Source organism: Pipistrellus hanaki (assembly GCF_964339955.1).
Source record: "Pipistrellus hanaki genome assembly, chromosome: 18".
NCBI lineage: Eukaryota > Metazoa > Chordata > Mammalia > Chiroptera > Vespertilionidae > Pipistrellus > Pipistrellus hanaki.
In genome coordinates, this window is record NC_140520.1 from 14823074 (window position 1) to 14967252 (window position 144179).

Here is a 144179-nt window from a genome sequence, read left to right on the forward strand (position 1 = left end):
TATACTCACATATAACAACATATGGCATATGTTCCATTGTTAATCGAAAACTCATAGTTAGTAACTTCGGGAAGCAACTTTTCAGGCACATGGCATGGAATAAAAAGGTGACGTCTTTTTATAAATTTTCAGGGTAGCACATGCCACATGAAATACTCAAGAGTTTACAAGGGGGGAAATGAGGCGGGGAAAAATAAAATTCATATGCACCCTATATAAGCATGTAACTCCTAATGAAACACATTAAACAGAAACACATGACTTTAATTCATTTGTACTTTATGTTTCTTTTTAATAGAAATTAAATTAGTCACTTAATGTACATAATGTAGTGTTTGTTTTCCAGTCCAGTTGCTTTTCAGCATCCACTTCTGAGTCTCAAGGGAAATGTTATCCGGCATCAGATATGGCCCGGTGATGAACAGTGTCTAGCATCCGCTCTACTTAACAGGGAGTATAGGGGGTGCAGTTAACCTGCAGCTAACAACATGAAACGAAAAAACAAGCACAGACCTGCAATAGTATCAACATGCATTATTAGCTCAATATGCAGAGTCAACCCAAACCACACAGGTTTCTTCTAAGAAGCTAAGAGCACACGTGGAAAGGGCCACCTTTATCGAGACCCGTAGCCATAGTAGTAAGGTTCATCAGGGCGGAATCCGTACGCTGTCGCTGGGCGTCCCAGAATGCCAACTGGCTGGCCAAAGCCATCCATTCCAAGGCTAGAAAGAGAAAGAGAAAGAGAAATATGTTATATTTTTCACCACACACCCACAATGCAGGTCAGGTAAGAGGCCAGGAACTTTACACCTTCAAGATTCTCTTCCTAGCAATGGAAGTGATTGATGTGGATACTGCCAATTCTTTAAAAAAATCAATATAGCCATAAAATGTGTATGACAAATATTTACTGCTAATGATGTGTGCAATAAAAAATGCTGGGAACCACTGTCATCAGGGTAAAACCATTAGAGATAGAGAGGACAGATCAGAACAGTTTCAACAAATTACATGCCTATATGGCTTTTATGCCCGAGTATGAAAAGATTTTACATGCTAGCCATGATCTGAAATACAGTGGGAGGGAATGCTAAAACTGGAAAGATCTCCTTCATAGGAAGATGTAGGACTGATCTACTATTACAAGGACATGCAGTTGGGTTTTAACAGTAAATGCTCACGCAGGGCCAAACTGCACACTAAGCATGTGAGTAAAGGAAGAAGATAGGACATTTTACAGAATTTCAAAGTGATCTGCAATTCTCGTTCTGGCTCCGCAGTGCAAACATTTACTCAACAGTACATGTTTGAGTAACAGCAAGTTAATGATACATTTTGATTCATTTTATTCCATGGGAATAGAAGTCCAAAGATAACCTTCAGTTATAAAAATAACTTGATAATGAAATGACTTAGAACATTATTACCTTAAACAAAGCATTGTTCCTTTAGTAAACTATTTAGAAGAGAATCTGTTCTCCAGAGCACCCTCTAAGGTTCAGAAAATTGCCCAACGCTTAGCAAAATCACGAGCTTTGCCAGGCAAATGTGGCAGCTGCAGCATGCTCATGCACAGCTCATGCAGGGAATGCCAGTGAGCTCGTTTTCAACCACAGGAAAGGGCTCATGATGCAGAAATGTAAGCTCTGAAAAAATAAATATATTTAAATGATTTAAGATATTATTAGATGGGAAATACTTTTCTCTTACAAGCAAAATCTTAATATGATTAAACAATATATCCAAATAGCCACCAACTTACTCTCACAGCTCCAAATGAGATGAAAATACCTTATAATTTAAAATATTAAGGTTTTATATAGTGTGTGTGTGTGTGTGTGTGTGTGTTTGTGTGTGTATTGGGATAGGATTTAGAACTGAAATGTAAAGAGTCATAATACATATAGGGCATATTAATCAAGTGCATCCACCTCTCAGAGGAATGGAATTTCTGAAATGCAAGTCTAGGTTTAGCATTTATAATGAGTGATGCTGGATAAATCAAACTTTTGGGCTCCATCTATAATTTCTGAAAGTTGATTGAAAATTTTAAGCTTGAATTTTATCTTACAATGGCAAAATATTAGCACGCCCCTCCTACCTTGGTCCTATGGGAAGGTCACATTTTATGATGAAGAGAAATATTAGTCTAAAAGCAGCTTTTAAGATATCTCAGAAACCAGTGGCGTCCATGAGCTCAGCTACACCTGTATCATTTTAGAATCAGAGGAAAATTGCCGTAGAAATTTCCCCCCTGAAGCACTAAGGCTAACAGCCATGTATCTGAACAATGCTCCACTACGTAAAGAGGGATGGCATAGCTGTGGGTCTCCACTCCTTCCTTTATCATCTTTCTACTTAAGCCACTTCCTACACATTTTAGCGTCTCTTCTGAGGCCAAGCAGCAGCAGACTTAGGTTAAACTCAACTCAATGTTGTCTTTGTTTCTCAATCAAGGGGCTGTGGTGAGATCTCTTTCAAGAACTTGGAAATGAGAAGCACTCAGCAGATCAGTGAAGAACTAGACAAAAGCACCTTGAACTCTGACCCTCTCACAGAACTGTGACAATGACTAATTCTATCTGAAGGGGGAAGAGGAGCCTCAGAAGGCAGTCTGCCCACAGGCTCCCGAGGCAGCGCTGGGAGAACCAACCCAGGCAGTTTCCTGGGGGGCCCTCTGGCAGCACCCACCTGTTCCGGAAGGCTTGTCCTCCGCGAGGGAGGAGCCTCAACAAAGTTCTGAGAATCTGAGGTCATTATACACTTGAAAGGCAAAACCTTCCATTTTTTTTTTCTTTCTTCCTATGACCAATAGGCAAACTTCTGATCTCTTTTTTTCTCATGGGGCTTGCTAAAAGGGTAAAGAATAAATATCTGATATGCCTGATGGTGTTACTTTTCCATAGTAAGTTGACAGGTGGGTATTACTACGTTTTTTTTTTTTTTTAAACATCCATCACATTGCTGGTAAGAATTTGCACCCAGTCAGTGAAAGTAAGACGTAACCCAGAACTCTGGTGAGTTTGTGTCTGAGCCTGCAGGTGTCCTACTGACACAGAGACATCTCTGGGCAGTACAATGTCAAGGACAAAATGTCTTGCATTTCCATAGGAGGAGAAAAATTTGAAGCCACCTCTGTTCTTTTGGGACATGGGGACATTTATTCACTCGTTCTCCCGTGGGAGGCAACAATATGAGAGGCACTTGCACACCCTCATGAGGGACCAAGAACCAAGGGAGACTAGGCTGTGAGATGTGCACCTGCCCTTGTCCCGGTGACTGTTCTGCTTCAGGTAAGTACGTACAGTTGGCTGTTTATATGGGGCCTTAATCCCGCACTGCACGTGTGTCTCTGCATGTGCATGTCCGCTTCCTGGTACTGCTGACCTATGCACAGGAGCTGTGTGTCCCTTTAGATCAGAATATAGTACAACTAGATCACTCTTCCTTTCCAGGATAGTTATATAGCACCCTCAGGTCTAGATGTCATACTTTGGAACTTTAAATTAGAAAAATACCAAAATGCAAGATCTCTTTTTGGAAATAATAATTTCAGTTCAATGAAAATGGTTACTATTTATTGTGAAAAGACAACTAGGAAAGGTAAGGGCTCCAACCCCACCTGCTATTAAGTTTTATGATCCAAGAACAAAGATTTTGGGGTACCCCGAGAGGAAAATGGCAAATTCTTCATAAACAAAACATTTATATTTAAAATCCAAAAGCAAATGTAAAAACTACACCTAGGTTTAATTTTATAAAAACCCTTACAGCTCTTATTAGCATTCAGCAAGCAGGATGACTCAATTTCCTGTAATATCAACAAGGCTTCAAATAAATTTTTAACAGCATTCGCTAGGATTCTAAACCTGAGATGATGGGGGAGGGGGGCCCAGACATGACAGGTGGCGTGTCACATGCAGCACAGCACACGGGGACGGCAGCGGGGCGATCCCAGGCCCTCCGATGCTCTCACGGAACTCTGGGCCAGAGCTGACATTCCCAGAGAAAGGGAGGAAAGCCACCTACCTCTGGCCGTTTGGGAGGTTTAATTAGTGCATGTTTGCAAAGCACTTTGAAATCCTTGGATGAAAAGTGCTGCGTAAGTGAAAAGTATTATCGTTATTTTATTAGAATTAGATAAAAGCAATACAAGACTTTTTTTTTCTCTTTTCCTTCTTTGAAATTCCCAAGTAAGCAAAATGAATGTGGAGTACATGGTGAATATATTAGTGGATGCCACAAAAGGAAATCCCAGCCATGTTCTCTTTCACAGAACCTTTGTTGGACACATTTCCAGAAATCATCTACAGTCTACGCTTTCATCCACAACAGCATCCTTAACAGGGTCTAGCCCATCCTCGGGGGAACACTTCTGAAATGCAGGCCTCACTCCACCGTGGGGGCAGTTCGTGCCATTTGTGGCCACGCCAGCCTGTGAGAAAGTCCCTTGTTACACCGCTCTGAGGTCTGGTTCTATTAGTCCTAGATTCACCCTCTGGAGCCACACGAGAAGTCTTATTCTCCTTTAGTATCTATTTTACAACTCCTGTTTAATCTTTCCTCATGATATGGTCTCTAAACTCTTTACCATCACATTTTCTCTCTAAAATACTGGTAACTTCACTTTTTTCAGCATTTTTCTTAAAATGGAAGAAGCTGAAGATGTATAACTTATAATGTGGTCTGGAGCCAGTATAGAATATAACGGGATTCTTTTTCTGACTCTGCCAAAGTAGGCTAAACTGTATTGATCTTAAAGTTCTTTAAGGTGTTATCACCACCAAGTGGCTTACACTGAATGCACATGTGTCTGTGTATAATTCTGTGTACACACACACACACACACACACACACACACACAGGTACACACACAATTTTCACTTATAACTACCATGATGAATATCTTATAAAATTTTGGGCCTTTCTTTAGTGATTCTATTCTACCTAAGACAAAATCTTTTATGACAAATAAATTTTCAAATAGGGAATGGTGAGTCTTATTAACTATCTATCTTTGTGGTCCACCAGGAAAATCAAAGGCTGGAGTTCTTTTGAGATTGTGAAGTGAAAGGGCTGAAGGACAGCAAGTGGAACGTTAGGGTGAAAGTTTTGGGTTTCTGATTTGAGCAAGTGGCAGGAGATAAGGCTAGAAAGGGGGGTTAGGATAGATTCTGAAAGTTCTTCATATGCCACCTTAAAAGCTATATGCTTTTGGAGAGTTGTCATGGTTTTTAAGAAGGGGAACAATTTACCTCTGTTCTTTAGAGGGATGATTGTGGTAACAAAAGGTGATGAGAGGCAAGAGCATGGGGAACATTTAAGAGCATATTATGGCTGTCCACATGTGAAGTCATTAATGAGATCTGGGAGAGCATTGGCAGAAAAACAATGATGAAATATGCTATATTTCAAACAAAAATAGTATTTTTTTTTTTTAAATGTGGTTTACTATCACTATTTTGGAACTGAGAATTAAGGAGAATGAATGTAAAAATTAGCTGAAAAATTTAAAAGTTATAGTTAACTGAGAACAAAACAAATTTTGCCCCTTTGAATGGGAATATGCTTCATGCAATAATTAGAGGCTGTCGTATTCCATGTAGATAAAATCAGTAGTTCACTTCTGTATTCAATAGAAAGGCTGGACTGTTCTGGCAGAAGCGAACATTTTTTCTTCTTCTTGATATTGTTATATACTAGAGGCCCGGGGCATGGAATTCGTGCACAGGGGAGGAGGGTCCCTCAGCCTGGCCTGAATCCTCTCGCAATCTAGAGTCCCTTAGGGGATGCCCAACTGCCAGTTTAGGCCCCATTCCCGCAGGATTGGGCTTAAACCAGTCATTGAACACCCTCTCGTAATCTGGGACCGCTGGCTCCTAACCACTTGGCCTGCCTGATTGCCCCTAACCATTCGCCTTGCCTGCCCGATCACCCCTAACTGCCTCTGCCTCAGCCCCCATGGCTTCATCAGGCAGGTCATTAGGCAGTTTGGTCTAATTATCATATTATCCTTTTATTATTATAGTCACAAGAGAAGTATTAATCAAATGAGACAATGTCTATAAAATTTTACCTAATGTTTGTATAGTGATATTGTATTATTAAAGCAAGATCTAAAGGTTCGTAATTTTCAGACCAACCACTAGATGGAGGGCTTGTCTTATCACTGAGTATTGCCCTTTTGCGAAGTTAGAAAGCAAGCTTTATAAAATTTAAAATTTTCAGCTATTTACCTTCTACAAAATGTGGTTTACATTGCTCTCTCACATAACTGATGTCTTCATTTTATAAGTGTGAAACAACTTACTTAAAGCTAAATAGGAATATCAGGCACATGCCAAGTGCTGTAACTAGGGCCTATGAAAAGGCTAGAAAGACGCTGTAGTCTTGGACACGGAAAAATGTATTGTACATGCATGCGAAGGTACTACTGTTGTAGAATGGCTTCTATTATGCTCATTGAACTGTTGACAGGGTCTCATTTCTACAAATTTATATGTAATAAATATATATTTTGGATTGCTCGAAGGTGTTACTTCTTGCTTCGGACTTAGCCTTTGTAAGATTGAGAAAGTGAGCAGGTAAGCAGTCTTTTAATGAGCTTCACCAATATATATCAAGTTTAGCTGTAATTTCCCATTTGGTTTTCTTTTAATCTTTCATATGTATGGTTATCACTTTTCCTTTTGTTATAAAACTAAATGCCTAAGGATACTAAAGAATCATATTTTTAGTGAAATCAAGCTAAGTGATATTTCTCCCCAAAATCAGGAACAAATGATACGAGTAGTGGGAAGTTGCGTTTAAAGTGCTCATATGTTTACTTAAAAAAAAAGAAAAAAAGAAAAAGACATCTGTCAGTTCTAATGGGAAAAGAACCATTGACAGATCCTTTTAATTTAGTTACTATTCTGAGAAAAACTAATCTGTACGAATAAGGGAATCATGTGTAAAATAGTCATGAACTTATTCCAAATGAAAAAAAATCTATTTTATTGATGCTTCTGTAATATCATTCAGTTTACACTTTTATTATACATCTTAATTTGTTGTTTAACCATCTCCAAAGTCTATTTTAATGTGGAGATGTTACAGTTGGTATCTTTTCATATTACACAACCACTGCACTGAGTTGGTTTTTTTTGTTTAAATATATATTTTATTGATTTTTTACAGAGAGGAAGAGAGAGGGATAGAGAGTTAGAAACACCGATAAGAGAGAATCCTCGATCAGCTGCCTCTTGCACACCCCCTGCTGGGGATGTGCCTGCAACCAAGGTACATGCCCTTGACCAGAATCGAACCCAGGACCCCTCAGTCCACAGGCCGACGCTCTATCCATTGAGCCAAACCGGTTTCGGCCAAGTTTTATATCCTCTTACTTTTCCTATATTTTATAGCCTCACTGAGGTTTCTCTATTAATGCTAGTTCTTGGGCATCCTCTCTTACTATTGCTTCTGACGATTCTCCTTCATGACAGTCATTTCTTTATGAGCACTGTAATTTTTTATTGTGTTCAAGTTTCAGGCTTATTTGTTTTTCTTGTCTGTCTGTTGGCCCTTGAGCACTGGAAATATTTCTACAGAGAGGTTCTGTATTTGCTTATAATTTCAAGGCCCTGCTGATCTCACTGTCTTGAAGCAATTTTAATAATTTCTGGGTTTGGGGTTCCCTCAGTTAAATTCTGAACCCATTCATGTATATGGAGCAAGCTGGTGAATTAAAACCAGGAGGCCTCTTTTCAACCAAAGTTCCCAACTTTCTATAGGGAATCAGTGCCACCCTCCTCTATACCACAAAACCCACACCCCACCCAGGATTCTGTGGGTGCTTCCTTTTTGTGTGCATGTGTGTCACTGGGGGTGTCTCCTATCTTTGGGAGTTTTTGTGGACTTGGCCAGGAATTATAAATGGTTGTCCGATTGTGCATTTGTACGGGAGGATGCCCTTCCAGGTCAGCTCGGTCTACCGTCTTGCTGCAAGTCCCCTTCCATTTTACACTTCTTAGCTGCTCTGTACATTCAAGGAAAGAACTTATAAGCTTCATGTTCCTGTAACTCGAAATTGGCTTTCTTGAAGAGGACAAGGATTTACAAGAAACAACTGAGCTATTAGAAGATGTTTTCTTTCCCCTTATTTGCAGCAATTAACAGAAAAAATACCCCAATAGATGCCTGGTGGAAGCTGTCAGATGCGGTTATCAAGCCGATGTGAATATTGACTCAAATCTAGAATGGTCTCCAACTTTTTCAGCAATCTTTTAATGAAGGTATCTTTAACTTCCACTTTTTTCAACGAAGCACAAGACTGCTTGAAGCTGGCAGTTCTGTAATATCAAGCAATGCCTCATTTCACACCACCAAATGTGCGGGGAGCTCACCGAGCTGCTTAAGTAACCCCTAGGTCAATAAACTGAGTCATTAGCACCTCCTTTGAATAACTGTTTGTCTGTTACTGCTTCAACATTTATATAATCTGTCATAATACCTTGGTTTTTTAAGGTACAAAAATGACTGCTGTAGGCTTAACATAGAGACTAGAATGTAAGTAGCAATGTTTTCACAGTGATGGTTTAACTGTCCTGTCTGGTACTGAGTGAGTTAAAGCCCGAACACCACAGCTAATTACTCTGTAATGCTAACCTTAGTTGCTGGTTCATTTTGAGACTCTTTAAAATATGAACTGTGTATTTTACCCCTATGCACTCTCTTAATGATTTGTTTTTTTAGACTGAAATCACTTCCAGCCATCAGTTATACCCTTGGTCTCTACATATGCACTTCTCCAAGCACAAATATTTCTTTTTCCTATTGGCCTGCCAGCCCTGTCAGAGCGAATTTCACTTTAAACTCGATGCTATGATACTTAAAACCTCTTGGATTACTCAGGCTGCCAGTGTGATCTATGACCTTCCGAGAATGACAGCTGCACTTTCCAATTTGCTTCTACCGCTTGGGGAACCAGAAAGCACATGCCAAAGAGGGAAATGCTTCTGATGTTGAACAGAGAGGAGAGTTCTTGTTGGAGGCGGGAGCCGGAGCCCATTAGGTACTGAAAAACGCGAATCAGAAATGAAAAGAAACCAAACATGCTGCAAAGCCTAAGACCTTGAGCATAACTCAAAAGCTAATGCTGGCACTAAAAACTTTTGAGTCCAGTTAAAATATGAATAATGACCTCCAGTTACTGTAATGTAAGCGCCAAGCAGAATCTCAAAGTGATAACGCACTCTCAACATGAACAAGTTCAAGAGATGGAAGAGAATCTAAAATTATCACGAGAACTGTAAGAAAATGGACTGTCTCTTGCTTCATAAAACACAGCCATCTGACATGTGGATGTAGTCAATGAGGTAATATGGCTACTAACATGCACACTACCCCTCCTGACATACTAGTCTCTCATAAATGGAAAATTATGGTTGAGCTTCTGTTAAAACCTTGTCTCCAAAATGCTTAAATAAATATAATGTAGTTTGGGGATATTTCGATATGGTTTTGAAACTTTTTGCTTTCTTTTATTATCTTACATAAGAGTGGGAAAAATGTTTGTTGTAAAAGAACTCTAAAGTCTTATTAAATATAAGAAGCTTGATGTAAAGTTTCCAATTTATGTCATGTCTATTTATTCATTTACTTGTCTCAATATTTAGGTTAAATAATCTACAAATTACCTTTGGCTGATAAAAATAAAATAGTGGTTGAAAAGTTAAGACTTGTTTGTAGCTAAAGCAAACTAAGTAACATATTTCCAAAATTGTGGGTACAAGAATGGATAATAGAAATAGTATTTAAACAAATTCAAAGTATCTGATTTAAAACAGCAAAGCATGAAAGTTTGAAATTTTGATTCTCAGTAAGTTTATGCTATCAAATATACAACAAAAAAGCATTTTCTTGGGTTATGATAACATTTCAAACCTCTATATTGGACAGTGTTATGAGTATACTTTCAGTCACTAACTCAGTAATTTCAGTAATCAACTCAGGCAGATAAGTATTTCATAGCTATATGGTGCCCTCTAGAGCATTCAGAACCTCAGTATACTGTGCACTGTACCGACATTGCATGTAGCACTGGAAGAATAGGTACTAACGTAAATCTCCACCCTTAAATTTTACGAGTTCTCTTGGTCCTTGAGAATATGATATATTATGGATCTGTAAACACAAACCAACCAACCAACCAACCCAAGGTGAATTTATTTTCTACTTACATCTATCTAAGGCTAACTTTAGATTTTCAAGATACAGACTGACTTAATTCCTTCTGATCAACCGGATGCAGTCTTCTGATGATGACGTGAAGTATTTCCTTATCATTTTCATTGAACGGGGCTGAGCTCTTTCTGGGCACATTGGGTTGATACTAAGCAAAGTAAGTGTACATGGAAAGAACTATACAAGCTTAACAAATAGTTTTCTGACTTGTACCCTATTATCATATTTTAATTGATCTATTTTCAAGGCAACATAAGGAAACTTTTTAAAAGTGCTGATGTATGTAAGCATTTCCCTCCCTTAATTTAAGGGCTGGCAATTATGTAAATTAAATTCAGCAACATTAATTTAAATATGAACTTAACTCCTGAATTTTTAAAAGTCAGTTGGGCACAATGACCTCAGAAACAGAATATCTGAATAAGATTTGTCTCTATTGATAACTTCTTTTCAGTCTATATCTGTAACTTTCTTTGTCATGATTATTTTTGTAAAATAAGAATAACGGCTATCCCTTTTAACATCTGTCTGCCTTGAGATTATATTTCCAAGTCTCTTACAAGAACAGTATGGTGACTCCTATACAGTTGGTGTTGTTATTGTTCTGACATATGAAAATAATAGAGCCTTCCCTAAAAACACCTAGGAGATCCTGGCTCCTGCCACCTCATGTAGACAGTGAAGGGATCTCCATCACACCTGGCACACTTCCCATGCATGCTTTCTGTCTGACCTCCCGGGGCTCCTACATAATTCATAGAGAGCTATGCCTTTGCACAGGCGACTAATTTTTGTTGCACCAAAATAATGCCACAGCCAATCATACCTTCCTTTTACCATAGCGAGAGTGAGTGGCTTGTGGAAGTGGGATTCTGTGTTACGACTGATGCAAACGATACAACATCTTTAGCGATGAGAAACACTGGGAAAGGCTCTTTACATGCTTTCTCGTCTTTTACAGTCAGTGATTTTACTTTGAAAGTAGCTGATCAAGGGCAAGGTTTTTGGTTATTTCACACAAATCATCACTTCTCACCTTGCACACATTCCTGTTCTCAGGTTGACTGCTATCGTGTTGGCTTCTCTTTGAAAAGGGCACAGAAGTACTTAGAGTGGGGTGTTTTCATTTTGGGATGTTCATTGTGTTGGGGTTGTGCCAACCCCACAAACTGGGACTTATAAGCAGAGCTGGGCAACGGTGAGGAGAACTCTCTCTGGAGATGGGAATGCAGCGTACATTCTTGAGGTTAAGGGCGGAACAGGGTTTTAGGTAGAATTTCAAACTCACACACAGGTGTCTTGACCTTTGAACTGCTCGGGTCTGAACTGCGCGGATTGGTCACATGCATTTTTCAATGGACCAGCACGTTGGAACCGTGTTGTCCAAGGATAAATTCCCGGTGGGAACCTGCGTATGTGCAGGGCTGATTGTAGTTACATGCAGATTTGTCACTGCCTCGGAGATTGGTGCCCCTAACCCCTGCATTATTCAAGAGTCAACTGTATATCTGTATTATTTCAGGCATGCAGGATGAAGAAAGGTTACAAACTTGATTTACTTTAAATGGCTATGGTACCCACTTGCTGATGGCAAACAGTACTTCACTCCCCAGACTTTGAGAGAAATAGGCAAGTTGCAACAGTAAGACATTGTAATAGTTTCTTTTTCCCCTTTGGGTATATAGAGGATAAGTTAATTATAATAATTCAATATTTATAAAGTCCTTAAAATCCAAAATTCTTTAAAAAATGTTTTAGAGACTTTTAAGAATTCCTGTTCATTTACCACCTCAAAGCTATCTCAGCATGAAGTTTTAATACCCATGTAAACATAGCTTTATGGCTTTCTTGTATCAATTTGAAAAGATGTAATTTTAAGTTACACTTGCAATTTAAAAATTCACTTGTCTAACTATGCTCCTAGAAGCCTCCACCTCTCCTTTCTCATCTGAGGGGCTCTAAATGAACCCCTTGATACTGTCGACCAATTTGGATTAATTTTTAATATTGCTTTTGCCTTTTAATTTCTAACAGGCCAATATGAAGGTGCTTTGATTTTGGCTGGAAAAACCTGAAATAGGAAAGGATATCTGAAAAAGTGGGTGGGATGTATCAACTAAACAAACAAACCAAAAAAATAGGCTTAAAATATATGTGTGTGTGTGTGTGTGTGTGTGTGTGTGTATGTATGTTACATTACATGAGATAGGATGCTGACTTATGTCCACAAAGAGAAGATATTCACGAAGTCATTAATTATGCTCCTGTTTATAAATCTATTAAAAAGACTTTAATCTTTAACTTAATCAAAGGGCATCAAAAGCATTTGTTGATTGTGCCACTGTGCCTCACTAGTCTAAAATGAAGCCATAAAAATATGTAGCTTTTACCGGTATAGACATACATAAGATTTATGATGGCCAATAATTCACTTTAATAACAGAAGTATAAAGATCAGAAAATTACTAATATTCTTCCAGAATATAAAAACAAATAGCATTTGAAATTAGATTCTATTATAGAGCCACACTTGTCTCTTTGGAATAGCTGAGATCTACCTAACTGATGAAGGCACTAAGTAGTTAAGAGATTACCAAGTGACTTGGGCTACTACTGAAAGATTGTATATAGACCTAAAATTCCTACAGGTAAAATCTACAAAACTACAGTCCATAATTCATCCCCTTAACTCCAGACATCGTCTCCATTTTCAAATAATCATCAATGGAGGTTTATTGCGTTTAAAATGAGAAAACAGAATCCATTTGAACACATTTTTGTAATCTAAAACTCCATTAAATGGTTTGAGAATTCATCAATAGCTATTCCCTCCCTCCCTTCCTTTATAAAATGGGTCTCCTCAAATCTCACGGTTATTCAAATTATGTTTTGAAGGACATAGATGTGTTTTTAAAGAAGCATTATCTCTATTACAAAGCCACAGTGAGTTGCCTTCTGGATTCATCCTTCCAAAGAGCCTATTGTTATAATGAAGAATTTACTGTATAAAAATTCTAGTGACTTACCATCACAATGCAGTATTTTATTAAACAACCTATGTAATTCAGGAAGTGTATTTCAATGGTAATTCAATTCTTTGTCAAAAATTGCACTGTGCCCTAGCTGGTTTGGCTTAGTGGAAAGAGTGTCAGCCTGTGGACTGAAGGGTCCCAGGTTTGATTCTGGTGAAGGGCACATGCCTGGGCTGCAGGCTGGATACCCAGTAGGGAGCATGCAGGAGGCAGCCGATCAATGATTCTCTTTCATCATTGATGTTTCGATCTCTCTCTCCCTCTCCCTTCCTCTCTGAAATCAATAAAAATTTTTTAAAAACATTGTACTGCTAGGCATAAAATGAAAAAAAAAAAAGTTTTTTTTTTTTTTTTTTAACATTTAACACAGCATGACATTCTTTTCCAAAGATGATTGATTTTGTGTCCTCTTAAGATTAAGGACAATTCAGAACTGTTTAAGATGTTTATATCATTGGAATACTCATATGCACACAAGCACATTTAATCAAGGTGTGGGAACAACACAAAAGTAGGCAGGAACATGTAGAAGACTGTTTGGCACAGAAATAAAATCTTTGGGACCAGCTACAATTATCAGAAAATCATGCTTTGTTAACCATGATAGTTGTGTTCCGATTAGAGAAAGCACATTCTAACCTCACTGAGAGATAAACGCTCTAGGACTTGAGAGAGCTAACACCAGAAGGCAGTCCATTCTTCTGAGAAGTGCCTATCATTATGGACAGGTCTACATCCTCCTGGCACAAAGTCCTGAAGGCACCTGATCTTTAAAACCCCCTATTACTGTAATCTGGACACGAGGTGCCTGATCTCTGTGGCTCTCCACCCCCCCAGTCCACACGGCTTGTAACCTGTAATGATTATCCCATGCCGACTTGCCCACACCTGTAATTCCTACTTGCCCATGTACTCTTCATCCTTCTACCTAATATGTGCAGCTGGCTTATGTAGGGTGCAGAGCAGTTTTTTGTGGATGACCCGTTGCTTTCCCATATACCGCATTATTGGAATAAACGCTCATATGATTCAACCCTGTCTCTGCTTAACTGGCCGAAGTAGTGACAGGCAGCCTGGATCCCTTGGTTGTCCAGTTACAAGACCACTGATGTCCCAAAGTTGACAAAGTACTTGGTATTGATTCCTGAATGCCTTTTCTAAGCCAAATAATACTATTAATCATAAATATTTTAAAAAAGAGAAAGTTGAAATAAGGAATAATTATGCTTTAAGTCATCTCAAATAATGACATTTTAAGCCTGAACTATAACTTTCTGGAGGGAAAAGAATTGTTTCTCTATCCTGGTGCCCATCCAAGTCCTTGTCAGTTAGAAAGGTTACTAAATAAAGAAAATATTAAGTGTTACAAGAAAACGTTAAATCCACATTCTTACCTTGATTATATTTATAAAGTTAATTTAATTTGTCATCACAGAAACTTTAGAAGTTAAAATATCTTTTAGAAATGACAATATCCTTCTCATTTACTAGTTACTAACAGGTCATTAGTTAAGATTTTTTCCAGTAACAGGAAAAAAATACAGTTAAGGAAACTCTTTATTCATTTTAAGTATAGCATATAATTTGTTTCTACAGAACATAGGCTATTCGATAACAAAAAATAATATAAAACTTGTTAATACTGGGACATAAAAAGTTTCTTTTCCCAATAATAAAAATTTTTTTTATGATAAAAAATGATATTTGGTAAGAGTAAGTACTTCTCTCGTGTGTGTGTACATACATATGTAAGAAGTACTTCAATGAGATATGTTGTAATATAATACATGTGTACTAAGAATTTCTTAACTCAATCTTAGGCTACATATAATACTGCAATTTAAAATATTTTGATTTATATAGGTTATTAAAAAAATTCCCATATAGCATAGGTCCCTACCAACAATGTCATAATATAAGCATATAATACTATATATGTGCATGTGTGTCTATATATATATATACACACACACACTCAAGATATATATATACACACACATATATATATACATATACACATATATAATCTTGAGTCTATAATAAATATAGGGTTGAGCAAAAGTAGGTTTACAGTGTGAATGCATGAAACTATTTATTCTTGTATTATTATTTGTCAATTATTGTGTTATTTTCTATATGAACAACTGTAAAGCTACTTTTGCCCCACCCTGAACTATACATTGTATATTTGAAAGGATGCTGAAATGGTAAAGATAATATATAAATTTAAGTCACTGTTAAAAAAAATTAAGATTGAAAATAAAATACAGCCCAGGAAATAGAGGAAGACACATGTGTGCTTGAACACTGGCTCTGACCCTTACAACTCATTTATTAAACAAACATCTATTGAGAACCTACTGTGACAGGCCCTGTAGGCACACCTTTGAATGCAACAAAGTTCTTGGTCTCCTGGAGACTAACCTCTTGTGGAGAAAGGCAGATAAATAAGTGACTGGGGTGCTAACACAGAAGTTAGAGGATGGGAAAGGAGCTTCTTTGATCATTTTGTCAGGAAAAGGCTCTTGGAGTGATACCTGAGCTGAGATACTTGAGACGTTCATGTAAAAAATAATACAAAAAGGAAGTTTCACAAAGCAGGGCCTAGACACTGCTGAGGATGAAGGACAAGGAAGGCCCACTGGATGTGGCGATGTGAAGACCACTGGCGATCTTGACAAGATGGGAAAGAGAAGAGTCTTTTGAGAAGCATGTATGATAGGAAGTGAGAAATGGGCAGTAGTTGGAATGTGATGGGGGGCCAATGAGAGCAAAATAATCCGATAGAAGGGAAAAGAGAGGACAGCAAAGAAATCCTTGAAAAACAACAGGGATGGGGCCAGAGCGAAACAGACTGGCTGGACTATACAAAAAGGCCACTTTCTTCAGTGTAACGGAATGAAGAAAGATGGGTAGAAATAGAAGTAGACATTGGGTGGTAGGAAGATGACCGTGGACAAAATGCTTAACTTGATAAGCTTCAGTTTTCTTCCTATTAATGGCTCCTTGTCTGAGCTGTTGTGAATATTAGACAGGGATGTAATAAACAGCAATTAGCATGCTGCCTGGCACTCAATGTACATATCTATATATATAAAAGGCTAATATGCAAAGTGTGCCCTCGGGAGTTCGACTGAGAGTTCGATCACAAGACTAGGAGTTCTATCGCTTGCTATGATGTGCGCTGACCACCAAGGGGCAGTGCAGAATGAAGGAAGGCTCCAGCTGGCAGCCGGCAGCCAGCAGCAGCAGAAGGAAGGTCCTAGCTGGGCAGCTGAAAGGCCCAGATCAGCCCTGATCGCCGACCAGGCCTCGGGACCCTACTCATGCACGAATTTCATGCACCGGGCCTCTAGTATTTCAATAATTGCCATCATTATTATTAATTAACAGATATAAGATTGCAGGAGGAAATTGAAACTATTTTAGTGAACATTTCAAGTAACTGAATTAGGATAAAGATTAAGTCAATATGACAGTGAAGCCTGAACTGTTTCTAATTCTTTCCAGTAATTTCATTTAAAACTGGACTGGACAGTTCATGTTCCAGAAACAAATTTTTGAGCAATTTTACTTATTTTTTTTTTGAGGAGTAATAAAAACTTAACAAAATTAACGTTTGTTCTGTGCAGAAATGTTTTGTGGGCTTTCAAATCCAGAACATTGGATGGATTATGGACTAATGGTCTGACACAGATTTAATGTTATAGAAAAATGAAGAGGCAAACTACAGAACAGAGCCCCCACCTATCCCAGATACAGAGTCTAAAATTCTGTGTTAGCCTCCACCATTTTCTCCCAATGGAAACTATAATATGATGTTTTAGTTTAAGTACACATAGACTGACTTATTTTAAAGTTCAACATTTCTACATTATATTTAACACCTTCTGAAAAGGCCCAGGGTAGTAAGTACTGCACCTCTCTGTCTTTTAAAAATTTCAAATCACTCTTTTCTCATTGGGGTAACTAAAAATAGTCACTTCTCCAAGTGGGTCCTCTGTTTTATCAGAAAATCTTGATAAATTTAGAAATATTATCCTAAATTTCAGTGCAATTTTAGTTATTGTTTTTATGATAGTTATCTAAATCATTGAATGGGTATTATATACTACGAGAGGCCCCGTGCATGAAATCTGTGCATGGGTAGGGTCCCTAGGCCTGGCTAGGGAACAGGGCCGATCAGGGCCTTCTGGCTGCCAGCCGGGGCCTTCCTTCGTTCCACACCGCCCTCTGGTGGTCAGCTCACATCATAGTGAGCAGTCTAACTCCCAGTCAGCTTAACTTCCCTGACTGCTGGCTGCTAGCTGGGGCCTTCCTTCGTTCCACACCGCCCTCTGGTGGTCAGCTCACATCATAGTGAGCAGTCTAACTCCCAGTCAGCTTAACTCCTGAAGGGACAATTTGCATATTAATCTTTTATTATATAGGAGGATTGATTTATACCCAACATTTTGATTTTTATGAGAATTCAAATGATTTTTTCTGTGGAATCAGATGGCAATAAGATAATAAGTGTGACTTCAATCGTGAGAAACTAGAAGTTGATTTATTTCTTTTATATATTTTATTTTACAGTACTTCATATTTATGTTATTATGATCTATATACGTGTATAATATTATTTTAATATATTTATCAATGGCTATCATCTAAAATGGCCTTCTAAGAGTAAATTTCTGGATGGAGATAAGTTCCAGTTACCAATCACAAAATAAGACAGTAAAAAAGAGAAAAGATGTAAGTGAAAAATAAATTTAACAACATATATTAATTGAATCAAATAATGCCTCAATCATAAGGTCTAATTATAGCAAAAAAAGCAAATAAAAATATGAGATTTTATTGTAATTCAGCATGAAGATACATATGTTTAATAGTGTATAAAATAGTTTGAGGGAATGAGTGAGGGAATGGGGGGAATAAGGACACACATGTTAACACCTTAATCAATAAAGAAATAAAAAAATAGTTTGTTTTAATACAATTTTAAATTTCCTTCAATTTATTTTACAAATATGTATATTTCCAATATGTATATGGCCCCATTTGATAAGATGGTTCAGTGCTTGCTTATAACAATCTTATTTTTACTTTAAGAATAGCTCTTATAATGTAGAGATCAAGTTTTCTTTTGAAATTCTTTAAATTCCATTAAATACTATGGACTCTTTAATCAAAAGTTAAAAATAATGTTGTGACTTATTAAATAAATACTAAGTGCAAATTTATGTTGAAACTGAACATACAACACAATCAAAGAATTGACAAACTTGTTAATTTTATTTGAAGAGAACAAATGGCCTGGTCTTTGAAAAGCACTAAAGTAGACCCACTTTGAATCTTAATGCTAGTACACATTGCATGTGCCCCGACTCCTTCAACCCACCTCCTCAACATATGCCCACTTTTCTCCTCTGTTTGTTAACAGTCTCAATCTTTCTCCCAGGTTCGGTCTTTTAACCACTTACTTTTGATAAAGTAGGTCACTTAAAAAGCAAGCAAGCCCAATAAAATGAATTACAAAGACGACAAGATTAAACCGACTGCACCATTTTCATACATTGTAGCTGAAATTCTGCAAATATGCAGTTGGCTGTGGTTTGGCATTTAACAGCATGTGATCAGTAAGGAGGAGGAAATTTTATTCTCATTAACTGTTGCAGATTTACTGCAGTGAAAAAGAGCTATGTAACCCGAGATGTGACAGTACAGAAAGATCAAAGCCAGGGACTGGAAACTAAATAAACCCTCTGGCTACTTCCTGCAAGGAAAATTCACTTTGGCAATGTAAAACAGAGCCCAGTTAAAAACTACTCTGTTTTATGAGCTGTCATAGCAGCTCAAGTGGTTTGGACCGGCTGAGTTTAGAACATTATATTTCCTTGTTTTTGTCTTAGATACTGCTGCAAGCAGTTTTATAGACCCCCCCTTTTTTTCTTTAACACAATAACAAAACACACACACACACACACACACACACACACACAAAAGAAACTCTTTTCTTTTGGTTGAAACTGAGAAGGTAACTGCTAAACTTATTAAAGCAGGCAGGTCTTCATTTGCACATTCCTTTCTCATTTACTACAGTTTAATATTTTGCTCTTAGATTTATTTGGCAATACATTTACTTTAATAACTCATCAACAATCTGTATAATTGCTATTCAAAATAAGTGCAAATCAGTTTACAGAACCCACATGGCTCATTATCTGAGGATTGAGCTATTTGGTAATAGCACATCTGGAAGGACTATGGAGAATATGGGAATTAATTAATATTACATTTAAAAACCTTTAGGCTCTAGGTTTCATAAAAAAAATATTTGAGAAAAAATATTTGGTTTAACATTTCTAACATAAAAATTTTAAAATTGTTCATAAATACTTAAATCACATTGTTAAATCAATCAAAACACAGACTGGCCAGAATAAATCAACCTTAAATTAGAAAATATCCCCTAGTTTGGGAGTAAGCTCAGTATCATTGAATGCAGACTTAAAGGAAATAAAAGATGACATGCTCTCTTTTTCTCTCTTATTTTCTTGGATGTGGTGGTGCTTAGCAATCAAATTGCTTACAATTTGGTTATCATTAGCATGTGATTAAGCAAGCCTTTATGACGACAATTTGTATACTATTCCCTTAAAAACAAAACAAAAAACAACCCACATTTTTTTTTTTTTTGAAAATAACAGCATTCAATAGGTCAAATATGTTATAAAAGCAGTCATCTTTGTTGAAGGACTTTCTATTTTCTTTCCATTTAAATTTACAACTAATTTTTATATATCTGTGCAGCCAACAAAAATGCAATTAATACATGTAAAAATGTATGAACTTTAACACTAGATAATTGCTCTTAATGGTGGTGATATAATTAACTTCTCAGTCACGACTGGATTAATTCCCATGCCATTTCTTCTAGTACAAAGCTACACCATAATTAATGTGTTAACATTTTTATAGGATTTAGTCATATTCAGATTACTTTTCTGTTTATAGACTAAGTTATGTTGAATTTCTTCTCCTAAATGAAGTCCTAAGAAAGTGATAATAAATTCGATTTTAAATCTGGTTTTCTTTGGGAGCACCTTTGGACTTTATATACAGCTAACATGCATGCCTCAAAAAACTCTGCTCAGATCACCAGACTGAAAATTAACACAAACTTTATGAGGGCAGCTCTGTCGCCAACTTCTATTTCTTCTAAATTTCAAAGGAAAATAAATCACTTAAATTTTCCCCCCCCCCAAGTCAGTAGTGTAATTTCTCTAGGATAAAACATCTTCTAAAGTTTCCAGAATTCTAAGCCTTGATTTTTGGCTTCTATTTCTATATTTCAGTAAAGTTTATAATTTGCTAATGCTGATGTGTGATAGTCTAATAAAATTTGGCCTTAAAGTTATAGGCCCAATTTGCTAATAAAACCTAATTCAATTCTCTTTGGGAAATGCAAATCATTAGTGCTCTAGCAGCAGAACCAAATTTTCTTGTGATTTCATGACTACAAAGAAGTTGTCTCAATAAAAGTAAACAAATAAGACTAATATGTAAGGATTAATTTATAGGTATCAAATAATAGTATCATATATATACTGACATTAGTTAATTAGCTATATAAACTATTTGCATGAGACATTAACCCTTCTAGACTGATATTATCCCACGCATTTCATCCAAATTTGTTTATACAACTGTATTAATTTGTAGAGGACTTTATGACCTAACTACTTAGGACAAATGAATTAAGGTGTTAATAATTTGTAGCAACTTGCCTATAATTTGAAGCACCAATTTGCAGTAAATCATGTCAAATGTATTAAAGCAAAATAGATAAACATGTTGTGTTGTACAATGAGACCTACATATCTCACTCTGAATTGTAATAATATTTACTCTGGAAGTTTTTAAGCACAGTTCACTGTGAGACAAAGATAATGGCTTGCCATTTGGAAGCAGTAATGGTGTAATACTAAGAGTACTGGCTCTTGCCAAGCTTAAAGGTTCACTTGTCCCTTAAAAATCCTTTAGGCCTAATTTCTACATTTGTTAAAATAGGGACAATACTACCCTTTGCCTTATCTAACTCACACACTTGTTGAGGATCAAATGAGATACATGATGTTATAAATGCTAGCTAAATGAAAGTTACTAGTATTAGTCTTTGCATACTTAGATTTAGACCAAAAAAACATTTTATTTTTTGAAACTTTTAGAAGGCTCTTAAGACAGTCCATCTTCTGAAGTAATAAAAAAGAAACTGGCAGAATTGCTATGGGAGTATTTAGACAGAAAAATGAAATTTGATATAAGGATTATGTTAGAACAAGAGTTTTATAGTGTGAAAACCATTTATTTGCATTGGTTTTATTTTCTCATCAGAACTGTGTTATAGGGCAATTGCCATTCTTGTTTTCCTGTTTTCACTATCTCACAAGTTTGAGAGTAAAATGACCATTTCATTACCTTAGATATAATTTTCCCTGTCATTTAGTATTATTTTTTATGAATGGTTTTAATTCATGTCAAGAAAGTTTACCACTCATTTCTGATTGGTTAATACTGATGAAGGTGGAAAGAACTTAAAATTATTTCTATTGATTATACCTAGGTATAGTACATATTACTGAACTTGAAATACATATTTTACTTACATTAAAACCAATGTTATTTGCATAACCAAATACAATTATAATAAAAATTTCAGAGATTTGGATATTTTCAGATGAAATAATATACTCTGAAACAGAGTAACTTTTAAAAGTAAACAGAATACTGTTCTGTTACTCAATCCTACTGTTCCTATAAAGAGGTTGTACTCTATGTGTTTTAATCGTGTTTTAATAAAATTTCATTAAAACAGAGAAGCAACTCTTGCAAATCTCCCAAACTAAGTACAGCTGAGAACAAGTATTAGAGACATATGCAAATCATGAACAAAGAGGAAATAAAATGTCTAAGAGTGCCTTGTATAAGCATTCAGTAAGTTTTTGTTTTTTTAAATTTGTATATTGTTTGATAATAGTTTTGCCTTAAAAATTTATTTACGCATTGAGATTAAATAAAAGAATCTGTTGTCCTAATGTTTTCGTACATGCAAATGAATATAAATGGAATGACTAAATGTTCTAAACATACTGTAGACTTTCATTACTGAAATTACAGATATGGCAGTGATGGACTCAATTTTATGTTATCAAAACATCACAGGTGAATAATGTTTTTTATAAAAAAAAAGAAATTTCAATAAGGAAGAAGCAAACTATAAAATGTCTGCGGTCAACTCTTAAAACAGTGAAGAGTTTTATGTTAAGTAAATATATATCACTAAATGTATCTATTTTACCTATTTTGACTTTCATGATGACTTAAACCAGAACACTGACATGATATAATCTAATGTGTGGGCAATGTCCTGCGGCATAAAAGTAGGTGCTGAGAATAACGTTTATTCAACAATCAGGCAAGTGTACCTCACTACACTCAGTGATCTATTTTCTTTGACATACAATCATTTATTCATGTATGTAGGATTTAGCTTTGATTACTTCATAAGGATAAAATCTTAGAAATGAAGTTACAGATGAAAGGAAGTGAACAACGTAAGGCTCCTGTTCTCTGTTACCAAGTATATCGCACGATGGTTTCACCCATTTAAATTCTTAGAGAGGTGACCAGAACACCTCTTTGCTCCAGTCAATACGTGGGTATTAGCATTAAAAATCCCTGTCAATTGATAGGCAAAAAATGGAAATTGGGTGCTTTATTTTGTAACCACTGTGTCTGGAAAAATTACTGAAGTCAAGAGGTTTTTTTTTTTTTTTTTTTTTTTACAGATTTCGTGAAGCATGCTCTCTACTGAGAAAAATAGAAGAAATTGATTAACAAAAAGGCTATGTTCATTTCTGATAAAATTTTAATAACATTAAATAAAGCCGTGTTTTAATTAGTGATTATCTTTAAAAGATTTAGAAAGTATTTGCCAATACATTTAGTTCTTACAATACTGCTGAACAAAAATAGTTGGTCTCAATGTTTATCAAAGGAAATATTTCCTGAAGGTTCTGTTCACTATTTTTGGATCCTTTCATATACTGTCTATACTGCTGCCACAGAAACAATGGTTACTAAAACTCCAGCTTAGAACAAATGGGAGAGTTTGAGTTATCAACTAAAAATTGATAAAGGACTTCTCAAAGAATGGATTTTATAGGCATATTTCCTTTCTTCTCAATATAAAATAAGTTTTGCATTGGCCAAATTAAGAGTTGTAATAGACAATCATTTCATTTCTTCTTTGAGTAACTGCTTTGAAAAATCTAATCAAATAGAGTTCTAGAAATAATACGTAGTTCTGTAAACACTGCACAATGCACGCTAGGCAGGGAATATGTAAATTTTGAGGTGCTTTTCTCAAGTGGAAAAAATGGAGTAAATAGCCGAGTAAAGCCAAGGTGGCCTAGCAGCTAAAGAAATATCTGATTTTTACATGTAGAGTCCTTGTTTTAGGTGAAAATATACATTTAAAAATTTGAATGAAAGATGATTTCTTATGTATTAAGGAAGTAAGTAATTTGTTTGGTCTATTCAGTATGATTTTTAGAAGTACAATTAGCATTTCAACTGTGATTTAATGTTTGGAAAAAAATAAACTGAGCAAACAGAACGAAAGGTGCATATTGGTAATATATAGTTCATATAATGCACAGAAAAGTTCACGCCAACATATTCTAAGAAAGAAGGAGAGGGAGGCAGGCCGTCTAACAGACACAGAAAAGGAAAGCTTAAGAATCAGATGGCTCAGATCAGGACACACCCAGTTCACCCCGGGCCCCAGGGAGACGGTCCGAGTGACATCACCGTGTGGACCACAAAGAACCCAGGCCCTCCCTCCGAAAAACACTGTTCAAAGCCCCGAGGAAACCTAAGCAGCCTCTGTAATTTTTCCCCCAGTTTATGAAAATTGGATTCCTATAAAAGAAAAATGGACCATTTTTACTGCAACAAAAACTGATTTGTAAAAGCTGGAAGCAGTTTAAAAATACTCAACATGAGGTTCTTGTTAGTCTTGAAAAGTAAGAGTTATAATAAAAAACGGTCCAAAAATATGGTACGGATACATGGTAAAAAGGGGGAGAAAGCTAGTCTTACTCCTATTATTTTTAATTAGCTTCAATAGCAAGTTCCACTTTTAACACCAGTTCAGGTTTGGGGAGGGGAAGATTTACATCGGACCCTCTGGGACTGGCAGCTCTGAAGCTAATGCCTTGAAGCCCTAATGCATTTTGCATTACCTCTCAATGCCGGGGAACTCTGGCGCCCAGGGGTTCAGACTGATACTGAGGCATGTCTAAAACCCAGGATTCGCTGTCCAACTGCCACATCTATTCTATCAGACATCCAATCCCCCTTGTAGAATAGGATAGATGAGTTTACAGTTTTCAACATTTCCATTTACATGGCCTTGTTGTATTACAAAAATGCAGGCATTCAGATTAAGCAGGACCTCTGACTTGGATTTTAAGAAAAAGACTAATTTGAACTGTTCTCCAAATCTGGCTTAGTTTCTGCATTTTAACAGATATGCCCCTAGTACTAAATTTTGCCATTTTAGGAAGAAAGTGAAGGGTTTTTCTTTGAACAATTAAAAAAAGCTCTTATAAAAATTAGAAATGTATTCTTTCCCTCACAGGAACTTGGGATCATCAACTTGACCTGAACCCAGTGAAAAAGATACGTCAAAACCCCAAAGACAAAAAAGCCATGCTAAGGAGCACTGCCATATTGTTTCATGTTAAAAAACAATGACAATGTTTTAAAAATTTACATTTTATACATTAATTTTTAAAATATATTTTTAGTAATTTTAGAGGGGAAGGGAGAGGGGGAGAGAGAGAAACATTAATGATGAGAATTATTGATTGGCTGCCTCCTGCATGGCTCCCACTGGGGATCAAGCCCACAACCTGGGCATGTGCCCTTGACTGGAATCAAACCTGGGACCCTTCAGTCCACAGGCCTATGCTCTATCCATTGAGCCAAACCGGCTAGGACTATACATTAATTTATTATTATTTTTTCAGATAACTTGACAGTGCTTACTTATCAAAGATATATGAAAAGGAAGAGGGAAAGAATTCTTAAGTCATTTGAATAATTTTCCTGTTCAAAAAACAACTCAGAACATATAACATTTTCTCTTTTTAAAAAGTATTTAAAAATCAGCTTTTTCAATATTTAAAATTTAATCAAGAATTTATTTATTTTTTCCATAACTAACCCAAATTCTTCAAGTTGTCCATTAGGACTGCTTATTCTTCATCATAGCGAAGATGAAGAATAAGAGTTTAGCATCTTCTGCCCTAACCGGTTTGGCTCAGTGGATAGAGCGTCGGCTTGCCGACTGAAAGGTCCCAGGTTTGATTCCAGTCAAGGGCATGTACCTTGGTTGCAGGCACATCTTCTATAGGGGGTGTGCAGGATGCAGCTGATCGATGTTTCTCTCTCATCGATATTTCTAACTCTCTATCCCTCTCCCTTCCTCTCTGTAAAAAATCAGATTATATATATATATATATATATATATATATATATATTTTTAAGAGTTTAACATCTTCTGTTTATAGTTCTAAAAAAATGCTCCTATTTTGCTTAAAATAAAAATTTTCAAAAATAGTATTTTGAGTCAATGTTATTTCACCTAATAGGCTTTAAACTTACCTATTGGATACCAGAAGATGAAAGGTAGCCATTAGTTTAAAATTTCACATCTGGGACATTTTGTGGCAAATTTTCATGCCAAAATATGTGAATAATTATGTAGCAATTTAAAATGCTTAAATCTTTGCAGAATTAAAAAATAAACCAGATAAGATCTATGGTTTGTTACTATCAAAGAAGAGCATAGAAATCCTATTAAAAGAGAATCCAAACCAATAAAAAATGATTGAATAAAAGCAAGAGTAAATGATTCCAGAGTAGGAAATGCAGAAAAAAAACAACCAAGTTTGGGCTACACTGTAGATTTTCTCTGTATCTCTGTCCCTTCTTATTTGATCTATTACCTAACCTGTTCCTCCCCCCCCCCCCAAACAAAAACAAAAACAAAAAACAAAAACTAAGGAAATTCATTGTAAATTATTTCTCCTGGAGATAAAAAAAGAAAAACGATACAGTAACATGATTTAAAGCCTGAAAAATTACAAAAGACAGGAGATGAAAGACAACTTTTTTAAGGAAAGTTCTTTTTAAAGGGTAAATAATTCCCAAATCAAAATGATTGTAATAAATAAGTATATCACTCTTCTGATTTGAAAATAGTCTATATAGTAAGTTCTATGAACCAGTCATTTAAGCCAACATTACTCTGATGTGCCTTTTAGATATAAAAGACACTACCTTAAATATTTTTACCTTTTAAAGGGACTGAAGGTACAAAGGTAAGAGAATTTTCTCAGTCATTTTTAAAGAGTTATTGACAGAATTAAGAAATAAAACCCTATTATCTTTAGACATAAGTGCATAATTTAGTCACTGAGTACAAACATATTTGTTTTATAAAATGACCATTTTGAAAACCAGATGAGAAATTTTGCTAAACTGAGCTCATAAATTCATTGTTTTGTATTTTCAATTTTAATGAAAATGTTCAGATTCTTAAAAAACTGAAAGCAAATCTTTCTGAAGTAAATAATGCATAATTAGTATCCGTCTGTTTTCTGTAGACTGGGGATTGGCTGTGACTGAAGAAGATACAAAAATGTTTTCTTCACAATGAAACATAAATGGCAGAATTAATCTTGTAAATGTCATCAGTAAAAATCTCCCATATAAATATTAGGATTAAAAACCCAAATCATTTCTTTCTTTTCCAATTATGTTTTAGAAAACATTTGTATAAGGGATTGCCCCATGATGGCGTGTAGTAGTTATGATTAAACAGAGCCTCTATTTAAATGATTATAGCTAATATAGACAGAAACATCAGAAGTAATCAAAAGCCATATGCTTTCTGGTATGTAACCATGTTTAACTTTTATTTCCTAAGGCAAGGAGTTTCTTACCGTGACATCCAGTACAACAATAAAACTATTTTGAAAGTGCTATTATTTATTTAAAGTCTGCTACAGAATACTGAACTACATATAAGATATCATATTTCAAGTAATACTACATTTTCTACCATGCTTTTAAAACTCTGAGTCATGATCATCAATGAGTTGTGAAACCAATTCAGTGGGTTGCCAATGTGCATTTCAAACATGAAATAATAGAATAAAACAGAATTTATCATTGTGCATTATGGAGAGTAAAAGTAATTATTGTTTTAAGAAATTTTTGTTCTACATATATACAGGCATATACATATATATAAACAAATATGTCTGTGTGCATTGGGTTGCAATATGAAAGGTATTTTTTAATGGGGTTGTGGTAAAAAAAACAAACCCAAACCTAAATGCTTAGAAGTGACAATAGTATGCTGTTTCCTTCCAAATTAGGCATCATGTTTGAAAGAACATAAACTTTGGAAACATATAGACCTGAGTTCAAATTTTTTCAGTAATATCCTACCTAATAGTGTGAGTTGGTTATTTAAATTCTTAGAGCTTTGATTTCTTCATCTGTAAAATGGCTATAACAATTCTTTTCTTAAAATATTGCTAGGCAGATTAAAATAAATATGATGAATATTTGTAAAATAGATTATACATAATACATGATCAATAATAGTTGTAAATAATTACTATTAAATCAAATGGCTTATTATAAGTGACCAATAAGAGTTACAAAATATTAGTCATAATTGTATTCTTTCAATTACATAATGCCTAACTATATTTTCCAAACAGAAAACAGTTCATGTTAATGAAAAGTACAAATCTATAAGAAAAAATTAAATAAATAATTTAAAGGAAAAATAGTCTTAACAGCAAGTAAGACTACACCTATTCGTGAGACTAATTTGATGTGAAATTTCAATAGTTAGTCTAAATTCAAATATTACACCACAAGAAATGATATTAAGGAGATAATATTGTTTACACATTATGGTAAAATTTTATAAATCAATTGTAGAACAATACTGACATGTCAGTTTTTCCACTTAAAATGTTTCATTTGCATGCCATCCAGGGAGGAGAAGTTTTTAATCAAAGTATCAACTTGCTAAAACAGTGATGTCTGAATAATTGGTAAAATACATGCATTGAATTCTTATTTTATTTTATATTTTATTAGCTTTGGAAAACAATCCTGGTTCATTAATTTGACAAAAGTACTGTCTCTTTCAATAGAAAGCCTGGATTTTGAAAATCAGTGATGATGCATATATGTCTTTTAGATCTGTGATTTCCTTTTTTTTTTTTTTTTTTTTTTTACATAGAAAATATGACTTCAGAAATTAATTTAAATTCAAGCAAGCATAACCTTGAAAATACTGAGTATTTTTTCCTCTTTAATGAACAAAGATAGAAAAATGGGAAATGAAAAGAATTCTAGCTTTTAAAAACAAGGGATTTTCTTGGAAAGATTGTTTACCTGCCAGGAAATGAATGCTGCCCAACTACATCTCCATTCTGCAGGTGATAATCATTGAAGAAATCTGGACTTATGGCTCCTTCAGAGGCAATTAGTCCATCTACAAAAAAGGAAGATGGTAACTAGTATAACATTTTTGTAGGGAATAAAAAGGAAACCATTCTATCAAGCAACACAATAGCAAGTAACCTGCATATTTAATCTGGAAATAAAATGTTAGTGTGCCATGCTCTTCTCTTGGGAGTATGAACAGAAGACCATACATACATGTGCACTTTTAAAACAATCCAGCACAAAGCTTGAACACTTATTGAGCATCTACTACAAGGCAGTGCTATACTAGTGCAGAGGTGAGTAAGACAATCTCTGCCTTCAGGTGGCTCACAAAGACAGAAGAGGACAGGGTGAGGTGAGGTAAGGGGGAACAGATAGGAAATAGAATGAGTGAAGACAAGGAGACTTTTAAATAGCACACTGTCAGTAAAGTGCAAAAGTTTGGTTAGTATGTCCTGCGTTTTACACCCACACAGCTTCATTTGTGTAACATGATTAGGAAATTAGATACTCAAATAAGTGAATTTCTAAATAAGCAATGCTTGACAAACCTTAAAACAACACACAAACTTGGGTTAGAAATCTTTGTAAATATATTTTACACTCCCTGAGTTTTTATTAAGTGTACAGAACACATTTAAGTGGCTCTCAATGACTCAATCTTCATTATACGCATCAATTATTACCTAGCAAGCCCTACAGATGATTAGATACATCTGCATGCCATCCAGGGAGGAGAAGTTTTACTTTGACTACTTACACTAAATGGCTCTATACTATTATGCTTCTTGAGTTATTTTCTGTTGATTATAAAGTGCTTCTTTTCCTAAATCCAGGTCTGCTTTATTACTTCTTACTAATTTTTGAGTCTATTTTCTTATTTGCTCCAAACAAAGATTCCAGATATTCTATTTCTGATAAGTTATGGCTTTTATAATAACTATTTGGAAAGTTCTGAGAAGTTTCCTATTTTAAAAGTATTCTGGATTAAGTGACCTCCGGATAGATATTGGCTAGGTCACACTCACAACACTGTTTACAAATTTGGGACATGGGAAGTCAATTACTCAGACACCAGATGACCATTTTACACTTACATTTGTAACAATATTTTCCTGGGTCCTGTGATCAATACAAAAATTACAATACATAATTTCTGTTTTCAAGATTCTTATGTTAAGTGAAATAAAGAACAAACACTTAAGATGCAATTAAATAATACATGTCACTGATAAATAACATACGATGGAAACGGGTATATGTACCAAATGAGCGCTGGAGACAGAAAGCCTGCAGCAGATGGTGTGTCTGCAGGGCTTAGAGAATCCTACTTGTGGAGGGAAGCAGAGGTGTGGGGAATGCCAAGATTCCATAAAGAGTTGAGCAGCTAAAAAAATTAACATTATATGGATCTAACACTTTGTGAAACGTGGCTAAAATTAACAAGGTTAAGGCCACAAAAATCAACAAGCTCCTCTGCTAAGTGAAAACCAAACAACTGTGGATCAGAGTTCACGAAAGCTGCCAGTTTTAGAGGAGCACTGCTAAGGAAAATGCCAAAATAAAAGGTACACCACAGTTTGAAAATGAATGCAAAGATATCCGGCATGCCAGTAGAAGAAAAGATTCTACACTCAGAAATACTTCAGATATAAATACACTAAATAAAAAGATAATAGAATAAGATTTTAAAAATTATTACATGAAACATGATCTAGTGACGTGAGCCAGATTAGGAGGAAACTAAATGTCAAAAGCGTCATTTTGATCAGAGCCCCCATTGTCTTCAAAGGGAACAACGAGGAGCAAAAAGATAAGTGGAACACAGAGCGGAACTATAAACCGGGAGCTCATCAGAGATCAAACTAAATATTTTCAGTTTAAAGATTCAACCAGAAATTTTATAAACCCAGAACACAACTAGTTTAACAATAAAAATAAGCCTGATATTATGTGAGTAAAAAAGCAAATTTATATTTCTGAACTTATTTTTTAATATTTCTAGGATACTGCAGCTCATCCTGTGAACCACAGCTGCTACAGTGTGATTCATGGCTTGACAAAAGTTAGGCAACTCTGATAGGTGAGCAATCTCTCTTCCCTAGAATTTATGTATAATTTAATAAAAGTTAAATTATACCTTAAATTAAATCCTCCATTCAAGCACCCCAACTTCTCTGGACCTGTCTGTTTTTCAGCATTCTGAATCCCAAAGTAATTGTTTTCTAGAAATACTACAGAGGAATCATTTATTCTTGATTACAGACTCCAGATAAATCTAGTAGTATTCTACTCCAACCTCGTTTCTTGTTCAAGGAACCGAAGAATTCCATGTCCCATTTAAATAACCAGAGAACAGCCAAGACCGGTTTGGCTCAATGGATAGAGCGTCGGCTTGGGGACTGAAAGGTCCCGGGTTCGATTCCGGTCAAGGGCATGTACCCTGGTTGCGGGCATATCCCCAGTAGGGGGTGTGCAAGAGGCAGCTGATCGATGACTCTCTCTCATCGATGTTTCTAGCTCTCTATCTCTCTCCCTTCCTCCCTGTACAAAATCAATAAAATATATTTTAAAAATAAATAAATAAATAAATAACCAGAGAACAAACGAAGACAGGTGACATACACCAGAGCACGTTGTAAGCTGCAGAGCATTATTTACATTTATGTTATTAAGTTATCTGAGGCCTTTATGCCATGGTTACATCCAACACACCTTTCTGAGGTGTTCCGAGTAACGATGGTAAATATGCTTGTAAGTAAAAGCAGTATGTACTGGAATAAGGGTGAATTCAAGGCAAATTGATTGTCAGCCCAGGTAATTTATCAGCCTTCTGATTTCTGAAAGTGAGTTAAAAAGCTGACGTATACACATTGTGAACAAAAGGAACAAATACAAAAACATTATCTTCTTATACATTGTTACTTAAATAAACTTCATTTTAAAAAGTCAAGTGAAAACATACTGTATTTTTCGGACCATAAGACGCACTTTTCCCCCCCTGCGTCTTATGGTCCAAGTATAGCCTACACATATACTGTAAAAAAAAAGTTCTTTTACTTGCCTGGCTCTGTGTGGTCTCTGTGTGCTTGCCTGGCTCTAAAATGGTTCTAAATGCTGCTGTTTACTTTACAGGGTTGATTACATGTGTTTATGACTGTGATGTTGGGTTTTAATGCACATAAAATATTTTAGGGCACTATTTGTTTCAGAATCTTTTTTTCTTCATTTCCCTTCTCTAAAAACTGGTGCGTCTTATGGTCCGGTAGTCTTATGGTCCGAAAAATACGGTAATATTGGTCTCTTTGGTGAACTAGCTAAAAGTGAAACTGTGATTGTGTGGGAGAAAAATAGATACCAATAATGGAGAAAATGAAAAAAAAAGAAATGACTCAACTAGGTAAATCATAACTCACTTGGCTGTGTGTGGTAAGACACACCATAGAAACACATATGGAAATGAAAATGATAGCTTTACAATGATTCTGAGATAGAAGCAAACCATTTTAAGCTTCATATTCCCGAAATGTCAAGTGCTAGGAATAAGATTCACCACAATTGATGAAGAAAAACAAAAAAGTAAAAAGTCATTTAGAAGTGTGTAGTGGTAGTAGTCCAGCTTTGCTGTAAGTGATAATATGCTTGCTCTGTTGGTAAATGTTCTAAAGCAAACAGCATAATTTTCATGACAGAAAAGGAAGTTAGTCAGTGATTACAACCATAATAATTTTAGACTCTAAGGAAAAAATACTATAACTAAAGGAAATGCTAGATTCCTATTTTATATGACAACATTAAAATCCTTTTAAAAAATAAAAGGGAGAAACATATACATTTTTTTTGACATATTTAACAGTTTGAATATACAGAAGGCAATACTAATGACTACCAGGTAGCAAATGATATTTCATTTAAAGAAAAAGATAAAACCTAGGGAGTTATGGGCCACTTAGCTTAACCTCTGTGGCTAAAAAGCTACTGACCCTGCTTTTATTGGAAGAAGCCTTCAGTTTCATGGAGACCAGGGACTTAAGTAATATGGCTTTCAAACCTGTAGTATTACAGATTTCTCTGAAGTTTCTGAAGATACAACCGCACAGAGAAAGGAGGTTGGCATTATCTAGGTTTCCCTGACACACACCAAGAGATACCACAGAGATTCATTTAGTAGATGAAGTACTCATGGAAAATGAACTAGGTAAAATATTAATACACTAATAAAATAGATGGCTTGATATGAGAACTATATCTTTAAATTCACAGCAATGTAATCCCCACCATATCATCAGGCCACAGGTATTAAAAAACCACCATGAGTATATCTAATGATAATATTCCACCCCTCAAGTGCTTAAGTTTACTTTTTCATCAGTGGTGGCTGTTTCTAAATTTTGCTATAAATTTATTTAATTTAGATTTTGCACAAAAGTCCAAATTGTACATTTTAATTATAAGATATCTTACATAAAAACATTTATGATTTTCATTTAAGAGGTTAATTTAAATAAATTTTTGGACATGTGCTTTAACTTTAAAATTTTTTTTTATTTATTGTCTAAAGTTTTACATAGGTCTCCTTTTTCCCCAGTTGACTCCATCCTCCTAGCCATTCCCACCCCGGGCAAGGCCCCCACCGCCCCAGTGTCTGTGTCCACTGGTTATGCTAATATGCATGAGTGCAAGTCCTTTGGTTGCTCTCTAATTCCCCCAACTTCCCTACCATTTGTCTCTGGATCTATTCTTGTTCATCAAATCATGTTGATCATTATATCCCACATATGAGTAGATCATGTGATGTTGAAGGGGATAGATAAGACTTTTATTTAATTATAGCTAAGTCTTCTCAGCAAACTGAATATTTTTTTCTTTAAAAATTTTTTTTTCCTTTATCGATTAAGGTATTACATATGTGTCTTTATCCCTCCATTGCCCCCCGCCCCCAACTCCCTTTCATGCCCTCACCCCCCTGGTGTCTATGTCCATTGGTTGTGCTTATATACATGCAAACAAGTCCTTTGGCTGATCTCTGTGCTTTAACTTTTTAGAAATCTGTTCTAAAATTCTAATTGTATTAAAACAAAAAAGTTGAATACTGTAGTGGTTAAAAGTTTTATTTGGTTTGAAAACGATGATTCACACTGAAAAGTAGCTATCAATCTTCAAAGCAAGAAATCTGATTCCAAGAAATTCTGATTTCTATTAACAAAAAAATTCATATCATATATATTTTACATCATTTTACTTCATGAATATCTGAATATGTAAGGAACAGCTGCTTGCCATTACCAAACTAAGAAATTTCGGTTGGTTGAAATTAATGATCTACACCATCTGGTTTGAAACACAAAGCAGTATTTCATAACTACTGTAAAGTTCAGTTAGGAAGAAATCTATTTGATTTTCAAAGTAAAGTATCAATTTTCTAGGATTCAAATAACTATATGAAATATAAAAATAATGCAGTGTTTATGGGCAATTTGCACAATACACAATTATGAATACACATGAATCAATACATAGTAGGAAAAAGGTGAGCCATTAATTTAGATATAATTATTTTCATGCTTTTTATTTCTAACCTGCTACAGATCTTAATTAGAAATCCTTTCCTTCCACTCATCAACTAAATGACTTCAATGAAGTAATATTAATACTGGCAACTGTGAAACACATTTAAAAGCCAAAATATGGAAAAACTTACCAATCTTTGTGTCAAACTCATCCCTGGAAAAAGGCAGTATGGCAGAATCAACAAGGTTGTAACATATGTAAGATTTACCTTGAAAACACTAGCCGAGTTTAGAAGGAAAAAACTATTACTATAAAGTATCTACATCATCCCAACCAATAAGAGTCATCAAATAGTTTACTACTTTGAAAATAAAGAAAAACCATGGAAAAAGTAGAGTTTTAAAATGAAATACAGGGAAAACAAAACATAAGTTAGTAAGTTATACATTTAAAAAAGGAAAATACATATTATATTTTCAAACAGAAGTCATAAGTCTTGAAGTTGTCATTTTAAGTTACATATTCTAGAATGTAATCAATTAAGAGCAATTAATTTTCCTGGCCATGCCTTTTATATTGAGATCACATAATATAAAAGGAATTATTTTGGAAAAAAGAACAGTGAGTTATTAGGTGAGTATTGAGGTTATGTCTGAAATGATTAGCAGAAGAATTTATACTCTAAAAGAAGTGCTTACAAAGCTTGGAATGAGCAAGGCTGGCAGATCAAACTAGCATGCAGACAACTGGTTACCACCTTACCTGAGCTGTAGAAAAGGTCAGGTCTTTCAAGAATATCTCCTTCATGGATGTAAGGTTCAATTCGATCATCACCATACAAATATTGCTCACTCTCATCCATCTGACGACTCTCTACCATTTCCAGCCACTGAGAGTTATGCCAGCGGAACTTTTCACTCTGAATTTTCTTAGCCCATTCTTCATCATATTCCTATAAAAAACAAATAGTCAATTATTACTACGTAAGCCCATGAAGGAACTTCTTTGACTCTCAGATAACAGTACTTTTATCTTGTGAGAATTTGGGGGAAGGGGGGGAGGCGCTTTTGATTTGCATCAGAGGAAACATTTATAATACCTGTTCAGAATTATTTTATGTAATAATCAATAAAAATCAATTCATACTTATATTAAATACATTTCTGTTTGGATTACCAGTTGCTAATGGCAATGTCAAAAATTGGAAAATCTTAAATTTCACAAATTCTTTATCACTAGACCTAGGTAAGGAATCAGACTTCAGATTTCAAAGAGTTTTGTGGCTATACTTATTTGTAGCACTAATGACAGGAGGTGAAGCATTAAAATTACATCTTTTGTTATGTCTTTTTGTTTAGATAACAGTTTTCAGTAGGACAAAAAAAGCACTAAAGTATTAAAGCAGTAGGGTATTTATCCTACTACTGAAATGGTTACTATGGAAATAAAATAATGTTATCTTATTTAGTCATAATTATGTCTTTATAATATGTCTAGCTCCTGCTTCAGCCATTAATTCCTAAGGAGTGAGACTACTTTATTCACTGCTGTACCTGTAATACCTGTTCACAGAGAACATCTTTGGTGAATGTTTTGAAGGACAAAAGGCAAGTTATTATAAACTACAGCTGAAGTTAACTAGCTTCCAGCTCTTTCCACAGATGATGGTTACTTCTGACTAATGTATTCACTTAAAATTGGTGGCATAGATGGAAAAAAAAAAAAAAAAAGGATTCAAGTATTTCTTATCCTAATACTAGAATTCTTTGTTTTAAATTCCTCTGTTACCTCTTTGACACTTTTTTAATAGTCATCTAAAAAGGAGTTGGAAAGATGCCAGCAAACAGTACAGTCCTCCAACAGTCAACACAAATTATGATAACAGAGGGAGACCAAATATACATTTTAGTCAAATTATTGAGCAAATTTCATCCAAAATTGAGGCTTAAGTAAAAAATTGTCATCATAAAATGAATTTCTGGGATGTAAGAAAAATCTGAAATTTTATAACAAAGGTAATTATTATTTTCGTATTAATAATTTACCTGTTAATTTTTTAAAAGTTTCACAGTATCACTAAATCTTTTAGTGGTGTCAGCTTTCAGACTGTCACCTTTGAAAATATAAATGCTCTTTTACAATTGAGGTCGTTGGAGGTAGGAGATATTTTGGGCTTTGGTACTGCTAATGGCAACTTGGCCACTGAATTATTAAAATTTCCTCTAATAGTTTTTTAATAATATCCTTAATAGCTGTCAATTTATTTCCAAATATAATTATTTTAAATTAAATTATATAAAAATAGAGCTATGATAAACATTAATCATTACATTTTACACTAAAACGAGTAAACATTTAATTCAACTGTTATAATTTCAATACTAAAATCACTGAAGGAGATTTTTTATTTGGAGTTACATTTTCAATGCTAGTCTGTATTTGAAATAGACAATTTAGATATAAACAATACATCCTAAATCCAAATGCCATGGCTTGTTGGCATGGTTACAATGATTAGATACAATCATTTAAACAATCATCCAAAAGGTTGATCACACGTAAGTTGCTCTGATAAAATGAGAAAATGCAGATAAAGCATTTAGAAAACCTGTGTAAACCTATATAGAAAACACTTAATGTTCACCATTACTGTTAATTAATTGAAGTTATGGCTCTCTAAGTTGGGTACTATTCTTATTGCCATATTACTAATGAGAAAATGAGGCCCAGAACACTGAAGTAACTTTGGGCAGCATAAATGTTGAAAAGGCAGTTAAACAGAGAATAAATGAACACTTGGCAGGATCACTGTAGAACGGATTCTTCAGTGAATACATATAATAAACGACTTCCAAGGTCAACACTCAGCTCTAAGATTTTTATGAAGGGGTCGAATTGTTGACCAAGCAAGTAGCTTCTGGTCTGGTAAGTATATTACACACTGTATTCTCAATCATGTTCTCTTGACCTGGCCACACATAGGAGAGTGTTAGGGAATAAGGGAATTGAAAAAAAATAATAGCACAGAAATGTTACAAGTAGTTTCATTGGCTACAGATTTTAGTAATCACTTTGGTTTTCCAAAATTAAATAAAATACTAAGTGGTGTTAATTATACAATAATGAATACTGTGATTAGCTTTAAAATAATTTAGCCCAAATGCTAAATATAACTTTGAATCTCTTCAAAGTATATGACTTCAAAAGTACAGTGTATTGTTTTGGTTCCACATGTGGCAAAGTTAGCTGCAAAGAAATATTACTGTCATATTAAAAGTGGCCAGATAATTTAAGAATGATCACATATATACTTATAGAAGAAAAGGATGAACTTATTATCATTAAGGTAAAGAATTTAATGTGTAAACAAAAAGCAAAATAATATTTTGGGCAAGAAATTCTAACTGGCCTTTTTTCTAAAAGATAAGTTAGTTACAACTTATCTTTTAGAAAGATAAAGGAGTTTTGGTATTATATGCCCAGGAGTTTTGGTATTATATGCCTTATAATACCAAAAATCCTATAAAGTCTACATTAAATACTGGAACTAATTTAAGTGGTATTGTTTCTTTTATGGATACTAGCTTGTTTCATTTGGCAAGAGGTATAAAACTAACTTTTCATTTTGGTAGAAGAACTTAAAATCTGATTATCTGAATGAAGTATTCAAGGAAGATGATAGAAAAACACATAACTTGACTGTTTTATTATAATTTAAGTTCAAGCATTGGATTTCCAGTGTAAGAACAGTAGTTAAAACCCAGCCAAGTGCCCTGGCCCTGTGGCTCAGTGTTGGAGCATCAGCCTGGGCACTGAAGGGTTGAGGGTTCAATTCCCCTCAAGGGTATGTAGGTTCATTCCCTGAACCCAGGAATGCCTTTAGGAGGCAACCAATTGATGTCTCTCTCTCTCTCTCTCTCTCTCTCTCTCTCTCTCTCTCTCTCACACACACACACACACACACATTGATCTTTCTTTACTCTCTCTTTTGCTATAAATAAATAAATAAATAAATAAATAAATAAATAAATGGAAAAAATATCCTCGGGTTAGTATTAACAACAAAAAAACCTCAGTCAAGAGCCCAAAGCCTATGAAATACAGGGTTTGCTATTCTATTAAGAGTAAAACTTGCCTCTTTACTAATAACTGTAAAATGTCAGAGGTAGGTATAATTCAAAAAGTAAATACTTAAATCACATATCAATAAAGTGTAGTCTAGTAAGTAATGCTCTGCACATACATACACACAAATTCATGCTTATTCTAGGAATTATCATCCTACACCCTTCTCGTAAAATTGTACTACACTGTATTATAATTTAATAAGTGTAAAATTGTGTAACAAAGATGTTATTTTCTTTACAAATAGCCCTTCTAATTAAACCTTCTTATTGCATTTCAAGCTTACAGCAATGTTCTTAATGAACCTACACATGCATACATGAGTTTTCAAATAAAGACTACCTGCCCTCCATGCAAACACACAAACCAAAAAGATCCATGAGCATCAGTGGCTAACATTTGATACAAAAGTATGACTGGTTAGTGTCTTGGGCACAGACTTAGTACCACATACAATATAATAAGACTGCCCTTAGGCTAATCTGAATTCCTTTAAAGTTTTGTCTTCTTTCTTTTATCAGTTTATGACTGAACTAGAGGCTTGGTGCATGTATCTGTGCACAGGTAGGGCCCCTCAGCCTGGCCAGCGATTGAGGTGGATTGAGCTGTCTTGCCTAGTCCCGATAGGTGCCAGCTGGCTTCGGGGGATGGGCTGCGGGAGGTTAGCTGTCCGGCTAGGGGGAGGGACTGTGGGAGGTTGGCTGACCACGGGAGGTTGGCTGTGGGCGTGCACTGACCACTAGGGGGTAGCTCCTGCATTGAGCGTCTGCCCCCTGGTGGTCAGTGTGCGTCAGAGCTACCAGCAGGGTGTCCGGTTGTAATGGTCACGTAGGCTTTTATACCTTACCTAATAACAGACGAACATGTAAATGGACCGTACCTCTGCTACTCCCACAGCCAATTACGAGTATACAAATTAACATGACAAAGATGGAGGGTTAATATGCATATGCAGGTGCAGAGCAGCCTGGTGGGGAGGGATGCCTGCTATGAGGGAGTGGTGGTGGTGGTGGGGGGGGGGGGGTGGAGGGAGCTATAGGAGCAGTGCTCTGGCCAGGAGCTAGGAGTTGCTGGCTCCCGGGTGGCTGTGAGCAAAGCCAGGGGAAGGAAGGCTTGTTGTATATAAATATCGTGCAACAGGCCTCTAGTATACAGATAAACCCATAGAACCAGAGCATCTCAACATTATAGAGCCAAAAAGTTCGAGTAGCACTGATATAGACTGTAGTGTCATTTTCCTTATTAAAAATAACTTTATTTTGGTTTTAAGTGTTTTTGTACTGTAAAATCCTGGATCTGACTCTCTGTGACTAACAAGGTTAACAAGTGCATTACTGTTTACAGGATACACAATGAAAACATATAGTTGTTTCTTCAGCTTTTCAAACACAAAACAAAACAATCCCCTTCCCCAGCTTTTCCTTCAGTAAACATAAGACAGAACATGTTATTCTATGCCAAGCTGTGTGACCATTTAGGATATAGGAAATTATGTTTTGCGAAAGATGACTACAGACTCCTGCTATAATGAATCCACTACAATGTCATGTGGAGCTTTCATGAGAGTGGCCTTGAGATTTGATAGGCATGTGTGGCTTGTTGTTGCAGACCACAGCGAAGATAACAACAAAACCCTTGACCAAGCAGTATCAAGGCATTAAAGTTATACCAGGACTTTAAAAAACATTTGGCATTTTATCGTTATAAAACTGTTTCAGTATTGAAAGTAAAATATTATAGAATTTTTTAAAAGATATATTTTATTGATTTTTTACAGAGAGGAAGGGAGAGAGATAGAGAGCTAGAAACGTCGATGAGAGAGAAACATCGACCACCTGCCTCTTGCACACCCCCTACCGGGGATGTGCCCGCAACCAAGGTACATGCCCCTGCCTGGAATCGAACCTGGGACCTTTCAGTCCACAGACCGACGCTCTACCACTGAGCCAAACCGGCTTCGGCGAATTTTTTTTTATTAAAATAGCACAGTCCCTTTACCCAGATAGAACCACAATAAAAAAGAACCAGTTTTCATTGATTTCAATCCCAGTATTAACAGCTAACTTTGGAAAATATTTTAAAATATATATAATTAAATTCAGAGGCTAAGTATAAAAATTATCAAGCTATTGTACTTGCGCTACTTTATAATATATAGCCCCATGTATTCTGGAGTTTACCAAACATAGTATTTTGGGATAAAGCATGTTTGTTATGAGGAACACAAAATTCTTTTAAATAATTTCTCCTTTCCTTAACGGTAAACACTGGTTAAAGTCAAATGAGATAGTATTGTTTTGCTATATGATGCTGGCTTTGGATCTTTATGCTTCTGTGACACTGATTTTTATGTTCCATATTTCTTGAAAATAAAATATTTTAGCTAAGGTGGTTGATTATCTATTCAGCAAGTGTAGTTAATAGGCTAGTACTGTGGTTCCAAGGGTTTCAGACTCCAAGAAGGTTCAAAAGTAAATGTTGGAGATTCCCATTAAATGGAAATCAACTGTCATCTATTATACTATTGTTATTTTAGAAAAGATCATTTTAACACTAAAAATATAAGCCAGATAATCTGAAAATAGACATATACTTTCCAAAGGCAAAACATGTTAACATGTTAACAACTTTACATTTGCAACTCCTCCCAGTCGTGGTCTCTCTGCATGTCTCTCTCTCTCTCTCTCTCTCTCTCTCTCTCTCTCTCTCTCTCTCACACACACACACACACACACACACACACACACACACACTCTCACACTTTCTCTCACTTTGTTTTGTATTTCTCCTCCACTTTGGTGAAACACATAGAGCTTTACTCTACTCCCATGGCCAGAGTTCTGGAATCCTAGGCCTCAGCCAACTTCTATGTTGTCTTCAATGAGCACAGTTTAGCATCTATGGCAAAACCACAGTTTCTTTGTGTCTCAGAGTCTGAATTTACGTAGATTAATAATATGGCATGGTATAATGCAAAGAACACTGGCTTAGGAGACCTGGGTTCTGATTCTGGCTCTGACACTAAGAGAGTATATAACTTTCTAAGATATTAAGGTATTTTAATATTTTTTGGCTCAGATTCTTCATTTCTAAAATGAAACAATTCTAAGATTTATTCAAGTTGTAACATTTTATAAATAAAAATCTATGAAGTAATTATTCCCCCAAAACTGAAGAATACTGGCAGTATAAGTTTATTTTAGAAAGTTAAATGGCAACTATAAATGAATATCCAGTGTCAAAAATTTAATAAATTCAACATATATCAATTAAATCTATTCCCTTTAACCTCTCTGCTCCAAATCTCTACTTTGCTCTTTTACCATCACCCCTTGTTATTAGAAAGTCATTATGGAAATTGAGGGATGTCATAGCTAAGCCACAGCTAAGACATACAAAAATATATCAAGCCATTGTGAAAATACTCTAGGAATATATAGAATATCCCCCCAAAATGTATACACATACTCTGAATAATTATAAAGGCAGTATTTATTAAAATATATTTCATTATCAAAATTGAGCTATCAGCTGTTACAGTGTGTTTATATTTTTTGGGGAACACCCTGTAGTCGTTTTCTCCTTATTTTTGAAATGCTTCTTTTCACAAGGAGTGCACCCTGAGAGCCACACTCTGAGACTCGAGTTTGTCTAATATTTAAAGGTACACAACACTATATCTTTTATTTTCTCCTCAGCTCTTGCCATCATGATCTTAAGCGCTCAGTTTCCATAAATTCTGAAGGGTCACGAAGAACTTATGGTTTGACTTTCTATGGAATGTGCCATCCTTTTTGAAGTCCTATATTGTTGTTTACTACTTAACCCCTGAGACAGTACGAAGCCTTAGCCTATTATCAGAGCCTGTTCACTATCAGGAAAACTCTGTCACTGGCTTCCGTCACACCTTGTATCTGATTAACACAATACAGGATAACATACAGCTACATAGATCTGCTCTGTGTCCTAAAATCCCTGATGGAAAACAGACTTTCCTTTCTCCTTTAATGTGGCAGCCCCCTAAGTGAGAATGTAACATGGTTTATTTAATACAATTCTTCATACTAAATTAAAGTAGATCTAGAGTAATTCAGTTGCTCATTAAGGTTAAGTTAGTAGCTGCTAAAAGGATGCTTTTTATATCTTAGAAACGACTTCTCCCAATGATATGTATGTGATACGTATATGTAGATACACATGATTAAATACGTACTTAATAGAGATGCTGACTTTTATGCACATTCTGCCTATTTTGCAATAGTATTATTCCTACTGCTGCCCTTTAATCCTGACTATGGATGGCATTTTCTAACCAGACTTCACAGTAGAATTATCTCTTCAATCTCTATTTAAAGCACTGAGGGGGCTCATATGTACAATATCACTTTAAATATCATGTCCAGTCAGACCACAAAAAAAAGATATAACTGTACAGAATATAGTTAAGCAAGAAATCATGGTTCTTGTCTTAGCCGGTTTTGCTCAATGAATAGAGTGTTGGCCTGCAGACTGAAAGGTCCCAGGTTCAATTCCAGCCAACGGCACATGCTTGGTTGTCGGCTCAATTTCCAGTAGGGGGTGTGAAGGAGGCAGCCAATCAATGATTCTCCCTCATCGTTGATGTTTCTATCTCTCTATCCCTCTTCCTTCCTCTCTAAAATCAATAAAAAACAAAACAAAACCATGATTCTTATCTTTCATACTATGCTTGGGTCCTTTTATTTTTTATTTTTAAAATATATTTTATTTTTATTTTTATTTTTTTTTACAGAGAATAAGGGAGAGTTAGAAAAGTCGATGAGAGAGAAACATTGATCAGCTGCTTCCTGCACACCCTCTATTAAGGATGTACCCATAACCAAGAATGCCCTTGACCAAAATCAAACCTGGGAACCTTCAGTCCACAGGCCAATGCTCTATCCACTGAGCAAACTGGTTAGGGCTGCTTGGGTTATTTTAAATTCAACTGTTACCAATTAAAAAAATTAATAAAGTTACATGCATAGGACTGACAGGGATATACACACATTCATACACACACACACACACACACACACACACACACACACACACTGAGTGGCCAGATTATTATGATCTCTAAATGCATAATAATCTGGCCACTCAGTGTATATCCTATATAATAAAAGGCCAATATGCAAATTGTCCCCTCAACCAGGAGTTTGATGAGCAGGTAGGCCAGCCAACCACCCATGTCCCCTCCTCTTGCCAGGCTGGCTGGACCCCACCCATGCACGAATTCATGTACCGGGCCTCTAATATATACATATACACTGCATGGCCAGATTATTATGCGTTCAGAGATCATAATAATCTGGCCACTCAGTGTGTGTGTGTGTGTGTGTGTGTGTGTGTATAAAACATACAGTAGGCCCTCACTTAATGTCGTCGATATGGTTTGTGACTTTAATTGAAACATCCTACTAACCAACTGTACTATAGTTTAATGGCTATAAACAAAAGTTAATTTCCTAGGGCATCTCCTCAATGTTATAAAGAAAGGACTTTGAAGGAAATGACATCTAAGGATCTGGTCATTCTGTGTGAGTGTGTGAGTGTGTAAATTCTAAAAAGCTGAAAAAAATATCCTAAATGTCTGCCTTTCACATTTATGCAATGTAAAAATGAACTCCAAAAGAGGGCTAGCCAAACTTATCTCGTTAAACCTAATTTGACTGAATGAAACTGAGACATAAAAGTCAAACTTACAAATATGAAAAATTAAAATTTGCCAAAATTGTGAAACAAGAAAGAACCAACTCCACTTACTCAGAAAGAACCTCTTAGAACTTTCTGTCAATAACTAACTTAGAAATCTGTTCTGCCCCTATAACCAATCTGCAAGTCAATTAATAGTGACCACTGTCTTCTCATTTTACCCAATTCCTACCCACTCGCTGCTTTTGAAAGGGTCCTGAAATAACCTGACTTCTAATGCTAAGCCTCTTCCTATTGCTATGAAGCTTCCTCTCTAACTTCCCTTTTAAAGATGCAGGAGGCGTTTTTAAAATGCTCTCACTTGCTGTTAAGATTATTAATAAACATAGCTTTTCTGTCTGACACCAGCTTTCCTGGTCATTTTTGTGGAGACCATGACAATTGAGGTCTTAGAGGTTACATGTAAACCTACATTGATTTATCTCATTTCACTACACCAGTCTTATATATGATTTTGTCTAGCGTGGAATGAAGATAGCACCTTGTTTTCCAAGTCTAAAATACTGGAGCTACATTCCTTCTCCTGTGAACATCCTGTAGCCACGATGTGCCATTGGTGCAGAACATGTATGGGCAGAGCCATGGAGTTGCACTGCTCCTGGAAGGCTAGCTCATATCTAGAACCCTTGTGTTCTGTAGAGTCCCGGTAGTAAACTTTTACATGTTATGGAGTTTTGTAGTCCCAGTGTCCACCTTAGTGTCTGGAACACAGTATGTGATAAACGTGTATTACATGTATGAAAACGCAGTAAAGTCAGGAGAGGAATTCACTTGGCAACTGGGGAAGGATTTATATGGTTCTCAAATACTTCAAAGTTGAGAAGCACTGAAGTGTAAAAATTATCTGGGTTTTTAGGAGCTCTCTGTGTGTAGAGGGTTTTGTTCTCCCCTTCAAGACTCCCAAAGCTTGGAAGAGAAAAGGCAGCAGTCAACTTCCATAGAATCCTCTTTGAAGATCAAGAGGCTGTTAGGCTGCTCTCTCCTTGCCGCCCTGCTCCCCTCAGTACCTACCCCATTCTCTGCCTCATGACACTACATGGAAGGACTAGTCAGACAGGCGACAACTTGCTGATGAGGCACAGAGACCGCACCACCAAATACGTAATACTCCATGGTACAAAGACTACTACCACCACATCTGTTTCAGTTCACCAATTCAGGGTTTGGGCCCAAATATATTAAATAAATCCTCACTAACATAACATTTCCATAATTTTGGGGACAAATACTTAATTGTAGTAGGCATATTTCCTTAACTGTTATAAGGCATCTAATTTTTCTTAGTATTATTCTATACTGTCTGTTTTAAGTAAAAAAGAAGTCTGTTTTCTTAAAGAGAAGTTGCTTTAAGATATAAAATTCACATTTGGGTTTTTTTTATTTATTTATTTTTTATTAGTTTAGGACATGCTGAGATACTAGGAAATCAAAATCAAAAGAGTCTTAAGAGATCATCCACATCCATCCTAGGCAGTTGATTATTTGGTTCTTACTGATGTAACTGGCAGAGACTTCACATTCTGCCTGACAGCCCATTTCTAGTGTTTCATCATCGTTGCTGCGCCTAATCAAAGTTTCCCCTGTTTCAAATTAAGTCAATTTCCTCTTGTTTTGCTCTTGAAAAAGATTCAGGACAAGCAAATAGACCCTCAGTCATGATCAGTAATAGAGTCTGGGCTCAAAGAACCAAAGACTGGCAGCTATGTCCCAAGTGGCTTGAAGAGCTGTCTTTTTACCGCTGCGTTAAAATGCCCACTCCTCAGATTTCTCCCAAATACAGAGGTCCAGTGAGCTAGGAGTGTAACTGTGGTCTGAGGTTAGCTGATAAATTGAGTTCAAACCCAATAAGTTACCACAGTTCAGAACACGAGTAACCGAACAGATGAGGCACTTCTGTACGGAAAAGGCTGCTCCCTCTTGAAGACACTATCCTAACCAGGTCTTTCAGCTAACTGTCCTCTTCAGTTAATTGTTCTGATCTGAAGTTTTAAAATGCAAATTCAGCCACTTGCAGGATAACCCTAAACTACAGATAGTAATACGTCTGACTAAAATATATACTTCAAATAACGTCCCACACTTAAAATCCAAACAGTGAACAGATTATCTTTCCATACCATTTAAAAAATTAAAATGAATGGAAAATAGTCCAATTTAATCTGTACTAAAAAAGTGAAATTATCCACAGACTTAATCTACATATAAACTTAATTAGGTCTGAGTTTTGGTTTAGTCTGAAAAGAGCATATTGAGTGACTGTCATGTGGCAGATGCTTCATATACACCTTCTCCATTCCTTACAGTAGTTCTCTAACCCCCAGGAGTCACTGGAGTGGAGTCTTCACAAAGTTAAATGCATTGCCCGAGGTTACTCGGTAGGCGGGAGCACCTGAGTCAGTTGTATTCCAGATGCAATGTCAACCAGACCAAGCTGCCACTTCCCAGAGGCCAAAAGTTAAAATCAGAACCCAACCCCACTGCGGAGAGCAATGTTTGGGAAGGAACTGCTCCCGCTGGTGCTGTTAACAACTACCAAGCTAAAACCGACCCAGGGGCCGAAACCGATTTGGCTCAGTGGTAGAGCGTTGGTCTGCGGACTGAAAGGTCCCAGGTTCGATTCCGGTCAGGGGCATGTACCTTGGTTGCAGGCACATCCCCGGTAGGGGGTGTGCAAGAGGCAGCTGGTTGATGTTTCTCTTTCATCGATGTTTCTGGCTCTCTATCTCTCTCCCTTCCTCTCTGTAAAAAAAATCAATAAAATATATTAAAAAAATAAATAAATAAAACCGACCCAGGGCCCTGAGTCTTGAAGGCGTGTAACAGAGAGAAGGGACAGAAACACTCTTCCAGCAGAACGAGGCAGTTTCCAGTGCTGGTGCTCTTCCACGAGCTGCACTGACAACTTCTCTTCTAAAAGATTCAGCTATGAATATGACTCAGTTGAGTGGCACAGCAGAACTTCAAATCGAATGAATAATTATGCATGAACCTTTAGATTACTTGTTCATAATTTTTAAAAACTGATTCAAGTGATCAGACAGCCTCATAGGGAGCCTTATATAGTAGCTGATCTACCACCATTTAAATTTGCTGATACTTCCTTGGCCTAACGACTGGTTGCTATGATGTGCACTCACCACCAGGGGGCAGACACTCAACGCAGCAGCTGCCCCCTAGTGGCCAGTGCACTCCCACAAGGGGAGCGCTGCTCAGCCAGTAGCCAGGCTCATGGCTGGCCAGTGTAGCAGCGGTGGCGGGATCTTCTCCAGCCTCCATGGCAGCGCTCAGGGATGTCCCACTGAGGGCTGAGAGCAGCTGTCAGTGGGACATCCCTCAAGGGCTCCTGGACTGCGAGAGGGTGCAGGCCAGGTTGAGGGACTCCAAAGAATTTTGTGCACCAGGCCTCTAGTATACAATAATGACATCAATGATCTGGTAGAAAAAAGTTATGAGTCATGAAATTGTTCCCTAGGAGTAATAAATAGTCTCTATTCATAAATCCTGTGACCAGTGGCTCACATGTATGAAACATCCTGGTAAAACACGGCTTTAACATTAAAGTTTCCCTATTGTAATTTAGAGATCAAAGCTAAAATTTCAATGTACTTATTTAGTTTTAAACCAATAATGATATAATCAGTCAGATCCAAAGAGCAGATGATATAAAATAAGATAATTTCTGAAATAAAATATGGAAAACTGACCAAAAGTATCTGCTGGTGGTTGTCCAATATCATAATGAGATTACTAGCAGAAATGTCAACTCAGAAAATTTGCAATAAAATTGTTAAAAAACTTTAAATAATATTCTGACCCTTTTAAAATACTTAAGTTTAACTTTGAAAACTACTGAGTAGTCTATATTCAAAAAACTTTGTACAGGGTGAGCCAAAATAAAAGTATAAATATAGTTCAAAGAAGGAAGCAAGCAGCTTACGTGTAGCACTATCTGTCATATGTGAAAAAAAATATTTAAAGTAATCTGGTATCTGGCACATCCCATGCACCAAAAGGTTGCCAATACAATTCCTAGTCAGGGCACATGGTCAGGTTGCTGGTTTGGTCCCCAGTGGGGTGAGTGCGGGAGGCAATCGATTGATGTTTCTTTCCGTCCCTCCGTCCCTCCCTCCCTAAAATCAATAAAAACATATTTGAAAAATGTTAAGAGCCAAAAGTCTTAAAAATGTTTTAAAAATGAATTTTTTTATCACTGTATTTTTTGAGATTTATCAAAAGACAAATTTGTCTTTACACTGAGTGCAATGTTCTAAAGAGGTGTACAATGTCTTTTTTCTCCCCAAATGAAGACTATTATAATTTGTGTAGAAAGATAAATTACTTACCGCTATAATATCTAATGTATTATCACAGACCTTTCGGATTTCATTATTTTTATCATGCATCAGATCTATGAGATAGGCTGGAGCCTCTGAATAAAGTGGTTAAAGATACAAATGACATTTGAGACTGAGGCTATTCAATCCTATTAGAAAAATCTCGCATTTCACAAAATTAAAATAACTTGAAATTTAACTGCAAATTTTAAAATAAAATCATTAATACAAGGTAGCCAGAAACATTTTCTATTTCATTTGTTTAAAAAACAAGAATGAGAAAGAAAGAAAAAAACTATATAAAAATGTGTAAGAAAAACAGCCAGTAAATTTTAGAAAGTACAAGGCCATATTTTTGAAAACATGAAAATAGTTAAAAAGGTAGCTCTACAGCTGTGTAGCTATAAAAGCTTTCTCCATCTATCTGGCTCTGCTAAAAGTCTAGGGAGTGAATTTCACAGTAAAAGAGCAACAGAAAAGAATCACAGTCAAATTCCTTATATGGTTATTATAGGAAAAAGAAAACAAAACATTTTTACATAAAAGATAAAAATTGCAATTCAATATCCCCAAAAGAGATAAAATAATTAGAGAAAACAATAGTATATGAAAGAATATATGTCAGAATTAGAAAACTGAAATAATTCAGAAAATATATAAAATAAAAATCATTTAAGGTATAAAAAATTAAATTTACAACAGCACAAGAGTAAATAAAAATAATAGATAAAACTTTAGAAGTAGAAAGCAAAAAGAAAGAAAAAATTTAAAATTAAAGAATAAATGAAAAGAGAGAACAATTAGAAACAGATATTGAAGGTAGGCAAAGATGATCCAACATAACAAATATCAAGAAGACAACCAAAGCAACAGGACAAATAATAAAAACTATAATTCAAGAAAACTTTCCTGAAATAATAATAATAAAAAAAGACAAAACTACATACTGAAAGAACACATTTGCATACTTGGAAAAATCAAGGAAGGATGATAAATACCAAGTCAAATTCTAAAACAACTACTGGCTTTAGAGAAACAGAAAACATTCCTTTGGCCTTCCTGGCAAAAGGACTGACTTTGTTAGAATGGAAACAAAAGTAGGTTGTCATCAGACTTTATGACAGATCCCAATAATTAGTAGACTATAGATTTTTCATTGGCAGCAATTCAGGCCAGAAGACAGTGGAAAATACCTTCTGAGGGAAATAACTGGCAAGCTGGAAGTTCATATTATGCTAAATTATAATTAAAGGGCAAACTAATTATTACTCCTGATGGGGAGAGACAAAGGCTTACCTCAGAAGATAGCTTATAACCTTATTAATGTTTGCTAAATTGGAGATAGTCAGGTAAAAAAAAGGAGAGGAATATTTTTGAGGTTGACAAGGAACCTGAAGAGGCAGTAAGTTTTGACAAGGTAGGTCATGTTTGATAAATGATGAGAAATGTGGTGTGCCAAAAGAAAATTGTGGATAGTAAGGTTAAACAGGGAACTTTGGAAAATTTGATATTATAATTATCATATCATAAAGATTATGATAATTAGGATTCATGCACCAGGCCTCTAGTTTAATAATATTATGGCCATTTTATAGATGCAAGATTATATGCTCAAGCAGATTAAGGTCCTGCAGCTAGTAAGTAGTAAAAGGTAATTGAAAATGACCTTTAGGGTTATGCGATTATAATGCTTCTTAAGCTACACCATACTATGCTTCCATGAAAGATAGCTTGCCTTATAAATGTATTATATTTCTGATATTTTCCACATCATTTCAATATTTGCAAGAAAAAATACCTAAAGATGCATCTCTTCTTAATATATGAAATGTTATTATTTGTTGTAAACATTGAAAGGATACGTGTTTCTTTAATTATGACATCTCTCGTGGCTTGGTGGAAAACCATCTGATAGAAGACATAAATTATCTGGCACACAAATTCATCATCTTCTTGTTGAGCTGAAGGAAACAGAAAACTTTCAATAAAAGAATACTACTAAGTTTATATACCAATTAGAAAACACTGAATAAAAAAACCTAAAAAGTGTCAAGGAGACTAATAAAAGACTACTAGTTTAAATTATTGGTAATATATGGGTGGCACATGTCATTTATGTCTTAGGTGTTTTTCTAAATTACATGATAAGAGTGAGGAATTTCTTAATAATATGTTTTCAGAAGTTTTAGTAAATTTGGTTGTTAACTAAATAGGTTAAATTACTTTGGAATGCAAAGATTAAAAAAAATAAGATTTTGAAAAAGAGAAATTGTATCATATCTGAGTTTAAACTAGACTACCTGAGATTACTTATCTCAAAAGCCCAGGTTGGATGCACTGAGGAGCAAGCTTGTTTTAAGAGAACAGTAACAGTGCTTCTTGATAGTTTTCACTGTATTTTGCCACCAAATAAGAAGAAATTGATTACATTAGCCAAAATGTAAAATGGCAACACATCTTCACTTGTTTTATTTCTTGTCCATGATAAGAATTCTTTAAACAAGTATAATTTTGAAATAAATTTGGCTCTATTTTCCTCACCAGGAACCAAATAGGCTGATAGCTTGATCTTGGACTTCCCAGTCTCCAGAAATATCTGTTGTTTAAGACAACCAGCCTGTGAACTTAGTTAATGGCCACCTGAGCAGGCTAATATAAGGTCCCAGAAAATGTGACTCTAATAAAATAATATTAGATTCAGACAAATTTTGTGTCCAATATGGAGAACAAAAAACCAAGGGGAAGGGCAAGGCTCTACCTAGGCCTCCACTGTCCATTCTTGTAACCATAAGCCATTGTGGCTAATTAAATTAAAATGTAATAGAATTAAAATTCCAGTTCACACAAGAGCAACATGTGATGGACAGCAAAGACAGAGAACATTCTCTTTACTGAAGAAAGTTTAGAGGACAATACTACTTCTGGAATTAGGGGGGATTATGATAATTAGAATTAACTTCTAAATAAACTTTTCTGATTAGAAATCAAAATATTAAAAAGGATTTGTACAACATAGGAGACCCAAATACAAAGTTTAACAGGAAGAAGAAATGACGGAATATCAGTTGCTCAAGGCTGATCAGAGGAAGGCAATGTCTAAAATGGTCCTGAATTTCTTTCCCTTTAAAACAAAAATTTATCTTTATTAAAGTATTACAGATGTCTCCCTTTTTTTCCCACTGACCCCGTCCACCATACACCTGTCCTGGTTAGAAAATCTTTTGGATACTAGCTGAGAATGTGAATAATCTAAGAAGTTTAAGCATATACATGCATAGATTGGTATTTCTAAGACTGGACCAGAAAAATCAAAGATATGAGGGAGAGCCTTTGGTATGGTAGACAATAAAAGGACAGACTCTAAAATTATAAACCTGGATTTACTAGTGACCTATTCGGGTTCAGAAAGAAAAAAGCTCACAAGTTAGTGTCCTAGATTAAGGTAAAATTTAGCACAGCAGTGTTCTCAACTCTTTGATAATTCTTCTAGCTAATCCCAGTAAGAGTTATATTTAATTCATTTTTCATAACTATATAACTTAAGTTGCTATAAAATCATTAATGTATCAAGTTAAATAACATTATGATTCCAAACTCTATTCATATTTAAGAATATAGACTAATAACCTATTAATATATTAGCATACAAATAAATTAAGATAAATTATAATTCACCATTCAGCAGTTCAATGAGTGCAGGGATTATCCCAGATTTGGCCAGCAATGCAGCACAAGAGTCATCCATAGACACAGTTCCAATCATTATCACCACTTCCAAAACAAGGTCATCTTCTGCAGTCCCTGATAAAGTCAGACCACAGAACGTCTTCATTCACGGAAAATATAAAAAATACCAAGAGCTAAATAAATTCTTATGAATCAATCAGATGGTTATATATCTGTCTTTTTCCAAATTTCCATGTTTGCTGATGATGGTTCATGGTGGGAGGGGAGGGCAGCAGAGACATAGAAATTACTCTTTGGAAATACAAATGAATGACAATTTAAACACAGAAAGTAGAAGACTCACTTGGACACTCTAAAGAACTTTGTGTGTGTGTGTATGTACATGGTTTGCAGAAAGGGTGGCATTTGGTCATTTCAAAAAGGCCGTATTTGAAAAATAAGAAAGAAGGCAGAATGGGAACGGGAAACTAATATTAATTGTCAGGAAAAAAGAATAAGAGTGGCCACTTACTAGGAAAAAGAAACTAGAACTTGAGCCCAGCTGGCTTGGCTCTGGCTTGGCTCTGTGATTAAGCATCAACCTATGAACCGGGAGGTCACAGTTCAATTCCAGTCAGGGCACATGCCTGGGTTGTGGGCTTGATCCCCAGTGTGAGGCGTGCAAGAGGCAGCCGATCAATGATTCTCCTTTATAATTAATGTTTTATCTCTCTTACTCTCTCCCTTTCTCTCTATAATCAATAAAATATATATTAAAAAAAAAGAAAAGAAAAAAGAAACTAGAACTTGAGGAATAAGAGAAAATTTGTCACTATAATAATGGCCACAAAATTATGCTCTAGCAGCCTTGTCCACAACATAAATAACTTCATGGTAGGACTAAAGTGAGATGCGCAGCAGAGACCTGGTTTCAGTTTATCCTTGAGGTATGGAACCAGCTTGTACTCCTTCAGCACCAATTCCCAGTCTAAGTCTGGAATGGTCAAGTTTGCAAGTGTTCCCAAACACTCAATCACAAACTCCTCTTCTTCATCATTGGAGATCTGGGCTGCAAGATCCCCAACATAATCCTGTAGAAAATACAATTTTAACACAAATTTAAAAATGATTTCTGCAGGAGAACCACTCTAATAATCCAACCCTTTGGAAAGAAAAGTAAGTATCAAATGTGATTCTCTTGTTTTTAATAATCTTGAGTTGAAATTACTAGGGGAAGCCCTATGGTGAACTGGTTTAAGGCAAGAAAACTGGAGTGAGTACGGGAAGGTTAGGGGTAGGAATCATAAAACAAAAACATCATAAAAACCTAGGTTTAATTTCTAGGAATTACTCTTACAAAGAAGTTGTTGATAGAAAAACCAATGTGGGTCATGAGTTACTATTTGAGGAGAGCTCAGGAAAAGTTATATTTCCAAATGGCTCATTTTAAAGCTTTGATTCTCAGGCCATTACTATAGACAGGTCAAAAATCATACTTACAATAAATAAGTTTTTAGTTGGTCCGTCATGCTGGGAGATGTTTCTGATCATTTTCATTAGCAGCGGGTCCTTGAATTTCAGAGCTCTTTTCATGAGCATCTTTAGCCCATTTCCTGGTACAGAAACACCAAAGATTCCCCAGTAAAAATAAGGTTCACTAAGTTAAATCAATTTTTTATAGTTCACAAAAGTGCCATAATTTATATGCAGTAAAGTGCATAAACCTCAAGTGTTCAATAGATTTTGGTGGTGGTGGTGATGGAGGTTAATCTACACTTGAGGATATTTTGTCGGTTGATTTTTACAAGGAATGGAAGGGAGAGAGAGTGGGGGAGACATAGAAAGAGGAACATCAATGTGAGAAAGAGACACATCAATTGGTTGCCTCCTGCACGTCTGATCAGGTTTGGGTATTGAGCCTGCAACCCAGGTACATGCCTTTTACTGGGAATTTGAGCTTATGTCCCTTCATGTTCAGGCCAATGCTCTAAAAGCAACACAGGCCAGGGCTCCAATAGATTTTCAAAAAATATTTTTTTTTATTGATTTCCGAGAGGAAGCGGGGGTATGGGGCGAGATAGAAATACCAATGACGAGAGAGAACCATTGATCGGCTGCCTTCTGCACGCCCCATACTGGGGATCAAACTCGCAACCCGGACTTATGATATATGCCCTGACGAGGAATTGAAGACTGAAAATCAAAGACCAGAAATCAAACTGTAACCTCCTGGTTCACACGTTGACACTCAACCTCTGAGCCACGCTAGCTGGGCCTCCAATAGATTCATTTTGATAAACGTATGCTGCTATGTAATTCACAAACACAACAACATATAGAATATTTCCACTTGCTCCAGAATTCCCTATGCCCAGCCAATACTATTCTCCAAATTCAATCACTTTTCTTCTTTTCTTTTTCTCTTCTATTCCTTCTCTTTCTTCTTATTAAACATAGATTAATTTTGCTTGTTCTAGAATTCCACATAAATGTAATCACAGAGTATGGGCTCTGGTGTATGGAATATGGGCCACACACTATTTAAAAAATTTTTAAATGCACATGCTGGTTGACCTAGAAAAACTACTTCTTGGAATTTATCCTAAGAATATAAAAATGAAAATGTGGAAAACCTCAGAAAAGGGAAAATCACTGCTTTGTTGAGTCACAGAAAAGAAGTGGCAGCAAATTAAACAACCAAATTAGCAGATTAAACTATGGAAAATCATTTAATGGATTACTTTGCAGCTATTGGTAAGTATGTTTTATAAAAGTATTTAACCACATGGAATGATATTTCTTATATTATTAACTTAAAGAATGCCACAATACGTAAAGAACACCATTTTAATTAAAAAAAAATAAAATAGAAGCAGCCCAGCTGGCATGGCTCAGTGGTTGAGCGTTGACCTATGAACCAGAAGGTTACAGTTTGATTCCCAGTCAGGGCATATGCCCGAGTTGCAGGGTCAATCCCCAGTGTGAGAAGTGCAGGAGGCGGCTGATTGATGATTCTCTCTCATCGTTAATGTTTCTCTCTCTCTCTCTCCCTTTATCTCTGAAATCAATGAAAATATATAAAAAATAAAAAAATATAGAAGCTTTGCATCAAAATTTTACCTAAAATTACCTCTAACTAAGGGAGAGTAAACACTTAATTTTTTCCTATTTGCTTATTTGTATTTTTTGTAACAAACATGTATACTTTTCAAATAAGAAAAAAACTATCAAGAGGACTCTGAAATATCCTAATGCATGACAAGCAATTTTGCAAAAATAATACAGAAACAAATACCTAACATATTTGTATTATACTATCTTACATTGCAATGAACTACTCTGCAAATTAAAAGTTTTGTTTCATATAGAAAGTATTCTTAAAAATCAAATTTCAATTAAGGGTAACTGACCTTGTTACTAAAGGGTGTTTCTACTCATGATATAAGAATATTCTGAGTCTATCTGACCTTCTAAGGTTATAGCTGTAATTTTACTTCCTTATTACCTATTTTCCATCATATGCCAATTGCTATATGATAGAGGTTATCTATGAAGCTCAAAGGCACTAACCTTCACAGATAAGCTGTACATTCCTTTTATTAGCAGCAAGATTAATGCAGAAAGAAATCAGTTCCAAGTCAATTCGTTCATCTGAACATTCAAAGAGCATCTTCATTAACTGTTAAGAAGCACAGGGAATATTTTTACTCAAAAAGATACAAAAAACAAACAAACCCCCAAATCACTATTTTATCACAATGTGTTATCTTCGATTGCATGTTGGAAATAATACAACACAATTACATTTTCAGTACATAGCTGTGGCACACTCCTTATTGAATAACAAAATGAATAAATGGTTAATGAACAACTACATTAAATATAAACTTCCAAATAAAGTGAAGCATACAGAAGAAATATCAAATAAAGCCTATGCATTGAAGGAATTTAAAATTGTGCAGAAGTAGAGCATTCTGAGCAAAGAAAACACCTTGGCCAAATTTACAAACAGGAAAGAACACGATTCCACCGAAGAACTAACAGGAGATAAAGCATGGTTGGAGTGAGGGAAACAGTGTTGAGAGATAAGATGGTAAAAGCCAGATCACAGGGTCTTGAAGTACATGTTAAGGATTTAGGGCTTCTAAAGATAACGGAAAGCCATTAAAAGATTCTAAATAAGGAAAGTGTCAGGATAAGACACGGGTTTTAAAAATATCTGTCCAGTGTAGAAGATAGACTGAAACAGGGTAAGAAAAACACAAGAAAATCAGCTAGAAGGCTAGAAGAAACATGCAGGTAGATGATGGCTTCTTGGACTAGGGAGAGGAAGGCTGGAGCTATATTTAGGAAAAAGAATCAAAATGGGATGGAATAACTGACTAGATGTTGAGATATTGGAGAGGAAGGGTCAAAGATGACTCCAGGTTTCTGTACCAACATGGATAGTGGTGCCAACATTTATCAAAAAAGAGAAACTAGAGTAGGCACGTTAAAGGGAAGATAGTAATTTTGGTTTTAGATATGTTGAGTTTAAGCAGCCTATTTAAGAGTTTAGTATGGCTATTCAATTAAGATAATAAAGGCAAGCCTGAATTTAGAAGCAATGTTCAGATTGGAGGTATAATTATAGGAATGCCACATATGCTTGATAACTGAAGCTGCAGGCTGGATCCAACTATTTGGGCATGGGTATAAAATGAGAAAATAATTCTATTTAAGGTTAAGAATAAAGGGAGAGGGTCAGAGAAGTAGCAGATAGAAAAGGAGAAAGGAAAAGTAGGCGATCTATGCCATTTAGCAGTAATCTACGTTTTTCATAAGAGATAGAGGTTATCATAAAAGAGAAATGAACAAATTTTGTGCTGTAGTTTTGAGAAGCTAGTCTTCTATTATTAGTAAATTAGAAAATTAAGTTATTGTATATTATCTATATACTAGAGTTCTGGTGCACAAAATTTGTACACTCAGGGCCCTCAGCCTGGCCTGTGCCCTCTCACGGTCTGAGAGCCCTCAGGGGATGTCTGACTGCCAGCTTAAAACAAATGAGGGAGTGGGCCTAAGCCGGCAGGTGGACATCCTTAGTGCTGTGCTGCCCAGTCCTGAGCCCGGCTCAAGGCTTCTGTCTGAGCAGTGCTTCCCCTGCATTGACTGTCTGCCCCCTGGTAGTCAGTGCACGTCACAGTGAGCGGTTGAGCAGCCTTAGTATATCATTGGCATGTTATGCTTTGATTGGTTGAATGGCTGACCAGACAACTTGGCACTTAGAATATTAGGCTTTTATTATCTTGTATAATAAAAGGCTAATATGCAAATAGACTGAATGGTAGAACTGAACAACTGGTTGTTATGATGTGCAATGACCACTAGGGGTATGCACAGAACATGGTGGGCATCGGCCACAGTGGGATGGTGGAGCAGGTGAGCAGGGGCGCCAGACCAAGATGGGGCACCAGTCGCTGTCATTGGGACGAGCCTCTGATGGTTACTGAAAATTCTTTGCTCCTGCATACTGTGGTCCTGACTGGTGCTTGCACCTGCTGCCGGCGCCGGCCTTGTTCGCATTCACTGCTGGCACCAGAGCAGCTGCTCTTACCCGCTGCCAGCCCAGATCACTCAGCGCTGTCAGTGGGTGTGAGTGGCAGCTGCCAGCCCCAATTTCCCCTGAGGGCTTCTCCATCTCCCTCTGCTCCTGAGAGACAATTGTGGCAGCAGCTCCAATCACTCTGCGCCATCAGAGGGTGCAAGTGGGGCTGGTGCTGTCAGCATGTGGGAGTGGTGGCAGTGGGAGCAGGGGACCAGGGCTGTGGCATTCAGGGGACCAAAGGCTGCGGCAGGAGGGGCTGGGAAGGGCTGCAGAGGATGGGCTGAGACCCTCCCCCGTGCCCACCACAGCCTCACAGCCCATGGTTCCTTTCAAGGTGCATGAATTCATGCATTGGGCTCTTAGTGTAGGATATAAAAGCCTAAGCGACTTAACGACATAACAACTGAACAACCAGGCAACTGGTTGCTATGATGTGCACTGACCACCGGGGGCAGATGTTCAATGCAGGAGCTTCCCCCTGGTGGTCAATGTGCTCCCACAGTAGGTGTGCCGCTCAGCTGACCGACCCATCCCAGCAGCCCACCAGCTCGGTGGCAGCCACTCTCTCCCTCAGTAGTCCTGTAGGCCCAATCTCTGGAGAACGAGCCAGGCACCGAGGAACTGGACTGGTGCCACTGGCACAATCCCAACAGCGCTGCTGCCAGCCTGGAGCATCGTGGCCACTTCCCCGCCCTACATGCTCCACAAGAAAGAGATGACAAAAAAGTGGCTGTCAGGTGGCTCCGATAACCAATGTGAATATCAGTGGGACGGATCTGGATCCCAGGCCAGCAAGAGTATCCTAGAGGGCTGATTGCGTCTGGGCTCCCCCTCCACCCAACCCCCTTGGGATGGGCTTCATGCAGGGCTCATGACTGGCGAGTGCTGCTGCGGTGGCACAAGCCCCTTCTCATTGGGACTGACTGGGCGTGAGCCAGTGGCAGGCGTGGCAGGGCCGGGATGAGCAGGAATAGAAGGAAGGAGCAGCGTCGGACTGCAGGTTTTAGCCAGAACCCTGCAGATCACCCCGAGGGACCCCACCTGTGCATGAATTTGTGCACCAGGCCTCTAGGGTAAAGATATTTTTCTCTAAGGCAAATTGCTAACAACATATAGAAGTTAATTTATAACCTAAAAATTTCTTATGCTTCTAAGGACAATACCTTTTTAGACCAACATGCCTTACTGAATCCTGCATGCCTTATTTATTATATAAAAAGGCTCTATGGTTGTCCCACCATCACGCTGTAATGACTGACCAGCAGGAGGCTGCATGCGCAGGGTGGGCGGGGTTGCATGTGCAGTGAGGTGTGCATGGGTGGGCGGGGGACTCGTTCTGGGTCCCACCAAGTCACGGACTCTGGGTCCTGGGTCTCACGCGATTTCGCACGCTGGGCCCCTAGTATGTATGTGTGTGTGTGTGTATGTATATATATATATATATATATATATATATATATATGAATAATAACTATTTGTTGACTGGTTAGACCCTATTTTGTTAAATCTTGTTTTGGTTATTCTCTATGTTAGTTCCAGATAATGTCTAAGTTGCAAGAAGGATACACAGTCGCCACACAAAAATCATATGTTTCTATGTGCTAGCAATGAACAATTGGAGAGCAAAATAAAAAACACAAATCCAAAAGTGAAATACTTATGTTTAATTCTAACAAAACTATATGTATATATAATTTGCTATACACTGGAAACTACAAATTCTATAGCAGGTTGGCATGTATTATGCCTTTTTCCAGAGGGCAGCTCTTTAACCCCAAATGTTGCTGCTATTGGAATCTTTGGGTAAAGAATTGTTAAATACTTAATAATGTTATAGGCTAAAAAATTCTATGGCAAAAATAAAGTAATCTAAATCTACTGGATATATATATTTAACAGATTTTGCAACTTTTCTATAAATTAACTGCCAATTAAAATTAAATTGTAATTTAATAAAAATGTAAGTGACAATCCTCCAGTTAATGAAATTAATGTTTGTCATATTCATTAAAAACCTACTATCAATTTCTTCTAAACTTTTACTGATATAAGATGTTTTTTGTAGTAACAAAATGTTATATCAAAGCAAATCTTTAAGAAGGCAAAATATCTGTTATCTTCTTGAAATTAACCTTGTGGTATGAAAACTTCCCTTAGAAAATGGGGTTACAGGTGATGTTTAGAAATTGAGGATTTTTAATTTTTGTAATGTCCATGTTACATCCTGTGGTGAAATAATCAGGAGCTAGGTTTAAAAAAAAATAAGGTATGATTTGAAATCTTATCCAATACCCAACCCCCAATATCAAGAGAAATCAGGACTAAATATGAATTAAATGTATCATGATATCGAATTAGTTTTTCATAATAAGAAAGAGAAACACTTCAATTTTAATTAAAGCATTCACATTTTAAAGTAATAGTTTAGTTCAAACTCCATGTGCAATATGATGTCTTTAATTTGATTGCTACCCATGGCACTTCAAAAGTAAGTGTAATTGCTGACAACTAGGAAATATTAAAACTAGATTTGTTCTGCTTTAACTATGTCCATTGTCATCTTTTACTAATTTAACAAGAAGGCACTATAAGGGCTTCAGTCTGTGCAATGAAGAGGCAATAGTGCTCAATCAGACAAGTCCCATATTGAGTATCAGATACCAAAGACCCACGACTGAAATCACTGTGTCTAGACTCTCTGGCACCTGACTTTACTTATTTACCAGTGACCAGAGGCCAACCCCCACAGCTCTCTGTGTTCACATACACCTCTACCACCCCCAACCCCCTGCCCAAACATCTTTGAATGATTATGGCAGAACTTTGCATGCCTCAGGAATCTCCTCTGACTGGCTACTCCCTAGCTCTGCTGTTTGAAGTGATGCTCTGGTTTCTGAACTTCAGCAGATAATGGCAGGCAGGAGCAAAGGGGGCTGTCAGAAAGGACGTTTACCAGCATTCAGCTAAAAAGAAGCATGCAGATCAAAGAGGGGCCAAACAGGACAACTATGGTGGAAAACATGTGGATCACTATGAAGATCCCTGCACACTGTTCTAGGGTAAAATATTAAATAACACCATGACATCATTACCTAAACATGCACTTTGATTGGCCACTCTATTACCAATAAATACTTTTATGAGCATCTGGATGGCATTCACACCTATTTAAACAAAACATGCGTCTTAGAGGTCTAAATAACAATGAACTGTTAATGTGTACTTTTAACTATTATTAGAATACAATTATTAACTCCTGGTTATCCCAAGTATGCTTACCTAAAACAATTTACCCACTGAGACCATTAAGATCATATGTAAAGAAAAGACTTGCCCTGGCCCCAAAATTTTGCAGAATACTGACAATAATAGGGGAAAAAATTAGAATATATTGGATAATTAGAGGCAATAAAAAAGTACAAAAGAAACAAAGCAACATAATATTGAAAGATGTTATAGGGCATACTGAATATATAATCAACTATGCTGAATGTTAAATAATTTTCAAAAGTGAACTCTAATCTAATTATAGGTTTAACCTATAAAACACATATAAAAAGAGCAGTATTTAAATTGGACTATGAATGGATCCAAAATAATGAGAAAAAGATCTCCTATTTTACTAATAGGACCTTACTTTGTGTTTTACAGCTTAGGAAAGCTCCTTAATATATTATATCTCTAATGTAATGAAAGAATATGACATACTTTATACTCTGGTCACTGATATGAATGAGTGCTGAATCTTTGCTTTCCCATTTTCAAAGTGATTATAGCCTTCTCATTTGAAAAATTTATTTGCGTACTTGACAATCTTTTTTTTTTTTTAACCATATTCACTAAATAAAAAATATGCATAATCTCAAAGTGAATAGAGTATTACATTAACTCCAAAATATTCTGAACCTCAGATATAATTTTATTTAAATAAATAATAAATCTATTGTCACAAAGAAGTTTAAAGCTTTACTAGTGCTTTAAACATTAATTTAAAAAGCCAATAACTATGAAAGGACTATCTTTTTAATTCCCGAAGGAATTAAATTGAATTCCAGATATGCTTCTGATGATTCTTTTATAATGAAGCTGGAACTGGATGGCATATCAAGCCATATCAACTTTTCCCTAAATATATCAAAATTGAGCCCTGTAAAGTACAAGCTATAGGCTGCATAGCACTTTAGGAACAAATATATTCTAGAGTATAATTTGGTTTCTCATAATGTGACCTCATACTAAAAAGCTTCAGGATATTTATGACATAATCTGATAATATAACCTCATCTAATTCTATTAGGGTTGAAGTTTTAAAAAGATAAAATGTTAAATACCAAGCGAGTTTTAGAAGATTCTGTTAATAAAATATACCTTATTGCAAAAATGTTTGATGTTAGAAAATTATCTGGCAAAAAAAATTCATAAATAATGTTCTAAAAGGTCTCAGAGATTTTCTACACATAAAATTATCAACAAATAGAAAATAAAATGTCTCAAAGGTAAATAAAATAGGTTTTTATTTATGATTCTTTATTTAAAATAAAGATTTATATTTTATGTCTGAGATCACACATTCTAAGAGAGAAGGGTAACTCCAAATTCAAGATTCAACAAAATTAAGTTTCCATCCCTTTTTACTTTATATTTCTCTCATTTATTTAAAAAAAAACACACACTACAATCTGGATAAAATAGTCAATCTAGGCAAGAATATTATTCTTTTTTTGGCTGCTTTCCAATTCATATCCTGTAGTCAATGAAGTTCTGACACTAAATGGGATTGAAAAAGGAACACCCTTTGAAACTGCCAAGGAGAGACCCTGGGAACATGTGGAGTGAAACTGTAGTAAATCACCTGTAATCTCCCTCTGACATGGCTACTCTTTTATTGAAAACTTGTTTGACAAAAAGCTTGATTACACTTCACATTGGCTACAGTCTGACATGCGTTATCTTTGTAAGAAGCCTTGCCTTGTTAGATAAAATATGCTATATATTCTTTAAAGGAAGTCTATTTCCTATAAACACACATAACTTGCTTATCTCCTGACATAAAAGGCTAAAAAGTTATCCTTAAGAGTTTACCAGTTGTTAATTGTATGTATAATAGATAAAGTGTTAAAATTCTAAAACACAAAATTCAATTTCAGAATTTTCTTACTGATTTGGGATGAACAGAAGGAGGTTCAATTAATAAACAGAGAAGTTATGGCCTATTTTTATTACTTACTACTTTTCTAGTAATACAAATTTAATAACATACATTATGCTAACAAGAAAGTGCCTTTTAGAAATCTTAAGAGCAATTAGTTTTAATAAGTATAAACTATTATTCATATTCTAAAGTGCTTTTAAAAGTGTTATTTTATTGTGTATTATACATTCTGTAATTTTCCTTTATCTATTTTAGAAAATCATTTTATAGAAAATAATGTAATATTAAAATCAGCCAACCAGTGTTTTAAAACAGATAACCAAATTACTGGAGCTCAGTTTAATAAAGATTAATGGAACACTAGTTATTCTCTGAATGTAAATTCCCTAAGAGTAAAATCATATGTATAAAATCTCTACCCTTACAATACATGCAAAAAAAAAAAATCACTAAACTCTTTCAAGTAGACTTTAAGATATGAAATGAAATGTATCAGATAATATAACCTCATCTAATTCTAGCACTGAGACCAGTGCTAGAAAAAGTTTTATGAAGCATTTTTCTATCAGCAAATGCAAAGCACTTAAGACCATCAACCATAATAGAATTAAGGGCAATTGACAAAGTTGGGAAATGTTTGTAATATGACAGAGTTCAAATAGTTACCTATCTATATCTTATTTATTAATCATGAAAATATTAACATGAAAATGAAAAAACTGGCAAGAGACATGAAGGAATAATTTATAATATAATATGGATAAGAAACATAAAAAATGTTCAATCTCACCAATATTTATAGAAATGTAAATAAAAAGACACTTCATTTTTAGAGAAATGATAATATCCAGTGTTACTAAAAGTGAAATGTTAGCTGGAAATATAAACTTATGACTTCTTAGAAGGTAATTTAGCCACAATGCATTAAATACAAAAAGTGTTCATGCTTTTTGACCTAGTACTTCTACTTTTAGGGATTTAAACTAAAAAAAAATTAGAGATATGGATAAGCATTTGTATACTATAATATTTATCCCACATTTTTTCAGTTGCTTATACCTTTACTTCTGTTTTTATGGTATAAACCAGAAAAAAACTAAACATACAATTTAACAATATTTAAATTATGGTACATTTACACAACAAATGTTATACAACTATTAGAAACTTTTGAAGAATATTCAATGACATGGGAGTATACTTATGGTCTGTGTGGTAAATAAAGCAATGTGTAATTATATAGAGCATATAATCCCAATATATTATTATTTTTTAAAATTTATTTATTTATTTATTTATTTTAATTAAATTATTATCTGTGTACATATTTAAACATTGCCCCCTCTCATGCATACCCTCCTTCCCCAAAGTTCTGTGTCCATTGGTTGTACATATAATCCCAATATATTATTATTATTTTTTAACAATGTAAAGGAAATGTACCAAAATGTTAAATGATTATTTCTGCATTTGGGATAACAAAGTTATTTTCATTTTATACTGTTCTGTACTTACACCAAATTTATATTATAATGGATTAGAATTTTTTTTTTTTCAGGAAAAGGACATCTGGGAAATGAGAGAAAAGTGAAAAAAAATTGTTTGACTTATTTTTTTAAAACACTGAAATGACTTACCTGTGGTATACAGTCAGTGTATGCAAACATTGATTTAAAACGGTCATCCATGCTTATGTGGTAAAGTACACACATTGCTATCTGTTTGTAGTTTTCATTGCCTGGGAATAAGAAATCAAGGAAATGGTGATTGATATTTATATGATTAAATTTTTTGGTATAACTCACTCCAATTAATACATTAAAAATTTAGAATACTGAATCAAATCCTTATATAACCCTCTTCTAGAAAATATTTCAAGCTCCCTATTTCAATTCCCAAGTCTGGACCAACTATCTGTGAAATATTATAAACTTCCAAGAGATAATGTATATTTTGAAAGATATATTTTTGGATAAAAAATTAGGCCCAAACCTAAGAATTAATAATTTTCAGTAGCCCACTATAAAATTGACCTTCCCATCCTTATTTTTTAAATCCAAATATGTTATTAACACTTTCCTATAAGGCTCTGCTGTCCCAGAAGTACAGGCACCCCATACTACAAAGCTCCATTCTCATAAGAACTCTTCATTGTTCTCTCATTCTCAACGGGTTATAAACTCCTTAGCAAAAATAAACTTGAGAAAAGGAAATCATTACAGTACAGATTATTGTCATCAGTGTATGTTCCTCTACCACCACCACTACCACCACCACCACCACCACCACAAATCTCTTCCTTCTTTTTTTTAAAAAATATTTTTTTAAATTGGTATTTTACAGAGAGGAAGGGAGAGAGATAGAGAGCTAGAAACATGGACGAGAGAGAAACATCGACCAGCTGCCTCTTGCACACCCCCAACCGGGGATGTGCCCGCAACCAAGGTACATGCCCTTGACTGGAATCGAACCCGGGACCTTTCAGTCCGCAGACTGACACTCTACCACTGAGCCAAACCGGTTTCGGCTCTTCCTTCTTTCATAGTTTCTTGGATGTAACTGAACTTAACTTCTCTCCTAGAGTGGGGAATGGTCATGGAGGAGATGAGCTATTAAGAAGATGAAAGGACACACAGAGAGAAGACTGAAAATACTGAAGACAAACCTCCCAACTAGCTATATTACTTCGTATATCTTTACGCAGCATGCGCCAGGCAAATAAAACCTATAGGAGTTTCCCCCCTTGTTTGGGCTGAGCACAACTGAACAAAAGAAACTGGAATATGACTAGCACTACGCCAGAGACATTTGTTCCTTGAGGAAAGCGTGAAAGGAGGTGATGACAGAGCTAAGGGACTACGATACTGAAGTCTATATAACCCAACTTGCTGATACTTCTTCTAGGTTTTGTCTGGGTAAAGATTCCCTAGAATTTAATCAATTGATTCGCAAATATCTACGAATCTTATTTTCATCCCTTTTTATATTTACTTAAGGAGTGAAAAAAGACGTCAACTGACACTTGCCCTTTTATTCAGAAAAAAATGTAAATAATTCATAAATGCCATTGTTACCCAGATGTTACATTGATGATTCTAATTCAGTCTTGTTACATGCCACATATTCCCTTTATCCTCTAAAGAACTGTAATACATGTAAACCACAGGTACCTTATTCATTAATTCAATAATTATATAAATGATTAACTTGATAAAAATACAGCCTATAACCTTATGACATCTAGCAGATATCTGACAGCTTCAACAAAAGATAAAGTATTTTAGGAGAAAAGTAAATACTTGGAGAGAGAAGAGTGAATACAAGGAAATAACCTGAATTCATTTCTTCAAACACAGCTACATACAGAAAGTAGAGGCTTTCTGGCTGCCAACACTTACTATTACTTAAAGGCTAATTTTCAGATCATTTAGCAATAAACAGCCATTAAGAGAGATTAAATGGTCCAAGTAAAATAAGAGCTTATCCTTTATTATAAGTTAATCTTTATTCATTGAAAGAAAGCATATCTTAGTTCCTAAATCATAAACCTAAAAAAAACACACCACCACCACCAAAAGCAAACAAAACAAAACAAAACACCCAAAAATCAACCCCACCAAAAACAACAACAAACAAACCACCACCCACCAATCTTGTATACCCTAAATGAATTCCAGGGGCTGAAGGGTATGATTTTCTCCTAAGAATTCATGACGGAGAACCATAAACTCCAGCTAACCAGCTGTGATTCCTCCACATCCTACAAATGGCAGGCATTTCCAAAGGGCTCCTTTAAGACTTATAGACATCAATTATTTCCTAATAGCATCCCAAGTAAAAACAGGCTGGCCAATAGCAAGTATGCTGGCATAGCACCAAAGGCCCTGTGAGTTCTGAGCAGAGCAGTGAAAAGCCTGAATATTTTGAGAACTAGGCCTTAATGAGTAGAGGTGGATTAGTCAAATCTGTTCAAGTAATAAGGCCTGGCTGGAAAAAAAAATGGCCTAGTCATTACACTTCTTTTGGTATTTATGGTAATAAACATGAATCATGATGAACTCACTGGCTATTAAATGCAGAGGTCATAAGTACTTCGATAGGATTTCCACAGGAATTCACCGTTAATTAGCTGGATCGTTATTTAAAAGTGTTCCTGAATTATCTTAGCAGTTGTGCAGCCATTCCTCCAAAATTGGTCATTCCCAGCTGAGGGCAGTTAATGTCTTAACAAACTGGTCATTAACTCCAGTAACTGATTTTGTGGGAATTACTGCACTTATAAAATACAGTCAAGAGGTTTTGTCTTTCTTTCTTTTTAAAGAAATTTGCAGCTGTAGTTCAGCTGGAACAGCTGAAGGAGGAAAAAATCAGCTCTCCAGGCTGCTCTCGCGATCAATATTCTGCCAATTAAAGGGCAAACGCATGCTGATGGGTTTTGAATTTTAAAATGTCTTCAGTTTTTTTTATCTCTGAAGTGATTAGTAAAAACACCATTTAGCCACTAATTTTGTAAGGCACTTGGGATTTTCCATTCACAGTTCAGTCATGCAGAAATATGAGTTCTGAACACCAGAACTCAAGGCCAAATTTCCGCTTCTGCAGTAGACCCAGCCCAACACTTTGTAAAAACAGAGTGAGAACACAAGTTATGGGCAACATCATTAGCCAGATTCTTATTCCCTTCTACACTCCATGTCTCATTCAAAGTAGGAAACTCCCTTTGAAGTCACAAAGCTCCATGAAAAGATAAGAGAAGTGGGAATATAAGCACCCTTCTATTAGAATAGTGTAGCATTAAGGCCATATTTTACCCTAGAAAGTCTATGTGAATACAACATAGTTCAAAAATCACATGTTTCTTTAAGTTTCCTATAGAGTTAGAGCCCTTAAAGCTTTATCAATATAGTAAAAATGCCACAGGCAAAACTACCACTTAAAAGATAATTGCAACAATTATTGAACATATATATATATATTGAATATAGTGAAGTATACTTAAAAGTATACTGAAAGTACATTAGAACATCTTTGGTACATGTTTCCACATAATTTTATGTTTAATTTATTAAAACATGAAATTGGAGAGACCAATTTTTAAGAATGCAACTATACTGGATAGTCTCCTATTTTATAAAATACTTGTTCACAAAAAAAATCTAGTACAGATTTGAGATAAACAGATAAAAACCAAGTGTTTTTAACCATGAATTGAGGGGAAGAGGGGAGCGACAATTTATAGGTTACAATGACCAGTCTGAAAACAAGTGTAACAATAGTTTTGTGATACAATGATCCATGGATAAATATTTTTGTGTCCAATTATTTAATTTAAAAAGTATTAAGAAACTGAAATTATAAATCTATAATTAAGCTCAATAGCTGTTACATTAATAGACATTCACTTAATAAGTGCTCTAAAATCCAACACTTGATGCATTTTCATTCCTGCTTAGTATGTAAAACTGTACATTTTGCCATGTAGTTTATTTTAAAAAAAAATATTTTCAGTTATTTTATTAGCTTGTCTTTTTATTATATCCAGAGCATATCACAACAACTTTATGATATATCCTACAAAATATGCATGCTTGTGGTACAAATGATAAGGACCGAAATAAAGCCCGTAACAAAGGCTGCTTTCTAGTTTACTGGTTCCCATCACTGACTTAATGTGCTTTGGTCAGCCTTTACCATCTAGAAATGGAGACACCCCAGGCAATATTCACACACTGAGTATTGGAACCAGCTGCTGATAGAAGAATCTTAAGAAAAAAGGCTTCTTGATTTAATTGGGAAAACAGGAGGAAGCATAAATTTTACTGCCATTAATAACTTCAAGCAATCTTGATATGACTCTACCTCACCCTGACGGCTAGACATGTGCTTTTTGTTAAAGCGTTTGCCACATCTAACCCCTATTGTTTGCTCACTTGATCAGGTAAGAAAATGTAGGTTTATTTATAGGATAATGAGGTCTATTAAAATTGAGAAACAGTGCAGTAGTCTATGAGGACCTGCGTTCCAAAACAGATGTGTGAAATTCCGTAACAGTTTTGTAATAAACAGGCTAAATGAAGTTATTAAACAAAATCTACTTTAAGTTTCTTAAAGAAACCTTCATCAAGGCAACCTACTTAAAAAAAAAAAGAAAAAAAGAAAAAAAAGAAAACACCTCCTGTTTGGAAAACATTATTCTGACCATTCCCAAACAGTTTTTAATAATCAAGTTAGAAAAGTCCATTTAGAAAATATTGCTCTCTCTACAAAATAAAGGTAAGCTTCATTTCTTCATTTTATGATGGTTCTGATAAACTAAAAATTAAGTCATATTGATATGTAATGAAAAAAGTGAATTTCTCATTTGGAGGAATTTCAAAGATGTTCAGAAATTAACTTTTCCAATTTTCTTTTAAGGACCTATGACAGAATGGTCAAAGAAAATAATCCTCAATTTTTAAGTGATCAAAGTTTAGAGTCCAGCTCTGGCCATCTCCAACAATAGGGGAAATCAGACTTGTCTTAATCGGAAGAAATCAAACATTTATCACTTAACTCTTGACCTGGTCTGACTCCTGACATGCTGATAAAGCCTTGGAAATGTCCTGAAACCCTGATTACCTAAGGTAATATAGATCAAGATGTATCAGTTGCCACTCCTCCTTTCAAAACCACTCTGGTTCCCATCCCAGAACATGTGAATTTAGAAAACCTCAGAAACTCTCATTTATTTTTCGGTGAGGAGAATACAATCTAATATTAATCTGACTAAAATCTGGATCCTTTGTGAAATGATTCAAGTGAAATCGTGAAGCAGGCGTAATGGTGTGCTATTGAACCTGGGAATCCTCATTTTCTTGCCATCACCAATAACATTGGTGAAGCACAAACCAGCCATGCAAATTAGTATGGACACACTTCAAATACAAAAGAGTCAAAATTTATACAGATAGGAATTTGAATCAAAGACTTGAACTATGGCTCAAATTTTCATACCTGTATATTCAGTGCCATACATAAACACTGACCTGTATATTCAGTGCCATACATAAACTCTGCTAAGGAAAGGGCAACTTTAACAAAGCTGTCTGGAGATAGTTAACTTAGGTAGTTAACATACACATGGATTCATAAATTATATGCTAAAAGTGCCTAATATTAGTTAAGCACTTGTTGAATATTTATTGAGTATGAGTTTGACCTGTAGCTATTACAATTTTTATAAATACTGAAAAGTTTAGCAACATTTCTAGGTAACATTACCAATTCCTCAATTTCTAGAAACATTCTGATCTCTGCTCATAAATAAACTAAGAAAGTCTGGCAAGGCATGGTCATTTGTGATGCTGGCTTCAACATTATATAGACTTTTGAATACTTTAAATAAAAAATTTGTAAAACAGAAGTTCAAAATTTGTATTATATTAAGAAGAGATCATTTTATTTAATTAAGTTGCTGTGAATGTCTGAATGCTTATTCTCAATTTCTAGATTTACTCATTGCAGGCCAGTGATACTTTGAGTATCACTCTATTAGAAGATTCCTGCCCTGAATTTACACAATTCACTCGATATCCACCTCAAATAATAAAAGTGAAATTACAGCAATGTTTGAAACAAACCCCTAGAAATAGTCAAAACTATGAAGCAAGAAGACTTTTTCTGTGCTCCTGATGCTTTTCATTCAGCAACCATTAGCCTGCAAAGCCTTCCCCTTCCTTTTCTTCCTCCTTGTCATAACTAACATTTACACAAGGCTTTCTATGAATTCTCTCATCTGCTTCACATAACAGTCCTATGACCTCGGTCTTATTTTATTCCCTTATTTTCTGAACAAGACAGAAGGCTCAGTGAAGATTAATATACTTTCCTAAGGCCACTTAGCTAAAGAGTGAAGGGAAGGAAGAAGACTCAAGCTCAGCTCTTTTGAAGTTCACTCCTTTCATGTGTTCCTTTCATACACTAATCCACCCACCAAGCACCAATATTTATTCAGAACCTACACTATGCCAGGCCCAACTCTACATTTTAAAAAAATATATATTTTATTGATTTTTCACAGAGAGGAAGGGAGATAGTTAGAAACATCGATGAGAGAGTATCATCGATCAGCTGCCTCTTGCACACCTCCTACGGGGGACGTGCCCGCAACCAAGGTACATGCCCTTGACCGGAATCGAACCTGGGACCTTTCAGTCCACAGTCCACCGGTTTTGGCCCAACTCTACATTTTCATGGAGCTTGTAGTCTTTGAGGCCTGGGGCATGATGGTGATGGTGGGTGGATAGTGACAAAAGAAATAATGTAATTATATGAAAGATACATTATGTGGTGATTAAGTATTGCAGAGAAAAGTAAAAAATGAGAAAGAGAGAATCAGGAGCCAGGGATTGAAAATTTAAGTATAGCCACTTGAAAGCAACCATTCAGGATGTGAAAAAATGAATGATGCAAAAACAAACAAACAAAACAAAACAAAAAAACAAGGAAAGAACAGATCTAGGCAGCAGGAACAGGAAGTACAAAAGTTCTGAGGTAGGAGTGTGTCTACTGGGTTTAGCAAAGAGGCCAATGTGCCTTTAGCAGAAAGAACAAGAGAGAGAGAGAGAGAGAGAGTGCTAAAGACGTAGTTACAGGGATAAAGAGATGGGAGAGAACATGTAACTTACAGGCCCTAATAAGGAGTTTGGTTCTTCCTCGGAGATGGGAAATCATGAAAAGTTTTGTGCAGAGAAATGACATTATTTAATTTAAAGTTCAATAGGATCACTGTGTGCTATGTTAAAGAAAGACCAAGGCCAGGGAGGAAGCCCAAAGACCCATTAGGATACTACTGCATTAAAACAGGAAAGAGATGACAGTGGTTGGGATCAGGGTGGTAAGCGCTATGTTTTGAAGGTGGAGCTGGCTGATCTGACAGATTGGAAGTAGGCACGGAGGGAAAGTGAGGATTCAAGGATAAAACTTCCTCCATTTTGGGCAGTTAACTTGAAAGAGGAAGTTTTCACTTATGAAGATGGAAAAGGCTGTGAAAATAAAGGGTTTAAGGAGGATTGGGGTGAGAGGGTCAGTAGCATAATTCTGAATGTGTTAAATCTGATGTACTTATAAGGCATCCAAGTGGTAACGTTTGGAATAAGAAAACAGAGAAGGGGCTGAAATTAACTTTATTCAGTCAAGAAAAAATATTTAAGTGGAATGGATAAAGCCACCAAAGGAGTAAGTACGGATAAAGAAAAGGCCCAAGGACTAAACCTTGGGGGGGTGGGGGTAGGGGGAAGGGTAATCTATGCTTAGAGATTGGGGAGATGAGGTGGAGGCAGAGGGAAGACTAAGAAGGGGGTAATTGGGAAAAATAGCAGAGTCCTGTGTTCTGGAAAAATCAATGAAAAGGTTAAAGGAGAAGAGAACTGTACCAAATACTGTTCATAAGTTGAATGTGAATGTTGTGAACTGGGTTTAGTAATGTGGAGGTCACTGGAACTTGATCAGAGTAGTGTGATCTGCTGTGTGAGTGTGTTTGGGGGAGGGGAAAATGGGTATAAAGCCTGATTGTAAAAGGTTAAAAAGAGCACTAGCTAGGTAGCTCAATTGGTTAGAGCATGGTTGGTTAGAGCATGGTCCCGACACATCAAGGTTGCAGGTTTGATCCCTGATCAGGGTACATACAAGAAGCAACCAATGAGTGCATAAATAAGTGGAACAACAAATCGATATTTCTCTCTTTCTAAAATCCATAGATAATTTTTTAAAAAGGACTTTTAAAAAAGATTTAAAAGAGTATAGTACACTGATGGAGGGAAGAGGAAGAGAGAGGGAGAGAAAGAGAAAAAGAGAAAGCGAGAGAGAGAGATAGGAGACAGGGAGAAAAGAGCAGACAGCAAACAGAAAAGGATATAAATGTATGTAAAAAGAGAAATGGAGACAGGAAATGAAGACAACTCTTTTGAGGCACTTTGCAATGATGGAAAGAAAGGAAATGTGATGATAGCTGGAAGATAAAAGAGTAAAGTGAAAGTCAAGAGGAACTTTTATTAAGATAGAGGAACAGCATATTTGTATGTGGATGGGAATGATCTACTAGAGGGGGGGAAATTAATGAAACAAGAAGAGAGTGGAATTTCTGGAGAAAGGAACGAGTAGGTGAGAGGGAACGGGGTAGAAGGAAGTGCTAGCCTATGTAAGGTAGCGGCAAGTTTATCCATAATAATGGGGGAGAAGCAAAGTACAGACAGATATAGTTTGGCAGCAGAAACTCATGGATGTTCTCTTCTGACTGCTTCTACTCTTTCAGTGAAATGGGAAGCAAAAAAAGATAATGATCGGAGAACGAGGATGAGAATGAGGTTGGATTTGTGAGGAGAAAGTACAGAAATGAAATTCTCATGTAGGAGAGTGGGGGAATGACCAGACAAAGAAAATATGATTTTTGGGCAGCATTAAAAGTCTAGCATTGTTAATTATCCAGAATTTATTGTATGCAGCCATCCCTCTGTGCTCAGGGCCTTCCTTCTTCACAATCCTACACCATGTCATGCATTCCCCAACCCCTTCCAAAAGCACAAAAAAAAAAAAAATGACTGTAAGATGTGAGTTGCTGAACATGCAAATGTCCAAAGAGTAAGGTAAGAAATGTTGCTAAATGTCTAGAATTAAGAGAAAATAAGGGTTATTCCTAGGGGAATTGGAGTTTTGGGTCATGCCTAGAAATCCAAAAAGAAGATTAAGAAAATATAGTTTGGCAAAACCAAACAAGTCTTCTAGCTGTATTTAAGCGGCTAATTTAAGACTCCTGGTGAATTATTACTACCAGGAGTGTTTTCATTTAACAGGAATTAAAAGCTTTAAAGGAAAGCTCCAATTCAAAGTGTGCTCTGAGGACCCTTAAAGCAGATTCACAAAGTCACACCATTTTAAGAACAATACAGTACTAATATATCATTTTCCTTTTTTAAACGCTCATTTTTTAAAAATAAAAGGCTACATGACATGATATATCAATACATGACATAATGATATATGACATCACGACAGATTTGCTAAGTAGATATTCGAGCCAGCTGTTGTCTACCAAGCCTCACTTTCTTTTTAGAAAAAAATTATTTTATAAAAATATTTATGTCAACTTGTAGCAGGTTATTTTAAAATGAATAAATATAAATGTTTTATCAGTTTTAATTTTGAAGACCATAAATATTCATAAATATAACTCCTCATCATTAAAAGCTCTTGGGGGATCCTCAATAATTTTTAAGAGAGTGAAGGGACATCCTGAGACAAAAAGTTTGAAAACGGATGTGCTAACCACTGAATTCCTACCATCTCTGCATAAACAGGGGAGACTTAGAAAATAGCAGCAAAACTGTGGAAAGTGGTTACTGCCTGTAATTTGCAGGCAGCTATCTAATCTTCTAAACATTAGATTGGCTGTGCATATTCGATATTTATTTTAACAAATGATAAAATTCACATAATGTCTGATGAAACCTGTATAATTTATAAGGCTTGCTCTCTTGAGTTTAAATCCCTTTGAAGTCAAGTTAAAAATTGAAAAGCTGGCATGAGGAATCAGAACATTACTCAATTTAAAAAACATATTAATATCATTCACAAAGAAAAAAAATGTAAACAAACTCAAAATTGTCTAAAAGAGTTCACCAGTGAAATCTGGTAGTTTTCAAAATAAAATTAAATATACACTCTGTTTTACACTGTCTCTAACATGTGATATTTACACTTTATGCATGAATTAATGTCAGGATGAAATAAATTGTTGCAACGAACACATTTCCACTGTACATTTATTTATACTTGCTTCTATGCTAATCATTCCCAAGCATATCAAACAATACTCTGCATAAAAACTATCCAGCTAAAGTAACTGAGAGGTGCAAAAACATTATTTGCCTGGTGCATCAGACGAAAAGCTAAAAAGATTTAGTTTTCGAGCTGCTTTTGAAACACTATCAGTGCATTCTCCAGGGAACTGAAGAATACAGTGTGACAAGGAATTTCCTTGCCATCTACCAACTCAGGATACTCTGACATAAGGAAGCACTCCTGAGACACATCAAGGTCAGATGGCTTTAGGACTTATGACAAGAAAATGTATTTTTAAATGATCTGATTCTTAGATGAGCCAAAAAAGTCTTTAAGCACTTAAAAAAAGTTAACTCAATATCATAAAAACCTGAACAAACTGTCTATCAATTGGATAAGTTAAAGCCAAGTTTTCTAGGTCAAATTCAATTTGCATATAATTACATTTGCTATGACATAAACCACTGGCTATGATAGGTGTCCCAAATGAAATCATAAAGTTATTAGGTATAAGTAACTATGAAAAGAACTGAAAAGATTTGTAACTGATATTGAACTAGGCAGAGATAACTTTAGGATCCTTATAAAAAATAAAATAAGAAATGAGTAATTTTGGTGGTATTTAAGAAAAGAAAAACAAAGGAATATTTCAATATAGGCTTTCTACAAATTCAAATACAATTTTTGAAACATTTCAAGGGAGAACACCATTCTTTATGCCTCAGAAAAAATAAAAACTCTTCAAATCAACAAATTTCAAGATTAAGTTGGAGAAAGGAGAATTTACATAGTAATTTCTAAAATTTCTTATTTCTCTTTGTGTCCCTGATGTCAAAGGAAAAAAAGTAAAAATTCTTAAATGAAATGCTTTATATAATAAATTAATATTAAAATAAATTTTGGCAATATTGAATTACCTTTCACTCAGAGCCTCACATGGCAAAAGAGCTGAACCATAACAAATTCTCCTTTGCCTGTAATAATTATTCAGATCACAAAGCCTTTCTCCATTACATATATATATTTTTCAGTTATTCAGCAATTCTCACAACAGCAGGGGTCGCAATGTACTAGTCAAAATGTTTCAGGATACAAGAGAAGGAGATTAAATGTTCACACAGCACAGCTTTATTGGAATCTGAAAGATTCATGATTCATTGTACTCTAGTTAAAGTAATCTATTATTAAGTATAAAAAGATTTTTCAGTTATGGGGTCCCCAAATAATAATAAAAACCTACTTAAAATCTGATAGCATTTCCAGTTGAAACAGCATCCCTTAAAAGGCACTTCGGACAAGTTCTACTACATATATAGCTCTACAACAGTGCTTTTGCATTTTTTTGAATCTTTTAAAAAATAAGTAATTTCTATATATAAAATGGGTAATTCTTTAATTCAGTCACTTGTCAACATGAACATACATTAAACAATGCATTTATTTCTAATGAAATAAATGGCCACTCATGGTCTACTGCCTGCTCTTTAATTCCTTCTTCGTGACTACAGAGTGAAGAAAATGCAGCCCGAATTCTTTATCTATATGATTTACAGGTTTTTTGCACTTAAAAAAAAAATTATTCCCATGTAATCACTCCAAATATTTCTCAAAGAATAACCTGGAAAAATTTAGATTATCAACTGATCAACACATTATAAGTCCAGCAAAGACAGTGATAGTTCTGAAGATTTAAAGGGAAAGAAGTCTAATCACTCCCTTAGTTCAATGCTTTTCAACTGAACATAAAAATCAATCAGAGAACATAAAATCAATGAGTAAGTCATAAGTAGAATTAAAAAAATAGAAAAAAGAAAATATATGGCATTACATATAGAAATGGCAAATATGCTTTGTGACACTTAAAAATTACATATATTAAACTAATATATAATATAATTAAATATCATGTATATTAATATACACAGATGGCTATATGCACATACATATACACATCACTTCACATAAGTATGTGAGTATTTAGTTGTAATGTACAATGTATCTTTCTATAGACTGGGGTAAAAGATGTTTGAAAGTCTCTGCTCTAGATGAATGATTTCCTATTCCTTTAAAATCTGCTCTTTATAATACTTCCTTACTACAACGTCTATATAATCGTAATGGTAAAAGATCAGATATATTAAACATATCACTACTCAACTGAGAAGCTTAGTTTACTGTGTTAGGAGTTAATGATTTAATTTTCCACACAAGTAACATTTACATTGACAAATGTAAAAATGACCATTACTTATTAGAAAATCATTTATACACTGAATAACATTTCTTTGAACATAGCAGAGAGCACAATCAAGCAAAATGAGTTTCTTCACAGTCAAAAGAAATGTTGCAAAGTCCATGCAATAAGCATTACTAGGAAGAGAACAGTATTAGGAAGAGAACCCTTCGGGCATTCATTTGGAATTCATCTTTAACAAAGTATACACTTCAAATAAGCTCAGCTGTCGGTTTCCAAGACCACAGGAGATTAGAACTGTATTATTAGAGGAGAGGAAAATTGCTGCTATGGAATTGCTGCTAGTGCAGAAGAAATGAGAAGTGACAGCCAAGGACAAGAGGGGAAACAGGAAAACTGCATATAAAAATTAAAATACACGGCATTCAGGGGCCATTCAACAAGGGGAAATACTTGAGCACGGTAACATCTGTAGACTTGTATGATAAATTATCTCCAGAATTGCAAACCTGAATCAATAACAAAAGCAACAGCTAATACAGAGCACTTGAACCCAGGCCCTCTGGCTCCAAAGCCTCTAGTTTTAATTCGTATACTATATTCCTCTCAATGAAAATTTAAATTATGTTCATGTCATGAAGGAAAATTTAAGAATATGTCTAACAAAAGAAGGATTTAATCCATTTGGAAAGACCTACATATAAAATGGTGTAAGCCTGGGAAACTTTAAAAAAGCCCCATTTCTAGCTATTATTTGTATTCTGTGTATTTTTATAATAATTTAACATTATGTATAATTTCCTAACATTTACTGCACTATCTCATTAACCTTTCCCTATTAATATATACAATTCTTATCTATATAGTGGAAATGAGAAAACTGACATATGGGTTAAGTAATTTGCAAAATATCACATAGCAAGTAAGTGAAAACAACAATATTCAAAGTCATATAGTCTGGCTCCATAATTCTAGCTTTTAATCAGTATGCTCTGTGTTACTACAGTTGCTAGTTATAGTACATAGGGCAGTATTTGCTAAAATGTCTCAGAGTGTATTTTTAAAAATTTCTTTATTAAGGTATTACATGTGTCCTTAACCCCCATAACCTCCCCCAACCTCAGAGTGTATTTTTTAAGAGATTCTAGTTAATCCTGGAAAACCAGCTAAAATTCCAAAAAATTAAAACACACACACCTTTTAGGATCATTAGGATGCTTGTTACCAATGTTCCAGTTCTAATCCTTGCAAACACCCAGCCCCTTAAAGTACAGCATGGTCACGTGACTTAGTTTCATCAATAGAAATATAAATAAAAATATTTATCACTCCAAGTGGGAGCCTTTAAGAGAAGTTTGCAATTCTCCCTTTTCTTGTTCGACCAGTCTGTGCCCTTGATTGATACTAACATGGACCAGCACTTTACACTCGCCCATGCAATATGAGCAAGAAATAAACAACTGCTCCTGTTTAAGCTACTAAGATCTGAGGGTTGTTTATTAATAATCATAGCCTTGTCCTCCTATTAGGTAGATTTTTCCTGGGAAATGATGGATAAAAAGGGCCATTTTGGGGACATGATAAAGTTTACAACATGGTTTTATGTTCCAAAAGTTCATATTGAATCGGCATTTGGAACATTTTTTTTAGAGGCTCACCTTATAAATACCCTATAGAAGTTTATTAAAACCCATAATTTAAAGATAAAAGAGTAGAAAATAACAATGCCATTAAAATAATTAAATTAAAAGAACTAAGCAATATATATAAACTTATAGACATTTTGAAGCACTTCACAGATGTTGAAGACACTGTTCTTTCTCTAGTGTGTATTGATTTCTGTTTAATATGGTCATTTTCTGCCTTTCCTTGACCCTGGAAGATAAGTAGATACTCTCTAAATTTATGAATGACTGCCATTGCTTCCATGGCTTGTACGTAGAATGAAAAGGAAGAACTAAAGAAAGTTATTAAGTGACAGGAGAAGAGTTGACTTTGTGTGGTGGGCACATGGTGCAATATATAGATTTTGTACCACAGAAACCCACACCTGAAACCTACATGTTTATTTTGACCAATGTCATCCCAATAAGTTGAATAAAAAAAGAAAGTTATTAAGCAAAGTATATATGAATATTTGAAAGGAAAAAAAAAGAAAATGCTTAAGTTAAATTCAATGACTTGTGAGCAATAAAAGAGGGATATTTGTTAATAAAATATGAAATGAGTATTCTGTAATTTCCCAAAATTTTCTTTAAAATCATGTTTCATAAAGGTAGGTGGACAGAATGAATATTGAAAAAACCAAAGAGATTATGAATTCTTTTAGGACAAGGATTATAATTTATTTATCTTCATACACTGAGAATCTGACCTAAGATTTGATATGTAATTCTGCTAGATTATGATAAATGGAGGATCACATCATTAAATGCAAGACCCATCAATTTTACTTCAAAAATACTTTTTATTGATTTAAGAGAGGAAGGGAGAAAGAGAAACTTCAATGATGAGAGAGAATCATTGATTGGCTGCCTCCTGCACGCCCCCTTGTGGGGATCTGCCCACAACCTGAGTTGTGTTCTGACTGGGAATTGAATTGTGACCTCCTGCTTCATGGGCCAATGCTCAATCACTGAGCCAGACCAACCAGGCCATCAATTTTACTTTTAAAGTTTTTCTGTTTCGCCGGGACCAGTTTAGCTCAATGGATAGAGCATCGGCTTGGGGACTGAAAGGTCCCGGGTTCGATTCCGGTCAAGGGCATGTACCTTGGTTGCGGGCATATCCCCAGTAGGGGGTGTGCAAGAGGCAGCTGATTGATGACTCTTTCTCATCGATGTTTCTAACTCTCTATCTCTCTCCCTTCCTCTCTGTACAAAATCAATAAAATATATATATTAAAAAAAAAAAAAAAGTTTTTCTGTTTCTTTACTAATGTTTGTATTGCTTTGGTTCCCCAAAAGCAAATCTTGAAAGTACTCAACATAATTTCTTCTAAAATGTGTAATAAAAGTCCTGTGCAATATTCGTGGAATGACCAATTAACCAAATGTTCTTAGACTGAGTAGTAGATTAAAAGTTTTCCTATTTTGAAAAAAGAACAAGAAATAAGTAAAAACTTATTTTTAAGCCCTCGCTGGTGAGTTCAGTGGTTAGAGAGTCAGCCCATACACTAGAAGGTCTCAGGTTTGATTCTCAGTCAAAAGTATGTACTTGGATTAAAGGTGCAATCCCTGGCCCTGGTCAGTGTGCATATTGGAGGCAACCATTTAATGTGTGTATGCCTCTCTCTTTCTCTCTCCTCTTACATCTCCCTTCTACTCTCTGAAGAATCAATGGAAAACATTCTCACTCCTCAGGTGAGGATTATAAAAAAACATATCCAAAAAACCAACAACCTCAAAAACACCTTTTTTTTTTTTTTTTTTAAAGCAGACTTGGAGAACTGGATTTTTAAAATATAGCTCTGCATAGTCTATTTAATCATAGACCACTTGATATCACTATACATAGTAGTTTACAATAGTAGTTAATAAAGCCAACTTTGGCAGCAGATAGCTCTGAGTTGGAATTTGAGCTTTGCTTTTTATCAGCTATGTAATCCTGAGTACAGATCTCAGACAGGGATTCCATGAGATAATGTAATTAAAGCACAGAGCTAAATGACTGGCACAGTAAATGTTCAATAATGTTCATAATAGTATTACAAAGAAAATAAAGAGGTCAATGAAAGATTGGATTAAGAGATATTAGACAGCAAAGAACAAACGCATTTTTAAATCATTCCACTACTATTGGAAATTGTTACAAAATATCTGACTATGGAGAACAGCTACAAAATAAGAATGAAATTGCTATACTGAAACAAAGGAACAGTCTAAAAAGACAAGGGAGAATTAGCTGTCTGGCTAGTAAAGGCAGTGGCCTCGCTGGGAGAAGGAAAAAGCAGATGAACAAGCACAGAGGCGTGAAAAGAGCTTGTTTAGGGAAGTCTGAGGGCTCAGCAAGGACCCAGTACAGAGCATGTGCTGGGGAGCAGCAGTTGCCTGTAAAGACAGACACTGAACAGACTAAGATCAAGGGTGAATGATACTCTGCTAAGAAGCATTATGTAAAAACACAGAAGGGTTAGCACCTGAGTCTATCCTTGCTAAGTAGATCTCTTCCTAACAGGTAAAAGAAAAAAAATATATCATCAACTGAATCCTCCAATACAGTATTTTCTAACTCACTCTATATAAAAATGCCCTTTTTTTAGTTAATGACAAAAAGGCTCACCAAATTTGTGTAGTTTCCAGGAGTATTTTGAAAGTATGGCAGCATACAAGAACTTAAATGATATCTGCTTTTTAAAAAAATGAAGAGAAAATAATTTTCTCTTTTGCTTCCCTATGTAGTTGCACGCTGATTTCACTTTCACATGGGTAAATGAAGTCAGAGTTAACAGTTTCTATCCCAGTGCATTCTACAGCACCAGGGGAATCCTGGCATGTGCCATTCCCAAAGATTGTGTATACACACACACACACACACACACACAAAATTTTTGTTCAGCTGACTTTTCAACACACTGCTCAATTTTCCAATGATGTTGGAAATTCCAAGCAACACTATCATTAATTTTAAAAAAGCATACCTAAGAGTGCAGTGAGTTTGGGAAGCAGTCCAACTTGTACCATCTTGTTCCTCAGACCTGTGTCAAAGGACAGGTTTAATAAAAGCCGGAGGGTGATATTCAGCAGATCTTCATGCTCACAAGGTATCATTTTTACCAGTTTTTCAACAATATCCATTTCCACCTATGTAAAAAAAATAATACAAATGCAGTGAGGTTCTGTTGCACAGTAAAACAAAAAAAAGGTTATATATTTTTCATTGTATCCTAATCATGTGCTAAGCTATATACTCATTTTAATCCATAAACTTCTCTAAAAGCAAACTTTTAGAAATTTTATTTTTATTGTTGGAAGTATTTTAGATGTCCTCTTTTATTCCCCATTGACCCTTTCTGGCTCCCCCTTCCCCCTATCCCAGGCCTTCACCACACCATTGCTTGTGCCCATGGGTTACTTGGTTAATCTCTTCCCATGCAACCACCGCCACCTTTCCTCTGTCCCATGCTTCTATGTCTCTGCATCGATTTTGTTCATCAATTTATTTTGTTCTTTAGATTCCACATGAGTGAGATCATGTGATAGTTGTCTTTCTCTAATTGGCTTATTTCACTTCGCATGAAACTCTCCAGATCCCTCCATGCTGTCTCAAAGAGTGAGATCCTTCTTTTTTATTGATTAATAGTATTCCATGGAATAAATGTACTGAGCTTTATTCATGCACTCACCTACTGATGGGCACTTGGGCTATTTCCAGATCTTAGCTATTGTAAATTGCACTGCTGTGAACATAGGGGTGCATACTACAGTGATCATTTTGTAACATACACAAATATCAAATTTCTATAATGTACAAAGAAACTAAAAGGATATTATATATTAATTATATTTCAATAATAGATCAACAATGGAAAACTAATTTCTTTCATAAAAATTACAATTTTTAAACTACACTTTTTATTGCTAAAAACCAAAATAATGGAAGAAATCAAGAATGATCTAAACAAATGGAGAGTTATACCATGTTCATGGATTGTAAAATCTAATGTGGCTAATATATTGAATATATATTATTACTGACAATAGATTCAATGCAATCCCAATCAAGATTCTAGGATTTTTTAAAAGAAATAGATTGGGTATGATTCTAAATGGGTATGGTAAAGAATATGAAAAAGCCAAAATAATTGGGAAAAAAAACAACATTTGAGGCCATGTACCACCTAATTTCAAAATTTACTATAAAGCTACAATAATTGAAACAAAGATGTATCAGTCAAAACTCAGACACATGGTAAATGGAATAGAAAAGAGAGTCCAAAAATAGAAACACACATATGTAGCCGATTGATTTTCAACAAAGTTACAAAGGCAATTTTAATATGGTGTAAAGGCAATTCAATGGAGTAAGAATAGTCTTTTCAACAAATGGTGTTGGAACAATTTGCTATCCATTTCAAAACATGAATCTTGATGCATACCTTGAACCATATACAAAATTAACTAAGAATGGATAGATCACAGACTAATAAGCCAAAGAACAACAACACAAAGCCTATAAAACTTCTTGAAGAAAAAGTAGGAAGATATCTTTGTGACCTAAGTTAGGCAAAGATTTCTTAAATACAACACCAAAATATAAACCATTAAAAAATTCTTTGATATACTGGACTTCATAACAATTAAAACCTTCTGCTCTTGCCCAGCCTGCATGGCTCAAGTGGTTGAGTGTCGACCTAGGAATCAGGAGGTCACAGTTCAATTCCCAGTTGGGGCACAAGCTTGTGTTGTGGGCTCAATTCCCAGCGGGGGGCGTGCAGGAGGCAGCTGATCAATGATTCTCTCTCATCGTTGATGTTTCTATCTGTCTCTCCCCTTTCCTCTCTGAAATCAATAAAAACAAAAAAAACAAAAGCTAAACCCTTCTACTCTTCATAGAAGAATGAAAAAACAAGTCACAGAAACTAGGAGAAAATATCTGCAAAACATAACTATTGATAAAAGACATATTCAAAATATAACAAAAAACCCCTCATTTTTTAATAATAAAAAAAAAACTGAAGGGATATATATCCTCTCTGTACTTAGTCTTAAAATCATATTCTAATATGACTTATTACCTTTTTGTTATACTGCATTAAAATATAAAATCTCAATTTCAATTATTAATCAAATAAAGTATTTTTAAGTAAACTAAATTTCCTTTAAAATATATAATTCTAAAAAGCAAGGTCACTATTAGTTCACATCAACACTAAAATAAATACATTATTTAAATAAATAATACAACCTCACAAATAGATCAGCCATCCCTCCCAACACCTCTTTTAAACAAAATTGCCACAGGCTTCATCTGTTACTAATTATATTAAGTAATATTTTTCTTTTGAAAAAGCAACAGTACACACTGGTGTTATAGTAAACTTAATAATAACGTAACCTGGAGAGTTTAAAAAAAAATTAATTTGTATTTCCATTGCAGAAAATGGAATGTAAAATTGCCAGGTAGTCCAACCAGATAGTTAAACGCTAGGCACAGCCTTCTAATCATGTCTTTTAGGTTTATAAAAGCCCAATCAATCCCTAAAGCTAAATTTAGTCACTGTCTCAACATGACATGTCCTCTTAATTATATATCTATAAAATGGAATGTATGATAATTGTTTTATTAAATTTCTACGTAAAGTGTCAGCTTATCAACAATCAGAAAATTTCTTTCAGCCTTTCAGTAATTCTTTTTAGTGTTACTAGCAGCTATTTAAAAATTGCTTATACTTAAACTTGCCAAAAATTAAAAACAAAACAAAACAAAACACACAACATAAAATAAAGATAAAAATTTTTTGTCTTAAAGGCAGAGAGAAAGAATAGGAAACATGACTTGGAGATCTTTGAGCAAATTATTTAACTCCCCAATCTTCTGCTACTTCATCTGCAAAATTAGGAGGTAATTCACTAAATATAAATATGAAGGTAAGGTCCAGTCAAGCTCTAAAAATCCTGATGCTAGACATGCCCTTAAATAAAATGCCCTTCTTCCACAATAAAAGATGACATGAATACCAGCTACAGTAAAAACCTGGCTAATCATTCTTATGCATGGATTATCTTTCCTGAACCTCGTTTTTCCTTCTTAATAAAAAAAATGAGGTTTGATGAGACCATTTGTATTCTGAATCTATGATCTTACCAGAAAATAATTTTAATAATATTCTTGAGGTAATTTTTGATTGAATAAACTTATCAGTAGTGTATTAAATTTTAATCTAATCAATAAAAAGTAGATACATGCTGAATAATAATTTAAATTTTGTGAACCTACTACTATAGGTGAACTTAATCTAAATACATAAATGGAAGACTATACTTCAACTTAGAGCAACATAAAGCAACTATTTACACATTCTAATTCCTCAGGAGTATACACATCCCCATGTCATCATATTCTTCTTAAATATAAGGTTAATAAATTTAAAAAATGTTTTTCATTAATTTCTCTTAAGTAAATTCAATCTTAAAGCATTATCAGGCATACAGTGATCATCAATAATTAATAATGATAAAGATGACATATACTAAACATCTGTTGGTAAAATAAAATTTCTTATATTTCAAGTATCAGAATTGAAGGCACTTATTGAAGCTGATAAATCAATCAGGTTTTCAAAGAGCATACTGTGTCATTTGATAAACATAAGCTACTTCCTAGTTCATTTGTTTTAAAAGAAGAAAAAAATAGGAAGAAATATTGTATATTTAGACTATCTGAGAAGAATCCATTTATACCAATAATACATAGTAACATAATGACTTATATTAGCATATAGTTCTAAAATGGTTTTTAGTGGAGTTCAGACCAATGAGCCAATAATTCCATTTTTAGGACTATATCATCCTATATAATAAAAGCCTAATATGCTAAGTGTCCAGTCCTCCATTCAACCAATCAAAGTGTAATAAGCTAGTGATAAGCTAAGGCCGCTCAACCGTTCACTATGATGTGCAATGACCATCAGAAGGCAGATGCTCTGACTGGTAGGTTAGCTTGCTGCTGGGGTTTGGCTGATCAGGACTGAGCGAGACAGACTGGACATGCCCTGGAGACCTCCTGCAGTCTCTCCCCAGCTGACCAACCTCCTGTGTCCCTCTCCAGCCCAGATCATGCAACAGTGGAGTCCCTCAGCCTAGCCTGCGCCCTCTTGCAATCCAGGACCCCTCGAGAGATGTCAGAGAGCCAGTTTCAGCCTGATCCTGCAGGCCAGGCCAAGGGACCCCACTGGTGCATGAATTCGTGCACAGGGCCTCTAGTAAGAAAATAATCGAAATATGAACAAAGACACATGTAGAAATGTGTCCACTGAAGTGTTATTTATAATAGCTAAAATTATAAACAAATATTAGAATTAAGGTAAGGTTAATATCTGATCTATTTTAAATATAACATTGTTCTAACAAAGACTTTTAAATAACATAGTAAAAGCAAGTAATTTTTATTCTATCTTTATATATTTCTGTATAATGCATATTTTCAGAAGGGGAAATAATATACAATTAAATTGTATGCCTCAAAGACCACTGCTATAATTCAAACAAGAAATGAAGAAGGTATAAGAAAGAGGGCATGAACTGGTACAAACAGCACTTGGAATAGAAGAAGGAATATTAAGGAGAGAATCAATAGCTTATGCCTACCAACTGGAACAGTAAGTGAGAAAAAAGAGACTGGGCTAAACTGAAATTTCACAAACAATTATGAAATGCAGGAGAAAAAAATACTGTAGGGGAAATTTATATAAGGGCAGATAACTCTGAAGCACAACTTAGGTTGAAATTACTTTCTATATATACTGTTTAATATGAAAAATTCATTCTATACAACATTAGAAAAAGATTTTTATATTTTTCTATAAGCTTCAATTATCTGGAGTATTAAATAATCTGAAATGTATTTCCCAATAAAGCTATTTAAAAGTTATTGTTATTATTAAATTTTCATTTAGCATTATCTAAGTAGGGGGATAATGTGTTTACTTTTTATCAAAATATTCTAACTTGAAAATGGCAAATATGGATAGTTTCAATAGAAGTTACCATATCATTTTTATTCTCCATAAAAATGCTGAGTTTCTTCAAGAATGACACAACTAGAATAAGCAGCTCGAAATTGTCCCGATCAAGAGCCTTCACCAGCATGTGCACTATGTTCTTATTCCTCATCTTCAGCTCTGTGCGCGTATCTTCAGCAAGATTCAGTAGCAAATAAAGAGCAACTAGAAAAGTAAAGGAGATGAGATTGGCATACTGAATCAATAATTTAATAAATCATTCCTGCCTAATAAAGTAACAGAGGTAGTTCTTATAAGAATATATAATTTTGAAAATGTTAACTAGTTATTAATTTATTCATTAGAAAACATTTGTTATTATTAAATGCTATGTTATATAAAATAAAACATATATATATATATAAAATGACATTTTTATGATCTATAAAGGACACAAGAACCATAATAAGACAATGATTCATATCCTCTTGGAGCTTAGCACTTAATAGTAATCAAATGGAAATTAAAGGAATATGTTAGCAAATAATAAAATAGGCAGGTGGGGAAAAATAATTTTATAGATATAGAAAACAAGGTAAAACTTCAACAACTAGAGGCTGCTATGTTAAAAAGAGCTATAATCCAAAACACATTATACAACTAAGCTGAATCTTAAGGATTCTAGAACCTTTTTCATTTTTAAACTGATTTTCTGACAGCCACTACAGGAAATAACCTGCATGAAATTCAGTAATATAACTGTTATACCAGACAAAGTTGAGGTCACTGTCTACTAGTTCTAAGTAAAATTTCTTTTAAATATCTGTTGTAAAAGTGACTAGGTTGTCATATTCATATAATTGTTCCTTTTGACAGAATTATGTAACAGATAATGTTTGACATTTTGCCTTGATGGACAGAAAACTTCAGAGTAAAGACTTGAACAATTTCTGCCAGAATTATGTAGGCCATTATGGTCAATATGATCTTTTTGCTCTCCTATGGCCTCGATTTTATTCATTTTTTAGTATTTAATTTCATGTATTCTTATAAACCATCTCTAAACCTTTATGAATAGAAAAAATATATGCATAAGTATGAAATATATTGAAATATATACATATATATTAAATTTATTTAATAAACATTTGGGTTGGAAAGGTAACTCACAATAATTAAGTACCTGCTATATTCCAGGCACTATACTAGTTGATATATAAATAGTAACCCATTTTTTTTCTTAAAGTGGCATCCAAATTGTATTTAGTCCACTTACATGCAATATAATAACTGATATATTTGGGTTTATATCTAAAATTATCATTTGTTTTATTTTTTAATTGATTAGGGTGACATTGGTTAATAAAATTATATAGGTTTCAAGTATACAGTTCTATAATACATCATCTGTATGCTGCATTGTGTGTTTACCACCAAAGTCAAATCTCTTTCCGTCACCATATATTTGACCCTCCTTTACTCTTTTTAAAAAAATATATTTTTATTGATTTCAGAGGAGAAGGAAGAGGGAGAGATAGAAATAGCAACGATGAGAGAGAATCATTGGTGAGCCTCCTGCACGCCCCCCAACTAGGGATCGAGCCTGCAACCTGGGCATGCGCCCTTGACTGGAATTGAACCCGGAACCTTTCAGTCGGCAGGCTGAAAGTTTATTAGGGATTGAAAGACAAGATTCTTATTAATGAAAAGGTTACAAAATGGATTAAACATCATCTCTGTGCAAATAAATAACAAGTATCTACACATTTAAAAACTGAGCGGGTTTTTTGTTGGAAAATAATAGAGTAAAATTTAAAACATTATTACCCATGCTAAAGACACAAGTTTTGTAGCATATTAAAATGTATAAAACTCTCAATTATTCTATTACCTTTACCAATCTGACAAAAAAATGGGACAAACTAAACATAAAGTAAGCATTTTGCTGTATTTCTCAGTGTTTAAGAATTCGTACCTCGTAAGAGCTGTTCCTGTTTTACCACAAGCCCCTGGTATTTTTTAAAGGTTTTTTCATACTCTTTTCTCAAAGTTTGGTTTTCAGGGTCTTCATCAAGTAAACAAGTTAAGGATCTTTCATACTCATTGAAGCAAGGAAGAAACCCTACTGGAAAACACTATGAAGAATAGTGCTATTAAACTGCATGGGCAACATTATCTAGTTATTTTCTCTAATAATTTAACTAAAATAGTATTCTCTGCATAATAATTGTATCATAACAGGTCTTCTTAACCAAGAATTTAAGTATGTACTTGGAGTCCTTGGGTGAACACATTTTGGGGCTTCACCAAATCCTTGAATCCCCAGAAATCATAAGCAAATATTTTATGTATGTACACAGTCTCTTTCAACAGATTAGCAAGTGGGTCCATGTACCAAAATTATTTACTGCCTTAAAAACAAGCCTATCTAATAAAAAAGTAATATGCAAATTGACTATACATCTGCTATATCCACAAGTCATGCCCACCAGCTAATCAGGAATGAGTATGCAAATTAACCCAACTAAGATGGCTGTGGCCACAGAGAGAGCAGGAAGCTTGGGTTTCCTGGGCAATGGAGGAAGCCAAGCTTTCCACCTGCAAGGGTGGGCCCAGGCCTCCACTCAAGGCTACAAAGTTTCCATTACAGAAGATAAATCCCAATAAAAATGGCTGCAGCCACAGAGCTGGCGAGAGCAGGAGGCTTGAGTTGCCCCCAGCAATGGAGGAAGCCAAGCTTTCCAGCTGCCTTGGTGGGCCCAGGCCTCCACTCAAGGCTACAAAGTTGCCATTATAGAAGATAAATAAATCCAGATACCAGGGCCTCTAATTGGGTTGCTGGGTGTGTGTGTGTGTGTGTGTGTGTGGCTGGCCTGCAAACCATCAGGCCCCTCACCCAGGCAGCCCCACATCCTAAGGGAATGCCCACCCTAAGCTGGGACACCATTCAGGGTAAACCAGCCAGCCCCACCCATGCACCAGGCCTCTATCCTCTCTAATAAAAGGATAATATGCAAATTGACCATCATTCCAACACACAAGATGGCTGCCCCCATGTGGTCAAAGATGACTGTCCCCATGTGGACAAAAGATGGCCACCACAAGATGGCCAGCAGGGGAGGGCAGTTGGGAGGGACCAGGCTTGCAAGGGAGGGCAGTTGGGGGCAATCAAGCCTGCAGGGGAGGGCATTAAGGGTGACCAGGCCAGCAGAGGAAGGAAGTTGGGGGCGACAAGACCTACAGGGAAGGGCAGTTGGGGGGGAGGGGTCAGACTCAGGCCTGCAGGGGAAAGCAGTTAGGGGTGACCAGGTTGGCAGGGGAGTAGTTAGGAGGTGATCAGGCTGGCAGGCAGAAGCGGTTAGGGGCAATCAAGAAGGCAGGCAGGCAGGTGAGCAGTTGGGAGCCAACAGTCCTGGGCCATATGATATAATTTTTAAATTTTGTTTACCTCTAACTTTGGTATATTTCTTTTTTGACATCTATTCTAAAGAGGGTGCTAAATAGTTTAAACCTAATACACATCCTTTGACTATTCTGGGCATCATCTGTCTGAAGTGGAATCTAGTAGTCTTATTAACTAAATCATTTTTAAGGCAGTAATAGGTTCATCACCAAATTCATACCCATTCCAATCAAAGTCACAGAGAAAGAACCTCATAGGAAACACTAGTGAGCCAGACTTCTGCTAACCAAAAAAATCTTAGGAGGCATTGATGTAGCTACTTAGAGATTCACCAATTCAGTATCCAGAACACTAATTTATCTCTCTCTGTCTCATCAAGTAATCAAAGTTAGATGACATTAAAAAAGTATATGTCAAACTATACTCATTCTGACAGTTTCAATATTCATCTTAACCTTAAAAACAAAACACTCTTGCATTTTTCATGTACTGAGAACGGGGGGAAAATCCCATTCATACAAAGCTCATAGCAATAGGCAACAACAGCAGGTGAAATGCCACTCTAAAAGGATATCAGCTTTCTTCTTCTTAGAAAGTTCTTCTTGCCAAAGCTCATGTCTTTTTAATTCATGATCAATGATATTCATACACAAAGCTCCAATTTTATAGTGAGTGATAAGTCCATGAAACTGAGAAAAGCTTTAAAGAAGAGATTTTTCAGTATGTGTTTAAAGGAATACATTTTGTGGGTTCAGGAAATTGTTTAGGGTAATGTGGTACAAACAACACAGAAAATAAATTTGAAGTACACATATCAATAAATAAATACAGAGCATACTAGAAAGACTTGAAATTCTGAGATTCCTTTAAATATATTTTAACATATTACTATTACCTGAATTAAAATTATTTTTAAGTTAGAAATTAAACAAAACACATTTATAATTAAAAACCATTTAAACTATTCAGACACCCTCAAAATAAATCTTCAGACTACCATTTACCAAAACTAATACTATAACAATACTGTTATTCAATAAACTAATACCAAAGAATAAACTAGTAAAGTATTAGCAAACATGTCCTGGCCAGTAGCTCAGCTGGAGCATCAATCTAATATGCCAAGATTACAGTTTTGATCCTTGGTCAGTGCCCATACAAAAATCAACCAATAAATGCATAAATAAGTAGAACAACAAATCTCCCTCTCTCTTTCTCTCTCTCTTTCTTCCTCTCCCTTCCTCACTGCCTCCCTCCCTCCTAAAATCAATCAATAAAAAATTTAAAAAATTACTAGCAATCATGTTTTGCATGTTTTCTAGACAATTCATTGATCCAAGTACTTCTTCAGTAAATGTTTGCTATTTTTAGACTAGAGAAAGGCAATTCTTTAGAAATTAGCTAGAGACTTTTTACAATGTCTCAAAAAAACATCTTTCTAAAGAATATATGTGTAAAATAATATCTGTGAATGCATAATAGGTGTGTATGTAAAACAATAACATTCATTGCACTTAGTCTGGGTCAGGCTTTATTCTAAAAGCTACCAAAAGGTGCTACTATTACTATCCACAGCTTACAGATGAGGCACAGAGAAGTTAAGTAATGTAGCCAAGAACACACAGCTAATAAATAGCAGGATTTAAATTCAAATCCAGACAATCTACATCCAGCATCTATTACTCTTAAACTGTGGGTGCATGGGTGAGTACAAACTAAATTAAAACAGAACAACAGAGAGGACAGAGGGTAGAAAACAGAATAAGAGTTCAGAACAGAGCATGGGCATCCCACAGAGTGACTAAGTGAGCCAATGATCTACAATCTAAACCAATGTCATACACAAGGAGAAATACAGATAGATTACTACTTTTATTACCTAGTTTTAATACTTACCTGGAAAAACAGAAAAAGATGTAAATTATGTTTGTGGCTAACTCAACACTTTGCTTCCAGTCTTCTCTCAGGACTCTTGCTAATGCACCAAGGGCAGTTTCTAGATAAAAATGGGACATGCAAATATAATCATTCGTCTTGCCTCTAGTATAAAGGGTGATTGGTTTTAAATGTCTACTTATAAATAAATAACAAAGCTAAGATAGAACTGGGACAACAAAGTAGGATGCTTCTTTCCAACACAGGAAAGGTATTTTAAAAATTGAAACCCAACTTTTACTTAAAAACTCATATCATGTAACTTTAAGTCTATTCCTGTGTACAGAAAAATCAAGTATGATTTAGGTAAGGTAATATAAATATATTTAGGGTTATAAAAATAAAAAGTCCATTTATTTCAAGTTGAATTTCCACTTGCTACAGTAGTATCCTTTTTTTTCTTTTTTAACATGTGATTTAAGGTGTTTGTGAATAACTAAAAAACTAGAACAATTTAAAAAAATAATGAGTTTAGCAGGCTAACACTAGCTACATTAAAGCAAATTAATAATCAAATAAAAGTTATACACAAAATATTAAGTCTAATATTTTAATATCATGTTAAATTGATGCCAACAGACATAAAACAAACATTTTTCATAAAATTAGCTTTAGGGTAGTTTAATAAATATCCATGCTAGATTTTTATCCTGAGAAAGGTGAAATTAATGAATTGATTCATGAGACTTATCACATATTAAGTAAGCATAAAGTAATGAGACTGTTTTCAAATTAGTGTTGGTATATGGCCTACCAATTCTTAATATAAGTTAAATAGAATATCTGTGGTGTATTATATATAACTTATCATTTAACTTTCTTTAGCCCCCAGGATCTATAATACTTCGTGGACTGCATTATCAGTATTTATCATTGTAATGGAAGTGTTCAATTTATTTGAGCTTTCAGGCTATACAGATTATGAAACAATAAGAATTCCCTATAATATTAATCCACTCTGAAAGAATTTTTTAAACAAACTGAAAAATCCTATAATGGTGTTTCATGTTTTTCATATTCACAATGCAGAGCACATACTAGTATAATATATACTGATCTCCAAAATCATTCCAGAATTAAGTAATTAGACAGGCAATGTATATTAAGAGCAAAAGCTCCAAAGAGTCCTACTTAACAAAGAATCTGGACATTTCATCACTGTAATCCAGAGGAAATAGGATATCATAGAATATACTTTGGAAATACTATACCATAATACCATGATTTAGGCAAAGGTTTAGTGACTCACTTTTCAAATTTTATTTTATTTTTCTCTTTTAGTTTAGAACAGAGAAATATCTCAATGAAATTATAGCTACAAGAATTATACATGAGTTGTCAAGAAATAGCCCAAAGAAAATTACAGAGTTTACAGAAGGCAAAATGAAAATTCCATTATAATTTTTTTAGAGAATATACTACAGTGATCTCAAAATAATAAGTAGGAAAATGTACAAAATATACAAGAAAACTACAACTATGGTATCTGTGAAAAACAGCAGCCTAACAGCAGCTGGAGGAGGCAGAACAGTTTGGTGCTTGCTTTCCAAATTCCTCCTCAAAGAACTGCCACTCTAATCCATCTGTATGCTTGCTGAAAAGCTCCAATCCCAGGGTTTTCTTTCCGTGTCCTGACTCAGAGCTTGCTCCATGCAGCCTTACACCCAGGGCATTTGTTGAAAACTACTTGTTAAGACATGGCAGTTATGTGCAGCAGCCTTGCCAGTTGGAGTTAACAAGAGGCTGACCTAGATCTTTAAGAGGAATAACTGGAAAAAGATTCACAGGGTCTTTGAAAAGCTTCAACACATTCCCAGGATTCTATGTGCAGGGAGATGCACATGCCAGAGAAAGACCAGAGAGGAACCTAATCTCTCATCTCTGGAAAACCTTAGGGCAATGTGCAAGCAGGAAATGAAGATAAGTCTCTAAACTACCTGCTATAGTAGTTTAGAAGACAAGCCTCCTTCCTACACACACACACACCCAGCTCCCCCAGCAAAGGCTGGGCCATGTAGTGCCAGGCATTTAAGGAAATCTCTATACAATCATCAGCTATTACTAAACTAACTGAGCAGAAGATTCAGTGGCTGCACAAAAAATACAGACTTTACCGAAATAATCCAGGAAACTCATTAAACAAATGAACAGCAAAAATAACAGGCCCTGGAAGGAATGGGAATCAGATTTTCAGAGTTTCCACAAAATTATTTCAAAACAACAATAAAAAATACAAGCTATGCAAAGAAATAGGACAGGCTATCTCTTAATCAGGAAAAATCAGCAGTCAACAGAAAGTGTCCATGAGGAAGCTCGGATGTTGAATTTATGAGACAAAGATTTAAAATCATCTATTATAAAACATATTCAAAGAATAAAAGAACTGGCCCGGCTGGTGTGGCTCAGTGGTTAAGTGTCGACCTATAAACCCAGAGGTCATGGTTGGATTCCTGGTCAGGGCACATGCCCGGGTTGCGGGCTCCATCTCCAGTTGGGGGTGTGTAGGAGGCAGCCAATGAATGATTCTCTCTCACCACTGATGTTTCTATCACTCTCTCCATCTCCCTTTTTCTCTGAAATCAATAAAAATATATATATATATATTTAAATATATATTTTATTGATTCTTTACAGAGAGGAAGAGAGAGGGATAGAGAGCTAGAAACATCGATGAGAGAGGAACATCGACCAGCTGCCTCTTGCAGACCCCCTACTGGGGATGTGCCCGCAACCAATGTACATGCCCTTGACCAGAATCGAACCTGGGACCCTTAAGTCCGCAGACTGACGCTCTATCCACTGAGCCAAACCAGTACTGGCAAAATATATATATTTTTAAAAAGAATTAAAAGAACCAAAAGAATTAAAGAAAAGATGAGAAGGTAGGAGAATGATGTTTCACCAAACAAAAAATATCATAAAGAGATACACATTATTTAAAAATGAACCAAGTAGAAATTCTGCAATTGCAAATTATAATATCTGAAATGAAAAATTCACTAGTAATCTCTATACAATAATAACAGCAAATATGAGCTAGAAAAAAAAAGAAAAAATGAACAAATGTAAAGGCAGGTTAATTAAGATTATCTAGTTTCAGGAATAGAAAGAAAAAAATAAAAATAAACAGAGCCTCAAAGACCTGGGGAACATCAACAAGCATACTAACACATAAACAAAATGGGAGTTTCAAGAGGAGAGAAGACAAAAGAGTAAAATGAATATTTAACAAAATGGCTAACAAATTCCCAAGTTTGCTGAAAAACATTAATCTGCTCATCCAAGAAGATCCACAAATTCCAAGTAAGATAAATTCAAAGATATCAACACTTAAACACATCGTACTCAAACTGGCAATAGCCAAAGACAAAGAAAATGTTGAAAGCAGCAAGAGAAAAACAATTCAACACGTACACAGGATCCTCAATAAAATTAACAGCAGATTTCACATCAGAAACCATGGAGACATGAAAGTAGTGGCATGACATATTTAAAGTACTAAAAGAAAGACAACCAGCCAACAATTTTCTATCCAGCAAAACTATCCTTCAAACACCAAAGAAAACAAAAACTTAAGAGAGTAGAACTCCCCTATGACAAATACTAAAGGGAGTCCTTCAGGCTGACATGTATACAAATGTCAAAGCTTCATATTGCTCCTAATTGAAAAAACAAAAAAGCGTTCCAGCCTGGCTGGTGTGGATCCATAGCTGAGTGTCGATCTAGGAACAGGCGGTCAGTCACAGTTCAATTCCCCGTCATGGCACATGCTTGGGTTGTGGCCTTGATGCGGGGTAGGAAGTGTGTAGGTGACAGCTGATCAATGATTCTCTCTCATCATTGATGTTTTCTCTTTCTTTCCCTCTCCCTTCTTCTTTGAAATCAATAAAAAATATTTTGTAAAAAAGTGTTCCAAATTAGAAGATACAGTACCAATAATGCTTGATTTCCCTTATTTAAATTAAATGATTAATGAATTCTCCAGAGAATATTTAGAAGTTATGCTCTCATGTTAAAAGTTTGAAGAAGGTAAAAGCTGGAAAAAGTATATTTTTAAGTTCAGCATAAATAATTTTAACTTAATTCTCTAATATAATAATCTAAAAATCATATTTTACAATAATTTTTCCAATTTTAATATTTATAACTATAAGTTACCATTTAATAGTAGTTCTTCCAAGTTATCAGGATTTCGAGCAAGTTGCAGGATCAAAGCAGAACCCCGAACCTTGTCAGGTATATCTTCATACAATAACTCAATGTATTCATCCATATCATTAATGTTAGCAACTTCATCAATCTGAAACAAAGGAAGAAGAAAGAATTCAAAAAAAAAAAAAAAAAATGATGCTTAACAGAGCCACTGTCAAAGGAATGATATTTTGTGATTAATATATTCCCTTTTATAATAATAGCTAAGTTTTCAAAGAACTCACAGAAGGGAATATTAGACCTTTGGGTCCTAGGACTTCAATACAAAAGTAATTATAAACAATATGATAAAATGGGAAGTATACAGGCTCTAAACTTGGTCTAACAATTATAAAATATTTTAAATATAATATAAAGTAATTTGTATCACTATAATAAATATTTCAAAACATATTGCAATGAAAATATTTAAAACACTTCACAACTTATTTTCCTATAAAAATAAATTGTCTAAAAATCATACCCAATAATTTTTTCCTTTGTCAATTAAATACTGACTTTCTACCTTTTTCAGGCACTTTTAAGTTCAATCACTTTTAAAAAATTATACATAGGTTTAATGTTGATTGTATGAATTCTGATGGTAAAAGGCAACACCTTATAATCATATTTCTTATAATCAGATCAGAATGTAGTCTTACCTCCATTCCTTCAAAAGGAGGTGGATCTTTAGGTTTGCTTGTTTTTTCTTTTTTTTCTGTAATAAAAAAAAAGTTTGTTTTTTTTTTTTTAAGGGGAAAAACTAGGTTTTTGGCATTTATGAGTAATTTTTATTTTCAGCAGCTGATTAGCTAAACTTAATTTTGCTTTTAAATAAGTTCACAGGCATTCAATTCATTCAATAAATACCTATTGATTATACGATGTGAGTTAGTAACACTATTTAGGGCTAACTAATAAAAGTATACATTAGGCACAAAGCAGTTTATTTCCTGTTCATAGAGAGATAAGACAAACTTGAAAAGGTGTAAACAAATTTTCTATTTCATTTATTTTACTTAGTATAATCAAAACTTAAGCCTTTATAAGTCATTCCAAGGGCATCATATTTTGGTATTTACCCATGATGAAAGATAAGTAAACGTAATACTATGAAATGAAATAACTAACCATTCAATAATCTGAGATGGTTTTGTATTATAAATGTCTGTATTTTTATTTTGTTTCATTTTTGGTTTAGATTACTTGAAATTGCCTTCTATAAATAATCTGTCACTTAGCTCTAATATTTTAATGGCTTAGTTCTTGTTGAGGGAACTGAAAATAGAAGCATGATAACAACAAAGACATTGAGGAATGAAACTTTCCTAAGAAAGTTTCATAAAATATAACATTAAGATAGTCTAATGCATATGACATATATTTAACATTTAAATACTTAAGTCACCCATTTAAATAACAAATTAAATGTCAATGATAAATTTAGAAAACATAAATCTAGTTGGAATAGAGAAAATAGATTTTCTGCCCCCAATTCTCTACTATTGTTATTCTAGAATTACATAGAATTATATAGCCATTATATAGAATTATTTTTTGGTAAAGACCGCTGACATTTAAAAAGATATCTGGTTTTTATTCCTTATTTCAGCATATGTGTGCGTGCATACACACACACACACACACACACACACACACACACATACACACACACACACACACTATGAAATGGAAACATCATTTTGTGTAGAAACATCCTATATAATAAAACTCTAATACAGTAGGTCCTCGGGTTACATTGGAGATTCATTCCTAGGGCGCGATGTAACATGATTTTCGCTGTAAGTTGGAACCCACCTATATAAGCACCTATGTCACTCACATGGAGCACATACACAGCAGTAATGAAGTGAAACAGTAAAAAAAATTTTAAATAAAGATAACAATTCCTGACCTTTACTTGTGGAAAATAAATAATAAAAAACATAAAGCACATATGTATATATGTTGAAATCACTAAGCTTTTTTTTTTAAATATAAATAAATGGGAGGGTGACATAACCACAAAACGAAGTATAGTATGTTGAGTTTGACATAAGGGAGGACTGCCTATATGCAAATCAACCGAACAGCGGAAGGACCAGTCGCTATGATGCACACTGACCACCAGGGGGCAAGCACTCAATACAAGAACTGTCCCCTGGTGGTCAGTGTGCTCCCACAAAGGGAGCACAGCTCAGCTGGTGAGCACAGCAGCAGTGGCAGGCAGGCAGTAAGGAGTGAGGGGTCCCAGACTGAGAGAGGGTGCAGGCTGGGTTGAGGGGAAACCCCCCCCCCCCCCCCCCCCCCGCAACCGCACAGCGAACAAATGCCGTGCACCAGGCCTCCAGTTTAATATAAAGCTCAACATGTATAAAATGAATATGTTTGTCTATTCTTTTGTTTACTTATTCACAGCACTGGCAAAAATAAAACACAAAACAAAAAAACACACACCCACATTTATGTAAAGCTCAAACTACAGTCAGACAAGTCCGGATTTGCATTAAAAAGTCAGAAGTCTCTACTTACCCTTTCCTGACAAAGAATCACGGCGATTCTGGAGATAGTACAACAGCTGCTCTACTTCATTTAGTTTTGAGGGATGAATGAGCTTACATTCTTCAACTACCTTCCGTGCCAGGGAAGTTATATCTGTGTTGGCATTGAGACTCTTAAGACGAATGCTGCAAGCATAACAGAATTTTCCAGTTCAGGTATTATTAAAGTGGTAACTTAAATAATATTTCATTAAATAAATAACTTATGAAACATTTAAATGTACCTTACATAGACTCTATTTATATAAGAGTTGGATATAATTAGGCTTAGAGCAATGCAAAACAATGATTTTCTTTGGCTGGATAAATAAGATAACAAAAGGAACATAGAACCTTGTTCAGCCTCTCCAGGCAGAACAGCACATTGGAAGACCTAATTTTAAAACAACCTTCTGATGTAAAACATATAAAGTCTTTATTCATTGGATGTGAGAATCCATATTGCCAAGAGTGAATCACTTCCTGACCACAGTTATGAAATCATTTATGTTTTCCAGTTAGGAACAAGACATAATACTGCTTATTTCGGGTTCAGTTGTCCTCATGGAAATCTTATAGTAGAAGGAAGAAGAAAAAAAGCAGGATGCATTTTAAGACCTATATGAGGAATTCTGAGGAACATTTTATACTTGTTAGTATATTAATAAAAATAAATAAACCAGCTTCTCTCTCCTTTTTAAATTAGTCCAGGAGATTCATTGGAAGATAAATAAAAAAGATTGTTCAGAGTCTGGAAACAATTGCCCGTTTACATGAATTTATGGCACCAAGGAGAACCATGAAAACATAAAATTAGGTACAGGGTGAAGACTCAAGCAGATATGTTCATGCAAGGCTCAGATTAAAAAAGAGAAACATAAGAAAGTAGCCATTATATAGAATTATTTTTTTGATAAAGACTGTGGACATTTAAAAAGATGTTAGAAGGCAGCAGGGACAGAAATCTCAGAAAAAGGTTCTGTAACTAAGCATCTGTGCAATCATCATTCAGGTGAAGATGATCTCCTCAGAAATAAGTCCAGTAGAGTGATTTAGAAATTACTCACAGCTATTTGGTCATCCCTAAGTCTGGTCCTCTTGGGATTCTACAAACTACTTAACAGCTTTTTAATAAATTCCTTTCATATTTAAATTTGCTACAGTGGTTTCTAATGTTTGCAAAAAGAACCCTAGCCAGTATTCTGTTCCTCTATTTAAAAATTTTGGGTTAAAAAAATAGTCCTCTTTTAAATTCTTGATTATATTTTTTGTATAATTTTACTGCACATCAGAAGACAGAGATAGAAAAGAGAGTCCATTCAGAGAAAAACTCTCAAAATACCTCTCCATGTTTAATTGTATCAAGGAACTTCGAAATCTTAATGGTTTCTAGAAATCCAATTAAGATGAGGCACAATAGAAACTCTTATAAACATATATTTTTAAAAATTTCTTACTAGTTGTTTTTTAGAGCAGTTTCAGGTTGATAGGAAAATTGTGCATCAAGTACAGAGTTCCCATATATACACCCACTACCACCCCAATAGTTTTTTTGTCTTGTTATTATCACCTTTGTTACAACTGATGAACTGATATTGATACATTATCAATTTAGGTCTATAGTTTACATTAGGATTTACTGTGTTGTATAGTTCTATGGGCTTTGAGAAATGCATCATGTGTCCACCATTATAGTATCATAAAGCATAATTTGACAAAACCGGTTTGGCTCAGTGATAGAGCGTCGGCCTGCGGACTGAAGGGTCCCAGGTTTGATTCCGGTCAAGGGCATGTACCTTGGTTGCGGGCATATCTCCAGTGGGGGGTGTGCAAGAGGCAGCTGATCGATGATTCTCTCTCATCGATGTTTCTAGCTCTCTATCTCTCTCCCTTCCTTTCTGTACAAAATCAATAAAATATATATTTTTTAAAAAAAGCATAATTTTATTGCCCTAAACATGCTTCATGCTCCATCTATTCTCTCCTCCCCATCCCCTGAAACCTGAACAAACTAAATTTTTTTACTTTAGAAAATTCCTTTTCTAGAATGTTACGTAGTTGGAATCATACAGAATGTAGCTTTTCCAGCCTGACTTCTTTTACTTAGTAATATGCATTTAAGTCCTTCCATGTCTTTTCATAACTTGATAGTTGGTTTCTTTTTAGTGCTGAATAATACTTGATTGTATGGACACACCACTGTTTGCTTACCTGTTTGTCAACTGAAAAACATGTTGGTTGCCTTCAATTGTTGACAATTATAAATAAAACTGTTTTACACATTCATGTGCAGGTTTTTGTGGACATAAATTTCTAACTCATGTGGGTTAATATCTAGGAGCGAAACTGCTGGATCATATGGTAAGTTTATATTTAGCTTTAGAAGAAACTGCCAAGCTGCCTTTCAAAGTACCACTTTATACTTCTACCAGCAATGAATGAGTACCTATTGCTTTACAACCTTACCAGCATTTGGTTCTGTCAGTGTTTTGGATTTTACCCATTCTAATAAGTGTAAAGCAGATTTTTCTATTTCTTTTTAATCTATTTTTTACCAACACATATATTAGCAATCTGATTCATCTTCTTTTCATTACAATAGATTTTCTTCTTTTAGTGTATAGGTCTCTCCAAAATCCTTTCCTTATTACAAAAGACAAAGAAAAAAATAGATAGGGCTAGAATTTTTAGAAAATGTTACCTGTATGTATACTGATTATTCCTATAATAAAAAAACTAGAATCTTTAGAGGCAGCCATATCTATTAAGAACACCAAAAATTCACAAGAAAAATACCCATATTATTTTTGGACTATAATCATCAGTTTCTCATAAAGAAATTTTCAGACACTGGGACTCTATTGAAGATGGGCTTATATACTCCTTTGCCAAATAAAAAAGATTGAAATACAAGTCTTCTTGACCTGGGACATAGCACTGACTACCCAAATTTAACAACATTTTCACTTCAAACCTATCTCCATCTTTATTAGTGTCCCCTCCACACCAGCTGCTGCCATTGATAAAAACTCTTGAGTTATCAACAGACCACATTCTGCTTTCGGTCCCTGGACAAACTAAATTTTGATTCCTCTCCAAATCGTGTACACCAGGGTGGAGTATTCCAAAATTGAGGTCCTCGGGTTTTCCCCTTAAGGATGTTTAAATCCACTTACTCCAGCAACAGTAGGTAGTATTCTTTCCAGCTGGCTGACTCCCTAGTGAATGCATCCCTTGTCTAGAAAGACTTCGGATTTTCAAACACAAACAACATTCTCATTTAATTATAGTTGAGTAAGGTTACTGACTGCATTCTCAAAAACTAAAATCTAAATTTCTCTCATGAAATGTGGATGTAGGAGGTTCTAAAGGCAAACACTCTGCTCTGTTGGCTTGTCTTCGGCAAATTGATAAGATCTCAAAGAGATTTTTCACGCTTTCAGAATGTACAAAACCCAGGAAGCAATCACAGGCACACAAATGGAAGAAAACAGAAAAATGTGTGAGCATGTCAGTTAGGATTTATAGTGCATGTGTGTATGCAAGTGTGTATCTTTTCAATCTAGCAGATTATCCAAAGACTCAATTATTTTTAATGAATTCAGTGTGCAATTTAGTCTGCTTCTAACCCAAGAAGAAGACAAATTAGGAATATTAATAGAGTAGGTAGCTACTCTTTTGGGCTGTTATACACCAAAGTTTCCCAATTTCAGCACTATCAAAGTTTGGGGCCAAATACTTCTTTGTTTATAGGTGGCTATCTTGTGCATTGTAGGATCCTTAGCAGCATTCTGGCCTCTAGCCATTGAATTCCCTTAGCACCCCTCTAGTTATGACAACCCAAATGTCTTTAGATATTGCCAAATGTCACCTCGGGAAGGGGGTGGGGTGGGGTGGATCAGAACCAGTTGAGAACCATTGCTATAGAGAAAAAATGCAGTGCTTTTCAGTGTTATAAATACTATCACATGCACTCCTAGCAGTCTGAATATACTTAATACCACCAAAACACACTAAAATTCTTTTTAACTACTTCCCAAACCAAATTTTTGATGGAGGGAAGAAGACTAGGAGAGAGAACTAGGTAATCTCAGACCTTCTTTACTTCCACAAAACTATGGAAGGGATTCAAGATCATTACCAGCACAACTGCAGACAGACGAAAGAGGCCAGTTCCCCAAAGGTCCTCAAAGAATTACAGATGCAGAAAGGAAAGGGTTTAGGATATTGGAAGATTTAAGGCTCAGTACACTGAGTCAGAAAATGCTTGTCTTATTAGGATCTTCCAGAGCAGTGGTTCTCAACCTTTCCAATGCCACGACCCTTTAATACAGTTCCGCATGTTGTGGTGACCCTCAACCATAAAATTATTTTTGTTGCTACTTCATAACTGTAATTTTGCTACTGATAATGAATCATAATGTAAATATCTGTGTTTTCCGAGGGTCTTAGGTTCTACAGTAGCAGTTCTCAACCTGTGGGTCGCAACAGGTTGAGAACCGCTAGCAGGGTCACCTAAGATGTTTACGATACGATTCATAAAAGTAGCCAAATTACAGTTATGAAGTAGGAACAAAAATAATTTTTTGGTTTGGGGTCACCACAACACGAGGAACTGTATTATAGGGTCACGGCATTAGAAAGGCTGAGAACCACTGTTCTAGAGGGCTAGATTTTTAAGGGATGAATTCAAGGGGCATGCCCCAATTGGAAGTTTTGGAAATCACCCTACTTTCTGCAATTCCAGGGAAGAAGGAAGAACACAGGATCTCTCAAAAATACAAATTTCCTAAATTAAGCTAAAACGTCCCACATAAATATTTCTTAAAATTGATTTCACAAGTTGTAGATTATACTCTATTATATGCATTTACTAAATGGAATAAATCAGAATAAGTATTTTTTAATAGATTCCCATTATGTACATAGACATGATTTTCTCTTAATGTGTCTGCATCTATAGTTTAATGTTGTCTCTGCTTCACTAAACTGAAGTATGGAAGAACCATTTACCATCTATGCAGATTTAAATAATATCAGATTTCTACAAAGTCTGTATAAGGTTCACTACTTTCAGAATGTACGCAAAGAAAGAAAACTTACATTTTTTGGCATTCTTTTCGTTCCCCCAACATGGGATCCCCCATTTCTCCGAGAATGGTAGCTTCCACTTCATACTGAACAATGAGTGCTTTTTCTGATGGATGTACATCAATATTTCCTCCTTTAACTTTCCTGCAATGTAAAATAAAAATAGGCATAGATAGATTAAAAACTCATGAAACGGCCATGGTTCTTTTCTAGGTTCTAGTTCCAAAAACAAGTGAGCTTGGTTAACATGCATTTAAATTCGATTTACATTTAAAATGGCAACATTCCCAAAGTGATCTACAGATTCAATATAGCCACTATCAAATTCTCAAAGCTTTTTTTTTTTTTTTTTTTTTACAGAAGTGGAAGAGAGATAATAAAATTCATGTGGAAACACAAGAGGCACTGAGTAGCCAAAACAACCTTGTAAAAGAACAACAAAGTTGGAAGACGCACATTTTATGAATTCAAAATGTACAACACTACAAAGGCTACAGTAACCAAAACAGTGAAGTACTAGCAGAAAGATAGACACATAGATCAGTGGAATAGAACTGAGCCCAGAAATAAATTCCTATATATGTAGTCGATTGATTTCAATAAAGGTCACAAGACCTTTCATTGGGGGAAAGAATAATCTCTTTAACAAATGTGCCAAGACACTGGGCATATAAATAATGAAATTAAACCCTTGCTGCAAACCGCATAATTAACTCAAAATGGATCACATACTGGTAAATTTAAAATCCAAACCTAAAATACTCTTAGAAGAAAACATAGGGGCAAAACTTCATGACCTTGGATTTGGGAATGGTTTTTTAAATAATGACAGTATCAAAATAATCAAAAGCAACCAAAATCCTAAAGACCCCCCTTCCTCAAAAAACCAACTATATCCTATTAGATTCAGTAAATAAATTCAGTAAAATTTCAGGATACAGAATCAATATTCAGAAATATATTGTATTTCTATATACCAATAATGACCTATCAGAAGGAGAAATTAAGAAAACAATCCTATTTACAATTGCATCAAAAAGCATAAAATACCTAGGAATAAATTTAATCACAGAGGTAAAAAACTTATACTTTGAAAATTATAAGACACTGAAGAAAAGAACTGAAGAAGACACAAATAAATGGAAGGCTATACCTTGCTCATTTATTAGAATCAAAACACTATAGTACTGGCATAAAAACAGACATATAGATATATGGAAAAGAATACAGAGCCCAGAGAATAGAAAATTCTCATTTATATGGTCAATTTACCTATGACAAAGGAGGCAAGAACATACAATGGGGTAAAGACAGTCTCTTCAATAAGTGATGTTGGAAAAATTGGACAAATACATGATAAAAATGAAATTGGACCACTTTCTTAAACCTTATATAAAAATAAACTCAGAATGGGTTGAAGACATAAATGTAACACCCAATATCATAAAACTCCTAGAAGAAAACATGGGCAGTAAACTCTTCAACATCGCTTTTAGCATTATTTTTTTGGAAGGTGGGAGAAGGTGAGTGTGAAAGGCCAATCAAAGAACTTGTATGATATATCAATAACTCATGGACACAGACAATAGGGTGGTGAAGGCTTGGGGTGGAGCTCAGAGGCAGGCTAGAAGAGGTCAATGGGGGGAAAAGGGGGACATATCTAACACTTTGAAAACTAAAGATTTTTAAAAAAATTTAAAAAAATTGGAAGGATAAAATGATTTTGAAATACTATTTTCTTTTTCGAATGTTATGGGTTGAATTGAATAAATCTCTTATCTTTGAACTCCTTTTCTACACCCTATTAAGGCTGTTTTTGCATTCTATAAAAAAGAGGACAACCTACCAAATGGGAGAAGACATTCACAAATGATACACTGACAAGGGGTTAATATCCAAAATATATAAGGAAATGAAACAACTGAACACCAAAAAACAAACAATCCAATTTAAAAAATGGGTAGAGGACTGGAATAGACATTTTCTCCAAAGAGGACATACAGATGGCCAACAGACATGAAAAGATGCTAAACATCACTAATCATCGGGGAAATTCAAATCAAAACTACAATGAGATATCACCTTACACCTGTCAGAGTGCTATCAACAAATAACAAGTGCTGACAAGGATAAGGAGAAAAGGAAACCCTCATACACTGTTGGCGGGATTGTAAGTAAGTGCAGCTACTATGGAAAACAGTATGGCAATTCCTCAAAAACTTAAAAACATAACTGCTATATTACCCAGCAATTCCACTTCTGGGTACTAGATGTACTGGTTAATAATTCGGATTTTTTTAATAGATGGAGTTACAAATATGTTGATATATATGCGATTTGACATATATGCTATTTTGTTGTACTGCTCCTTCGGATGACCACTTGTTCCGATCGATGGCACATGATTTTCTGAACAGCACTTCAAAACATATGAAGAAGTGAAAAATTGGGTCTCTGAATGGTCTGAATCAAAACAAGAAAAGTTCTATTGGGAGGGTATCTACAAATTACCTGAAAGATGGGGGAAATGTGTAGCTAGAGATGGACATTATTTTGAATAAAGCACTTTTGATGTTTCTCTTGAAATTATCATGTTTTCTTTGATTACAAAATCAATAATACCGGTTAAAAATTTGGATTAACTATTAACTGGTTAATAATACTGATTAACTATTAACCAGTTAATAATATGGATATTGTAATCCACACCTTCCTGATCCCATCAAATACAGAGCATTGTCTTCTTTCTGAAGCAATTTGGCCTTGCAGTTGATATTGATGGTTGCCCTGGATCAACCCATGATTTTGTGCATTTGGGATTCTCAAAATAAATCCACTTTTCATCGCCAGTCACGATTCGATACAAAAAAGACTTTTGTGCAGTTGAAGTAACATTTTACTGATGACTTCTAGGTTTTCCATCTGTCTTTTGTTCAATTGATGTAGCACCCATTTTCCTTCCTTTAACATCTTTCCCATTGCTTGTGAATGATCAGAAATGGTTTGCTGAGCAAGTCTGACATGCATCTTCATCCAATAATGCTTGTAATTGTTGGTCTTTAAACTTTTTTGGTTGACCTGAATGTTCTTGTCTTTCATACTGAAATCATCACTTTTAAAACATTTAAACCAGGGTTCACAAGTATCTTGAGATGGAGCATGTTCACCATAATCTTCCCTGAAGTATACACTAACTTTCAGCAGCACTTTTCTTCAAAATAATGAATTAAAACTTCCCACAAATGTTCTTTTTTTGCCACGAAATTCGACATTTTTAAGCATAAAGATACCTATGATGTTAACATCTTCAGCAAATTTGTCACATGAAGTTTTGAAGCTTGTTGTCAATACAATAAAATCACATGCATATCAAATTGCATATATATCAACATATGTGTAACTCCACCTATTGAAAAAATCCGCATTATTAACAAATATACCTAGTATTTATCTGAAGGAAACAAGAACTCTAAATATATGCACCCCTATGTTCACTGCAGCATTGTGTATAATATCCAAGATATGGAAGCAACCTAGGTTTCCATCAATAGATGAATGGATAACGAAGATGTGGAACATTTATACAAAGAAATGTTATTCAGCAATAAAAACCTAAAAATACTAAATAAATAAATAAAACAGAAACAGACCCATAGATATAGAGAATGAATTGATGGATTGACAAAGGGGAGGGAGAGACTAGAATTTAAAAATCAATGATCATGTAAAGCTTTTTACAAAAGCAAAAGCAACTAAAGAAAATATGAATTTAAAACTTTTGCATGTGAATAGACACTATGAAGAAAGTGAAAACACAATCTACAGAGTGGGATAAAATATTTGCAAATCATTGATATGATAGGGATCCAATTTTTAGAAAATATAAAGATTTTTTTCTCCAAAGAAGGCAGAGAATGGCCAAGAAGTATATGAAAAGAAGTTCAGTGTCATTAATAACTAGGGAAATATAAATCAAAACTACAATAAGATATCACTTCAGCCGAAAACCGGTTTGGCTCAGTGGATAGAGCGTTGGCCTGTGGACTGAAAGGTCCCAGGTTCGATTCTGGTCAAGGGCATGTACCTTGGTTGCAGGCGCATCCCCAGTAGGGGGTGTACAGGAGGCAGCTGATTGATGTTTCTCTCTTATCGATGTTTCTAACTCTATCCCTCTCTCTTCCTCTCTGTAAAAAGTCAATAAAATATATTTTAAAAAAAAGATATCACTTCACATCCATCAGAATAGCCACAATTTTAAAAAATAAGTAAGAGCTAGCAAGGCTGTGAAGAATTGAAACCTGCGTACATTGCTGGTGGGAAAGGAAAATGGTGCAGCCACTGTGGAAAACAGTTCAGTAGTTCCTCAAGAAGTTAAATATATAATTAGCATATGATCCAGCAACAACTGAAAATATAACAAAAGAGTGAAAACAGATGTTTAAACAAAAACTAGTACTGAAATGTTCAAAGTAGCTTTATTCATAATAGCCAATAAATAGAAACAGCCTAAATGTCCATCAACAGATGAATGGATAAACAAAATATGCTGTATTTTTAAAATAGATTATTCAGCTATTAAAAAGGAATGAAGTACTGTACTGATGAATGCAAAACATGGATAAATGTTGAATATTTATACTGTGTGAAAAAATTTACACAGGGCACATATATATCATAAACTTATATCACTTCTCATAAATACAATAAAATAATTACTTCTGGTAATATACAGTTTAAAGTGTGTATTCTTTGCTACATTATAAGCACCATAAAAACAGGAAAAGTATGTCTCATTCATCTAATACTTTAAAATACACATATATATTGTTTTCAGAGAGGAAAGGAGAGGGAGAGAGAAACATCAATGATGAGAATCATTGACCAGCTGCCTTCTGTATACCCTCGACTGGGGATGGAGCCCACAAACGGAGCATGTGCCCTGACCAGGAATTATAAGTATGTTTAAGAAAAACTACCTTCTGGCACAACTGTATTACATGAAAATAAGCTAATGCTATAACTGAGGCTCTTTGCTCTAGAATAATCTTATATTTAAAGTTGAAAGAATTTATTTTCTTCTGTCACAAAAATTTCAACCAAAAAGATTGAAAAGATCGACGTAAGCCATGAGGAAATAAAATACTTGTTATGACTACATATCCTTTTTTTAAAATGAGGAGGGCAGGTAATAGATGTCTCAGTCCTACAAAGACAGTACAGTTAGTTGATTGATTGGTTGACTATAAAACTGAATCCCCTTTAAGACTATCTCTTTCTGTAATGATAAGGGCCCTGCCAAGCCAGGGTAAATATATTCAGTAAAACTTTATTATAACTTATAATACCACCACCTTACACGCATGCTTTATCTCTTAAAAGTATGTTCACATTTGGTCCTCTCATAAGGTAATATTTTCCCTGCTTTCCATTTTTACATAAGGAAACTGTGTCCAAAAGAATACACGTGACAGGGACTTTAAAAATGGAGCGTCCCAATTAAGGTTTTTTTCTATTGGATCACTAGTAACTCTTGGTCCACTGAGAAGTATCCTTTTCATCAGGGATCAAACCATTAACAGGAGTCAAACCATTAACCCCACAGATTTACAGTTTTCTTTAAAGAGTCACTGACACTACAAATATTTTAAAATTAAAATAATTATGGCCTGTTCCATGTCACACTCCTGGACAAACCTCTTGATAATTACGATCCCATAAAAATGATACTGTACACATGGCAGTCAAATGGATGAAATGGATGAGGAAAGCAGAAACAGACTGGAAAGCAACATCTCAGTTCGGCCTCCCATACGTGAAAAGCCATCACTTCTTTCCACTTGATCATTTCAGAACCCGAGGGCAGTGAATGAACCCCAGTCTGGAGACGGAGAGCATAAGCGCCAGAAGACTTCATTCCCAGGCAAACACAGGATTTGTCTATTAGGGGAGATGCTGAACTGGAGTGGGAAAGGAAGCCCGGTTTCTCGCCCTTAGCCCCTCCCCCAGAAATAGGAGCCGCTGCCGGGAGCTACCGCGAGCTCCTCCAGGCCCCTCCGAGTCAGGTGGGTAAAGAACCTCTTTACCCAATGCACCTTCCCCTTCCCTTTCCGCGATTCCTCCCGCGCCCACCTCTCTTCTAAGCTTCTAGCTTGGCCCACTGACACCTCAAGGCCAACCCCCAGAACCTCTAAGAATAGCTTCAGGGTCCCCGGCCGGCCGGGAGGGCGGGACTATGCCTTGGGGAGTCACCTTTTGAGGTATCTGGCGTCCTCCCCCTGCATGGCTGGCGGCGGCGGCGGCGTGGGGGGTATGGGGGTGCCTGAGAGAGGCCTGCAGAGCTATTTCCGGAAACGGTGGCCAAAGCCCCCGGGCCCCCAAAGGCGATGACAGTGCTGAGGCCTGCAAGACCGAGCCCGGGCAGCGATGTGGTTACCAAGGTGAGGCCGCTGGCTCCTCCCACAGTTCCCAGGCCCCAAAACACTGCCGCCGCCCAGACCGGCTTGTAGACGCCCCGGTCAGCTCCGCCTCAAGGCGCCTGCGCCCCGCGCCGCAGCGCCACTATGCGCAGGCGCAGTGACAGTAGCTGGGCCCTGGGACTAATCTGACGCACCCTGGAGCAGGGCGTGAAGGTTTTTGCAGCGGATTTGGGCGTCAGTAGTTGAGGTGTGGCGTCCCGGTCACCGCCCCCTTGAAGATGGGAATTCAAAAGAACCATCCCAGTTATTCAAATTAGAATTGCAGGTCCTCAGCTTGAAAAAGAGGGAAAGGGAATACACCAACCTTTTCTTTAGAGAATGCTATAGAGCAGTCAGCCCTAGGTTAATAACCTGTCAAGTGAGGTTTGTACTTTGAGGGGACATTGTGGAAAAGGGATGGCACTGATCGCACTGAGAAGCTCTAATTAGTGCAAATAGTCTGACACTTGTGCAAAATGAATACAACTTTGATTCAGAGTCAAATCTTTACATTTCACTTTGGTATCTTAGATCTAGAATGACCCCCTCCTTCCAAACCTCCACACAAAAACTCCACCTCTTCCAGTAACTATCCCTAAATCGAGGTACTTTCAGAATTGTTTCCTTTTAGGCAGGCAACTTATGGCAGTGCATGACAACGGGAAGAAGGCATGTCCTTGAACCTTAGCAAGTAAACGTAGCTTTTACATCTAATCCTATGGGCTCAGCTGTCACATCTATGCAAATGACTCACGTTAATTTATTCAATGAATATTGAGGCCCAGCTTTGTGCCAAACACCAAACCAGGCTCTAGGGATACAAAGAAAGTACCTCCACTCCCTCTCCTCACCTATAATCCTGTAACTCTCTTCTAGTTCTTTTTTTTTTTTTTTCTAGTCACCTATGACCATGCTTACATAGTTATTCCGCTGCCTTTTTAAAATACAGTAAATTACTGCAATATCCTACATAGAATATTAAATATATATAGGCACTCTCTAAGACATATTTTTTAAATCTGTCCATCCATTCCCATCAGCAGCACTATTTATGTCAGTGTCATAGTCATTCTTGTGAGAATGCCAGTGATGCAAGCAGCTTGGAAAATAGTTGGGCAGTTTTTTCAGCAGCAAAACATGCATTTACCACATGACTCCTAGATATTTACCTAAGAGAAATGAAAACATATGTCCACAAACACTGGTGTTCACAAATGTTCGTGGCAAACTTTAGGCATAATAACAAAAAACTGGAAACAACCCAAATGTACATCAAAGTCAATTGATACAAATTGTGGGATAGCCACATAATAGATACTACTCAGCATTAAAAAAAAAAAAAAAAAAAAATCCCAAACTACTGATGTATGCAAAAACATGAATGAATCTAAAAAATATGATAAAGGAATCATGGTTTGATTCCTCATAAAAAGAAGTTCTTGAATATAAAAACTAATCTGTTAGGACAGAGAGCAGACAGTGGTGGCTTGTTCCTGGCACAGATGGAGGAGAGACTGAAGTCAGGCTGGGGGTGGCGGGTGGGGAGGGGACTTGGACACATTTGTCAAAGCTGATCAAGCTATATACTTAAACACGCTCATTATTTTTTGTATGTAAATTATTCCTCAATGTGGTTGTTTTATTTTTATTTTTTTAAAATATATTTTATTGATTTTGTACAGAGAGGAAAGGAGAGAGATAGAGAGTTAGAAACATCGATGAGAGAGAGTCATCAATCAGCTGCCTCTTGCACACCCCCTACTGGGGATATGCCAGCAACCAAGGTACATACCCTTGACCGGAATCGAACCCGGGACCCTTCAGTCCCCAAGCCGACGCTCTATCCATTGAGCCAAACCGGTTTCGGCTCAATGTGGTTGTTTTAAAGACTACAACAAACAAGGCAAAAAGTAGTAAATTAAGTGGATGAATTAAATATCAAGTTAAATATCATTGAAGAGAAAATTTGAGAATAATATGAGGAAATAATACAAAGAGATAAAAGACTATAAACAGAAGAAATTAAGGGAAAGAAAGGATAACATTTAAGGGGCTATAAGCCTTCTAGAAAAAAAAATAGAATAGAGATAAGACAGTACTTTAAGAACTGAGTAATGACCTGAGTTAATCAAAGACATGTATCCTAATCAGGAAAAACAAGAGAAATTCATGCTTAGATAAAGCATAATGAAATTAAATAACTCCAAACATAAACTGAAAAGTTCAGAAGACATTATCATTCTTTAATAATTCTACAGGTATTAATTTAGCATTTCTCTCTTATTCCCACCCCTTACCAATGGATTAGAAATTGTTTGAATGAAGAAATAAATCTATTCAACACTTGGAACAGTCTTGGTAGTGGCTAGGAGCCTAAATTCTGGAATCAGAACTGCGTGAGAGTACCTGATCCACCATTTATTTACTCTTGACCTTGAGCAAGCTAAACAGTATAAGCCTCAGTTTTATCATCTATAAAATAGGGATAATAATTCATAAGTGTTAGAGTTATTGTAATGTCAAATGACAGGGCATATATACATTTATACTGGGGTGATTATCACTTAAACTAGAGGCCTGGTGCATGAAATTCATGAATGGGGAAGGGGCGTGTCCCTCAGCCCAGCCTGCACCCTATCCAATCTGGGACCCCTTGAGGGATGTCTGATGGCCCTCTCACAATTCAAGACTGCTGGTTTCCAACTGCTTGCCTGCCTCTGCCTGACTGCCCCTAACTGCTTCTGTCTGCCAGCCTGATCACCCCCTAAGCACTCCCCTGCCAGCCTGATTGATGCCTAACTGCTCCTTGACTGGCCCATTTGCCTCCAACTTCCCCTCCTGCTAGCCTGCCCTCCCTCAACTGTCCCACACTGCAGGCCTGTTCCCTCCACAACTGCCCTCCTCTGCAGGCTTGGTCTCCCAAATGCTCTCCAATGAAGGCCTGGCTCCCCCAACTGCCTTCCCCTGTAGGCTTGGTCCCCCCAACTGCCCTCCCCTGAGGCCTAATTCTCCAAACTTCTCCCCCTTGCAGGCCTGCCTCCCCCAACTGCTCTCCCCTGAGCCTGGTCCCCCCAACTGCCCTCCCCTGCAGTCCTGGTTTCTCCCAACTACCCTTCTCTGCTGGCCCAGTCACCCCTAACTGCCCTCCCTGCTTGCCTTATCACCCACAACTGCCCTTCCTTGCTGGCCTGGTCTCCCCCAACTGCCCTCCTCTGCTGGCCTGGTCACCCCTAATTGCCACAACTGCCCTCCTCTGCAGACCATCTTGTGGCAGTCATCTTGTGTCTACATGGGGGCAGCCATCTTGTGTCTTGGAAGTGATGGTCAGTTTGCATATTACTCTTTTATTAGATATGATGCTAGTGATTGTTATCAACTAGGTGTTTGAAAACCATATGTTAATCATATAACTCTGGACAAGTCAATTAAGCTCTCTGTGTCTTCATTCAGAAAAACTGGGATAAATACACACTGTAAAAGATTGAGGTGAGGAGAAAATGAGTTAATATTTTGTGAAAGTATTGTAGATTGTAAAATTACATGAAATTGGTAGAGGTTATTATTTCAACTTCATCCTTAATTTTGTCAACTTTTATTTTAAAATCTAATAGCAGCAATGAGGAGTTTGAAAATACTGAAAGCCCTGGCCAGTTTTCTCAGTAGTTAGAACGCTAGCCCATGGACCAAGGATCGTGGGTTCAATTCCCAGTCAAAGATATGTACCTCAGTTTTAGGCTCCATCCCTGGCCCAGGTAGAGGCAGGTGCAGGAAGCAAATAATCCATGTGTCTCTTTCACATCGATGTTCCTCCCTCCCTCACTTCTTCCCTCCCTTCATTCCTCCTTAAAGAAAAAATATCCTTGGATGAGGATTAAAAAAATAAAATGCTGAGAAAAGTTATTATTGCTTCACGATCTTATAATTTAACACTAGGGGCCCATTGCAGGAAGATTCCTGCAAGAACAGGGCTTCTGGTGGGCTTCCCTCCAGCCACCACCACCTCTCCCGCCCTCCCCCAGCCTCCGCACTTTCCCTGCTGCCTGGCCTCTGCCCCCCCACCCCCCTCCACCCACACTTTTCCTCCTGCTGCCACCGCCCAACCTGCCTGTGCTTTCTCTCCCACAGCTGCCTTGCTTTCTACTTTCCCTCCCTCTTCCTTCTATGCTATCTTCAGTCTTCACTCCTCCCTCCCTCGGCGTATGCAAATTAACCGCCATCTTTGTTGGGTTAATTTGCATGCTCACTCTGATTGGCTGTGGGGATAGAAGGTATGGTCAATTAGCATTTTCTCTTTTATTAGTGTAGATGGGGACAGAAGGAATACAAAGTTACATAGAACCACTTATGACAGAATCATTGAAATACAGATAATCCCAACAATGCACCATCATTCCAATGTTGGTTCTCAGAGGGCTTTGGGGCTATGGGATTCAGGCTGCACTTCTCTGGGAAGCCTTCCTGTGGATTCCACAGTTTGCTTGTTCTGCAAAATCTCTTTTTCTTGGAAGTTTTCCCTAAGCTCCACACTTAAAAGTACCTTCTCTGTTCTCCTTCTGTACTTATTGTACTTTATGGACATGATTTTTTATAGCTCTATCTTCTCCAGTAAGAGTAATTCAAAAGGTATAAAATTGTGGATTTCCAATTACATTTCTAATCATAGTGCTTGGCATGTAGTAAAAGCTAATAATTGGTACCTGCTGATATATCAGATGCAATGATAGCCTTCAAGGAACACAAAATCACCAGGTAGGTAAACAAATAATGAATATATTGATGACTGTTAAAATGGCAGCATAAAACAAGTAGAATGTTGGCACAAAGGAGAAAATAATCCACTTGTCATGGTGGATAGCAGCTCAGAGAAGGGCTGAATAGTAATCTGCTCAGTAGAGAGCATAATAGTGATATTCCAGGAAGAGGCAAATAGTATATACAAAAACACAAATGCACAAAACACCATTGTATGTTTATTTGAGATGGTTAGAGAAACAGGTTTGAGTGGGAGAGCAGTGAAAAATTAGTTTAGGAAAGCCAGGAGGAGCAAAATAGTGGGGAGCTCACTATATGTAAGTGTAATATTTAGATATTTTCTTCGGGCATCAGGAGCCATGGAAGTGTTTTTAATACAGGAAAGATGTATGTTGAAATTTATTGCTTTTAGCAATATTGATTATTCTATATTTCACTCACATACCAACATAGAGCAGAGGTGTAAGAATTACATTTTTTTATTGTCCAAATGCATTGTTTTGGAATGTTAATCCTGATTTGCTTCAAGAGTCAACAGGAAATCTTTTCTTACCTTGTGACTGCCTTTGGGATGTCATCAAATGGCCACTGTGGTCCAAAGAGTCCACATCCACTGGCTATTAATGCACTCATCTTCTCACTTTCCAAATTAATTTTAGTTCACGCTGCACATCCTAATAATACAAAGGAGATTTCAGTTAAAAGGATCCTTTAAAATACAACCTCTTCTTAATGGTGGTAACCTCTATTTTCAACTAATAAAACATAAGACAATAGTAACATCATTGGGTTACTCCAAGGGTCAGGACAGAGGGTGGCCCACTAGGAAAATGAATAACTAATCTCTGGGCTTTTCTCCTTCCCCAGGTTATTTTACAGACTGAACCATACTTTGAGAAGATAGCTCAAACATAGTGTGTTATGTCAACCTGATGATCCCTAAAGTCATACACACAAAGTGAATATATAAATGACATTTGAAACAATACATTCTTGGATAGAGCTATAATGTATTCCTGTAGAGATGAATGTGGACACTTAATGCCTATTCTGCACAAGGCACTCATCCAAGAATTGAGGCTATAAGAGAATGAGACATGGACCTTACTCTAAAGGAATTCAAGTCCATAAACAGGCAATAAGAGAGCAAATAATTGGTAACAGACATATTTCCACACATCTACATACCAAGCCAAGTGTTTTTTCTGTTAATTTAGAGCATAGGTTTAGGAAAAGTTCAGAAGCCATTATCATTCTTTAATAATTTTACAGGTAATTAATTTAGCCTTCAAGGTACACAAAGTCACTAGGTATGTAAACAAATTATGAACATATTGATGATGGTCATGATGGCAATCTATTGATTTTGTTCTTGTAAAGAAGTTGCCACACCATCTCTTTTCAATTTATTGCTTCAGTTTCATATCTATTTGTTTGAGTTAGAGATATTAAGTAAACCCAATCTCTTGTTCAACACACATTTGTCTAGTGCACATTATATGTTCCAGGCACAATTCAGAGCTAAGAAGCAGTCTAGATGGGATCAATTCAGGCAATTGGCAGATTAACAACCAGGTGTCTTCTATGAAACATTAACAGCAGAATTTGAATTTTTTTTTTAGAGTTGGAAAGCACAGGGCAACTACTGCTATACACACCTCTGCTGGAATGAGTTGAAAGCTATTTGGTCACCAAGAAGCATCTCTCTTCACCTCTTCAAGAAAGACAGTGCCGTAGCATAGCATTTGTGACATATCCTCTGAGTCATGAAGAACAGAACCAGAACTGCCAGTGCATTCCAGACCCCTTCCTAACAACTGCCAGTTATAATAATAACTTTGAAGGTGGGTGGGAAATGAATGTGTGTCCTCAGGGTTGAAATAGATTATATTCCAATGGATGATTTAATCTCAGCCTTTTATATATGGGGCAGAAATTAAATCATGTTGTTTGACTTCAAAACTTATCTTTCTTTCTTTTTCTTTCCTTTCTCTTTCCCATCCATCTCTTCCTCCTTTCTTCCCTTTTTTCCTTTTTTTTTTTTTTTTTTTTTTTTTTTTTTTTTGTGTGTGTGTGTGTGTGTGTGTGTGTGTGTAGACGGCACTTATGTCATAAAAATAGCTGCATATTGGAAATAGAATTGCTTCTGACTTTTGAAATTTCCTGCCAAATCCATGTCTCTTCAAGGTAGTCATTATATCGGGAGAGGAACTAGATATAGATAAAAGACCCTGAGAAATGGTTGAAATAAGATCAGAATAGTTCCTGTGTGCGTTCCTGACAAAACATTTAAAATTCATTTTGTTTTCAGTCATACATCAATATCTTGTTCACAGTGCCTTTTATTTTTAAGAGGGAGAGGTGAAAAATATGATGCTACTCCAAGTTTGACAAATTGTAAAACATTTCTCCCAAAACAATCCTCTTCCTGCCTCTCCCCTTCACTGGCATATGAACTTCTTTCTTTCCAAATGAGTCAGTTGAGCGGATATCAACATTGCTCTGATTAAAAGTGCTAGAACACCATCGCCAAAACAAAACAAAGTACACAAAATGCTGAGTATATTTCTGTCTTCTTCAAATGATATGCATTTTCCTTTAAATGTTCTCTTGCCTGGATCCTACCAAATAATCTCCACCATAACTAAGAGGACTTGCTGGTGAAAAGTCCTCCATCTGAGTTCAGAAAATATTAACAGCTTAAACATTTTTAGTGAGATTGGCTTTATTTTACCATATTAAATATCTTCATTGCTCCCCGAATACCTTTTGTTTTTAGATCTTGAGATGTTGGGCTAGGATTGATTCCAAGGTTATTCTGCTGCCAGTACATTTGAGTTTATAATATCATTAAAGTTGAACAAACATGAAAAGTCTGAACTGGAAAGTCAAATATAAACTAAAGGAACACACACTCCACTCAACCATTCTGACCTTATTTCATTTTGCTGGTCGGTTTACTCAGAGCTAAGAAAAAGCAAAACAGGCCACTGGAAGCTCTTCGTATTGGCTTATTTCTGACTTTACTACTTTGGATTTATGTTATTATTTCATGTTTATATCATTAATATAGTTTGGGTTCTTTCAAAATATGTTACAGTTTTGATCTTTTTCCTGTCTTTCTGGTGTAACTTCATTATAATTGTATGAGATTTGAGCTCAATACATTTTTTGTTGTTAATTTTTTTAAATGAAATTAGCTTTCCTAAACGTTTAGAAAGTAGTAATGATAGAATAGGCAGTTAGCATGAACAGAGCAGGAGCCATAGGCTCGGTTCAGAATGTCACCAGGGTGGAAAGTCCCAGGTGCCTAGCAATGGGCAAAATTAGAGAAAACAGCTATTACAGCTTAGGACCTCACCTCCAGGGTGACCTTTCTTCCCTTAGCACGTTGTTAGTTTAGAATTCCTTAGAGGAAGAACAAGAGGGCTGGAGAGCAGCCTCACTGGAATCCCAAAGAAGCCCTTGCATGGCCACTACCTTAAGCAATAAGCCCTCAGAACAATGAGGTTTGATCAACATCAAATAATCTTAGGAACAAAAACTTGGGTCTGTTAACCACAGAGACAAAGTTCTGGTCAAACTAGAGATAACACCTAGGCCTCAGTTGTGTTTCAGCTCCAGACTCTGAAAAGCAGCAAAATCAGACAAAGTCATGCCATGGCTAACATCAGCACCAGATGCAATGACCAATTACCCTACTGACCAATCAGTAGAGACTAAGACCCTGAGGAGGCACATTTGAAAGCTGATGAATATTCGATTGAGATCCTCTCCTGAAACCACCCCTAGAATTCCTGCTTTTAAAAAACAGATAAAAATTTTTAAGGCAAGTTCTTAATCACTCTTTCTCTCTCTCGTAGGGGTGTCGAACTCAATCAGAGAAGGGGCCAAAATCTAAAATCCAGCCTAAATCGCGGGCCGAATGGTTTACTGAACAGTCATAAACTGACAATGTCATAAACTGACAGCGGAGTGCAGTGATGACAGCGCTGTGCGGGCCACATTGCAAGGCCTGGCGGGCTGGATTTGGCCCGCAGGCCTTGTGTTTGACACATGTGCTCTAGAGCAAACCCACACCTTCTTTCTCTGGAGCATACCTTTGTTTGCCTCTGTAACTTGTTTACTGAGTCCACACAGCCCAACTGGCTCACTTCTTTTACCTCTTGACTTTCTAAATAAACTTCTTGAGTTCGAGTTCTTGGCTCTGAATTTTTGATTAGCCAAACTGAAGAACCAAGGTTAAACTCCACTATTAACAGTAGCATTTCCCACTTTACTTCTGCTGTTTACCTACAGTGTTTAAAATACAGCATCTTGTTTTCTGAGATTTTCTACCTCTGTTCCCCTTCCCCACTTTTATCTATGTCTTCTATTGTCTTTTTTTATTGTTAAATTATGGGGCCCTGTTCTGATGGGTCAGGTTTGAGAGTTCCTAGACAGTAGACTGCTTCACCTCTAGGTGGTTTATATTCACACTAGAGGCCTGGTGCACGAATTTGTGCATAGATGAGGTCCGGCTCACCCACTCCGATAGGGTGATCGGGCTGGGCTGGCTGGGGGGAGAGGACACGAGAGGTTGGCTGTCTGGCCCTGCCCCCTGGTTGAACTCTCAGTCAACCTCTTGGTAGAGGGGACGATTTGCATATTAGCATTTTATTATATAGTATGCTGCTGGAGAGCAATACTTTTCTCAGATTCAGACAATCTTCTCAAATTGACCTGTGGTATTATTCAGGTATCATCTGTTGGGTGCTTTTTGGTTCCCTTATCCTTAGAATCATCAAATGCCTTTGTTATTCCCTCATGCTTTTTCTCTCCCAGGTGCCAAAAACAAACAAGTCTATGACTATTGGTAATTTTTGAGATTTGCATTGTTCCTTGCTGCCCAGTTTTGTTGGATTTTTATTTTTGCTTTCTTGGTGCAGACAGCACCAAAAAAAAATTAATTTTATTCTTTAATTTTTTTTTAATTATGTTGATACTATCTATTTAATGTGGTGATTTTGAAGGGTCCAAAAAGTTATATTGCCAACATCATGTTCTTAGAATGCCATGATATATATATATATATATATATATATATATATATATATATATCTCCTAAGTCCCATTAAGGTAAAGTTATTTGTATAAAAGCACACAGCTAGCAGCAGGAGATAAATACACATAAAAGCACCTTGATAAATGCCTGGCACAGATATACCTTTAATGTGTGCTCTTCTCTTCTTCCCTTCTTTCCTTTCTCTGATTCTCCTTTATTTCCTCCAGAGCCTGGATTTAAACCCACTTGTTGTGATTTCAAAGCTTCTGCAATTTCACTTAATATGCCATGCTACTATGCCAAAGTGTGAAGTCACTGGAGTTTTTATAATTCAGCAAAACCATTTAAACAAAATTAGTTTAGTAAAACCTACAATCGTCTTGCTCTAAGAACATTTTCCTCAGTATTTTAATACTCACATGCTTTTCAAATGGAATCAAGTAAACTGATGCCCTTATTGTAATGAATCTATTTATAGGCATTATATAATCTTTTAAAAGCCTTCTTTTCATCTTCACTACCACCCAGGGAACCACATTTGATAAGGAGTAAATGAAATCTAAACCTGAAAAACCCTGGTTTCACTTTCCAATTTAAAATCCACCAGATTTAAAGAGATTTTAAACTTGGCTAAAATCAAATGTCCTGCTTTTGAAAAATCGTATAAAACCACTATTTTGATTAGAGAGCTATTTAGTTCTGAGACACAAGTCCATAAAATCCCAGCTCCATTGGGTAGGGTGCTTGGCTCCTGATACTTGACAGAAACCGATTCATTCAAAAGTTGAATGTGCCATGAAGGCCCTCAGGGAATTTGTACTGTACACTTGTCATGTAAAAACTCCAATTTACTAATTCTGCATAATCCTCTACGTAAGGCCAATTAGTAATTAGATCTTGGGGACCAGAGTTTTGTGAAAGGTATGAAATCACTGTACAAGTCCTAGGGGATGCATAGCTCTATTTCAAACCAGTGCCTTTATAAAACCCCGCTGCAGTTTTTGGCTCTGTAATGGATTTCCCAGGTTGGTGATACACCACACAGAAAATGCCATTTCCTTGTTTTTTTCCCCTCCCTGAACTTCCTGCTCTCACTGTGCAGGCTTAGTTTGCACTGTTTGAATTTACTTATGTGGTTTGCATAAAATTATCCTTCACTCATCTACACGCAGTAGATAATGATTATTTGCCCATAAATCTAACAGGTACTGAGTTTTATTTACCCGCCTGCTCTGTGGGCACTCTCGGAACAAATGGGCAGTTGTTCTTGGGGACTTTTCCACTTTTTATGAGATTTGGAACTGTTTTTCCTTGTTGCTTTGTGTGCTTTTTAGCAGCTCGAGGCTCCTTCTTTCATGGTGTTTCCTCTGGAGCTGGTGTGAACAGAGGCTCTTGGAAATGGTGGAGTGTTAATATCCTGGAGTGTGTCTTGCTCCACGTAAAAGGCTGATTCTCAAGGCTGCTGGGAGCTGCAGCAGAAGGAGGCCTTTCACAGCACACACAGATAGACCCTCAGGCATGAGCGGTCACACACCTACGCTCACAGGCCCGGCTCTCTGATTTCGCATGTGCAGGAACAGGCCAGGAAATCTGACCCGTGTTGATTGGAATGTTGCTTTGCATTCATTTCCAGAATTTTTGAAGCCTCACATATGTTTCTCATTAACGCTCATGTTTGATTATTCTATGTAATTTTAAAAAAATTAAATAAATCTGTATCAAAAACTGTCACTTTGCTTTAAAGAAGCGCAATTAGCTCTCTTTGGGGGACCAAACAGAAAAAGAAAAAAGAATGGGGATAAATATTTCTGCTTCTCCACTTGTATTTCCATAAATGAGAATGGCATTAAGACGTAATACTATGTTCGAAGTTCAAGGGATTTTAAACAGCTTTTAACCGAATAAAGCACAAAGTAGCATTACTTAAACAAAGAAACTCATTGAAAACAGAAACCATTAATAAAATGTGGTTTAAAATCGTGTCTGTTTTAAATATATGCTCAGAATTAAAAGATACTGGGCCAGAGACTGAAAGTTAAGTAAGTCGATACCTGAATATAATTATAAATTTGGAAGTATTGGGTCGGCAGCTAAGTAATTGCGGGTTTCACACATATATGGCTTCAGTTGAATTTTTAGTTTGCAGACGTAGTACAAATGTAAAACACATTTTGTTATTTGATAGTTGGCTATTCAGCTGTTAATCAGTAAAAAAAGTTTTTTGATCTGTTTTGTGGTTTTCGTTTGGCGTTCGTTGAAAAATGGAAAATCAAAAGGAACATTTTCGTCATATTTTGCTTTTTTATTTCCGCAAAGGGAAAACGCATCGCAAGCTCATAAAAAGTTATGTGCTGTTTATGGTGACGAAGCCTTAAAAGAACGGCAGTGTCAAAATTGGTTTGCCAAATTTCGTTCTGGTGATTTTTCACTCAAAGATGAAAAACGCTCTGGTCGTCCAGTTGAAGTTGATGACGCCCTAATCAAAGCAATAATCAATTCAGACTGTCACAGTACAACACGTGAGATTGCAGAGAAGCTTCATGTATCACATACATGCATTGAAAATCACTTAAAACAACTTAGCTATGTTCAAAAACTTGATACATGGGTTCCTCACGAACTGAAAGAATCACAGTTAACGCAACGCATTAGCAGCTGCAATTTGCTAAAGAAACGTAATGAAAATGATCCATTTTTAAAACGACTGATAACTGGCGATGAAAAATGGGTTGTTTACAACAATATGAAGCGGAAAAGATCGTGGAGCAGGCCAGGTGAACCAACTCAAACAACATCAAAAGCTGATATTCATCAAAAGAAGGTTTTGTTATCAGTTTGGTGGGATTACAAAGGAATTGTCTACTTTGAACTCTTACCACCCAACCGAACGATCAATTCTGATGTCTACATTGAACAACTAACGAAATTAAACAATGCAGTTGAAGAAAAGGGGCCCGAATTGACAAATCGAAAAGGTGTTGTATTCCATCATGACAATGCAAGGCCACACACATCTTTGGTCACTCGGCAAAAATTAATGGAGCTTGGTTGGGATGTTTTGCCACATCCACCATATAGTCCTGACCTTGCACCATCTGATTACTTTTTGTTTCGATCTTTACAAAACTCCTTGAATGGTAAAAATTTCAATAATGATGATGATGTCAAATCGTACCTGATTCAGTTTTTTGCTAATAAAAACCAGAAGTTTTTTGAACGTGGGATTATGATGCTGCCTGAAAGATGGCAAAAGGTCATTGATCAAAATGGGCAATACATTACAGAATAAAGTTATTTAGTTCCATGAAAAAATTGTCTTTGATTTTCTTTAAAAAATCCGCAATTACTTACTTGCCGACCCAATACATTGTTTCAACCCACAAAGGGATAATTTGGTGACATACTACACCCTCCTTAGGCCTAAATAACACCATAAATTTCTGAAAATACAGTTATTAGAATGTATTCATAGGTTTACATGACCACCTATGGGCTGTCCTCAAATTTAGTTTGGGAATGCTATGGTCCCTTTAAGACAAAAGGGGGGAAAATCCCTACTTACCATCTATCTATCTATCTATCTATCTAGCTAGCTATCATCTATCTGTCTGAATCCAAGTGGCTAAATCAACTGTTTCAAGAACCCATATATCAGGCTCACATTGGCTCCTGACTCTTTATCTATTGTTTCAGTTTACCCTTTCATCCTGCACATTTTGGATAGTATTTTGTATATTAATCATATTTTTTTTATTTTCCATGTTTGGCATTTTGGAGGCCTTGAGGACTCAGAGAGGGAATGCCTCTCCCAGCTTACCTAGTTCCTAGAGATAGCATACTTGCCTAGGAGCATACTCACCTTTGATATGCAAACTAAACAAAGCCCATACCTCAAATTACTTCCTTGATCAAATTCTCATTCATTAGTCTTTCTGCTCTAAGTCACCCAGGGCCAGGGACCAGACAACCAGGGACCACCCTATAGGCCAGAGTCCACCAAAATTACTCAAACTACCTTGTACTCAGCTAAGTGTACTTATCCTCACTCATTCCTCTAGTTTCCCTTTTCTCCTTCACCTCCTGGTTTATTTCCCCATGGGATCCTGCAAGCTGGGGAGTACCCCTCTTTCCAGGGCATTGTAGGTAATAAATTGTCTTTTCAATGGCAGTCATCTCCTGATCTGGTGGCCTCACCATACCTGATTAGAACAAATCCTGGTACATGTTAATGCCCTGTGGCACCCATCCCTATCTAGGCTCCTAGCGTCTCCCTAATTATTTCTGCTTTCTAATTCCTAAAGAGCTTCCTCACTCTGGGAAGTTCTATTGTTGCTAGACATGCCTTTTCAGTGAGGTATCCCCTGGTAAAACTGGTCCCAGAGGAGCCTCTTGAATTAGGAGTAGCTCTTGAGAGAAAGGTGCTCTATCCTACCAGGTGTAACCCAATCTCCACTGCTGCCTCAGGGTGGAAGTGATTCCCACTGTGAGGTACTTCTCCTGCTGGACCCTAGGCTCTGCTATCATCTCAAGCCCACAACTTGTCTCTTACCTCCCTAATCGTGCTTCAGATCCCAGTTCTCTGAAATATGAGCGCCTTCTGCCCAAACTTGGAGATTAATTTCTGCTCTTTTTTTATACTACATTTTCTCTATCATTTACACCCTACCATCTCCTTATCTAGCTATCATTTACACCCTACCATTTCCTTATGTAGCTAGCCAAAGTTATACCAATCCCTTAATCTTCTGAAATCTCTAATAATACCCCTTCTTTACATTTCATTATATTCAGCTGAACATTTATCATTTGTTGTCTTTTCCTCTCTGTTTCATGTGCATTTTTTCCTTATTGCGCTAGATCACTAGATTTAAAAATACTTGGTACTACAAGAAAAGCTTGGGATTTGAAATCAGAGAAGTTGACTTATAACAAAATAAATGTATTTCCACCATTCGTAAGGTCCAGACCAGGGCCAGGCAGGGTCGGTTTTTTGTAAGGACACTCTTCCTGGTTTGTCACAACTACTTTCTCACTGCATTTTCATATGGCCTTTCCAAGGCATACCCATGTGGAAAGAGAGCTCTGTGGTGCCCGTCCTTACAAGGGCACAATCTCATCAAAATATGAATTGGATGTCTAGATGTTAGCATGCCATTGGGGGACTTTTCCAATATCTCTCCTCATTATCTTATCAGTCTATCCACCACAACTTCTCTCTCTCTTTTTTAAATATATCTTTATTGACTTCAGAGAGGAAGAGAGAGGGAGGGAGGGAGGGAGGGAGGGAGGGAGGGAGGGAGGGAGGGAGGGAGAGAGAGAGAGAGAGAGAGAGAGAGAGAGAGAGAGAGAGAGAGAGAGAGAGAAACATCTATGATGGGAGAGAATCATTGACTGGCTGCTTCCTGCACATCCCACACTGGGGATCGAGCCCACAACATGGGCATGTGCCCTTGACAGAAATCAAACCTGGGACCTACAGTCTGCAGGCCTATCCATTGAGCAAAACTGGCCAAGGCTACAACTTCTTTTTCTAAGTCATATAAGACTGCTTCAAAAACCACCAAATTACTGTGTATTCTCATTATTCTGTAACTTACACAGTCTGATTTCTCCGGATTTTTCTTCTCTTGCTTATCTCCCTTTCAAAGTTTGACTTATCTTTCAGTGTCACCTCTCCTGGGAAAATGGTTATTGATTTTCAAAACAGAATGAATTTCTCCATTTTCCAGGCTCCCCCAGCACTTTTGTTTAGATTGTAGACTGTATTACAGTGGTATACCTTGCTATACCCTTGTATTTATCACTCAGTAGAGTATGAATTCTTTGAGATACAGAATTGTGTCTTTCTCACATTTGTTTCTTCCTTCTAAGCCCATTTCAGTTCCTTTAAACCTAAAGCAGTTTGATTACAATCAATGGAGAGTTATTGTAATAAGCAAAGTCAGTAAATCAAGTAAACTAGCATATACCGGACACTAAAATAAAGGTACATATTTAGAATAAACATTTCTTTCTGTACTATAGGACTATCAACCTTGGGTGTTTTTTATTATTATTAATGTTAATTTGGCAAAGTGGAAGATATAGGAAGGACTGATTCCATAAAAGAAGCCATAGGCATGAGTCTACAGGAACCAAACAGGACAGGACATTATGGGCAATCCTCATTGTGGGCCAGGAGTTGGAGTCAAATCAATGGCATGTCACACACACAAAGTGAATTGCATATAGTATTATTATAAATATGGGATTATGCTGATTATTCAAACCACAGTCTGGATGGAAGAAGAAAACATTCAGGGATTAAATGGATGGTGGATTGGCTGACCAAAGGAGCTCCTAACCTTTGATATCAAATGTTAGCATATGCAGAAGTTTATGAGCAAAATAGATGCTGGCCATGGTGCTGAAGATTTAAATTTCATGTGATGATGTCTTGGCCACACACCATCATTAAAAACCAAATCAGTGCAAGTCTAGTACAACTTTATTTCATAAATTATATTTTAACATGTACCTCTCTCTAGATCTATAATGCTATCAATGCCCACTACACTTAACAGTTCTAACTAGTGCTTCTCAACACAGAGTAGACTGAAGTACATCATTCCTGAATCATTTAATTTTTTTTCAGGGACTTAAAGTGTGAGTGTAGTTATCTGTGATTCTCTTATCACAACTCCTTGTGGGTGTACTATGTATGATTTCATAAAATTAAGGTGCTGCCAACCAAATCAGTAAGCATGTGTGAGAGGCACAGATGCTCACTGTAACTTAGCTCACACAGTCTGCTTTCTCTGGATTTTTTTTTCCTCTTGCTTATCTCCCTTTCAAAGTTTAACTCATCTTTCAGTGCCACCTCTCCTGGGAAAATAGTTGAAGAAAATCAGATTTACTGTGTAGACATTCATCCTCAAGTTTACATACTGGATAAATTTTTGCTTCCAAACATAGTGTTAATACTTACTGTAAAAAGTTAGAAAAGATGCTTAGAGTAGAGAAGTTATGAAGTAAGAAGATTTGATATTAATCTTGAGATAGTTGGGGTATACAGTATTTTTTCCTATTATGTTAGCTTTCCTTGTACATAAATATTTTCATGTGTATGCATTCCTTAGGTTTAAATGAGCCCTCAATGTGTAAGTAGTGAAATGTCATTATGTATATTTCTTTCAAATTCTGTTTAGGTGAAGGTCACTGGATAAGAGTATCTAAATACAGAGAAGAAAAAAAACCTTTCAAACACTGTTGCTAAAACATTTTTAAAGACACTATCCATAATGTAATTTTTAAAAATCTATACTTCTGTCTTACTTATCTCACACAATTGTTTAAGTAGTGAATTGGGATAATGAATTTATAGATGCTCCTTGACTTATGATGGGATTATGTCCCAATAAACCAATCATAAGTTGAAAATATCAGAAGTAAAAAATCCATTCAATACACATAAACTACTGAATGTCATAGCTTAGCTTAGCCTACCTTAAACATGCCCAGTACAGAAAACCACTGGGAGCACAGTCCACGATGGAGTACTGGTTGTTCACTCTGGAGTGCCTCCCTGAGAGCTGAAGCTCACCCTTTTGCCCAGCATTTTCTAGCTAGCCTGGGAAAAGAACAGAATTCAAAATGTGAAATGTGGTTTCTACTGAATTCATATCACTTTTGTACCATCATTAAGCAAAGACTTAAAGTCAAAAAGTCATAAGTTGAACCATCCTAAGTTGGGAACTGTCTATAAACATATTTTGTAAACTAACGCTTCCTCTGCGAATGCAAGACTTTGCTATTGCTATTTCAAGTTGGGTCTTGATTCTAAGACTTCTCACCTTTCATCCTACTCATATCTGTGCATAGGGCACCAGTTAGACCAAGACTGCCTCAGCCTTAAATACTTGGCTACAATTGGAAGTAGTGTTGTCTGTTTCATTTCCTGCCTTGTTTCAAAGATGCCTAGTTCTGGGAAGCTTCATGGAAAGCACATAGAAGATGATGGTCTGAACTATCATTATTGACTTCCCAACTGTCCCACATACATGCCAGGTAGTCTCCCACCTGAGCGACTTTGCACTGACTGCTCCTTGGCCAGGAAGCCTCTTCACCTAGACATCTCCAAGGCCACACCTTCCTTCTTTCAAGTCATTGCTTAAAACACACCTTCTCAAAGAGGACTATCCTGATCATCCCGTTTATATCACTTACTTTTATATTTTGTCTATTGTGTAAGCTCTAAGAGGGCAGAGAACTTTATTTTGTCACCGATCTAGCTTCAGTACCAAATCAGTACATAGGTGCACAATAAATGTCATTTGAGTAAATAAACTGAGAAGTGATTATTATATCTTTCTTCCATATGATGTGACAAAAGCCCTTAATTTTAGTAACATCTCTGAGGCAAAGGTTGTGTTCACAATCAAACTTTTCATCCTTCCATCTGTTTTCCATATTGTAGATAAAAGAATTTTTTCAAAGTGCAAACCTGGTGACACCAGCCTTCTTGAGCTCTGCTTCAGAAGTCCTAAGTGGCTTTCTATGTTTTGAGAATTAAGACAGAATTCTTCGCCGAAACCGGTTTGGCTCAGTGGATAGAGCGTCTGCCTGTGGACTGAAAGGTCCCGGGTTCGATTCCGGTCAGGGGCATGTACCTTGGTTGCGGGCACATCCCCAGTAGGGGGTGTGCAAGAGGCAGCTGATGGATGTCTCTCTCTCATCGATGTTTCTAACTCTCTATCCCTCTCTTGCTTCCTCTCTGTGAAAAATCAATGAAATATATTTTTTAAAAAAGGCAGAATTCTTCGACACAATCTATAAAACTCAGCACAGATTGCTTCTCGCCTAAACCAGGGGGCCTTTGCACACGCTGTTCCCTCTGCTGGGAATGCTCTTCCATCCTCTCCTTGCTTAATAAGCTTTAGGGTCAAAGCAACATTCTAAGAGTGGAAAAGAGCCTGGAAACAGAGCCCTGCAAGGGGCTTGAGGAGGCTCCTTCGAACTGAGGAGTGAACAGGGAATATTTCAAAGTAGCAGATATGCAGGACGGATAAATTCTGGAGAACTCAAGTATAGCAGGGGGACTATAGTTAATAACAGTGTATTGTATACTTGAAATTTGTGAAGAGACTAGATCTTAACTGTTCTCACCCCTCAAAAAAACACAAAAAACAAAAAAGAAAGAAAGAAAACACTGTAAGATGATTACTATGTCAACGAGTAAACATTTCACACATATACAAATACCAAAACATCATGAATATCTTGAAAGTATGCAATTTTTATTGATTATTTATACCTCAACAGAGCTGGGGCGGGGGCAGGGGCAGAAGAAAAAGCTATCACCCATTCACACGGCTACTTCTAATAGCCTTTAATCCTAGTCCTAACAACTATTAAGTCAATGAGTAAGTTAAAGAAAAAACAACACAACAGAAACACTGCCAAAATTTTACTCTAATAGAGAGCAGCCTTCTTTCCCTCTGATTATGCTTTAGTTAACTCCTGCTTATTCTTCAATCTCATTCAGCTCCAGGCTGACTTTCTCAGGAAGGTGTTCCCTGAGCAGAGCCTATCCTCTTCTTGGAACTCTTCATAGAGACGCATGCTTTCCCAAGTGTGTTAGCTTGCTAATTCCTCCACTGGACTATAAGCTTCGTGTTGATAAGGGACTGAGATTAGTTCTGTTCACTGTTTGGCCCTAGCGCCCAGATCAGTGTCTATCATGGTAGGTGCTTTCTGTATCTATGAACCTGTTTCTAGTTTGTTTATTCATATTGGTCTTTAGATTTCACATATAAGTGAAATCATATGGTATTTGTCTTTCTATGTCTGACTTATTTCACTTAGCATATCTAGATCCATACATGCTGTCGCAAATGGTAAAATTTCGTTCTTTCTTATGGCCGAATAATATTTCACTGTATATATGTACCACAACTTTTTTTAGACAGAGAACAGTTTGATGACTATCAGAAAGGTGGGGGGTTCAGGGCTGGATAAAAAAAGTAAAGGGATTAAGAACTACAACTTGGTAGTTACAAAATAGCCAATGAATGTAAAGTACAGTATAAGAAATCTGGTGATTAATAGTGTAATATGTATGGTGGCAGATGGGTACTTGAAATATTGGGGGGACCACTTTGTAGGGTATGATTGTCTAACCACTAAGTTGTATACCTGAAACAAATGCAAAATAATATTCAAAGTCAACTTTAGTTGAAAAATAAAAATTAGAAAAAAAAGATATTGTTAAATGTATGCATATGTGTAAAATAGTCTATATTAGATCTATTCAACCACTAACGTTCCATGGTTCCCCAAAACTGTTTGTGTTTTAAATTTTGTGTTTCCCCCTCCCACTGCCATTAGATGATATACAATAAATTCTATAAAGTCAGAGCTGATCTGCATACCCTCTGTTCTGTCTGTCCTTCTCTTGTTCTTAATAACAGCCATATGTGGCTGGCTCTTCAGATTTGGAATTTTATTTCAATCACCATTTTAAAAAAAATATATTTTATTGATTTTGTACAGAGAGGAAGGGAGAGAGATAGAGAGTTAGAAACATCGATGAGAGAGAGTCATCGATCAGCTGCCTCTTGCACACCCCCTACTGGGGATATGTCCGCAACCAAGGTACATACATGCCCTTGACCGGAATCAAACCCGGGACCCTTCAGTCCCCAAGCCGACGCTCTATCCATTGAGCCAAACCGGTCTTGGCTCAATCACCATTTTTAATATTAATTTTATATTATTCTGTTATCATTTAGGTTAATGCTGATTTTAAATGTGATTCTCAAGTTGCCTAACTAAGAACCACCAATTTTCCGTTTTCTAAAAATGTGTGTATCTTAAATTTTTGTAAAATTTGGCAAAAGGGCTCCGAGTGTATGCAGAACTTTCCTACACCTCCAGAACTGACTAAGACTCTCAGGTTTCAATAAAAACTTTCAGAATCCAGAGGAAAAAAGTGCAGGAGATGAGGCTAGGAACAGGAAATGAAGGATGGAAAAAGAAAAGGCGAGGTGAGGACTGAGTGGATATGTGAATTGGAGCCAGGAATTTCTTCATGCCAGGTTTCTAATCCTTATCCTATAAAATATGTGGAAATGTAAAAAAATTTATTGTCTTTTCATATTTGGCTTATGACATTTGGCTTCAAGATTTATTTTATTTTTGAGAGGGAAGAAATCTCAGTGTAACACTCATTCTACTGACCTACTCAGTAAATCTAGGAGTTGTTTTTCTACCAGGAGTGATGGATTTGCTGTGATTCAGCCATGATCTGCTACTCAGTCCCACTACGGGCAGGTCTCACAGATTTGTAAAATAGATGAGTCAATTAGTATCCAGCCTGCAGTTCTGAAGTGAAACCAGTTAGCAAACCTCCTTTGGCTTCCAATGCTAAACTGTCTATTTATTCTCTAGATGCCCTGGATGTATGCACACAAGTGTAAATAAAGAGATACACTATTTTAAATGATTTCCCCAAACCTGTCCATGTTTGCAACTGCTCAAAACATACATCCTGGCCAAAGAGCTATGACAGCCTAGGAAAATGGCCCAAGGGAGTCAGGTAGTTTATCACATTGGCTGTCACTAGATATTAATTCGTCCAAAGTACCCTTTATACGTGGAACAATAGGAGACTTTACAGGGATCCCAGAGACCTTGACAGATGGACCAAAAGTAAAGGAGGGACAACTTTTCAGTCTCACCTCATTGTTGTCTGGCTTTCATCAGAGAGAGCAGTTGGAGAGAGGTCCATTGAGTCTGTGCAGGGAAGGATCTGTCAGTAAAGCTTCAGAGGCTATATTGGCCCAGTGGTGGCATTTCATGATGTTTCCACATGATGTGCATAATTTAATCGCTGATGTAACCTGTAATTAGGATTTGCATAATCATTCTTTTGGACATGGCAGAACTGAAAAAATAAAAACATACTGAAACAAATATACCCTACTATTATTATCAGTCAAAAGGCAACTTTAGTTAAAACACAAAAGGAAAAGCAAAACATACCTATTCTAGTAAGAAACTTTGTGTGCAAAAGGAAGATTCTCCAAGACATAAATCACAGCAACTTCCCTCTGCAGTAAGCACTTTCCCCCTTCCAGAATGATCATTTTGTAATTGGAAAAGCCCTGGAGTTTAAAGCCTGCCTCTTACAAATGTCACTTCCAAGCTTCAGTGCTAATCCAGAGGAAATATTATCCTAGTGGTCTCCGAGGCCCAATGTCTAGGTGTTGGATACATGATAAACTTACATGGAGCTTTCTTAGTGAGATATAGTCCTCCGGAGGATTGAATTTTTCAAGGCTTAGTACAACCCAACCCTTTAAATAAGATTTAAGCTTCCCTTGTCAGGTTCTTTTAAGAGCTTTTTAAATTTTTTTTATTTGCTGCTTTGACCAGGTTCTAATCCCTAGTCTCCAGTGACAACCTTCGGCCATCTCAACCATTTCATGTCTGGTTTCCCAGGGCCTGGTACAGCTTGCTTAATTGACGATATATATATATATTTCATCTTTACAGAAGAGCCCCATCGAAATAATTTGAGATGGAAAATTTTCAACAACAAGACTCTCTTGCTACTTTACTGATAATAGAACAGATGATTTTTTTCTTACTATTTCTCCCCCCCCCCCATTTTATAGGAGGGTATAAAGGGGACAAATAGAAAAAATAAAATAAAGAAAAAAAGTATAATTTCATTTTCTTTTACTGATAATTACCTAATGTCATTTGGTTAGGGAAAATGTGCAAAGATTAATTTGCCTAGTTAGTGTTCCATGCACTTTTAACAACCTGAAGTCATATAGACATATTAAAATATGTGAAATCATGCACTGTTGTATTTTAAATAACATTTGATATGAACTTGAATGTTTTATAATTTCTTCAATTAACATAAATGAAGGAAATGAGAAAAGTATACACATACACACATCCCAAACAGATGTTTTAGACAGAGACATTACTCCCCTTATTAAAGATGTGAATGCATTTAAAAAAAAAATCTAAATGCTTGGGAAGTCAAACCCCCTAATGAGAGCCAAGCAGCCCAGTCGAATTCCTCCCCTCCTCAATAAGACAGGGAAAGTCCTTCAAAGGTCACTCCCGCCTTCCCGTCTGTTAAATTGAGCGACTTAACCTGAAAATTATGGGTTTAAATATTTCTTCAGCTGCAAAGGGTCATTTATCTCAAGCCCCATTTTCATTTAATAATGACTGTTATGTTGAGACCTGACTGCTGACCTTGAATCTGATTGGTTGAGATACCAAATGGACAGGCTTTCTGTTCTCCATGAGGCAGTATGAGTGGGTGAACACAGTCATCTCCACTTCCTCTTGCACCAGATATTCGAAGCACATGGATGGTAATGGGGTTTGTTAATGACTTCCAAGTTATAATCAGGGCTAACTTCAATTAGGTGCCTGTTTCTTAAACAAAGTGTGAGAAAGAAAGAGGCAAACGTCAGGCTGGACCAGCATAGCGTGAAGTAAGCCTGGTCTGTGTTAAGTCATACAGTGAAGCCTATTTGCACAATTTTGCATACTAATATCTCATTCCAAGCTTTACATCTACTTAAATGTCAATTTTAACACAAATACACATTAAGTTTTTCAGGCAAGAATGATCTTTTCTGTATTCTCACCATTAATTTTCAGTAAAACCTGTATATCAGAACATACATTAATAATTTTATCTGAAAGTTACTAATAATTATGCTGATTTTGGCCTATTCCTTCTCTATCTTTCTTCCGTTCTTTCTTTCTTTTTTAAATAAAGCAACACAAATTTATTATCTTGAAAAAGTGAAAAAACAATATATATATAATATAGTCTTTTAATTTATTTTGATTTTTTTTTACTCCATTTTATTTTTATTTATTTTATTTTCTCCCTGAGTCTGAAAGCTGGGAAATCCTGATTCAGCTGTTGACATATTACTTTTATTCCAGGATTGTTTCAGCCACCAAATACACACACACACACACACACACACACACACACACGTATATACATATACATATACATACACTAGTACTCAGATTTTAATTCAAATTTGAACTAGAATCTGAATATATATGCTGTGTGATGTTAAGCTCACTCTAATCTTTCTAAGCCGCACTTTCTGCACTTGTAAAATGGGTATATCACTCTCCTCCTAGGGTTGTTATAAGAATTAAGTAGGCATTACTATTTAAAAGACTTAGCTATTACCATTAGAAGTATCAGCAAGTTAACGCTACTCTTAGCAGGAAAATAACATTTAATTTTTATCAATAGTCTAACACAGTGCCTTGTAGAAGAGAGTATTGCACAATTGTTTGTTGAACTGCAAAGCAGGCACACCATGATCACTTAAAAAAGTGTTCTTTGGGGGAAAAGCATCTTGAATAATGTAAGTTGTAAATAGTGGCTTACTTAGGAATCTTACTGACCTCAGTTCATGATATAATGAAATTTTAATTTGATAGATATTTTATAGAGTGGATTTTTCTAAATATTTAGCTTACCACACTACTGAATAAGCATATTTTTATAAGGCTTTTATAATTCCTTTATCATTCTTATTTCGGAGTGTCTATCCATGCTGATTTTTTTTTTTTTTTTAACAGTTTACTCCTCACCAAAGGATCCCTTGTGAGAAGACAAACCAACCTGGATAAACTTAGAGCTTCCACCTTCTTTTGCTATAGTCATATTTCTTTCCTCTACCTTCACTGTTTTCCTTTCCTGCCTTGAAAAGGGATGCCCATCATAGACTTGAGATCTACCGCATAACCTCATTCACTCAGTATGAATATAGTCAAGAGTGGTATGAGGTGGTAGCAAATAGAGCATTTCAGCTGTGAGAGAAAAATTATTCACATAAGGAAACAAATGCAATGAGCCAGAAACTGATTCAAGCTACAGCAGAATAAGACATAGTCACAAAATCTAAACCGAGTCATAGAGATAAACAAAAGCTCACAAAGACATTTTGTATAAACCAATCGGTCTTTCATCCCCACTCAGAAATTATTGCTCTGAAATATAGAAATCTCAGATCACTTAATAATCCATCTCCAAAAAGTAATTAATGTCCATTTTACAATGAAAGAAAATTAGTTCTGTAAAAACTGAAAAACTTGCCAAGATCAATTGCCAAATAATGAATACTGAGTAGCTGGAGTCAGTGATTGCCAGTTTCTCTCTTCAGAGCTAACACCCTGACCCTCTCAGCAGATGGGAGGTTATCAAAACATCACTAAAATGTTGGGGTTAAGAACCTGCCTCCTGTTAGGTGTATTGATGAATAAAAGTAACAAAGAAGATCCCTTAGTTTTCTTCTTCTGCTGCTTAGTTTCCCCTACAGCAACAGAAATTTCTGAAAGACAGATGAATGAGCCCTAAAAGCACATTTCACTTGAATTTCTTTTCCTTTCAACTCTTAAATGCATCAAGTACAAATAATCTTCTAAGTATGTGGTGAAATTGCATAAAAATAGTATCACCTTGAATATAACCTAACAAAACATCAGAGAGACATAAAATATTTTCAAGACCTCTAACTAATCAACTTTTTTCCAAAGATTACAATGTTAATAGATAGCATTTATTGAATATGTACTGTGTTGTTTTACCTAGAATACATTTAGTTCTCATAACAGTCATGAGGTGTATACTATTATCATCATCGTATTACAGAAGAAGGAAGCTCAGAGAGACTGAGAATTTATCAAAGTTTCCCAGTGTGTGAGTGGTAGAAATGAGTTTCTCAGTCAAATCTTTTACATTCCAGCTAAGAGCCTTCCTTCTTAACACCATGAAATATTCTTACTTGAAGTTTCCTGTTCTGTTTGATATCATCTACATTATCTCCACCTTATGAGAATTTACTGAGTAAAAATGAGGCAAGATGGTATTTATGTTAGATAAGACTCCATGCTGCTAGCACAGAAAACCAAACTCAAGTTGGCATTAAAAATAACAGATCTGGATAATGTGCCCACTCTCAAATGAACTCTGGAGCTAGAGGAACACCATGTATGGATTGGCTCAAGACTGAATGATACAGTCATCAATCAACCACACATTTTGGCAAGAAAAAAAAATGGATAGCTCAGATTGGAATCTGGGCAATTCTTGAAGGCATGGATAGAAACAATCTCCACCTACCCTCAATTAAATGGCTGTCCCTTGAGCTGGGCAGAGGGGAAGTGGGAAAATAGAAGCATAGGTAAATAAGTCAGAGTCAAACAAATGGAACCCTGGCATCCTGTCCCAGTAAAAGATTAACACACAAATTAAACTTAAAGAAAGATCATGTTTAGATTCCACATCTTAAAAATATTTTACTGAAGTGTGAATTAGTTATCCTATGTTGTATTTTAACAAATTTTAAATTAAAAAAATTATTATTGAAAGTATTACATAGATCTCCCTTTACCCCCATTGACCTCTCCCATCTGCCCCATCCCATCCTCACTCCAGTTATTCACCACCCTATTGTCTGTGTCCATGGGTTATGCATATATGCATATGGGCTCTTTGGTTGATCTCATTCCCACCTTCCCCAGTCTTCCCTCTGAGGTTTGATAGTCTGATGCTTCTATGTCTCTGGATCTATTTTTGTTCATCAGTTTTTGTTGCTCATTAGATTCCACAAATGAGTTAGATCATGTGATATTACCTTTCTCTGAGTGGCTTATTTTGCTTAGCACAATGCTCTCCGGGCCAACCATGCTGTTGCAAATAATAAGATTTCTTTCCTATTTTTTACAGCTGCATAGTATTACATTTTAACCCACTCATCTGCTGTTGGGCACTTAGGTTGTTTCCAAATCTTAGCTATTGTAAATTGTGCTGCTATGACCATAGGGGTGCATATGTTATTTCTGATGATTGTTTCTGATTTCTTAGGATATGTATTCCTAGAAGTAGGATCACGGGATCAAATGGGAGTTCCATTTTTAATATTTTGAGGAAACTCCGTTTTGTTTTCTATAGAGACTGCACCAGACTGCATTTCCACCAACAGTCCCACAAAAGAACAAACATTAATTTCTGTGGGTCAGTGACCTGGGTTTGGCTTAGCTGGCTCAAGGTCTATTATCAGTTTGACTGGGGAAGGATCTTCTTCCAAGCTCACTCAAGACTGGTGGAAGAATCAATTCCTCCCAGGTTGTTGTACTAAAGGCTTCAGTTCCTTGGCATGTGGCTTCTTCATAGGGGAGCTCAGAACAGGAAGGTGGTTTTCCTCAAGAGCAAGCAGGCAAAAGGGCAAAAGAAGTCGCCCAAAATAAGTCTTTTCATGGCCTAATCTTGGATCTCACATCTATCACTTTTGCCATATTTTATTGTTTAGAAGGGAGTCAGTAAGTCTAGCTCACTTTCAGGAAAAGAGATTACACAAAGGCATGCATATGAGGCAGGAGGTAGGGATTTTTAGGGGCCATCTTAGAACTGTCAACTATAATGTGTATATTTGTGTGTGTGTGTGTGTGTGTGTGTGTGTGTGTGTATGTGTGTGTGTGTTTAGGGGCAGGGGATAGTCAGTGGCTGCACATGGCATAGGACCAAAAGATATTAAGTCCTTATGGAACATTAAACAGGTAATATGGTAGTAATTGTCCTTATAGGAAACAGAATGGCATTCACAAACTGAGAATTTAAGTTAATTTAATAAAGGGACTGTGTGGGCAAATAAGGAAATTACAAGGAGTAGTGTTTTTCTCCAAGGTTTGCAACAGCCTAGTGCATCACTAACTCAAAACTTGAAGCAGTCAGAGGAGGAAGCAGCTATCATAATCAGAGGGGAAGATGCCTAGATAGGAGCTTTGACTTTGCACTCTCTGAAGCAGTCAGCCTCTAGCATCTCCACAGGGAAAGTGTAAGGGGCATAAATAGTTGATTCATGATCCTTTAAGCTCCTGCAGGCACTGCCCATTGGATGAAACCAACCAGAAGCCAGAGTGCAAGAGAGCCCACTGATGTTGTCAATATAGGTCAGCCTCTGGGGCACACAGTAATGCGGGGAGACTGGGGGTGGACCTGGAGGTGCAATCAGAAGATACCCAGTCCAGAGGCCAAATGAGCACTTAGGAGGAAAATAACATCCACAATAGGCAGATAGAAAGGAACAGGCTTCCCTGACATGGTGTTGTTTAGAGCAAGCTAGGTGGAAGGTTTTGCTGACAGAAGGGTATTTAACATCAAAACAGGCTTTCATATAACTATGTCCCTTGAAGACCCTTCAAAATGGGAAACACATATCCATCTTTATGAGATGATTTGGGCAACACTGTACTGATGAAAGGAGTGTGGGTGGTTCAGATGGCTTTAAAGGGTCTTGTAACTTGAGGATTCAGTGTTCCAGAAGGAGTGAATGAAAGTCAGGGAACAGGATCTCTTACAAAATATTCACAACTCTTTGAAATGGAAATGAGGCCACTGCAATTTAGGGATCCAATGAAAGCAAATCTTCCGGGTGCTGGAGACCGTGCTGCTGCCTGTTTCAAGTGGCAGCTGAAGGAGGGAGGTGTGCCTTTTCCTGGATGAGGCAGGATCTCACTCAGCCTGTTTCCATCTTTACTTAGCACCTGCTGGCTTGGAGGGGTGTCACCCAAGCAATCTGATGGTGGAAGTGCCAAGAGCCTGACCTCTGGTGCCTGCTGCCCCTCCCTTCATGCCCCACGAAGGCCTGTCCTTATATAGATGGACAGGGGACTGGTTTAAAATGACAGTCTCAAGTTCGTGTAGGAAGAGAAAGCTGATTCAAAGAAACAGCCAGGCAAGCTTCCTTTTTTTCTGCAGTAATAATTAATAATAATATCCCCCTTCTCCATGGCCCACCTGGGAGCCCATTTTGCCTTTAGATCCCGCTGGCAGAAGACCGACGATGAACTCTGTCGACATAGCATGTCCTTCATCCTTCACAAAGCTATTCGCAATGACTTCTTTCAGAGCTATCTCTACCTGCTGGAAAAAATCCCCCTGGGTAAGTGAGTCAGAACTACTCAATAAGGAAGAAGAAACGACTGAAAGGACTGTGTGAGGGGGTGGGGTTTCTTCTTTAAAAGAGCCATTAGAACAAGGACGTTTTTCAGACACAAAGAACTCACCAAGATGACATTCTTTGTAGAGAGTGCAAAGACCAAGTGCTGCCTGGCAAGTCAGGTCTCTATTCTGGGACTTCTATGCACCCCTGTGCAGAGATTTGCTTTTCTGGGTATCAGGCTTATAGAAATTACTTTCTCTTTTTAATATTTCCAAGAACATACAGATGGGCAAATTGGGCAACTCAAAGGTCAGAGTATTAACGCAGTAGTGTATTAACTAAGAGTTAAAAAGAAAGACTAACCAGTAGTAATAGATAAATGTGTCATTGTGTCCGTGTGTGTGTGTGTGTGTATGTGTGTGTGTGTGTGTGTGTGTGTGTGTGTGTGTGCGCGCGCTTATATACTCCACATAATCCTTTCTGGCCTTTCTGAGTCAGAATTATAGAAAGTTTGAAGGTGCAGATTTTAGTTGAGTCTTTGGGAATTGAGAAAAAAACTGGGACAGTAGTGTGTCTCCATTTGACTTATTTCCTCTAGTTTTCAGGAAGTTAGACAATGGAGCAAAGAAAACTTATCTGGTTTGTCTACATGACTTTTCTTAGCCTCTGTGAAAATGGTCACTTCAGGCCACTCTTAACAGCACTACAAAGGAAATAATTTCCAATTAATGAGTGAAATATCCCCCTTTGATTTATATTTCCCCCCCAATGAAAGCAGGAATAGAATGTATCAGTCCCAGTCTGTTTTCTGATGGTTGCCTGAAAGCCCCATTGTGTACTTGATGTGCAAGGCTTCCAGACATGAAAGCAGCTACATAGTCTTTGTATTATAGTCAAGAAGCTATGTGCTAACAGCCTGCCAAAGTCTCTTTTTATAAATCCATTTCCGAAGGGATCTTTATTTCCAGACATATAAATACTTTCATATCAAATTTATATATTAGATATTGCTGTTAATAATGTGGATTTTTTTTCAATAGATGGAGTTACACATATGTTGATATACACTGATTGGCCAGATTATTATGATCTCTGAACGCATAATAATCTGGCCACTCAGTGTATATTCTATATAATAAAAGGCTAATATGCAAGTTGTCCCCTCGACCAGGAATTCGACCAGCAGGCAGGCCAGCCAACCGCCATGTCCCCTCCCCCTGGCCAGGCTGGCAGGACCCTACCCATGCACGAATTCATAAACACAGTTCTAATATATATTATACATTGAGTGGCCAGATTATTATGCGTTCAGAGATCATAATAATCTGGCCACTCAGTATATATGGGATTTGATATGTATGCTATTTTGTTGTATTGCTCCTTCAGATTACCACTTATTCTGATCGATGGCACACACACTTTCTGAGCAGCACTTCAAAAGTCTGCTGAATGGTCTCTGAATGGTCTCTGAATGGTCTGCCTCAAAACAAGAAAAGTTCTATTGGGACGGTATCCACAAATTACCTGAAAGATGGGGAAAATAAAAAATTATCGTGTTTTTTTTGAACCAGTTAAAATGCAGATTAATTATTAACCAGCTAATCATGTGGATTAACTGTTAATTGGTTCTAATGTGAATTTTGTAATCCAGAGAAAACATGATAATTTCAAGAGAAACATCAAAAGTGCTTTATTCAAAGTAATGTCCATTGCTAGCTGCACATTTCCCCCATTGAACACAGTCCAAATACCATTAATTGGTTCTAAAGCAAAGATGGCTCCATATTACTTAGTTGATTTTCCATAAATGGGTACTGCTACTTTCCCTGGCCCTATGATTCAGCCCTGACAGTTTCCCTTGAGATTAACAGAGCTAACCACATCCAGAGTATCTCTTTGATTTTAATAACCAAGGGCTATTTTAGTCAGCATGGGCCAGGCTAGCCTGCAATGATAAATTACCAATATCGTCTCAATTGAACTTTTGAAATCTCAATGGCTAAACATATAAAAGTTTATTTTTCACTTTTGTTACATCATTCTAATAGGCATTATTAGGGACTATGTTCCACATAGACATTCAGGAATCCAGGATGGTAAAGGTTCCATCATCTAAAATATCAATAGTCACCATAGCAAGGGAAGATAGGAGTCAAAAGTTTGCCAACCGTCCCTTAAATATTTTGCACCAGGAAGATATATATTACACCTGTTTAGAGTCTATTGCCCATAACTTGACATATCCCCTGCCTAGCAGCAAGAATGTTGGGTGATGAGAGGAGTATATACATGTTTGGTCTCTAGTAAATGTTTCTGCCACAGGGGAAAGAATTGATTTTTAGAGAACACCAGACATATTTCTTCCTTTGAGCCAGTTCAATTATATTCAGTGCATTGGAGAAGATTCAAACATTAATTAGACACAGTCTCTGTTCTTCAGGATTTGCTAAAATTTGGTAATGGAGGCAAATCTACAAATAACTTTTTGTTAATTCTCAAGAGCTTTAAATTGAGGGAAGGCAGGCTCCCAGTTCTGTGAATACTCAGATATTTTTGCAGCTTTTTCTCTCATGATAGAAGCTAAAATCTGTAAGTTCTTAATGGTGCAGAAAGGAATAGTATATATGTCTCATCTGCCAGTATGACTTGTACCAAATCAGAAGGCTTCCCAGACCCTTGAGTAACTTGCTCAACCCTTGATTTTTCCCCAAGAGATTATAACATATATTAATGGAATGCATTTCCATGTGTCAGTCCCCTATTGGGCTTTCTCTAATTGGCATGAGAGTATAGACTCATCTATTTTGTCCTCTTCTATCTCTACCTATTTACCATGGTTCCTGGCACATAGAAAAAACTCAATAAATATCTGTTAAACAAATTAAATGGCCCCTTACCAATAATGAATTACAGGTCACCAAAGTCCCGAGTTCAAATTCTCACAATGCTGTCGACAGAGAGGTCACTTCTGCAAGTACTAAAGTCTCTGAGAATCATTTTCCTCAAAACTGTAGGGCTGTCAGAAGGATTGAATGAAATTAATTATATATATGAAAGTTGTCAATGCTCAATGTGTGTTAGCTTTTTCTTTTTCTTCCTTTGAGGTGGGCCTCTTAACATTTTAAAAATATGTTTTTACTGATTTCAGAGAGAGGAAGGGAAAGAGATAGAGAAATAGAAACATCAATGAGAGAGAAACATCATTGTCTGGCTGCCTCCTGCATACCTCCTACAGGGGATCGAGCTTGCAACCCATGCATGTGTCCTGTCCGGGAATTGAACCTTGATCTCCTGGTTCACGGAACTGGGCTTCTTAAAGTCACCACACAGTTTCCTTAGAATAGGCTGTACCACAGACGATAAACTGAATTCACTAGAGAGAGTTTCAGGTGACAGTGGATTTAAGCTTTTCCATTTGCAAATAAAACTCAGCCAGGGGAAGTGCTCCCTCTTTAGCTCCACTGGGGTGTTTCAGAGTTGGCTTCCCCTCCTTTGATGATTTCAAGGCTCCATTGAAGTAAAAATAAAGCCCTTCTTTTAAAAGGTTGGGGAGTCTTACTGCACAGAGAGCTTGTTGTACAGGGTGATTAGGGAAGACTGGTGGCTAACCAGAACCTTTGACTCCTTCTTTCTTCCTTCCTCCTTCTAAAGGCCTGTGATAGGCAGCCAGTCTCATACCAGCACACTATGCAGCAAAGTTCAGTTATGGATACATTAACTGAAACAGCAGGTCTTCAGAAAGAAATGGGAATAAGCCTATTATTGTTCTCAATGTTTTGTGTATTATTATCTCAATTAATACTCACAATATCTATATGAGGTTGTACTGCTATTCCCCATCTTGTATCTGAAGAACCGATGCACAGAGACATTCTGTAACTTGCCAGAGGTCATGGGTGATGGTTGTGGTGGTGGTGGTGGTGGTGGTGATGGTAGTAGTGGTGATGGTGGTAGTGGAGCAGGATCAGAACCCGGGCAGTCTGACCTGAGGTGATTTTTCCATTGAGTTTTAGAGAGAGTAGAAGAGCAAGGGAAAGACAGAGAGAAATATCTATTGATGTGAGAGAAGCACATCTGTGGTTGCCTCTTGCACAAGCACCTACCTGGGCAGGGGAGAAGCCTGTAACTAAGGTATGTGTTCTCGACCCAAATTGAATCCAGGACCCTTCAGTCTGCAGGCCGACGCTCTATCCACTGAGCCAAACTGGCTAGGTTTCACCTGAAAATCTATATGGAAGGTCTTACCTTTCATAAGGGTATTTCCTAATTGAATTTTATTTTCTTATATAAAAAAAGCTAACTTGATCCAATATTTTATCTCAAATCATTTCTTACTTACTATCTCAACCTTTCCTATATAACCTCTGGAGATTCTGAGGTCAGTTTTCAGTTAGCAAACAGGTCTAACATCTGAAATAAAGTTTGAAATAGCTATATCCAACTATTAAGCAATAAATATTAAAAAACAACAAAGAAATATAAAAGACAATAACAAATATGCGCACATAGCTATAAATGCAATTTTTCTTAAAGACGTCATAAGACCTTTATTCTTAGGGCAAATGAACTTGTACTCTGTTTTTCTTTCTGTAACAAGTAAACTATTGGAACACCATTGGGAGTTCAGCTCAAGATGTAGGTCAAGAAATAAGTACCATATAATATCAAGAACTAGAGTATCTATAATCTCAGTCTTAGACTACCCCAGTTTCAGAGAGATATTGCAATCCTGTAAGAATAAACCACTAAGATGTATTTTTATAACAAAGAGGCATGGCAGATGATTGATTACCTTATCTCAGTCAACTTGCATCATAGCAAAAGCTATCAGGAGGGGAGAACTTGGGGCTGGCCATGACACCTCATATATCTTTTTTAGTGAAATGCTCCTGTCAATTAGGTGAAAATGAGAACCCAAGCCCATAACCATAAAAACTTACCTATTGAGTCTGACCCCTGCTGTGGTTGGCATTCACTTGTGGTCTAAGTGTTTCTGGCATAATGGACCATTCCCATTTCCAGATTAAGGGTTTTAATAGACTCCACCAACTAGTTGACTTAAGCAGGTGATGATGAGTGTGGCTGTTCGGCTGCTTTGGTTGGATCAAGGAGAGCTCTGAACTGTGGCTTGCCGGTGATC

General features: G+C 36.1%; 2 protein-coding genes across 5 annotated transcripts in view; one reads left to right on the forward strand and one right to left on the reverse strand.

Annotated features, from left to right (window-relative positions):
• Positions 1-261: 261 nt before the first annotated feature.
• On the reverse strand, positions 262-110346 carry KIFAP3 (kinesin associated protein 3). 3 transcript variants are annotated; one of them, XM_084865981.1, is made up of 21 exons: positions 110049-110327; positions 103812-103943; positions 98701-98855; positions 96831-96886; positions 96136-96277; positions 91939-92038; positions 90617-90741; positions 88615-88713; positions 86686-86864; positions 81618-81780; positions 64605-64705; positions 55799-55907; positions 53729-53841; positions 53154-53319; positions 52238-52363; positions 50425-50523; positions 48572-48657; positions 35130-35319; positions 28803-28902; positions 4033-4101; positions 262-725 (listed from the first exon to the last, which is right to left on the reverse strand). In XM_084865981.1, exons 1-20 carry the CDS (start codon positions 110078-110080, stop codon positions 4056-4058), a joined length of 2319 nt encoding a protein of 772 aa, XP_084722107.1. In that variant the 5' UTR covers positions 110081-110327; the 3' UTR covers positions 262-725; positions 4033-4055. The 3 variants fall into 3 exon arrangements, with proteins under 3 accessions (XP_084722107.1, XP_084722106.1, XP_084722108.1); XM_084865980.1 differs by lacking the exon at positions 4033-4101; XM_084865982.1 differs by lacking the exons at positions 262-725; positions 4033-4101; positions 28803-28902 and adding exons at positions 30102-30243; positions 34558-34580 and having other exon boundaries at positions 110049-110346.
• A 28434-nt stretch (positions 110347-138780) lies between these two features.
• Positions 138781-144179, forward strand: part of NTMT2 (N-terminal Xaa-Pro-Lys N-methyltransferase 2) — a 17657-nt gene continuing 12258 nt past the window's right edge. For both annotated transcript variants that reach the window (XM_084866001.1, XM_084866002.1), the window contains exon 1: positions 138781-139039. In XM_084866001.1, the coding sequence (XP_084722127.1) occupies positions 138886-139039 (154 nt within the window). In that variant the 5' untranslated portion in view covers positions 138781-138885. The remainder of the gene's footprint in view (positions 139040-144179) is intronic.

What these genes read in the sequence shown, in the direction of transcription:
- KIFAP3 (XM_084865980.1), bottom strand. Translation starts at nt 110,080, where the DNA reads ATGCAGGGGGAGGACGCCAGATACCTCAAAAG. An exon ending in TTCTAAGAAGAAGAAAGCTG is followed by an intron (nt 88,714 to 90,616) that starts ATATCCTTTTAG and finishes TAACTTGTTTAC; the next exon opens with TTGATGAAGACCCTGAAAAC. An exon ending in CAAGGATAAACTGAAACCAG is followed by an intron (nt 52,364 to 53,153) that starts GTCTCTGCTGCG and finishes TGACTTTATCAG; the next exon opens with GGACTGCAGAAGATGACCTT.